Source organism: Schistocerca piceifrons, chromosome 3, assembly GCF_021461385.2.
Source record: "Schistocerca piceifrons isolate TAMUIC-IGC-003096 chromosome 3, iqSchPice1.1, whole genome shotgun sequence".
Lineage (NCBI taxonomy): Eukaryota > Metazoa > Arthropoda > Insecta > Orthoptera > Acrididae > Schistocerca > Schistocerca piceifrons.
The window spans coordinates 283593097-283737275 of record NC_060140.1 but is presented as its reverse complement, the minus strand read 5'-3'; the positions used below and the strand labels follow the sequence as shown (position 1 = coordinate 283737275).

Below are 144179 nucleotides of genomic sequence, written 5' to 3'. Positions count from 1 at the left end.
CCTTCAAAAGTGAAGAAGTTGTGGGTCAGGATGAAGCTGGCTAAGGTAATGAGGAAAGAGGTTTTAGATAGGGTGGCAGGTGATCGGCGTGAAAGGAAGTGCTCCATCGCAGCGAGGCCCTGGACGTGCGGGATATTTGTGTATAAGGAAGTGGCATCAATGGTTACAAGGATGGTTTCTGGGGGTAACGAATTGGGTAAGGATTCCAGGCATTCGAGAAAGTGGTTGGTGTCTTTGATGAAGGATGGGAGACTGCACGTAATGGGTTGAAGGTGTTGATCTACGTAGGCAGAGATACGTTCTGTGGGGCTTGGTAACCAGCTACAATGAGGCGGCCGGGATGATTGGGTTTGTGAATTTTAGGAAGAAGGTAGAAGGTAGGGGTGCGGGGTGTCGGTGGGGTCAGGAGGTTGATGGAGTCGGGTGAAAGGTTTTGTAGGGGGCCTAAGGTTCTGAGGATTCCTTGGAGCTCCGCCTGGACATCAGGAATGGGATTACCTTGGCAAACTTTGTATGTGGTGTTGTCTGAAAGCTGACGCAGTCCCTCAGCCACATACTCCCGACGATCAAGTACCACGGTCGTGGAACCCTTGTCCACCGGAAGATTCACCTCAAAAAACTATCCAATCTCCTGGTTTCCCACCTCCGGAAAGGCAACTCACTCACCCTTCACAACCTTTCCAGAAAACCTCAACCACCTCTCATTGCACACAAACCCAGTCTATCCCATCTACTCAGTCTCCCACTTGCAGCTCCACTCCCTCCAAAACCTCAAAATTCCAAGCAACACAATCTGGCACCACAACACCCTAATTCAGTAGTTAACCTTTCCTCCAAACCTCTCTCCCAATCCGAAACCTCTGTCCTATCCAAAGGCCTCACCTTCAGCCCCACTCCCAGATTCAACCAAACAGCCCTCGTCAAAGATTTACTGTCCTACACTCGTACTCTCTGCTGGAAGTATCACTTTGCCACGAAGAAAAATGATCCTAATCCTACCCCAAATGATCCAACTCCCCAAGACACTATCCAAATTGAACTCTGCCTGGAACAGTTCCGTCCTCCGTCACAGCGGGACCCACCTCCTCTTCCTCAAAATCACCCTCTCCAAACCTTCCAGGAATTTCTGACTTCCAGCCTTGCCTCTCAATCCTTCTTAAAAAACCTTAATCCTACTCCCAACATCACCACTGCTGAAGCCCAGGCTATCCGTGATCTGAAGGCTGACCCGTGCATCATCATTCTTCCGGCGGACAAGGGTTCCACGACCGTGGTACTTGATCGTCGGGAGTATGTGGCTGAGGGACTGCGTCAGCTTTCAGACAACACCACATACAAAGTTTGCCAAGGTAATCCCATTCCTGATGTCCAGGTGGAGCTTCAAGGAATCCTCAGAACCTTAGGCCCCCTACGAAACCTTTCACCCGACTCCATCAACCTCCTGACCCCACCGACACCCCGCACCCCTACCTTCTACCTTCTTCCTAAAATTCACAAACCCAATCATCCCGGCCGCCCCATTGTAGCTGGTTACCAAGCCCCACAGAACGTACCTCTGCCTACGTAGATCAACACCTTCAACCCATTACGTGCAGTCTCCCATCCTTCATCAAAGACACCAACCACTTTCTCGAATGCCTGGAATCCTTACCCAATCCGTTACCCCCAGAAACCATCCTTGTAACCATTGATGCCACTTCCTTATACACAAATATCCCGCACGTCCAGGGCCTCGCTGCGATGGAGCACTTCCTTTCACGCCGATCACCTGCCACCCTATCTAAAACCTCTTTCCTCATTACCTTAGCCAGCTTCATCCTGACCCACAACTTCTTCACTTTTGAAGGCCAGACATACCAACAATTAAAGGGAACAGCCATGGGCACCAGGATGGCCCCTTCGTACGTCAACCTATTCATGGGTCGCTTAGAGGAAGCCTTCTTGGTTACCCAGGCCTGCCAACCCAAAGTTTGGTGCAGATTTATTGATGACATCTTCATGATCTGGACTCACAGTGAAGAAGAACTCCAGAATTTCCTCTCCAACCTCAACTCCTTTGGTTCCATCAGATTCACCTCGTCCTACTCCAAATCCCATGCCACTTTCCTTGATGTTGACCTCCACCTGTCCAATGGCCAGCTTCACACGTCCGTCCACACCAAACCCACCAACAAGCAACAGTACCTCCATTACGACAGCTGCCACCCATTCCACATCAAACGGTCCCTTCCCTACAGCCTAGGTCTTCGTGGCAAACGAATCTGCTCCAGTCCGGAATCCCTGAAGCATTACACCAACAACCTGACAACAACTTTCGCATCCCGCAACTACCCTCCCGACCTGGTACAGAAACAAATAACCAGAGCCACTTCCTCATCCTCTCAAACCCAGAACCTCCCACAGAAGAACCACAAAAGTGCCCCACTTGTGACATGATACTTTCCGGGACTGGATCAGATTCTGAATGTGGCTCTCCAGCAGGGATACGACTTCCTCAAATCCTGCCCTGAAATGAGATCCATCCTTCATGAAATCCTCCCCACTCCACCAAGAGTGTCTTTCCCCACTCCACCAAGAGTGTCTTTCCTCCGTCCACCTAAGCTTCGTAATCTCTTAGTTCATCCCTATGAAATCCCCAAACCACCTTCCCTACCCTCTGGCTCCTACCCTTGTAACCGTCCCCGGTGTAAAACCTGTCCCATGCACCCACCCACCACCACTTTCTCCAGTCCTGTAACCCGGAAGGTGTACACGATCAAAGGCAGAGCCATGTGTGAAAGCACCCACGTGATCTACCAACTGACCTGCCTACACTGTGATGCTTTCTATGTGGGAATGACCAGCAACAAACTGTCCATTCGCATGAATGGACACCGGCAGACAGTGTTTGTTGGTAATGAGGATCACCCTGTGGCTAAACATGCCTTGGTGCACGGCCAGCACATCTTGGCACAGTGTTACACCATCCGGGGTATCTGGATACTTCCCACTAACACCAACCTATCCGAACTCCGGAGATGGGAACTTGCTCTTCAATATATCCTCTCTTCCCGTTATCCACCAGGCCTCAATCTCCGCTCATTTCAAGTTGCCGCCACTCATACCTCACCTGTCATTCAACAACATCTTTGCCTCTGCACTTCTGCCTCGACTGACATCTCTGCCCAAACTCTTTGTCTTTAAATATGTCTGCTTGTGTCTGTATATGTGTGGATGGATATGTGTGTGTGTGCGAGTGTATACCCATCCTTTTTTCCCCCTAAGGTAAGTCTTTCCGCTCCCGGGATTGGAATGACTCCTTACCCTCTCCCTTAAAACCCACATCCTTTCGTCTTTCCCTCTCCTTCCCTCTTTCCTGATGAGGCAACAGTTTGTTGCGAAAGCTTGAATTTTGTGTGTATGTTAGTGTTTGTTTGTGTGTCTGTTGACCTGCCAGCGCTTTCATTTGGTAAGTCACATCATCTTTGTTTTTAGATATATAATTATTCCATTGTTAGACCTATCTATAAGAAAGGTGATTCCACTGATGTCAGCAACTGCTTTCCACTGATGTCAGCAACTGCTGCATTTTGTACATCATTTCCTAAAATTTTTGAGAGGGTTATGTATTCTAGAGTTGTTATCCATTGGTGCTGCAGTGAAATACCTTGTTAATCCCAGTTTCAAAGGAACAGCTCTGTTGGCACGACTATTTATATTTTCACTGAATACAAAAAAAAACTTTTAAATGATAAAGTGGTACTAGTTTGTATCTACTATGACTTATCAAAGGAATCAAATTGGATGAATCACAGTATTCTACAAGAAATTTTAAGTTTTTCTGGGATTCATGGATCTGAGCATGCCTAGTTTAATTCCTATTTAGCCCTTTACACCAGTGATCACCGTGCAGCATGGCATCATGTGTTATGGAATAGTCTTGATGAGCTTTGCTTGAGAAAGAAGTATTGTGTAGGCAATCACACACGACAGGAGACTGGACACAACTGTTGTAGGAATGCTGAGTCTCGCAGTGGTAACATTCAATAAAATGTTCTCGGTTTTCCAACCATGTCAAATGGTTGAAATTTTAACCATTCGATGCGGCTGGAAAACAGAAATTTTTATTTACATGTCTGTTGGTTGTTTTGTAACTATGAGTTATTGTGTATTATTATGTTTCACATTAAAAACAGAATTAGTTTTATGTAACATAAGTGACAAAGTGTTGGTACATCTCTGTTCTGAAAAGGAAGAAATAAAGGAATGAAGGAATTGAAACTTTAATTGGGTGGGTTACATTATATCTGTATTGATAATACTGTATAGCTATTTGTGTGTGTGTGTGTGTGTGTGTGTGTGTGTGCGTGCGTGCGCCCATTGTAAAGCAGTGAGCAGTGCCCAAAGTATCCCACATCATTTATTTTGCATGCGAAAATAGTACCTTTCCAATTTTTTTTTGTTTCATACATATGAGTAAGTGTCGACAATATAAGGAAAAAGATAGATTCCTACTCACTGTAAAAATGACACATTGAGTTGCAGACAGGCACAACTAAAAGACACTTACACACTAGCTTTTGGCCAAAGCCTTCTTCCGAAAAGGAAACATACGTGCATTGATTCACATAAGCAAGCACACCTCAGGCACGCATGACTGCCATGTCCAGCAGCTTGGACTGGACAGAGCTGCTGGAGATGGTGGTCATGTGTGCATGAGGTGTACTTGCTTGTGTGAATGAATGTATGTGTGTGTTTTAACAATGTAGGAAAAGACAGAGTGCTACTTACTGTAAGGACACATTAACCGCAGCCTTCATCAGTAAAAGAGACACACACACACTCATACACACAAGCAAGTAAGGGAGAGAGAGAGAGAGAGAGAGAGAGAGAGAGAGAGAGAGAGAGATATGAACACCGTCTGGTGGAATGTGCATGGCCTAAGAATGCCTGCAGGCACAGCGTCAGGAGGTTGTGGGGCAGGATGGTGGGGAAAAAGGAGGGAAGATGGGCAAACGTGTTGGCAGAGTGCGGCAAATAAACAGGGTGGTATACAAGAAGGAGGAGGAGATGATAGGGCAGAGGGGGTGGAAACTGTTGGCTGGAGGGTTTGGGGACAGTAGTTGCTGTAGGTTGAAGCCGGGAACAGAGAACGTGTTGTAAGGATAACTCCCGTCGGTGCAGTTCAGAAAAGCTGGTGGTGGAGGGGAGGATCCAGATGGCTCAGGTATGAAGCAGCCATTAAAATCAAAGATGGCTCAGGTAGTGATGGAGTCATTGAAATCAAATGTATGATGTTCGGCTGCATGTTGTGCCACAGTTTGGTCTACTTTGATCTTGGCAGCAATTTAGCTGTGGCCATTCATCCTGGTGGACAGCTGCTTGGTAGTGATACCAATATATAAAGCTGTGCAATGATTGCAGCAGAGCTGTTAAATGACAGGACTGCTTTCACAATTGGCCCAGTCCCTGATGGAGTAGGATAAACCTGTGACAGGACTGGAATAGGAAGTGCTGGGTGGGTGGATTGGGCTGGTTTTGCACCTGCATCTTCCACAGGGATGTGATCCTTGTGGCAAGGGGTTGGGATTGGGATTGGGAGTGGCATAAGGATGGATTAGGATGATGTGGAGGTTGGGTGGGCGATGGGGACCACTTTAGGAGGGGTGGGAAGTATCTCAGGTAGGACGGCCATCATTTCAGAGCATGATGATAGGTAATCAAAGCTCTGGTGAAGGATATGGAACAGTTGTTCCAGTCTGGGGTGATAAACGGGACACTCCTTTGTGGCTGTCCTTGGGGGTCGTGGAAGGATTGGTGGTGTGAGGGGAAATCTCGTGGGAGATATGTTTGCTGACTAGGTCTGGAGGATAGTGCCTGTCTATGAAGGCCTTCATGAGATCCTCAGCATACAGAGCAAGAGAGTTTTTTGTCACTGCAGATATGCCATCTTAGGTGCCCTGGCTGCATGGGAGGGATTTTTTGGTGTGAAAGAGATGACAACTGTCAAAATGCAGGTACTGTCAGTGGCTGGTGGGTTTAATATGGACAGAGGTGTGGATGAAGCCATCAGAGAGGAGCAGGTCAACATCTAGGAAGATAGCACACAGAGTTGAGGAGGACATCGTGAAGCAAATGGGAGATAAAGTATTGAGGTTGTGAAGGAACGAAGATGGGGTGTCTTGGCCCTGAGTCCAGATCATGAAGATATCCTGAATGAACCTGAGCCAGACTAGGGGTTTGGTGTTTTGGGAGGCTAGGAAGGTCTCCTCTGGATAGACAATGAAAAGGTTAGCAGAGGAAGGTGATTTTCAAGTGCCCATGGCTACTACTCCTTTGAAGGAAAACAAATCTGTAGCACAGCATAGTTGTACTTGCCCGCAACTCAGTGTGCCATCTTTAAATTAATTAGCAGTCTATCCTTTCCCTTATACTGTTGATATTCCAATCTGGAGTTTCCATTGTCTGACATGATTTAGTATTATAGACTGAACTTGGAAAGTGGTGTTGCGTTAACCAAAGGGGTGATGCATCTAATGACAGGTTTCTATGACACTTTTTCTTTTTTCTGTGTTAATACACCACCAAAATTTGGCTTACAAAACAGGTAGAACTATGTGCACTGAACCATTTGTTCTGGTCTTAAGTTTGTGTATTATGTGCATGTTTAAGACTGATATGTCTAAAAGACAAAAAAAATGTTTTGAGCAGATTTGATCAAACTTACGATCATATTCAGCCTCTTTCCTCTAGCCCCATTGGCTCATGGTAGGCAAGAGCACATTTCGATTTCTGGGCCTTCCTATGGTTTTGTGGTCAGAGTTTTTGTTACTCAGAAAGTCGTGTCCTGCAAGTTGTGAGGATCCAAACTTCTGTCTTATCACACCATTTGATGGCAAGTAAAATATCAGACAATCTGAACTGATCTTCCTTCAGCTGTTCTTTCATTCTCGGCACATCACACCTGTTTTTGCGAACAGTGTTACACACATAATACTGTCATGCAACTAAATAATAATGCTGGAATGGAATATGAATCATTCACACAAACAGTATGTCCTTTATGAAGATCATATTCTTGGATGTCACTGGCAGCTTCTGTATAAACAATGAAATCCAGTACACAACCAATTCCAGAATCACATAACATGACCAGCATTATTCTAAATCTGCTTTTCTTATGAGGAGTGTTGTGCCTGAAGACTAATCTTCTATTGAACAAAAGCAAATTTTCTTAGAATGTGACTATTTTTGGTTGTCACTGATACTGAATGAAACAACTTTACTGTTACCAGTTTATTTCCACAACACATTTTAAAAAACTTCCATCATCAGGTGGATCTTTGCAGTTTGACATAATTTGGAATGACATTATTTTTAGGCAATTTCTGTTGAAGTGAGTGTGTTGTGTTGTCATTCCAAGTTTTTCTGGTATATTTTTGTATCTGAATCATGATGATGGAATTTAAAGAAAATATTCATCAATACATAATTTATTAAATGGGTATAACACGTTTTAGGTCTGAAATATTTCATCAATAAATTACTTTGAAAAGTCGGTCTCCACCAGTAGACAAGGTACTGTCAGCAAAATGCAGTAAATCAAGAATCAAATGAAATCAGTCTTTCAACACCACATCTCCATAAATTGACATCATTAGAGGAGAAACTCCTGGCCAACACTCATGTAGTGACAGCTTCTTTATGCAAGGCAAAAGGAGGGTATGGTGTGAGGAAAAGATGGAATTCTTCACAAGTTATGTCTTTCCAAATAGTCATGTGAGAAAGAAGTGGTCACTTTTCTTTAGAGTCATATAAAAGCTTCTTTCTTTTGCAACAGACTTCATAAACCACAGCGATACAAATAACTGGAAACATTGCAAGATTGAACATCCGGCAGCTAGATCACAAGGAACTTCTGCATTCTCTCATTTAAAGGTGTGTGCTACTGTATGAAATTCATTTTATGTGGACACTTCTGTGTTTTCTTAGAAAAACCAATACAGTGTCACTTTCATCTCAGTCTGAAGAAGATTCTGAAATAAAATATCTTCATGTGTGATAGTTGGGAAGGCTGAGATGATGTGATTCATAAAAAGCAGTATTTTTCAGATCAGTCAGGGTTAGTCTGTTTTCCAATTTTTGTCTGTAAGGTCAAGTTTTATACTATGGCTTTTTTAAACAAAGATTTATGATATGAAAAAAGGTTTGTGACCAATAAAATATTTTTTTATGAGGGAGATGGATTGAAAAATTAGATTGTGAGTAATCTTGTGCACCAGAGAGTGATTCTTGATCTCTGTATTGGGACTGTTATCTAAGTAATATAAACTCATTGAAAATGTGAACGCATTTGACAAATCCCAACAGAAGCAAAAAAATGTAAAAGATCACATATTTATACCACGGAGGTCAAAATTTGAAAATAACAAATTTATACGAAAAATTAAATAATTTGTCACAAGAAGTGTGTTATGAAATTTTCCGAAGATGATTAAATACACTGTAATTACGTTTCAACAAAGTAAAAGATGTACCAATTGTTGGAAGATATCTACTATTGCCTTCAGTATTGTTGACAACATGATGGGAGATGCTTGCAACCTGTGTCGTTAGAGATCATTTTATTCCTTTCCTTTTTTTATCATTATGTGGATAGCTACCTGGCAGATTTTATAGAGGACACAATTATTTTTTGTATCCTCTTTTATGACAGCTTGAAGATGAGAACTGGCTGACTTTGATGAAATTGCTTCAGACATGATCACGTTTCTCTATAACTTTTTTTCTTTTGCCAAGCATCTTAAAGGTAAAATTTTGAAGAAAATACAGTCAGATATGAAACTTCCAGGACATTGGTTTAGGAAACTTGTTTCCTATAGATGTCAGATGTTAGAACCAGCTGGGCTGAGACTTTTAAGAACAATGGTCAGCTCTTGAAAAGTACTTTCTTCAGTTTATACGCCAAGAAAAAGAAAGCTGAGAGGTTCTTTGAAATCCAAGAACATCATTAAACTCTTAAAAGACAAAACTGCTAAAAAGAAATTGTTTGCTTGTACAAGTTTTCATACATCTTCAAGATTCATTGGCTTCTATCAGCAGGGAGACTCTTTAACGCAAGGGTGACCAAGAATTTGCTTTACAAACCAAAGTGTGCAGCCTGGCTGCACACTTTGGTTTGTAAGGCAAATTCTTGGCCACCCTTGCATTAAAGAGTCTCACACCATGTGTAGCTGGCAGTTCAGTCATATAGCGTTCAACATGATTTCATTTTTCTCACCAACATGGATCACAAACGAAACAAGTATTCAGTATTATTTAATTTTTTTTTATTTTTATCAGCTACAAACATTAGCATGTCTGGGACAAAAACAAAATAGTGTTTGCTAAAGGCAGACCCCACTCAAAAACATACATTATTAGCATTCAGACTGATGCAGAAAATTTCACAGATTTTTGCACTTAGATTGCCACGTAACCATGACTTATTTAGTTTCACAATCAAAAAAGTTCTTTCACACATATTGATGTAGCACTTTTGCAACCTCATTATAGACATGGCAACTCTATCTGAGGCAAATGATGTTGACAACATCCTCGACAGTTTTAACATAAAAGGATTTGTGTTTAAAACAGGAATTATAGTGCATCAATTAGTTACATTCACACATGCATTGGGGCACTTTCAACTGAAATGGCAAATGATCATGAAAACAGATGTAAGATTGGCAGAGTCCTCAAAATGTTTAAAAACTATCCTTGTAATGCTTCCAAGGCCATAATAAATTCTTCAGATCTCATGTTTCCTTTAACACCAGCGGGCTTAGAGAACTGGTCTTTATTCATAAGAGTTTGCCCCTTCTACAATGTGATTTTCTTTTTTCAATTGCATCTCCATCGAATCAGAAATAACTTGTTTCTCACCTTGAAATTCCTTACTGTGTTCAATGTGCATAAAGTCCACATAAAATGTGAGGTCTGCAATCCATTCCAGGTGTTCTAATTTGCATTTCTGCATTCCTTTTTCCTTCATAAATTCATCAAGTGTTTTAAATTGGACAGTAGTTCCAGGCATGCCCCTTGACTTAACCAGTGTACTCTGCAGTAGTATACAAAGTCTCCATACTCTTCATTCAATTCCATCACAAACTGTTGCAGCTGACAGTGGAATACTGTGTGCAACTTCAGAAATTTCACTATTCATGTGCTCCATGCCTGCAAATTTAGCACAAAGTGTTTCTTGATGTACAGAACTACAAGTACCGTTGTTGAGCATTGTAATTTTTTACCCGCTCACTGTCAATTAAATCTTCAAACTCTTTCTTCATGTTACTGTAATGTCATTTCATGGCACATTTGCAGTACCCGTTGATTATGTGACTGTATAATTGATATTGAGAATTCTCACACTTCTCTTCTTTCATTCCCATTGATTTTTAAAGGCATCTGATGATTCATTGATGGATTGCCCCTTTCTGTGCAAACGGCCACTGGACATGTGAACGTCTTTCATACCAAGAACAAATAGCAAATGGTAAACAACACTTATACCATGGTTCTGTTGAACTGAAAAGAGTTGTGCCAACTGAAAAATGCCACACCACAATATTCAATTAAATGTTGCACTGTACCACATACTTCCAAGAAAGACCAGGCAAATCTAAGACAGGCCGGCTGCAGCGCACACATCCAGCTTGTGTGTGGTTTGGCACGTCATAGCTGGCATTGCTTTCATGTATCTAATCTATAAAGAGCTCACAAGCCCTGTCCAAATGCTCACGAACTAGTTTCTGTTAGTGATGTTCAACTGGGTCTGGAAGCATTTTGTGATAAGTATTACTTGGAAAACATTGTTTGATACTAGAGAAAGTGAATACTGTACCTCAAGAAGCTACGCACACATGAAAGATCCAAAATTTCTATGCAAGCTAGAAATCACTGTGTTTGCTTGTATATATATTTTAGAAAAGACTTTTTTGTGGGTATTACTGTGTTTGGTGTCTCTGATGTTTGCATCCTGCAAAGATAGTGAAAGAAATATCACACAAAAACATAACGGAACTAGCTGCAGTTCTTCCGGTTGAGTACAGTAAACAAGCACTGATTGATGACCAGAAGCTATTGACTGTAGAAGAAGAAAAACCATGCAGTGACAAGAACCCAGTCAACTTTTACTGGTGTCAATTTTTTGAGAAGACATACCTCTGGAGGAAAGAAATACCCTACTGTTATGAAAATTGTGATGGCTGAACTTGCACTTTTGTATGGCAACATGGATGCAGAAAGGGGAGTCTCACTGCTGAGAACATCTTGAATGAAGATACTGCAGATATGTGTGAAAGAACATTGGATCCTCATTTGACTGTAAGAGATGGTGTGGTGACTGAGGGGAAGGCTCATTTTGTAATTACCACTTGGGAACCAGTTTGATCAGCACATACAGTTCATGTCAGATACAAGCAATACTATGAAGATGAGAAGAGAGTGGCTGAGAAAAAAAAAAAGTTGCAAGCAAGTATGAAAGGTAAGTGTGCAAAAGAAAAGGTATATATTGAACACAATGTACATGCACTGAAGAAAATGAAAAAGTAGGAAAATATTGTCTATTCCAGATTACTGGATGGCCCAAACAAGTACTTAAAAGAAGCAATAAATAAAAAGAACTTGGTGGGAATTAGTGTGACCTAAGCAATGTTTGAGAGTTCTATGAAAGTATGGGAACAGGAAGTGAAGAAAATTAAAGACAAAGAAAAGGTACAGATACCAGCTGACAATCAGAATAGCAGTGTTATACCATTTTTTCAAATAAGCTAAAATGAAGTGAGAGTTAATGACATGATTTTGTAAAGAAAACTAGATGATTTTGTATATTATATTTATAAAGTAAAAGTTGTACACATTTTGTTCGTATTATTCTGAAAATCGAACTGTACAGCTCCACTTTAAAGCTTTTTCTAGTTTTAGATATATTTGTCGTGAATAGGGGCATTTTAATATTATTATAATAAAGTGCAATGATTTACCTTATTGTTTACTATTGTTATTATATGTAGTTTTGTAATAGTTTTGTTTGTTGATTACAATTAAAACAAATAGTTGCAAGTTAGCAGCCAATGGGGACAGATTTAAAAAAATGTTTTACACCCTTCCACCCTAATGAGAAATCTGAATCAGTATTTAGATTTTTTATGTCAAAACCATGAACCATGGACCTTGCCGTTGATGGGGAGGCTTGCGTGCCTCAGCGATACAGATAGCCGTACCGTAGGTGCAACCACAACGGAGGGGTATCTGTTGAAAGGCCAGACAAACGTGTGGTTCCTGAAGAGGGGCAGCAGCCTTTTCAGTAGTTGCAAGGGCAACAGTCTGGATAATTGACTGATCTGGCCTTGTAACAATAACCAAAATGGCCTTGCTGTGCTGGTACTGCGAACGGCTGAAAGCAAGGGGAAACTACAGCCGTAATTTTTCCCGAGGGCATGCAGCTTTACTGTATGATTACATGATGATGGCGTCCTCTTGGGTAAAATATTCCAGAGGTAAAATAGTCCCCCATTCGGATCTCCGGGCGGGGACTACTCAAGAGGATGTCGTTATCAGGAGAAAGAAAACTGGCGTTCTACGGATCGGAGCGTGGAATGTCAGATCCCTTAATCGGGCAGGTAGGTTAGAAAATTTAAAAAGGGAAATGGATAGGTTGAAGTTAGATATAGTGGGAATTAGTGAAGTTCGGTGGCAGGAGGAACAAGACTTCTGGTCAGGTGACTACAGGGTTATAAACACAAAATCAAATAGGGGTAATGCAGGAGTAGGTTTAATAATGAATAGGAAAATAGGAATGCGGGTAAGCTACTACAAACAGCATAGTGAACGCATTATTGTGGCCAAGATAGATACGAAGCCCACACCTACTACAGTAGTACAAGTTTATATGCCAACTAGCTCTGCAGATGACGAAGAAATTGAAGAAATGTATGATGAAATAAAAGAAATTATTCAGATTGTGAAGGGAGATGAAAATTTAATAGTCATGGGTGACTGGAATTCGAGTGTAGGAAAAGGAAGAGAAGGAAACATAGTAGGTGAATATGGATTGGGGGACAGAAATGAAAGAGGAAGCCGCCTGGTAGAATTTTGCACAGAGCACAACATAATCATAACTAACACTTGGTTTAAGAATCATGAAAGAAGGTTGTATACATGGAAGAACCCTGGAGATACTAAAAGGTATCAGATAGATTATATAATGGTAAGACAGAGATTTAGGAACCAGGTTTTAAATTGTAAGACATTTCCAGGGGCAGATGTGGACTCTGACCACAATCTATTGGTTATGACCTGTAGATTAAAACTGAAGAAACTGCAAAAAGGTGGGAATTTAAGGAGATGGGACCTGGATAAACTAAAAGAACCAGAGGTTGTACAGAGATTCAGGGAGAGCATAAGGGAGCAATTGACAGGAATGGGGGAAATAAATACAGTAGAAGAAGAATGGGTAGCTTTGAGGGATGAAGTAGTGAAGGCAGCAGAGGATCAAGTAGGTAAAAAGACGAGGGCTAGTAGAAATCCTTGGGTAACAGAAGAAATATTGAATTTAATTGATGAAAGGAGAAAATATAAAAATGCAGTAAGTGAAACAGGCAAAAAGGAATAGAAACGTCTCAAAAATGAGATCGACAGGAAGTGCAAAATGGCTAAGCAGGGATGGCTAGAGGACAAATGTAAGGATGTAGAGGCCTATCTCACTAGGGGTAAGATAGATACCGCCTACAGGAAAATTAAAGAGACTTTTGGAGATAAGAGAACGACTTGTATGAATATCAAGAGCTCAGATGGAAACCCAGTTCTAAGCAAAGAAAGGAAAGCAGAAAGGTGGAAGGAGTATATAGAGGGTCTATACAAGGGCGATGTACTTGAGGACAATATTATGGAAATGGAAGAGGATGTAGATGAAGATGAAATGGGAGATACGATACTGCGTGAAGAGTTTGACAGAGCACTGAAAGACCTGAGTCGAAACAAGGCCCCCGGAGTAGACAATATTCCATTGGAACTACTGACGGCCGTGGGAGAGCCAGTCCTGACAAAACTCTACCATCTGGTGAGCAAGATGTATGAAACAGGCGAAATACCCTCAGACTTCAAGAAGAATATAATAATTCCAATCCCAAAGAAAGCAGGTGTTGACAGATGTGAAAATTACCAAATTCTTTACAGACAAATGGAAAAACTAGTAGAAGCCAACCTCGGGGAAGATCAGTTTGGATTCCGTAGAAACACTGGAACACGTGAGGCAATACTGACCTTGCGACTTATCTTAGAAGAAAGATTAAGAAAAGGCAAACCTACGTTTCTAGCATTTGTAGACTTAGAGAAAGCTTTTGACAATGTTGACTGGAATACTCTCTTTCAAATCCTAAAGGTGGCAGTGGTAAAATACAGGGAGCGAAAGGCTATTTACAATCTGTACAGAAACCAGATAGCAGTTATAAGAGTCGAGGGACATGAAAGGGAAGCAGTGGTTGGGAAGGGAGTAAGACAGGGTTGTAGCCTCTCCCCGATGTTGTTCAATCTGTATATTGAGCAAGCAGTAAAGGAAACAAAAGAAAAATTCGGAGTAGGTATTAAAATTCATGGAGAAGAAATAAAAACTTTGAGGTTCGCCGATGACATTGTAATTCTGTCAGAGACAGCAAAGGACTTGGAAGAGCAGTTGAATGGAATGGACAGTGTCTTGAAAGGAGGATATAAGATGAACATCAACAAAAGCAAAACAAGGATAATGGAATGTAGTCTAATTAAGTCGGGTGATGCAGAGGGAATTAGATTAGGAAATGAGGCACTTAAAGTAGTAAAGGAGTTTTGCTATTTGGGGAGCAAAATAACTGATGATGGTCGAAGTAGAGAGGATATAAAATGTAGGTTGGCAATGGCAAGGAAAGCGTTTCTGAAGAAGAGAAATTTGTTAACATCCAGTATTGATTTAAGTGTCAGGAAGTCATTTCTGAAAGTATTCGTATGGAGTGTAGCCATGTATGGAAGTGAAACATGGACGATAAATAGTTTGGACAAGAAGAGAATAGAAGCTTTCGGAATGTGGTGCTACAGAAGAATGCAGAAGATTAGATGGGTAGATCACATAACTAATGAGGAAGTATTGAATAGGATTGGGGAGAAGAGAAGTTTGTGGCACAACTTGACCAGAAGAAGGGATCGGTTGGTAGGACATGTTCTGAGGCATCAAGGGATCACCAATTTAGTATTGGAGGGCAGCGTGGAGGGTAAAAATCGTAGAGGGAGACCAAGAGATGAATACACTAAGCAGATTCAGAAGGATGTAGGTTGCAGTAGGTACTGGGAGATGAAAAAGCTTGCACAGGATAGAGTAGCATGGAGAGCTGCATCAAACCAGTCTCAGGACTGAAGACCACAACAACAACAACAATGTCAAAACTAGTAATTCAGTTTTTGTACTCAAAATATTTTGATAAGTGGGTAATTTTGTGAATGTAATCCAAAAAACAATGAACTAAGTGCTTCTGCAAGACTGGCTATTCCAAACATCACATTAATTACTGAATCTATGCAAGCTAGTTGTTTGGGTGAAAAATAAAGCAGTTGTCCTAGTGGACTGTATAAAAATCAGCTCGTCACAAGTTATGCTTAACCAAACAGGCAGACATATGAGAGCAAGCTGACATTATTGCACATACAATACCTTACTTACCCACCATCATGCATCATAACAAAACCACTGATATATCAGCACAACTGTGGGTAACAGCTAGTATTTCATAATTTCTTTATTTTTCTTAATATGGATACAGAAGTGTGCATCTTGTTGACAACATAAAATGTTTTTAACTAGCAGCAGTCTGATGTCCACAAACATAACAATATATACATATAGCAAAATATTTATTGCAAATGCATTAACAGCTTCTTAAACAAGAACAGTGGAACAGAAATCTCCATAACCCTTAACAATTTTTATATCTCCTCAGTCATCAGTTGTTTAGGGTTCAATTATTACTGATATATCACTATTTTAATAATTTTGACGAAAATATCTCAAACACGCAGGTATCTGGACCTTTGCATGTGGTGTTCAAAGACTGTGTCTATGTCATGAAAGGAAAATTAATATTTTCAAAGAGGCAGAGACAAAAATATATATGAATAGAATTCATTATACTGTGAATAAAAACTGTAAGCTTGATAAAACTATACCATTCAGGAAAAATAAACTGGCATATCCTGGAATAGAAATCGGATTATATTTTGAATAAATCGACAGAAGCTCCTCCACAATGCTTTTGAACAAAAAAGATCTGCTTTTTAAAGCTTATGTAAAACAGTAATATGGCCAGTTTTATTTCTGCCCTCCTTTTCCTTGTCATTACCTTACACCAAAAGGAAGCTCCTGAGAAATATCTGTCTTTCTAACATCATGAGAAAACTGACCAATGAAATTAATTTCATTATTCTCATTTTACATAACAGTAGCACTTTGATGAAGGAGATAGTCTTAACAGTTTGCTGAACAATAATTGAGATTTTTTTCTTTTATGCCACGGAAAGCTTTGCTGTTAATTTATGGCACATTTATTTCCATTTCAACACTCTCATGCTATGAACTTAAAACAAGTATTAATTACATGATGTTCAAATATAAACCATTAAAATTTCCAACAGTGTATTTTTTAGTGAGCTAATTGTTATATGCTTTTAGAAACAAACTCTTGTGCAGCAAACTGCTCACCCTTTAGTTATAAATTTATTTAATTCCCTAAAAAATATATGCAATGATATAGTGAACCATTGTAATATACCTAATGTTGCAATAAGTTATTTTATCTTATGATCCCTGTTCTCTATGAATCAAATTGACATTTTAACAATTTCTTTTTCCAACAGAGCTTCCTTGTTGGTATGACACTCACCCAGAATAAACCAAAGTTTGGTTTCTGCATTTATATGAGGGTTCTTTGTTCCATAGTTCATGTCTTGAACATGCTGAGTTTAATGAGTAGCAAGAAGATATGTGCCACTGAACAACAGATAAACCTAGCTCATTGGCTGAACTTTTTGTTTGAGAAGTCTTTGTGATTAATACTTTCCACTGATCAATGGAAGTTTTTCCTGAAAACAAACTAAAGGGTCTAAAATTAATAACTGAGATATTACTGTTCATATAGCCTTCAATAGAATGTAGACACGTAATGTCTGATGGTCTCCATTGCCCATTGGTATCTGTAAGGACACTGGAGTACAGGGTTTTTATTTATATATTGCATGGGATATAATTTGTTTTTTGTGTCACCTATAAAATTTATTTATTGTGGCATGACAAGTCTCGAAACTAAAAAGAACTCATTTACGTAAAAAATGTCAATTTTAGAGTTTTACTCTCTCCTGCTCACCTGTCTACCAGAAAAATTTCTGTAGATGCCCATGCCATTGCCTTTTCTGTTTTCTCTTTGAAACTGAAAAAGTCATATAATACTTGACACTAGTAAAAAATATGATAACATAAAACTATTGAATTTTAAATGCACTTTGGTCTGTAATGTTTTGCCTCTCTCAACAATGAGTTTCTTTAGTCAAAGGAATTTACAGCAATGACACTAAGAACATTCTATTACAAAAATTCTTATAATTATAAGTATGTTGCATCCCTTCCAACCATTTCAATAATGTTTCAAAATATACTGTTCACCTCCATTGCACACTCTGTATTGACAATCTGAGACTATTGTCATCATTTCTGTCCCTTGCTGGGCTGTGATGCAGCACATCATCAAAATCACAATGTTTGTTGCTCACTCTGTCTACACTATTATAGGAGAATGTGCAGTCCAGGCTGTTTTCAAAATTCCAAGCAGTGTAGCAGAGAGCACTGGGCTGTTCAGTCATGGCACCTTGAGGGTCATCACACTGTTTATGCACTGCAATTCCATATGAATTTGTTTGCATTAGTGATTGAAAAAAACTGTAACAGATCACAAAAATAGGCCCACCACACATGCCTTTATCAATTTCTGGACAACTCCATAAGTTTAATAGATCATATACAGCCTGCTACAGACATATGCCTTGATCAATCTAATGCATTAGATATGACCAAATTTGAGGTTTTACCTGAAACTGGATCTCTAGTTACCTGAATGGAAGAAGAAATTTTACTGAAGTCAGAAACTGCAGAAATTATACGAATTCTTAACATGGAAGGTCAGTCACACAAAGTACAATAAACGGTGTCCCATAGGACCCTGTTTTTTGGCTCTGTACACTGATGACCTTCCACAGCATATAACAAAGGATAGTTCCCTTTTATATGCACATGTCACAAATTACTCATAATCTGCAGAGGGAAAACAGATAATAAGAGGTTGTCAATGAAGATACCTCTTTTGTAAAATCGTGGTTTCAGGCAAACAGGTAAGTAATAAACATTCTGAAAACTCGAAACACGAACTTTGACACAATGCAAAATGTTATCCTTATGCAGATATACTTGTTGGCAGGAATATATTTGTCAATTTACAGAACATCAAATTTCTTTGATTGTCTATCAGAAACACACTAAACTGAAGCTACATCCAAACAAAATCTATTTCTTGTTGAGGTCAAAAAGAGGTACTGCCAACACAGATGCCTTTGAAGTTTGGATACCATTCACTACTTGAGTCTGTCATAGGCTATGGTCAGACCTTCTGGCAAAATAGTCCTGAGCTCACAGCATGTTTATATTACAGACACAAGGGATCAAATAAAGGCATGTAAAATGAAAGCTGATCTCGTTAAACTGCTGTCCCAACAGTTCAAAATCCTGCCACTGCTATGCATTTTTATACTGGAGTAAACATGTTTTACAGTACAGCACTTATAATTATTTCACAAAACTCTAGATTGCCACCCCACAACACTCCAATGAAAGGCAATCACGAATTATAGTGTGTGAACCCAAACTGTATACAGATGGTACTAAATCTGTGGGAAGAAGAATAGACAATCACCTTGCAGCAGACAGCAAGTCGATCAGTCTCCAAGAAAAATAAGATACAAACTGTGAAAATTTTTACTAAGCTACTGGTTCTAATCTGTTGCTGAATGTCTGGAAACAGAAGTGTAATTTTCCTAAAATCTGAGACTTTTCTTGAGACATAGAGTAAGTCCACCCCTAATCACACAGCTGTGATCTTTTTATATATATGGTAAGCTTCTCAGAAAAGCTGACTTGTATGTAATATTTTTGTGTATAGTTCCATCTCAGTCAGAAATACTGTTTGTTACACATGTTGTATTATACTGATACAAGATAGTGATATGTGAGCATTGTACTGACTCATCTAATATCAGTTGCACAAGAGATTGTACTGATTCCACCCATGGAGAAAATGAAAATGGAATAATGTCTACCTTACAATGATCATCTGCAGATATTACTTCATGGTAAAAGGTACCCTCTGCCATGCACTGTATTGAGGCTTGCAGAGTATGTATGTAGAGATAGAAGTTTGTGAGCACTAACTTCACAGTCTGGCTGGTAGAATCTCTCGGGATAATGAAACAGAGCTATACATTGACTTCCTGAGAATAACTGGATGGGATGTGTTGTGGAAATAAACTGAAACTGGCTCCATGCAGGCAACATGAAATGCATGTGTGTCTAGCAGACATCACAGTCGTGACACTGTGTCACCAGTTACCGATTGATGAGGGAGCAACTGCAATCTCCTTGAAGCAATCATGTTGGCTTCTCTTCAGGAATAAATGCTTTATGTAAGAGTACATACATGTTTTCAAAAAGGAAGGTAGTGTGGAACATCATTTTCATGTGCGTACTTAAATTCCTGCAAACAAATTTTGTTTTGCTGCAAAACTCCTCCATCTGTTGATTGCAAGTAGGAAAACAGATTTTATTCCTTATGAAGTCAGATGCCTGAAGCTATTCTTAATCCACAATTGGCAAAGCATACAAAATAGAGACACTCGAAATGCCCTTCATCCCAAGAGACCAAACTGCAAGGAAATTTGCAACTGACTTGTTTACATATTGTACATTTCAAAAACTGGAGGTTTCTTCCTCATTGTATTCGGTATGAAATGAAAAGGAGAAAAGAAATAGTGTCACCTAAATTACCTTCTGTTCCTCAGAATCCAAAAGATAGATGTGTCACATTTTGTTTAGCACATTTAGCCCTATTCTGATTTAACAATATTTGTGTCACATACCTTTCTTTATTTTAAAGTTTTCACTTTTTAAAACGTTGATTTCAGTAATTTTTATGTATATTTAGGTATATTTTGCAGAAAAATGTAAAGGTTCAATTGAAAAAGCATTGGTCAAGGAACAATAGCGCAAATGTATAAATTTTGTACAAGAGCTTGTGAAAACATTTGCCAGTTCAGCTGTCTTTCCTGAAATGATTGCATACATGTGAGAAATGCTTTTAAGATGCATAAATAGATAAACTGTTACTGGTTATGGATACTTCTTCCAAATATAAACTTAACTGTCATCATAAAACTCTGTTCATATAAAGACAACATATTTTTGTTTATGAAACCAATATTCCACATATTCAATATGTACACATGAGTAACAGGACTGATAAACTCCTCTAAGAAAGCAACACAAGTTTAACACGCATATTTAAAATACAATAAAACAATTTCTGAATAGTCTTGCTACTTTCATATGTTGCATACATTATCTTTCAACTTCGAAAACTCATTTAGTGAATACTTGCTTCAAAATTGCACTTTATAGAAATGGTATGTACTCATAAAAATTAATACGACAGCTCATAAACAATTAACTTTAGCAGCAGAAGCTTCACACATATTGGAAGTGCATTCTTGAATAATGCTGATGAAAACAAAAAAGCATTTAATACTAAGCTTTATTTGTATGGTTGTATGTGCTGTTCAGGCCACAATAGATTCATTTTTGAGAAGCTTTATGCACTGGACTGAAGAAAGAGCTATGCAAATGGCATTCTCACATTAAACATATAATAACTAGAGGCAGCATGAAGTAACAGCTAATGTGTGAAGATCTGAACTGCTGCTGACATTCATTAGGCTATTTAGCTATGGAACTTCCATACACTAACAGAGATTATGTCAGTGTCCACTACTAAAGAACACTGGTTGCAATGCTGCTTTCAGAAGATGATGGAAAGGGCAATCAAGTATGTACATTGATAACTTAGTTTTTGCAGCAAAAATTCTTGTATAAATGCTTCATGGCATTCTTGCCACATCAGATTTTTATTCAGTCTTGAACTTTCGATGACTTGCTCCGTTGTCATCATCAGGAGATTCCAGTAAGCCGTTAGGTACTTTATTTAGTTGGCTAAATTATGTCAAGGGACATTACAAAATCATGGAACTTCCATATTCTAGCGAAATTATGTTAATATCTATGACTAAAGAACACTGGTAGCAATGCGGCTTTCAGTAGATGATGGATTCCTCAGCTGATTTCTCTGTTGCCTTTCAGCATCAAGCACCAATTTCCATGCACCACTAAGGTGTAGCCTCTTTCATGGTTAAACTTGTTACACATTCTGATCTCAACAGTGTCTTTGATGACAGAATCCCACTAGGTAAATGCATGGGATTATATTTATGTTTCTTCAAACATAATCATTTTTGTTAATTCATGAGGCTGCATTCAGCAACTACAGATTCGTCGAATATGTGGTATTTAATGTGCTGTTGGTGCTTTGGCTGTGTTCTAAAATAGTTCTTATCAACTGACCAATTTAATTGCTACCATGTGCACACAGTAGCAGTGACATTGGTCATGAAATACAATTTCATAATGCTGCATAGAGCGTCGATGCAACATTAAAATATCACAAATTCAACAAATCTGCAGTTGCTAAACACAGCCTCATGAAGTAAAATATGACTACGTTCGACAAAATGGAAACGCTATCCCATGCATCTACCTACTGAGATTCAACCATCAAAGAAGCTCTTGAGATCAGAATGTGTAACAACAAAATTTAAACGGGATAGTGGCTACACCCATAATAGTGCCTGGAAAGCGGTGCTTAAAGCTGAAAGGCAACAGAGAAATCTGCCGAGTCAGCCACCATCCATTGTAATCACGATTAATATCTAACTACTTCCATCACAGACATAATCTCTGGTAGCATATGGAAGTTCCCTGACTTTGCGACATTTCCGTAATACAATTTGGCCAATTTTATAAACTACCTAAATACCAACTGAAATCTCCAGAAGAGGAAGTTGTGAAAATCTCAAGACTGAATATGAATCAAACATGGCAAGAACTTCATGAAGTATTGATTCAAGTAATGTACATTAAAAGTTTATCACCATGTTAGTTCCTCAAGACCGGCATAACTGCTTTAAACAGAAATTTACATTTACATTAATATTTCAATTGAGGAGCAGGTCTATAAGCCTGATCCTGAATACATAATTTGCATTACCACTACATCTGTAACATGTTTGGTGTTACACAGAACTACAATAGTAGTTACAGTGTGGCCACTGAAAGAACAACCATTAATGATTAGTTTTGGCACTGTAGGAATAACAGAGCAATTACATGACATAATGAACCTGTCAGCCACACATTCTGTTACTGTTTCCATGATACAACTGTTGTATAGTATAGTGTGATATATCAACAGGCACAGCAAATACAAGTTGCTATAAATGTCAGACCAGCCACACAAAGGAAGAGAATAATTTTTTACAAAAATTTCTCCACATAAATGTCAAGGTAAGTTAAAAAGTAATTCCCTTGAATCTTGATGAAGGAGAATTTCATTTCAGATTTACAAAACATACAGGTTTTTTGCTCATTCCAGGGGTATCATTTAATACAGTGTCACCTGAGGCCATAGCCCACTGTTCTGTAAAATTATATTAAAATATAACTTCCTAATATATGGCATCCCTTATGTTATGGTTGTCTGTTCATTTTCAGACGCAGTGTTCCATACACTTTGTTTACTTTCTGGTTGCATTGCTCCTCCTTTTAATTCTGTGTGGTACATTACAAGTAGTTTTCTTGAACTGGACTTTTGTATTCATAGCATCCCTTTTAAGGCTGTCTTTAAATGAGTGTCCTTTTCTTTTCACTACATACTACACATGCTTCTGACTTTAGGAACAGGATAGCATAATACATGCTGTATATTTACTTCGTCACCATAAAGAAAGTAAAAAAATGTTTCTGCTGTTTATATATATCTGTGCTACACACATAATTTTTGCTACAAAATACTGCTGTTGCCCATTTCAGATTTTTCATGGTGACTGTTAACTGATGCATGTTCTGTATCCCTAGTAAGAGAGACAAGATTTTATTCTCTTCTTCTAGATGAAAATTATACTCTTGGATCTACAAATAAAACTTATGTGCAGAAACCACAATATCCAGAAACAGAGTTGTGTGTTTTTATAGCTATATGGCAATGCCATGCACATTCAGAATGAGGAGCAGTCCATAAATACTCCAATACAGACAATGATACAAATGCTAAATATAATCGTTACAAAGCTTTGGAAAGAAAACCTTATACTCATTTTTTCCATTTTATACTTCACATTATACAACATGTATGCCAAATGTAGAGTGAGTTTATTTTGAATAATCTGTGTACTCGGCATTGTTGCACAGGTGCTACCACACAAAGATATGCATGCTGTTCCTAAATGTGTTTAAACTTTTGGCTAATGTGACTGTACACAGTACACGATACGGAATGTACTTGGCAGGCCCAAATTAATACACTGAGTTGAACGACATCAACTTTTAGTACAATTTTACAGAAAAGCAAAATTTTTGGCAGTGACACAACTTTTTCATATTTAACCATTTTGAGATGCAACTTGTACTTGTACTTGAAACTCTTAACAACAGCTATTCTGTTTAATTTAATGTTGCTACAGGTATCAACTAACAATTTACTGCATAAACCCACACCATGCTATAATAGCAACTAACATATCTCTAATAGTAAGTGTCATTCTTGACATTTCTTCAAGTATTTTGTGAAATTCACCTATGTTGTCAGTAGTTAAGATCCAATGTATGTTGAGACTACTTTTTGTGTGTTTCTAGTCTTTTTTAATTCTTAAAGAATCTTTTAATGCACTACATTTTACCCCTCCTCAATGATCCCACACAATCTAAAGGTTACTGTTTGTTTTATTTGTAGTTAAGTCTCACTTTCCTTACAGAATGGCATTTATGAGTCCCTGAGAAATTATTAACAATACTATATTCCCGTCCATATTGACATCCAATAGCATCACCTGTTCCCAGGCCATGATTATGAACTTAGTTTATTGGACAGTATAGTTTGTAGTATATCAGTTGATTTTACGGTACGTGGACCTTTGTACTATTTTCAGGAAATATTGTACATCATTACGAAATAAATAAATATCATGTGGCACTCTGCTGGGGAAAATCTTTGTAAGAAAAAGCATGTTTTTAAGTATAATTCTTTATGGCTGCTGCAGTGCTGCGATCAGCAATTGCTCAATGAATACCTATAGCTATTGGATATCCATAAACACCAAAACAGAAGCATTCATCCATGTTTATTTTCCTCTTCAATTATTTAAAATGCCCAGCTGATCAAAACTCCTGTCAAGCGTAAAATACACATAATTATTTGTTTTCTGTGTGTAAAAAATGATAAAATGGTAACAATTATTGGTAGGATAGTGATGTTTATGAGGAAAATTTGATGAGTAGTGGAATGTTAAGGACATTGGTTGAAACATATAAAGAAATGCTCACTAATGTTAATGATGAAGTGTGAAGTGGGCAGCTGTCTGTCGCCATTTAAAAACTTCGTGCAGTAAGTAGATGTAAAAGAAGAACATGTGCCTTATGAGTCTGCCCGTTCCAAAACATGTTATTTATGTCATTGTTCTGCAGAATGCTGAAACTACATTGTGCTTATTCCAAGTACCTAAAATACTGACTGAAGTGCAAAAAGCCAACCGAATAGCCAGTGTTTTGAATTTCTTTCTATGGTAGAAAAGGTGAAGCCAAATTGTCACTGGAGATGAAACATGAGTGGCTCACGTTACATCGGCAATGAAATATCAATCCTTGAAATGGAAGCATTCAACATTACTACAGAAAATGGTGTTCAAGTAATCAATTTCAGCCTGAAAAACCATGTGAACTGTGTTTTGGTATAGGTAGGGGAAATTGCTTCAGGATTTTTTGCCTCACAGTAACTCAGTCAATTCCGAGGTCATAATTAAAGTGAGTCAAACAATTGAAAACAAAACATGACAAGCTAAGTAAAGGAATTTCTTTGTCTCATGAAAATGTCCATCCTTGTATGACTCAACAAATGCAAGATCTCACCACATTATACAGCTGCAAACAATTTGATCGTATGTGCAGCCCAACGTACAAAACATTTAGACAGTCAGTGTCACAACAGTGACAATGCTGTCAAAACTGCCATTCAGCAATGATTGCCAAATTAGGAGGCAGATTTTTATGGGAATGAAATTCAAAAGTTGGTTGTTCATCATGATAAGGGCAATACCATGAGAAATCAAATGGTTTGTCAAATTCAGGAGTGACTGGTCAGAACTACGGATCAAGGTGGAAGGACAGGAAAATTGCAGAAGCGAGTACACACTAACGTACATGCTAGAGATCAATGACAGTGAAAGATACAGGAAAGAGGATGCTGGAAAAATGATACTGGAAAAAGAGCAGAGGAGAAAGAATGAAGATATTCTGGGAGGTGAAGAAGAAATGTAATTGACAAAGGGGCAACCCATGGTACTAAAGATGCTGCACCGAAGAGGAAGAAGGTGGTGAGGACCTTAATATTTGTGGATATTATGTTGAAAATTAGATTAAGGTTAGACTTTCATGTGATAATGAAATTGTTTAAAAATGCACTTGTGTTTGTTTAATACAAAAATGGCACTCTCTGAGATTAAGTTCGGATAACACACAAATTGTACAATCTTTTGAAGTCTGGTCTTTTATGATGAGATTATTTTAAAGTTTAAAGTGATAAGATAATGGAAAAGATAATGGAAATAAGCTTAGGTGGAAAGGGTGTTCAGACATGACAGTGAAGGCAGATGCAGAGGCTCTGTTGTCATTTTTCGGGGTGCACTCAACCTCGTGATGCCAACTGAGGAGCTACTCGACTGAATAATAGCGGCTACAGTCAAAGAAAACCATCATAACAACCAGGAGAGCGGTGTGCTGACCACATGCCCCTCCTATCTGCATTCCACATCCTCATCTGAGGATGACACGATGGTCGGATGGTCCCCATGGGCCACTTGTGGCCTGACGACAGAGTGCTTTAAGGTAGTTAATTATTACCGAGTGGTACATTCAAACAGCAAACTACTGTTCTATGAGAAAATGAGAAAATCAAGTACTGCAGGCTGGGCTGACAAATGTGGAAAATTTTGGAGGAACAGAAGCTAGCAAAAATGAAATCATCGTGATATGTGGGGAGGATAACGCAAACTGACTCCCTGCAAATGGTGCAAATCTGTGGATGACTGCTTCTGTTTTAACAGGATTTTGGGAAGGGTTCAGATGATTTTATCTGACTGCCACACACAGGTAGCATGGTCTATGATTGGGTAGAGAATCTGTTAATTACTGTTTATGTGTATGAAGGAACTGTGGCAATACTGTCACATTGTGTAGATACTTTCAAAATGGCCTAATATTTTACAACATACTCAGAACTATTTATTTAGTAGTAGAATGACGTAGGCAATGGAAAAGGAGGCTGTTTTCTGTTTTTGAATGTTTATTGATACCAGAAACATTAAAACTAATGTAAATCCTCAAATCAGTAGCTTAATGCACATAATAGATTTTTCAAAACCAAGACTACATCTCCGCTAAAACTCGGGCATTGGGTATCCACTACTCAAATAGAAGCCAAAGAAGCATATTTTTTATGCACTCTGTTATTTCACTACCTAAAGAAGGAACCATAGAAGGAAGCAATCATATACTTTCCTCATCTGGAATACACACTCAGCTGTTAAAAATGAGGGGTAAGCCACAGTTTCCAACTAACGTGTTTTTTCGGAAAGCTGAGAGAGATGGTCACAGAACAATGTACATATCATTTCAGTTGCTAGGAACATACATTATTTAGAGTGCCAGCTTCTCTACTATCACAAACAGCAGTTATCTTTTTAAAAATGTGCCATGCTGCACAATTTTACAGTTACACAACCACAAGGATATATTCATTCCTTTTTTTACATGTCTCTCTCTCTTGTCTACAGTATGTTTGTATTCATTAAGCCCTCATCCATTCTTTGTTCCTCCATCATTATTGTGTCAGAATTTATCACTGCATATAAGCATTATTTAAAAAATTACAGTTTATGACAATGTAAAGCTTTATTTTTCTGCCTTACATGCCTGTAATTTTCCCTCCTTTTCTCTGTTCTCATCCTGTATTTTATGCCATTTAACTGTCCCAGTCTTTGCCATTCCTTTTAATCTTTTTAGAGTCAAAGTCATAAAAGTCAATTGCTGTCCTTTCTCCAGAATATTTTTAAGGGAGCTGATGTACTGTAAATTTAACAACTTGTCCCATCTATTGAATGTAGTATCTGTTTCTTACTGTAGTAAACAACTGTAGCAGCAGTACCATTAAAAAAGATTTTTATTGGAACAGCGAAATACTATGTACCACACACTTACATTTAGTGATACTTATTCTGAAAGAATATTAAGGAAAATGAAAGTGTTATGTATAATAAACATGCAAAAGACAACCTTCAATATTTAATTGTAGCTGTGATGGGAAAACTTCGTCGCATTCCTAAACACTTATCTTGGTCGATGAACAATGAATTTACTTTGATCTGCAGGTCTGACTCAAGACCAGCTCGGGTTCGGAGCAACTGCTGATGCTGAGCTTCAGCTTCTTGTAATTTGCGGTGGAGTTGGTCTAAGCTTTCACCTAGTTCACCCACTTCTTGCACAAGCCTGAAATGGCCACATACTTAAATAAGAATTTCATTACAGTTAGTACATAAATTGTAGCAGAAATGGATATCAGTGTAATAATGACTTCAGCTTCCTTATGATTATGAGTGCCAGGTACTCAGCAACTGAATTCAAAAAAGTTGTTTAAGAAAGAATTACCTCTGTTGGGCAGGGTCACGACAAAGTTCTCCATCTCTTCTGTGAGTGCGAGCTTCTAAGCGAGTATGAGCAACTTTCATGGGATTGCTCTTGTCCATTATAGCCTTACGCAACATATCCATGTGCTTTTCAACATCAAATATTTCTTGCTGTACCTGTAAATGTTATTAATAACAAACTGACAGTTATATTTATCATGATTTGTGTAGGTTTTAGGGCTACTGTGGAGATAATTAGCCTGAAAGGATGTGTCTCCTCTCTGGCTACCACAGAGAACAGACCTCAAAACAAAAGCATAATATAACAGGTGGTCTGGATATTGATCTGCTGGTCTTTTTACTACCCTTAAGCCTGAATGATTAACAACTTAGAAAAAAGTTAGTCTATCATACTGAAGAAGATGTGGCCCCAAGAAAATATTTGCTAAAGCCAAGATGAACGTAATACAAATGTTCTTGACAAATATTGACATTTAACCAGCATTTTGTTATCATCACTGTGTACAGACTTCCACGTATTTTAATTTTTCTCACACAGATGTCACATTTTTTACTGTATTTGTGGCTCATTCATAACTTGAGTTTCTTACAGGTTTTACTGTTTGAAACATCTCAGTCTCCACATGGGACTGACAGCCTTTTACCTAATTCACAGATGCTACACAACAGCTGAGGGTATGCTATGACACACACTTACGAGTAATCTTTTTCAGCACTTTGTATACTGCTATAATAACCCTGCATAGAGCTTACAAATGTGACACTTAAACTGAGTCACTCTCACCACCAAAGAGAAAATATCTCTCATATGATGCAGGAGAATAATGTAGATGTAGTAATAGCTATGCAGGGACCTACACTACAGACGATGCATATCTTTACAGCAGGGGAAAAATATGTGACTATGCTATTGTTGGGAGAGATAATAACAAGCAGTATGGAAGTGCTATATTTATCAAGCCACAACATACAGATTCCAAATTAATTCATGAACACAGATCAGCAGATATATTTGTCCTAGTGGTTGAGCTTGCCCATGTTGCTATGATCAATATCTACAATCCCATGTATCAATCTGTAGGTTTTCAGTCAGCCTGTAGTGTATGTTAACAGAACTGGATCTGCACTCAGGAGCTGAATGGAAGTGAACAGTTTCCACTTCATCTAAAATGCTAAGCATCTAGGCACATTAAGTTTTTCTAACCTGTGTGCAGTTTCCTCATCAACATCCAGCAATGAAAGTACGACACAAAAGGAAGTTCTCAAGTCATTCTCAGACATCAACACAGACCAGTGATTATTCAGTATGGTATAAAAATTCCATTTGTTACCTCAGTCCTGCAGCCTTGATGATAACTTTCCACAAGCAGACTGAGACCAGTTTAAGAAGGGAGATTATGATACTGGTCCAATGAATCTCTCCAATCCCAGTCAATGATCATAGGTTTGCGGATGCTCTAAAATCTAATGCCACATGGATTTTGATATCTGCATGTAGCTGGACAGACATAATGATGAGATATTTTATACACACAGTATCAGAAACCACACAGTGACAATAGGTGAAGCTACACTATGTGATCAAAAGTATCCGGACATCTAGCTGAAAATGACTTACAAGTTCATGGCACCCTCCACCGGTATTGCTGATAGTCAATATGCTGTTGGCCCACCCCTAGCCTTGATGACAGCTTCCACTCAGGCATATGTTCAAAGAGGTGCTGAAAGGTTTCTTGGGTATGGCAGCCCATTCTTGAAGGAGTGCTGCATTGAGGAGAGGCATTGATGTCGGTCAGTGAGGCCTGGCATGAAGTTGTCAATCCAAAACATCCCAAAGGTGTTCCATAGGATTCAGGTCAGGACTCTGTGCAGCCCACTCCATTACAGGGACGTTATTGTCATGTAACCACTTTGCCACAGGTCGTGCATTATTAACAGGTGCTCGATCGTGTTGAAAGATGCAATTGCCATCCCAGAATTGCTCTTCAACAGTGGGAATCAAGGGAGTGCTTAAAACATCAATGTATCCATGTGCTGTGATAATGTCATGCAAAACAACAAGGGGTGTAAGCCCCTCTATGAAAGACATGACCACACCATAACAACACCACGAATTTTAGGTGTTGGCACTACACATAGTGGCAGATGATGTTCACTGGGCATTCGCCATACCTACACCCTGCCATCACATCACCACATTGTGTACCGTGATTTGTCACTCCACGCAACATTTTTCCACTGTTCAATCGTCCAATGTTTACGCTCCTTACACCAAGCGAGGTGTCGTTTGGTATTTAACAGTGTGATGTGTGGCTTATGAGCAGCCGCTCAACCATGAAATCCAAGTTTTCTCACCTCCCGCCTGTTGTAGTACCTTCAGTTGATCCTGATGCAGTTTGGAATTCCTTTGTGATGGTTTGGATGGATGTCTCCCTATTACACATTACGACCCTCTTCAACTGTCGGCAGTCACTTTCAGTCAACGGATGAGGTTGGCCTGTACGCTTCTGTGCTGTATGTGTCTCTTCACATTCCCACTTCACTATCACATTGGAAACAGCAGATCTAGGGATGTTTAGGAGTGTAGAAGTCTTGTGTACAGATGTATGACACAAGTGACACCCAATCACCTGACCAAGTTCGAAGTCCGTGAGTTCCACGGAGTGCCCCATTCTGCTCTCTCATGATGTCTAATATGTACTGAGATCACTGATATGGAATACCTGGCAGCAGGTGGCAGCACAATGCACCTAATATGAAAAATGTATGTTTTTGGAGGTGTCCAGATACTTTTGATCACATAGTGTATATTAAGGCCCTGAATCGAAACAGAAGACATAATGAATACAAGTCCACAGTCAGGCTGAATTAAATGCATTACAACTATACAACCTGGAATTTTAAAAGGGAACTTAATACATTTCCACGTACACCAAGAAGCAGCACACACATAAATGTAATGCGGTTACTGCCAGATAAATAAAAGTTTCAAAAGTGAAACTGGACAAGGCACATTAATGAACTGTAAAGAAATAAAATACATTCAAAGAGATTTTGTTTGAAATCTGTTGGATATTGACTACAATCAATCCTTTTAAAACATTATTAAGTACACATAGAATGAATGGAATTTGCATACATCATGTTGCCAGGTACACATATTATCAAAACTATTTATTTCATGATAATTACAAGACAGATCAAAAATAAAAAACAGCACACTACTACTGTAAAAGGTACCTACAAAGAAAAAAACATAATTGTTCCCAACATACCAGCATCTTCTTGAAATGTTAATTTGTAAACTCCAAAAGTTGCACTGCTCAGCAGCACCAGCGATGCTTAACCTTTGGCAGTGCCTTCGTAACAAAATATCTTGCTGCTTGGCATTACTGTTTGACTTGACACTGAACTTTTTTTGCATTCATGAACTCAAGGATACAGTGCTGCCTCACATTGATGTGTTATTTTTGTGCATGATGCACCATTGTGACTCAATACAATGGAACCTCCAATAGAACAGAGTGCAATTACTGATTTTTGACTGTGTTTAAAACACACTTCACACAGCAATCCTTGAAGGTATATTGCTTCTTACACTGCTGTTGATAGGGCTATGTATTCTGCTTGTGCAGCTGACAAACTATTTCTTGCCATTTTGAATGCCATGAAATTTCTGTCCTGACTAACATAAAAATATACTAGCCATTGATTGAGATGTGATGCATAATTGGCACCGCAGAAGCCTTCAGTTTTGGTTGTTCCACTTTTTCAAAATGTTAGTCCTGTATTCGCTGTGCCTTTGATGCATCTTATAATTAGTTTGACTGTTTCTCAGTGGATTTTTTCATGATTTGAGTTGAGTCTACTTTCATCCCCAAAACACAAAGTCCCGTCTTATGCCATGAGCATGACGGGTGACGCAAAGGTTGGCTGATAAGGAATGCACAAGTTATTTTTTATCTGTCAATTTTTCTTCACATTTTTGTTATCTTCAAAACAGGTTTGAGTGGATGTGCAATGGGATTCCAGTCTTCCACACCAAATTTCCTGAACATGTTTGCCAATGCTATTCATCTCTTGTTTCTATTTCATTTTAGTCTCATGTCAAGACACCAACTGAATTTGTTGAGATCTCTCCTATTAAATTGATTCATCAATTCTTTCTTCAATTTTTTCATCCACTTACTACTTCTATTCAGAAGATGATCAAGTCATCTACATAAATGGCCAGAATGCACATATTTTGCTTCTTATTTCTGTAGTAAAGTCATTGATCATATTCTGACTTCTTTAGGTGCAGTTTACATAACATTACACCCAATTTGTGATATCAAACATGTAAAACCTATTTTAAACAATAAATTTAGTCTCCTTTCTCTTCTTCATGTAGCGTTCAGGTTGATGAATGAAAACCTTTTCATCAAGATCACCATATAGGAATGTTGTTCAAACGTTCATGTGTACCACGTCAAGATCAAATTCTGCTGCTAAATCTAACAGTGTGCAAAGTCAACACTGACAAATTACAGGTGAGAATATTTCATCAGAGTCCACTCCTTGTATCTGGAAATAACCTTTTGTGACAAAACATTTAATTCCACCATCTGATATTTGCTTGACTTTGAATACTCATTTTGATTTTATTGCCCTTCTACTTGTTGGTAAATTGGTCAATGTCCATGTCTCATTTTCAAGCAATGACTTACATCTGTAGTTTAAGGTTTCCTTCCATTTTTCATAATCACCATGATTCATTGGTTCTCTATGTGAATTTGGCTCAGGAATATTAGTACAGCAAGCAAAATTGTCATAAAAATATTTGGGATTCAGTATTTTTTGACATGATGATTTTCTACTTTCTGACTGCACAGGTTTTGTATCTGATTGTTCAGTGTCCCTGTCAACATTGCCATTCACGGTCTGCTCCATGTCACTTTGTACTAATTCAAGATAAACCGCATTTCTATCAACATCAGCAGGTTGTGTTGGTTCCACTGCCTTTCCAACAATGTTATGTACTGCCGACAGTTGAGTGTTGCTCCATACCATAATTGTCAATCAGAATACAGTTCTTGATGCTGTTCCCACAGTTTAATTTTCAATTTTCTATGAGCTACACTTCATAGCACTTCACAACTGTCTTTAGTGAATCTGGATCAACTCCACAATATTCTTTAGAATCTTCACAATGTCCAACACTGGTAAGTTATTTGTATTTGTCTTCTAACTTTGTTCATTTGTCTTTCTGTACATGCACAAATGCTTGACACCCAAAGATTAGTAAGTGGCTCAGATTTATTCAAGGACTGCTCCATAGTTCTTCACGAGTAACATTTTAACAATTGCTGTTGGAGATCGATTCTAGAGATAAATTGCTGTGTTAATGGCTTCAGCACAAAACTGTTTTCATAGTCCTGGAACTGTCAACGTTGATCCTGCCTTTTCAGTGATGGTCCGATACAAGATTCACAACTCCATTTTGTTCTGGTGTGTAAAGAATTGTCATTTCATGTCAAATTTCATTTACCATTAGGAATGACTTCATATGCTGCCTGACAAATTCTTTTCCACTATCTTAATTTTAGACCATTTTCATTTTCTACTCATGCTTTCAACTGAAGAAAGTATCACAGATTTTTTGTTGATTCTAGCATGTGACTGAATGACTTTCTTGACATATCATCAGCAACAGTGAGAAGAAACTGTGCTCCTTCCCACAAAGACATGCTCATTAGTCCACAAACACTGGAATGTACTGTGTCGAGAGATATTCTTCTCTTATATTTGATGTTTTAGGAAAAGATTGACAAGATTGTCTTTCTTTTATACAAGAAATACATGGATCTAAACTGATGTTCAGAGATGATAATATCACTTTTGTCATATATACCACAGTGTACATCATTGAACAATATGCACAATCCATATCTTGTCATTTAATTAATTGACAGCAAGTTGTTCCCAGACCTAGAACATATGCAACATCATTAATAGTTGTCTGGTTATTCCTGTTATCGGCAGTAACTTCTAGATGAACGTATAGAATTTGAACATTTATTCAGTTTCTTCTTAGATCTACACTCATTCACCTTACAACCAATTTTCTGACATTTACAACATTTAAACAAATATGAATAGCAACTGAAGTTTGACTTCTGGTGTTTATGTTTTGCTTACTTGCTGCTAACACTGAATCTGTAGCTTCATTTGCCGAAGAAATACGACATTTCTTTGATTTTTAGAATAACTACTGACTTATTAAATCACTAGTAATATTAACACCTGACTCCTCACTCACCATAATCACAGGAAGTGCACTTCATATGATTTCGGCTACCAAATCATCATTCATTTTCTCAACAATGCTCCAAATTTGTTGAGCAAGTGGCATCATTTATGACAAACATGCTTCCATATTTTTCTCAGAAGCCAATCATACATTTATAAAGCACTGTAGCAGCCCAATATGACTAGATGCACTCTTATTTTTGAATGTATATTGTAAATTTTGCTGTGCTCCTTAATGTTTTGAATATCCAGATGAATTTAAACTTAAATTTATTTTTGATAATACTTTCTGTACCTACTTTGGGTCTTCACCAGTGCCAGCAATTTTTTCTCACAGTCCCTCACGTTTTAGGTACAATTTCTATCATAAATTTCCATTTGTTGTAGTTAGACATTACAGCCATTTACAAATGTAAACAGTGGTTCTCCACCCAAAGCCATCTTAGTTACATTCAGTTAGCTCAGCAAATAAATCTTCAATTTTCTTAACAGAAGTATGATAGCACTTTGTTGAATGCACATGATATACAGTAACTCTTGATTTATGCCATATGGATACTAACAATATTGATTTATTGGTTTCTGAACATATGATACTTTATGGATGTGGAAACTTCATTAATCTCTTCCTGCACCCATAAACTATTTGATATTGACTCCAATTAGTCCTTCAAAAGATTATAAAGTTGATTTAGTAATGAATCAAACTGACATACACCATATTGCCTGTAACACATATTATCAAAAATATTTCTTCCATGATAATTACTCGACAGATAAAAAATGAGAAATAATAATCTACTACTATACAAGGTGTCTACAAAGAAAAAAGTTCATACCACTTGGATTTCAATGTCTATATGTACCTGGACACACAATAATGTCACAAATTGCACACACAATATCAGCAGTAATATATAATAAATGATGATCTATTGAAGGCTCTCAATTAAAACAGAAGACATGATTAACATAAATCCATAGCTGGACTGAATTAGATGCATTCCAGCTGTAAAGCCAGGAACTTTAAAAGGAAACTTGGTACAGTTCCACATATACTAAGAAGCAAGACAAATGTAAATGCTAATGCAGTTAATGCCAGATAAATAAAAGTTTCACAAGTACATGTTCACAGCATGTTAATAAAATGTGAAGAAATCACTACATGCAAAGAGATTTTGTTTGAATTGCACCCTCACTATGCATTTGATTTCAACATACACAAACTCAAATTCCCTCTGAGCACTATGAAGTTTAATAAAGGAGAGTATTTGAGTTTCCTTAAAGCACAGGCACCTGGATGAAATAACACAGACTTCTTCAATGAAATACTGAGAATTGGAAAACTACCCAAGATGTATGATAAAGCTACAGTAATTGGAGTTTTGAAATCAGGCAAAGGAGGAAATGAGGTGGATAAGTACTTATCTATCTCTCTACTCAACATGACATCTTAATTACTGGAAACGCCAATTTTCAATTGTATATAAGAGGCCACTGATAAAATAATACCAGACTACTTGTACATCTACAACTATACTATTCAAGCCACCATAAGGTGCATGGCAGAGGACACTGTGCACCACTATCAGTCATTTTTTGTTTCACTCGTAAATGGAGTGAGAGAAAAACAACTGTCTATATACCTCCGTTCAAGCCCTAATTTCTCTTCTCTTGTCTTGTCTTCATAATCCTTATGCAAAATGTACGTTGGTGCAGTAGAACCAGCCTGCAGTCAGCTGCAAATACCAGTTCTCTAAATTTTCTCAATAGCATATCATGAAATGAATACTGTCTTCCCTTCGTGTATTCACATTTGAGTTCACAAAACATTTGAGTTCTGTAATACTCACGTATAGATCAAAACTACCATTAACAAATTTAGCAGCACTGCTCCAAATGGTTTCAATGTCTTCCAAACATTCAAGCAGTACTCAAAAATGGTTTGTGCTGGTGCTTTGTTTACAAATGAGGTACATTTCCCTAAAATTCTCTCCAGCTGACTTTCACCTTCCCTAATACTGACCTTACATGCTTGTTCCATTTCACATAGCTTGACGACTAGATTTTTAATCAATGTGACTGAGTCAAGCAGCACACCACTAATACTGTACTTAAACAATACATGATTGTTTTTCCTAAGCATCTGCATTAACTTACTTATTCTACATTTAAAGCAGGCTACAATTCATCACAATAAAGAGAAATTCTGTCTAAGTCATCCTGTATTCCCTACAATCACTCAATGAAGATACCTTCCTGTACACAACTGTGCCATAAGCAAATAGCTGCACATTGCTGTTCACTTTCTCTGTCAGATCATTTATGTATGTAGACAACAAGATGGTCCTATAACACTTTCCTGTGACAATCCTGATGATACCTTTGTCTCTAATGAACACTTACTATCCAGGACAACATATTGAGTTCTATCACTTATTATGTCTTTGAGTCATTCACATCTCAGGGAACATATTCCATATGTTCGTAACTTCATTAACAGTCTGTGGTGGGGTACCGTGTCAAATGCTTTCTGGTAATCTAATAATGTGGAAACCGCTTGTTGTCCTTTACCAGTGGTTTGTGGGATATCATATGATAAAAGGGCAAGATGAGTTTGGCTGGTTTGTTGATTTGAGGGATGGGACCAAACAGCAAGGTCATTGGTCCTATCAGATGAGGGAAGGATGGGGAAGGAAATCTGTCATGCCCTTTGAAAGAAACCATCCCAGCATTGCCTGATCACAGAAAACCTAAATCAGGATGACTGGATATGGATTTGAACCATCGTCCTCCCAAATGCAGGTCCAGTGTGGTAACCATTGTGCCACCTTGCTCAGTTGGAGGTGACTTTCACACAATGGATGCTTTTTAAATCTGTGATGATTTGTGGACAGAAGCTTTTCAGTCTCAATGAAATTTATTATACCTGAACTTAGAATGTGCTCGCAAATTCAGCAACAAACCATTGTTGAGGATGTTGGTCTGTAATTTTGCGGGTCCATTCTTTCACCCTTCTTATATGCAGGAGTCACCTGCACTTTTGTCCAATCATTTGGAAGTTAGCATTGGTTGAGAGATTCGTGATAAATGCAAGCTAAGTAAGGGGCCAATGCCGAGAGTACACTCTGTTAACAATGAACCGAGATTCCATCTTGATTTATTTGTGTTCATCTCTTTTGGTTGCTTTTCAATACCAGGGATGCCTATTTCTATGTCCTCCATAAGGGGACCTGTGTAGCGGTCAAGCAATAGTATGTCTGCATGATACTCCTGAGTGAATGACTTTTTACAAGTGAAATTTAAAACTTTAGCTTTCCTTTTGCTTTCTTCTGTTGGTACACCAGGATGTTTGATGAGTGAGTGGATAGAAGCCTTCAACCTGTTCAGTTACTTTACATAGGATCAGAAGTTTCTTGGATTATCAGCGAGATTTTTTGCTGAGGTATAACATGGGAAGTTATATGCTTCTCACATCATTCTACCTACTCACGCCTATTGATATTTTTGGTTCTTTTTTGAACAGACTCAACACTCTCTACTTCCACAGCATTTTCCAAATTTTGTTATAAAACCTTGGTGGGTCTTTTCAGTTCTTCATCCACTTATTTGGCTCCCTGGAGGACCATTTACATTCATTTTGAACTCTGCACGCAATTTCTGTACCTCCATTCATTGTACAAATAGGACGCTAACAACTGTTTATCTGATCTTTCCAGGATAACAATTCTCCTAACCTTCTGGATGGATTTATTATCTCAAGTATCCATTGTCACCATGATGATCTCATGATCATTAATCCCTGTCTCTATACTGACACTGTCAGTATAAAGACCTATCAGGGCTGGTTGTTGTTACCAGGTCTAAAATGTTTCCATTGTGTATGGGCTGTCTAAGTAGCTGGTCAAGACAGTTTTCGGACACATGTTCAGAACTGCTTTACAAGACTGTCTGTTCATTACCATCTTCAAAGAATCATAGACACCTAGACTATATTCAGTAGGTTAAAGTCACCTCTAACTGATATGGAATGACCAGAGTCCTTCCAGGCTACTTAGTGTAGACTTTTTTGAATGATATCACAAACTGCTATAGTGGAAATGGCTGGCTGGTAAAATTATGTAATGATTAACCAACATCACCTAAGCCAGTTACTCACGTGCAGATAACTCTGCAGTCACTTTCAATTTTGATCTCAATAGACACAATATTTTTGTCATCTGCATTGGAGAGTCCCCTTCCAATTGAGTCCTACCTGTCTTTTTCAAATATATTTCATGCATTGTTAAATATTTTGGGGTTTTGAGTTCGGTTTCATCCAGCTCTTGGTTCCCAGTACAATCTGAGCATGACAACTTTCCTGCAGGGTGATAAATTGAGGAACTTTGTTCCCAATGCTTAAGAAATTTACTGTTACAATTTTGACATTTGTAGTGCCTTTACTTTATACATGATAAACAGCTAATAAGATGGTACCTAACAACATGGATATTTTTCTGTAAAGAGGGCACAGGCTCACAAGTTACTTTCATTTGCTAGACAACAGCAGAAAATCACATCCACAATATTACCTATGGAGTAGTAGTGGAAATGAAAAAGACAGAGTGCTGAACAATTTGTACATGCAAGCAGCATAATAATACAGTAGTAAGGGCAAAACTGAAGCCATTTCTATAGGTAGATAAGACACCACGATACACTCAAGATTGCAAGTAATTTACTGTAAAACAACACTCACTAACATGACTGAAACAACAATGCTAGACAACTGAAACAACACAACTGACTATTGTCTACCTAATGTTCAGACTAATGTGTACCTAGAGTAACTGAACTCTTTTGGTCCGGTTGACAGAGTACCAATACAATGAATGTGCTCGTGTAAGAAATGAAATGTTTTTCAACTTCCCATATGGATAAGATTTCGAATCTCAGAAAGTTATGTGTTTCTGGACCTACGATTATAGGAAATTTTTTAGTACTACCTCTTCTCAAAATACACAATGTTTTCTTTACAAAACATGTGCACAAGTCAAACTACTAACATACTTTGACATAAATGCATACTTGTACTATGATTTGGTCATTGATTTATTTTGACTATTTTTGAGACAAATTAGTAAATCATGATGATGATTTAAGGTTGTTCAACAGAAAATTACCTTGTGTAAATGCATTTGTAATTTATTCTTTGCTTCCAGTATTTCTGATGACCTGTTTGCCAATGAATTATTTGTAGCATTCCATGAATTCCAGATTTCATTTGCACAGGCATTTATAAGATTATCACTGTCAGAACGAGACTGTGAAGACTTAAAACGCTCATTTTGTGATCGTTGGATTATGCGATTACTATTCTCAGCCCATGTTTCTGGAACAGTCACCCTGAAATATAAATAACTCATGCATCACAGAAAAATAAATACAAATATGTTTAACACACATAAATAAGTTGGCTTACCCAGAATTACATATAAGGGCAGTGGCCTCTAACACAGTTGACAGGAACACACAAATTAGGACCTATACAATAGATGGAAACAAGAGAGATGAAGACAAAGGGAAAGGTGTCAGCAGTGTTGTGGGATAATGAATTATAGACTATTAAACAAAAGACCTTTTTTTTTAAAAAAAAAAAGGATGATAGAACATGGGGTTAAATGACACAACAAAATAGACAAAAGTAAATCTGGATGGTCAGACAGTGTTTGAATCCCACTCTTCTTACATATGAGCCCAGTGCAGTAAATAATGCACTACCTTACTACTTTCTTAAGTTAGAGATGGCAAAAAAGGCAAACACAAAAAGGGAAAAAAGTTGGAAAACTGAGTCACAAAAATGGGTGGAATAAGAAAGGCATGAAGGTACGCTGGAGGATAAGGACTGACAAACTGGACAGAAAATGACAGAGTATGAAAGGAAAGCTAAAGCAGGGTGAGATACAGCATGGTATCAGCATGAATGGTTGTGATCAAAGGCAGGTTCCCATCCCCACAACAAAAAGGAAAGTGGTCCTAAGTAGAAGGATATAAAATGATGTGTATTTGGCTACAAGCATTCAAGTCTTCCGAACTGCCAGAACCCTCATGAATGGGTAGCGGTCACAGCAGATGTGGCTTGTAGTTAAAGGCTCTGAGACAAAGACACCTCAAAATATATTTCTCTGTAATGTATTACAGAATTTAAATTATGAGGACATATTCCAAATATTTCCCACATGAATAACAGCAATCAAAATTTCTGGAATTGATATTGAGCAATGTTTTTCAAACAGGAGCAGCTAGTCTTAAGGCTGCACCTTGATATGATGGTTAGATATATGTAGTAGGGTCTTGGGGGCATTTCTTCCACAGAGTACACCTCTTATGAAGCTCCTGAAGGCTCAACTAGCAGAGCCTAAGAGTGTCCCACTAATTTTCACATTATTTTCAAGTTCTTTTGTTTACATAAAAAGGGAATGAACAGAGCAGCTGAAACTTCACCACCAGAGCCATGTCTCTGTATATCTTTATGTTTTCATGTGTTATTAACTGTTGTTAAGTATCAATGTTTCTATAGCGTTTTAGATAGATTTTTTTCTGGAACTGGCAATTCTATTCACTGTGGGAATAATTTTGTAGCTATCTCACCAGAGTACACCAGAATATTGTAACATAAGTATCACCACCTAGTGAGAGTTTCACAAATGAAGAGAGGAAATACCTGCATGAAAAATGTCCCGTTACCATTATTAGCAAGTTCCTTTTTGTGAGGACATTGTGCCCGAGTTCTAGTGAGATTTACTTTCTTGCAAATAACTGCAGCTTACTGTGAATCTGAAAACAGCACAATATGAGTTCAGTGTGCAATTTATTAAGCAAAAAATTGGAACATGAGCTTGAAAACAAACTATTTAACTGTCCAAAATTTAATGAAATGCAGTGCAGAATGGCAGACAAGATTATTTCATCTATAAACAAAGGAATGAAGGTAAGTAAAACAATCATTGTTAGGTGATAAGAAGCAGTTCATTTGTTGTAGCTAACTATTTAGGCTACTAAATGAAGGACTTAAAATGAGTGGAAATGTGTTTTTTTCCAAATGAAGCCACATTTACCAACGTTTTAGCACAACGAAACAACTAAAAATGACTCAGTCTGGAGAGACATTTAATGTGGTGTATCACTTAAAACTTCAGGGTGTTCATAATTAAGGTTCCTGTTTCAAAATGCTCAAGAAAGAGAACCACTTCCCAGAATAACCAAATCAATGTCATTGCAGCAGCCACTTCACTTGCTGTGCAATGTGCAGAGGAGCATCATCTTGATAACAATGATCCTATCCACACATCCACACTGTTGTAGGGTTGGAATGGCATTGGATGTTGGTGCACAAAGACTCTCATAGTCAAATCTGAACAGCATACTACTGATGTAGGGGGCAACGTCATGGAATAAAAAAAATTAACAAAAAATTTGCCACTAAATTACATTGTACGCTTTTTAAAATAAAGGGGTTCAGTACAAACAGCAAATGAACTGGAATACAATGGCTATGGTTTTGCTGTAAATTACACCATCTGAGCATCACTGCACAAATTCAACAATCAACAGTTGTGACACTGTTAGTTACATAAGCCCATCCACCCTGGCTAGGTACTACCAGACTGGATGTCAAAAACTGGTTTTTAATTGTCTGGAGACCAAAAACCACATACAAAACAAAATGACATCAGTTTTCAATTTTCCACAGCCAAAAACTACATCAAAAGCACAATGACATCACTTTCTAATTCTCATGAGACTGGTGAAAGACATGCTCAATATGCTGTCCACCATTTTCAGCTGCAACTTGAGATCGACAAACAGCACATTCCACAACACATCAGACTGTCTTGTGGACCACAATCAGAATGAAGTGCACAATGCGTGCCTTCAATTCAGTTATGTATGTATTCAGAGCACATCAACTTTTAGATAACCACACAGCCAGTTTTCACACGGATAAAGATCAGATGATCTGGATGGCCAAGCTGTAGGGAAATGATGGCTGATAATTCTAGCATTTCTGAAAAGCCTCTGCAGTAGCCACTTCACTTGCTTGCAATGTGCAGAGGAGTGCCATCTGGAATAAAAATGATCCTACCCACACATCCACTGTTGTAGACTTGGGATGACACTGGATGTTGGTGCATAAAGACTCTCATAGTGTTTGCCAGTGATGGTACAGGTAACAGGACCCGCAGGACTCATCTCCTCAAAAAAAAAAAAAAAAAAAAAAAACAGCCTACGATAAATGATGCCGTTAACCCACACAACACAGTCATTTTTGCAAAATGGAATGGTACTGGTTGACGTGTGTGCAAATTTTCTGTTGTCCATTTTCTGCAATTCTGTGTATTGACATATTCTTGGAGATGGAAATGGGCTTCGTCTTCCCACAAAATGTCTTATGTCCACATGCATGCCAGCTAGAAATTCCAGACCGAATGTTTGTCTTGCTGGTAGTTCAGCAGGAAGCAATCCTGAACACGGGTGATTTTGTATGGACAGCAATACAGGATGTTTCCTTGGATTTTACGGACCATGCTCACAGGCATGTCCAGTGTTCAGGTAATTCCCCATGCACTGCATGTTTGCGCACCACCACTAGACTCCTCCTGCAATGCTGTGGCCTAATCTTTGACAGACTGTTGTGACTCGCCGATCATTCAAAGCGCTGCCGTGCAATTACGCACGTCCTCTACGTGTGGCACTGTCCGCCAGCCATGCAGCAGCTGCGCCACCTAAGCGGCCAGCTGAGCAGCGGCCGCTAGACTGGGACTCAGTGCTCATTCGAATGCTAACGTGTACACATGTTTTGCTCGTCAACTTACTCTGTGACTTATATGTGTTGTGTTTTTCTGAAATATATGTGTTAAACTTGATGTTATAACAATTGGCGACGAGGATAGGATTTTTCCTTTTCACCGTTGACCCACAGGTTTCCATGGCTACTGTCGAGCAATTATTGCAAAATCTCCTTGAATAGCAAATGCTTCTAACAGCGGCGATTCGCGATTTCATCGCGGTGTCAAATGCGGGGCGTTTCTCGTCGTTGGCTATACCTCCTTTTCCTCCTTACGACGAGATGGCAGAAGACTGGTCTGATTATGAAAAATGTCTTCGACAGCACTTCTTGGCATTTCATGTCACGGACGAACAACCATGTAAGTCTCTCTTCCTTTCCTGGATTTCACCTCAAATGTATCGGTTGTTGTCGCAATTGGCTCCTTTGAAGGATCCTGCGTCTTTGTCCTTTGCTGAAATGTGCTCACTTCTGTCTGTCTATTTTCGAAAGCAAACGCATGTGGTAGCCTCTCGTGTTGCCTTTTATCGTTGTCACAAACAACTGAATCAATCCTATCGCGCTTGGGCTGCTGAACATCACGGCCTCAGTTGAAAGTGTCAATTTGTTACTGACGTTCACAAAGAATCCTATGCCGATTCCATGGTACAGGATGCTATTATCCGGTCGGCGCCCGACAGAGAAATTCGGCAACGTGCCCTTCAGTTGGCAAATCCGACTCTAGATTAAGTTATCTCCATTGCGCAGTCTTTTGAAATTTCTCGCACCGCTGGGGCGCAAATAGAGGCGTGGGGTGATGTTGGGGAAATACAACCTCTGTGCGCTGCTGACGACGCGTGCGGTGCATCCCTGCCGGCTGACGTGGCCGCAGTGCAGCCTTGGCCTAACTGTAAACAACCCACTAAGAAACTGCAGCAAAACCCCCGGCAACTTCCTTCATGTCCGCGGTGTTTTACAAAACATTCACGCGAGGATTGTCCCCAACGCTGGGCTGTGTGTCACAATTGCAAAAAGAAAGGTCATGTGTCTTCCGTTTGCAAATCCGACCGCATACATGATGTTCATGAATGTGACGCTGATTCTGATTCTGTCAATTGCACTTCTTCCCTTTCAGGGAAGATATTCCTCACTGTCCAAATCCTTGGTCGAGATGTTCGCATGCAGGTGGATACCGGTTCTGCTGCCACTATAATTAATTCTCAGATGTATCTTCAGTTGGGTTCTCCACTCCTGTCACCTGTCACTTGGCAATTACGGACATACAATAAACAGAAGATTTCTCTCTTGGGACAGTTTCATGCTAAGGTATCTTACAAATCCATCGTTTGCACTGTTCCCATATTTGTGGTCGACCAGAGTAATGCAGTAAATCTTTTTGGTTTCGATGCCTTTCGCGTTTTTGGGTTCTCCATAGATGACTGTCAATATTGTATCTGATGCTATTCCTTATGCTCAACTGGATTCCTTGTCGATGACATTTTTGTCCTTTTTTCTCCTGGGTTAGGCCATGCAAACGACTTTGAAGCTCATATCACGCTCAAACCCACTGCTCGGCCTAAGTTTTTTCGGGCTCGGCCCATTCCTGTGGCCCTTCGCGATCGGGTAAAACGGGAGTTGGACCGTCTCACTACTTCAGGGGTCTTGCTTCCTGTCACTTCCAGTGAGTGGTCCTCTCCTGTCGTTGTCGTTGCTAAGCCAAATGGTGATATTCGTCTCTGTGGCGATTTCTAGCCACTGTAAATGCTCAATGCCTCATCGACACTTACCCTGTGCCCCGTCCTGAAGAACTGTTCACTAAACTTGCTGGAGGCCAGTATTTTTCTAAAATTGACCTGTCAGAAGCTTATCATCAACTTCCTCTCGACGCTGCTTCCTGGCAGTTTCTGGTCCTTAACACGCCTTTTGGCCCCTATCAATACCAACGCTTGCCACTCGGGGTTGCTAGCGCCCCTGCTCTCTTTCAGCGATTCTTGGAACAATTATTGCTCCCTGTCCCTGGTTGTATCAATTACATGGACGACACTGTTGTCACTGGCTCCACCACTGAAGAACATCTTCAAAATCTCTGCACACTTTTTCATGTCTTACAGACTGCGGTCTTAAGTGTAATCTTCAGAAATCACAATTTTTTTAGGCATCTACCACGTACTTGGGGTTTCAACTCTCTCGGGATGGTATCCGTCCGCTTCAGCAAACTGTCACTGCAATCAATGCCCTTCCTCACCCTACATCTGCTAAGGAACTGCAGGCCTTCTTGGGGAAAATAGCATACTATCACAAGTTTTTACCATCTGCGGCTTCGGTGGCTCAGCCGTTGCATCGCCTGTTGCATAAACACGTGCCTTTTCACTGGTCCGCATCATGCGATGCAGCTTTCCAGATATTGAAGACTATGCTGAAACAGGCCCCGTGCCTGGCTACTTATCAACCTGGCCGTCATCTTGTTCTTGCCACAGACGCCTCTCAATACGGGGTCGGTGCAGTCCTTGCGCACTGTTTTTCTGACGGTTCGGAACAACCCATTGCTTATGCCTCCAAAACGCTCTCGAATGCTCAACAAAAGTATTCTCAAATTGAAAAAGAAGCTTTGCCCATTATTTATGCTTTTCATAAGTTTGGTGTTTTTTCTCTATGGCTCCAAATTTCATCTTGTTACGGATCACAAACCACTTGTTTCCTTGTTTCATCCATCAACGTCACTTCCCGACAAGGCTGCACACCGCCTCCAGCGTTGGGCTCTTTATTTGTCTCGTTTCAATTATGAGATTCATTTCCGGCCAACGGCTCAACATGCAAATGCTGATGCTCTGTCTCGCCTTCCCATGGGTCCTGATCAGGCATTTGATAGGGACGAACTTTTGTGTTTCCACCTGGATGTTGCCGAGCAGCGGGTTGTGGACGGGTTCCCCATCACTGGGGACAGGCTGGCGGCTGCTACGGGTTCTGACCCTACCCTCTCCCGGGTTTTACGCTGTATTCAGAAGGGTTGGCCAGATCGCCCGTCCGCTAAGACTTCTGATTCGTTGCGGAACTACTACGCTTTGCGCTACCGCCTCACGGCTAGGGATGGTGTTATCCTCCTTTCCACTGACAATGCTTCGCCACGTGTTGTGGTACCTGCGTGCTTCGGTCTTGCGCCTCCTTCACCAAGGGCACTGGGGTGTGTCTCGCACAAAATCTCTGGTGCGCCGTCATGTGTACTGGCCTGGCATCGACTCTGAACTAGCACATGTGGTCGCTGCCTGCGGCCCTTGTGCGTCACAGGCCACTGCCCCGAAGTCATCTTTGCCACTGTGGCTTTCGCCTAAGAAGCCCTGGGAGCACATTCATGCTGACTTTGCGGGACCCTTTTTAGGTACTTATTGGCTCCTCGTAATTGACACCTACTCTAACTTTCCTTTCATTGTCCGTTGCACGTCGCCTACCACCGCGGCAACCACCAGTGCTCTCGCCCGCATTTTTTCTTTGGAAGACCTCCCCTCTGCTCTTGTTACTGATAATGGTCCACAATTTGCCTCATCCGAATTTGCGGATTTTTGTGCTCGTCATGGCGTTATGCATGTCACGGCCCCGCCGTTCCATCCACAATCCAGGTGAGACTGAACGACTGGTCCGCACATTTAAGGCTCAGATGCGAAAACTTCTGACTTTTTCTGCTGCTGATGATGTGCTTCTCCAGTTTCTGGCATTTTACCGTTTCACCCCCATGGACGACCACAGCCCGGCTGAGCTCTTACATGGCCAACAGCCCCGCACGCTACTTCATCTTCTGCGGCATTCCACCTCATGGCCGCGGGTGCCTTCACTTGGCCGGTTCACCGCCGACGACCTCATCTGGGTACGGGGATATGGCAGGCAGCCAAAATGGAGCCCAGGCCGCATCTTACGACACCGTGGCAGATGCCTGTATGAAATCCAGATGGACACGGGTGTTGCAGTGCGTCATTTGGACCAGCTTCGGCCTCGTGTGCCAGCAACGCCTGCTCTGAATGCCGCTACACCACCTTCGGCTCTACCTGACGCTCGGGATCTTGGCATCTCTCAATACTCACAACGCAGCCCTCTCACCGTCATCGCGATGCCAGCACAAGAACGGACGCCATCAGGAGACGTGCCCATGCAGGAACTGGATGACCATCCTCTGTCAGAGCAAATCTACTCACCTCCTCTTCCAACAGACGCCAACACATTGCCCATGTCTCCTGTCATATCAACTGGACTAGCCGCAATGGGCAGATTGGTGCATGGGGCCCCAGCAGATTCGACCCCTATGTCTCCTGTCATCTCGACCCGTTATCATTGGGGACACTTCCGTCCGTACGGGAAGCCTCCTCTTCGAGACTTTACGGTGAGTCAAACAACGCCTATGGACATTAGCCATCTCCAGGACACCTCCATCAAGACTAGTGCACCAATTTCAAAGGGGGAAAAAGTGTTGTGACTCGCCGATCATTCAAAGCGCCACCGCGCAATTACGCACGTCCTCTACATGCGGCGCTGTCTGCCAGCCATGCAGCAGCTGCGCCACCTAAGTGGCCAGCCGAGCAGCGGCTGCTAGACTGGGACTCAGTGCTCATTCGAATGCTAACATGTACACATGTCTTGCTCGTCAACTTACTCTGTGACTTATATGTGTTGTGTCGTTCTGAAATATATGTGTTAAACTTGACGTTATAACACAGACGTTGACTTTCTTCACTCTGCCACATTTCACTTCAAAAGCCCGTCTTTTTGAATTTTGTAATCATTTTCTCTAGACCCTTAGCAGACATTGGACAATGCCTTTTTTCATCCCTTTGAGTTTCTGGAACTTCTGATGGGCTTCTGGTGCACAGTCACCATTCCCATTAAAGAACTTTACCAGAAGTGTTCAATCCTTCATGGAGATAGTCATGTTGGGTGTCTCAGACGCAAACTGAGGAACAGCCATCTACCACACATCTGTTGGTGTGCATATTCTGATGCTTACATAGCCATCAATCGGTCAAATTTTCGTTAATTTTTTTGGTTTTGTGACATTTCCCCTGCGCCAATAATACGCAATTCAAATTTGGTGTCATTCTTAGTAGTAGTTCCCTTTCTACAGTGTTTTGAAACTGGGGCTTTAGCTATGGACATCCTCTACATATTTTCATAATACACAAGTACAGAGTTTTCCATTTATCTGATAACCGCATGTGAGGGGTTGTGTTTGCCCACCACCAGAGCCATACAGGCTGATCGAATGGGTCCCATGTCTCCCTGTTAATGCTGCACTGTAATCCTTTTTGGCCAGTGTCATTAAAACAGTAAAACAAACATCACAAGTGTAACAGTGAATTCTGAAATTGTAACAATGGCAAAGCCAAATTATTCCATTCCACAATCAGTGTTTATTGAAGATTTGTATGTGTGTGCAGAGTCCGCTCGTATTGTCCAGAAGTTGTTTGAAAAAAATTTCGAATTGTTTGAATTCTGTGTCATCATGCAATTCATAAATTACTGAATAAATTTCTTGAAATGAGAAGTGTTCATGACAAGAAGTGTAAACAACAATGTACACAGCTTACAGGAACTCATGTTGATGACACAGCATATCTCCTAGAAAATTCCCTAAAAAGTCTCTTAGGCATCTTTCATAGCAAACACTAATTTTTTTGCACCTCTGCACAAAGAGCTGGTATGTTGCTTGGGTAAGGCCTTATAAAGTAACAGTAGTGCAAGAACTTAAACCTGGTGATCCTGCACACAGTGATAAGTTTTGCGAATGAGTTTTGAAACAAGTGCATGATGGTGAGATAGATCCCTACCTCATTCTGTTTTCAGAAGAGGCTTGGTTCCATTTACATGGGTTTGCTAATTCCCAAAACTGTCAAAAACTGAGCACCGATAGACCTATTCTGCTTCATGAGGAACCCCTTCACAATCACAAAATAGGGTGTGGTGTACAGTTAGTGGTGACAGAATAATAGCACCAATTTTTTTAAAGCTACAGGTAACAGTGAAAGATACGTGCAAAGAATTTCACAACTAATTTTTAATGAACTGAGAGCATCAGAATGAAGCTTTGTGTTTTTTCAATAAGATTCGGTAAGGCCTCATACAGCCAATGTTTCTTTGCACACAATCCGTTATGAGTTCCCTGACAGAGTCATTAGCAACAATATCTGACCCATTAGAAGTAGCAATTTAACCCTGGGTGATTTCTGTTTGTGGGGAGCACTAAAGGATAAAGAGTACATAACAAATCTGCACACTTTACAGAACTCCACAAGTCAATTAAGTCACTTTCTCAAAGAGACTGTCAAGAATAATATGCCTAGTTGGGCAATTAAACACACAAATAACCTTTCCAAAATAAAGTGTGGTATCACAGATGACTCTACAGCAATAGTCTGTTGCAAGAAAAGTGAAATTTTAATTAGTCATCTTCAGCAGTCTCTGGCTGAAATTGAGGCCTGGATGAGAAGTAATGGTCTGAAATTAAATCTAACAAAGACACAAATCATTTACTTTACCACAAAACAAGCTGTACAGAATATACTAGAAATACCATATGAGGACAATCACCTTGCCACCATGAACTGTACCAAATTTCAAGGTGTAATGCTGAACAAGAATTTATCATGGACAGACCATGTAGATGCCATGTGTCATCATCTAAATAGTCTAATATTTGCAAAGAATGTTATAAGCAGTATAACAGAAACACCAGTCAAAAAAGTTGTTTATCATGCATGCTTTGTATCTATGATTAGATAGGGTATAATTTTTTTGGGATCAGAGAAAACAAACTTACACAGAGTCTTTAGGCTACAGAAAAAAAATCATTAGAGCCATAGCAGAAAAAAAGACAATCGTGCAGACCTCTGTTCAAGGCCTCTATATCTATGAAACAATTAAGTTTTCTAAACAAAACCTACAACTTTTTGAGGATAACCTGTTTACGCATGATTATGAAACAAGAAACAAATATCAGTATAAGTTACCATGTCATATGCTAAAAGTGCTGGAAAAGACACCTTACTATATGGGTATGAGGCTAGGAAATAAAGTCTGTGAAAAATTTAAAAATTATGAACCAAAATAATTTGGACATCATTTAAAAAATACCTAGCAAGTAAATATTATTACAGTGTAGAAGAATTTATGGCTGACTGTCACAAATAACTGCCTGATGTTACATTTTACTCTGTCATGCTAAAAAAGTACTTTAAGTAAATACTTATTCTTAATTTTACTTTATTTTCAACAAGATTACTTTAAATCATTTTGTGGTACTTAAAATTACAAAATACCTGTAATTATTCTGTATACTTACAATTAGAATTAGCTTTAAACTGACAAGTCACCTATGTCCCAATCATCTGATTGTATATGACATGTTATGTGACAGTAAAGTTTCTATTCTATTCTATCACGAAGAACTGTATGACAATGTATTCCAACAAGACATGCTTATGTTGAGGTGTGGCCCCAAAGTACGCAAGATTAAAAGTGTTGAACAACACCCAGCAGTGATGAGGATCATGCAACACTACAAACTGTCCTGGCCTTTGAATATTATGTAATATGAAAATGCCTAAGGCAATTTTCATCTGATGAAAAGTGCGGCAGAGACAAGTGAAGCTCCAAGTTCCCAAAGTGAATTACATCGTGTGATCACTAAATTCTTGAATTGATGTCAGAAATATGAGGAAAACAATGCCATGCAGTTCCAGCATTTCCTTGCATGAAATGGAAGAGTACAAAATTTATTTGCAGATTTTTTACTTTCATTACTGTGGTAGTTGATGGGCGACACAGCATGTGATTCACCAGGCAGTGGAGTGCTTGTTGCTCGCTATCTACTGTGCTCTATGTGGTCATCAGATAAATAAAACACCTTGTATAAATACAAAAACCAACAAATACAGTATGCTAGTTCCACAAACACTTTAATCAACATTTCAGCTTGTAGGATTGCTTCTGCCAGGCAATCACAGCATGTGATGTCACAGAAACAATCACTATTTCATCTTGCCAACACATAAACACAACAGGCTGAACACAAACAAAACAGAAAATGTCTCAAGTTCAGACTTGGGGAAAAAAACTATTAAGCATGCAGCAAAAGTAATATGAAATGCATTAAAGTTCTCTCAAAATGTGATTTTTAGTATGATTTGTTGTGATAATGTGTTGGGAATAAATATGTTAAATACAGATCTCATCTTGGAGTTAGCTTTTGGTGTTATATAGTAGTTGATTATGGAACAGAAAGGAGATACAAAATGTAAACTTTTGGGTACAGTGCGATATTACCCTCCACCCCCACAGCCCCTGAAATCTTGGTTGTGGTGATATACTGTCTGTAGTGTAGCACAAGGTCTAGATTAGTTCTGAGCAATAAATTTTGCAGCCTTCCCCAGTGTAAAAATGCAAGCCACATCTGGGTCATTGCACATATTAACAAAGAGAAGCAACTCTCAGAAACAGCATTGAAAATTATCATTCAAATTCTCACAATTCTACTCTGTTTTGCATTTCTACCATTTGTGCACATATAGGCTACAATTAATATGGTAAAAATTATAGGAAAGCTGATAGATGTGAATAAAATTTGATACTACTGAGTTACGCAAAATAGCTACTGTTAGTCTACTATTGCTAGGTTAATACCTAAATAATGACTTGACATTTATCACTGAATAACATGTAAGACTTATGGAGATGCTGTGAACCAGAAGATGAAAAGTTACACTGAAGCATAACAAATTCTTCAATTTCTCTTACTCAAACATAAGAAAATACAGAACCCACAACACTGTCTCATATGGCGATGAGTGTGGACAGTGTGAGTGAAGAGATAATGCGGAAGTACAAAGGCCAGATTGCCTACTGGATGGTCAAAATATTTGTTGGAGAAAGTAAACAATGCAAACAATAAAAGCATGCTTTGTAAACTGTAAATATGTGATAAAGAAAATAAATATCTAAATTAGACACCTGAACAACTGAATGTAGTTAGTTAAAATTGTGACCAACCTCAAACTTAAAAATAAATTCAGAAGTAGTTGCAGAAATGAGAGGTAGTAAGCCAAACAATGAGAAAACTTTCCCCTGTCAGTGGACAAAGCCAGCAATGGATACACTACACAGAACAGACCGTGTTGGAACTTGGGCAGGTGCGGCTATACGGGACATGTTCGCTGAGACAAAGAGTGCATTCACTGTGTCACATATTATTCACCCAGGGTAACACTGTGAAGATGAGACTGTGGCATATCATGTACCATAAACAGGTAAAAGGTGAGTGGAAAATTAAAATGCAGTGTGCAGTTAACTTTTTGAGAAAAATTTCAGCCTAAATTTTGGACGTGTTTGGTAGTGAGGCTATATGGGTTAGTCACGGAAAGTTTCATAGTTCTAGGCTGTCAAGTTTTAAGCCTATGTATAACGAAGGATAAATTAGAGAAATTAAATCTCATTGTGAAATTGTTTAATGGAACCATTTCAGTTCCCTACTTCTTCGAACTTGCAAATGACAATCTCACATCATGTCACAACTGATTGTCCCTGTTCAGTTCAAGTAATAGACAGTAAAAAAAAACTGTCTGTAAAGTTTTTGTTCACTGATAAATAATCAGTTTGGTTATAATGTATGGTATTGTGGTTAAAAGAAAGACTAAAAAGTATAATTGTATATCTTTCCAAATATGCCAATATTACTAACTGAATTCCTGTGCTCTAGTACTAATTAACTATCATAACAGAAATTCCCTTTGCGTGGCTCTACGTTGAACTGGTACTGGACATTGGACAATGATAACAACAGGTGAATAAAACCAGTAGCATAAGGGGTCCTCACTAAATAATTGTAACTTCTATAACAGTAACCCTTAAATGAAGGCGCCCAGTTAACATAAAAGATTTGTTTCACAGGTCACAGCCGTTCAATGGAAATACCTTCAAGAATGTTTGTTAAATAAAGCTCTTTGCATAAAGTCATTTTACCGTAAATGAAAAGTAAATTTGTACAGTAAACTCAATCTTCTGAGCAACCATTATAACACATTCTGCAGATGAGTCTAATGTCTTCTATGATGCTAGGTCGGGCTTCACCATTGTTTTCACATTTCCAAAAGTGAAAGTGCTCATGCAGGAGAAATGGGTTGAAATTTAAACTCTCAGAGCTAAAGGTTTAAACTTTATTGCAACATAAATAGAGGGGGAGGGCCCAACTGGCTATGTGCAAAACTATAGTTCTGAAAAGGAAAGTCACTCTCCTTGGGGATAGAACCAGAATGCTGTATTCTAGTCTGTACAAAACCAGTAAATCAGAACTGTATAAAGACCTGTATGCTAAAGCTAAATGCAAGTATAGGAAGGCAATAAATGAAGCAAAGAAACTGCATAACATAGTAAACATTGAAAAATCTAACAATAAATGCAAGAAGGCCTGGAGTGTAATAAACTCCATTGCACACACTAAACACAAAGAGGAAATTGCCATTACCCCAGAAGAATTTAATAAATATTGCATTCAGTCCATTGAAGAAATTAGTAGTTCAATAATCAAACCACCTGAAAATGCACTTGGCATTATGGACAGCTGCTTTGAAAAGCTTCCCCCAAGCACCTTCACTTTCACAGAAGTGAGCCCAAATAATATCCTAAAAATAGTGAAAAATTTAAAAAACCTTCAGTTAATGTTGATTACTATGATATGTCATGTAATTTGTTGAAAGATGTTATTGATTGTGTGATTTATCTTTTAACCTTTTGTGTTAACAAATGCCTAGTTGAACATAAGTTCCCCGACATACTAAAAATTTCTAGAGTTGTGCCCATATACAAAAAAGGGGAAAAGAATTGTCCTGCTAGTTACAGACCTATATCCATAACCCCAGTTTTTTCAAAAATTTTAGAAACGATTATGTATGAGCAGGTTAGTGCCTACTTGGGTAAACTAAATATAATTAGTAATAAACAGTTTGGATTTAGGAAAGGTAAATCTGCAACGGATGCAATGGACTCCCTCGTAAAATTAGTCCTAGATGTGTTTGAGGCTAGGGACTATGCCCAGGCTACATTTTGTGACCTGAGCAGAGCCTTTGACTGTGTAGAGCATAACACTGTGCTGAATAAGTTAGTTTACTATGGTTTTGATGACAACAGTATAAATATGTTCAGGTCTTTTCTAGAGAACCGTCAACAAGCTGTGTGCATTGGTAGGGAGAAATCAAATTTGGTTATGTTAGGTACGGAGTGCCTCAAGGGTCAGTGCTGGGACCTTTACTGTTTATACTAATGATTAATGACCTGCCCTTATTCATAAATTCTCATACAATATTGTATGCTGATGACACAACTTTTCTACATAAAAGCTCTGATCTAGGTACACTGAAAACACTGACTGAAAATACCCTTGTTCAGTCCTCATTATGGTTCAAAGCTAATGGCTTCTTGCTAAATGAAAACAAAACCCAGACACTTTACTTTAGCCTCAAAGAGATTCCTAACTACCAGGAATTAGAAACTGTTAAATTTTTAGGTGTTATTATTGACAATAAATTGACGTGGGAACCACACATTAAAAATATATTGGCTAGGCTTTCAAGAGTTATTTATCTAATTAGAAATTTAAAAAGACATGTTCCCAATGACTATGTGAGATCAGCATATTTTGCCTCCTTCCAAAGCATCATCTCTTATGGAATTCTACTGTGGGGTAGTAGCTGTCATGTAAATGACATTTTACTTTTACAGAAGAAAGTAATAAGAATAATAACGGATTCTGATAAAACAGAACATTGTAAACCTCTGTTTATTAAATTGCAGTGTCTTACAGTAGTAAACTTATTCATCTACAATGTTTTAATGTACATTAGAAACAATGTGTCTAATTTTGTGTTGAGAAGTGATAGTCATAGCCATAATACTAGAAACAGAACATCTGTAGATGTACCATATCATAGATTATCAAAATCACATAACTCTTACCTAGTTCTTGGACTAAGGATGTTTAATAGACTAAGTGCTGACTTTAAAGAACTGCCTGTAAATATCTTTAAAGTTAAATTATACAAGCTACTAGTGAACAATCCGTTTTACACCATTTATGAATTCTTTGAAGATGAAAATACTGTATTCTAACGTGTACCTGTTTTATGTAAACCAATTTACATCGATATAGTAGTTTATGTAGAAATATATGCTCTTGACTTTGTCTATTGCTGTAATCAGCTGAACGACAATAAAATTATTATTATTATTATTATTATTATAGTATGGCCCGGCACCTCGACGGTGGGTGGTAGATGACGATAAACATACAGTGAGAACTGGACTGGTGAGCGCTCACCAACTGTTTACTCATAAGCTTTCCTGAGAGTACTAATCTGACATGGTCACAGCTAATAAGCAATACACTACAGTTTTTGCAGTAGCAGCATGAGAGACTAGCTGGCCAAGCCTGCCATTAATTAATACAGCAGTATAGTATAATCACAACATGAGATAGGTCTGAAACAGTCTCATCTTCATATAAGAAAGTCATAAAAGATTGAGGCCCATTTAAAGAACACTGTTATTTGTCATGCAACTAACAGATATCTTCAACCCTTAACTGTAGATAATCAGATAATTTATAGAAGAAATGATTAATAAAGTACAGTTTTAATATTCTTTTAATTTTTTGCAGATTCCTATTGTTAATTGCTTACTTTGTTGGGAGGGGGGGACCTTATTGAATACCATTTCACTCATCATCATCATCAGGTTCAGGTTGCAGTTCAGTTTTATGGCTGCTGGTGACAACTTGATCTACATTTTTACAGCTCTTTCTCAGGGATTCTATCCCAAAGGAGACAACTTTTGGCAACATCCTTCTTAACTATGTTGATCCATCTTCTTCTTGGCCATCTAATGTATCTTTGCCCATTTATAGTCATTTCAAAGACTTTCTTGGCCATTCTGGTTTCTTCCCTCCATTTCACATGACCATACATCTTTAGCTGGACTGGTGGAGTTTTTCCAGTGCATTGAGTTTTACACCTGCATCCACTCTATTCCTTTCATTTCTAATCTTGTCCTTTTTCGTTCGCATCAGCACAGATATAAGAAACTTCATTTCAGCAACTTGGACTTAGTTAGCCTCTCTCTCTCTCCGTCAGAGCACAGGCCTACAATGAGTACATCAAAATGGGAGTATAATAGGTGTTGAAGATGGTTGGTTTTGTCTTGTGTGGTATCTGGTTGTTCCAAAGGAAGTACCTTACTTGATTGTAAAACTGGCCAGCTTCACGCATACACTTTAGAACTTCTCTTCGAGTTAAGTTTTTGCAATTCATCACACTGTCCAAATTTGGAAAACGATGCACATTAATCAGGGTTATTCCAGCAGACCACTGCACTAAAATACAAAATTTCACATTTCATCTTAGACCAGAAGGTAATCTAAATGAAAATTATGTTTGTTTCTTGTATTGCTGTTGTTGTTTCAATCACAGTTTACCTGAAAGTGATTTTTATTGTTAGCTACACATATCATTCAAGACTGAAGTTATTATAAAATTTGTTTAAGCATTCCAAGATCTTTGTAGAGACCTCTGCAAACATGAGGTTATCTACTTAAAGTTGCTCTAGATTTCTCTAGATAACTCCTGATTTCACCTTTATTTCTGATAAATATTTACCATAAAGGGTAATGTGCTGTGCTCCATCTCTAACAAGTCTTCAAGTTACTCATATATCTGAGGGTCTACCCCATATGCTTGGATTTTTGCTCAAAGTATGAAGTGTGATATGGTGCTGACACTTTCTGGAAAGTTAGATGTATAGAATCTCACTGCTGACCTGGATCTCTGGATTCACGGATATTGTGTGTGAATATCACAAGCTGTGTTTCACTCAAGCAATGTTTTCTATATCTATGCCAATCTAGAACAGAAGCTTTTCAGCCTCTACGAAACTCATTCTTTATGATCTTAGAATATGATCAAGTATCCTGACGCATACTGATATTTTGGGTAATGATATATAATCTTGAGTATCCATTCTTTCATGCTCTTTCTATATACGAGAGGAACCTGCATTTTTTCCAGTTGCTTAGGATTGTTTGCTGTGCTAGAGATTCACGATAAATGCAAGCTAAGAAAGGGGACAATGACAGAGAGAACTCTGTAAACTTTAACTAGAAATCTTTGAGCCTGAGGCCTTACAGGTTTCCAATTGTTTTATTATTTCCAATTGTTTTATTATAAAAATAAAAACTTGGCAACTTGGGTGAGCTAGTAACATTTTTCGAGATATCATCTGGCTGCTTGCTGCTACTGCTTATACAGCTACAAGCCACACTTCTGTAGCCAGAAGTGGGAGATTGTACTACTCATATGCAACTCAACTGTGCATGTGCACAAGCCCGCTCACAACTTCTCAAGCAAATCTAATGTAAACAGTTGTGGCATCACGCTCATTGGAGGCAATTTGTTGTTACGAAGCATTAAATAGTTTTTCTAAAGCCTTTGACACATTTTCCTGTTGGCAGACCCTTGTATGAGCACTGTGTTTTGTTGTTGTATATTGCGCATTTCCTTTGCAACTATATATATATATATATATATATATATATATATATATATATATATATATATATATATATATATATATATATATATATATATATATATATATATAATAGAGGGAAACATTCCACGTGGGAAAAATATATCTAAAAAGAAAGATGATGAAACTTACCAAACAAAAGCGCTGGCAGGTCGATAGACACACAAACAAACACAAACATACACACAAAATTCTAGCTTTCGCAACCAATGGTTGGCTCGTCAGGAAAGACGAGCCAACCATTGGTTGCGAAAGCTAGAATTTTGTGTGTATGTTTGTGTTTGTTTGTGTGTCTATCGACCTGCCAGCGCTTTTGTTTGGTAAGTTTCATCATCTTTCTTTTTAGATATATACATTAATTTTAGCTCTCTTACGAGTATACAGGACAAAAGGTGAAGGGGACATATATGATGATTTGCCGAAGTCTTTATTAGCATTTTCGGTAACATGATATGTTTTGTAGGCTATGATGTCTCTGTCGATGAAGCTTTCCAATCCAGGCACGTTTGGGACACCACTACCACCACGTACAACTGCTACTGTTAACCAACCATTACCATGCGAAAATGTGTCATTTAAAGACCAAATATGTCCGGTTGTGTCTGTATATGTGTGGATGGATATGTGTGTGTGTGCGAGTGTATACCCGTCCTTTTTTCCCCCTAAGGTAAGTCTTTCCGCTCCCGGGATTGGAATGTCTCCTTACCCTCTCCCTTAAAACCCACTTCCTTTCGTCTTTCCCTCTCCTTCCCTCTTTCCTGATGAGGCAACAGTTTGTTGCGAAAGCTTGAATTTTGTGTGTATGTATGTGTCTGTTTGTGTTTCTATCGACCTGCCAGCGCTTTCGTATGGTAAGTCACATCATCTTTGTTTTTAAATATATTTTTCCCGCGTGGAATGTTTTTTATATATATATATATATATATATATATATATATATATATATATATATATATATATATATATATATATAAAAAAATTACAAAAATTTAACTGATAACTAAAACAAGGAAAAATTTCTGGAATTCAAAAAAGTTCCCAGTTTTTTCCTACATTTCCCGGATGTCCCGGGTTGTATAAACCCTCTGTAAGCACTCACATAGGATATGCGAAGCTACCAGGAAATGGTTGTGATGTGGACACACTGATCTGCTTTCACCATTGCATCCATGCAGGAAATGTCATCATTCAGTGACGAATGTGGCCTCCACAGCCGCTCATTTTCATGGAAGACTTCATGGCCTTTGTCGAACTACAACACCGCCACCTCACAGTTCTCAAAGTGACACAGTTTTTCCCATATGTGGGCTGCATTTCCATGTAGACCTCGACAGGTGTTCGTCCCTTGGTCCATAGGTAACAAATCACATTTCGTTGCTCTGTCACCATGAACATGTGAAGCACAACTGCCATCTTTAAAAACTGACAGCACTGCCATGCGATGAAGCTACCAGCAGATAAGGCAGATATGTTGATTTCGCATTTACAGCTGCAATTTGGCCAACAATTAGGGGCAGAGACTTTGTGATTTGCCCTTGTACTATCACCTCTGGTCTGAATAGCTGATATTTGGACAGCAGCCATTATATTTCTGATGTGTGAAGCCAGTAGCAATATGCTATCTTTGACTCTTCAACTTGGCCTTCAACAAGATAACAAAAGACTACAGATTGCTCATGCTATCCTGACCTGCTTCTATAGAGAGTGTATTTGACAGCATTTTCTCCAGATTTCTCACCATCGGTTGCCAACAGACTGGCATGGCACCACTCACCTGCTAACCATTATGATTGATGAACCTTGGCATACAGCAGAAGCAGCATGGAGTGATGTACCTGTATTTGCCATCCAAACTCAGTTCAATTTGATGCCTAGCTGGTTAGAACAACTGTTTCTCTGTGTACTAAATTTCACACCCTGTACACTCCCAGATTACCTACAAAATTTAATAAAGCATTCTTCTTACTATATGACATACACATTATAGGTCAGATTTCATTATTTGCTATCCTGGTGTAGTAGTTTTAATGGCCAGCAGTGGGAATGTGCTATCCAAAATGTCATTGTCATTGCCCTACTGGTCTGGATAGTTAAAAACTCCTGATTTATAATGAGCTATGCCATTATGTAAAATATACCATATTAATTTTTTATTTTTTATATTGTGTATGAAAATATTCTGTAGTTTTATTTGCAATATACCAGATGTTGTTGTTCCAGTTATTAATCATCAAAGGTCTGCTGTCAAAATAAGCTAGCCCTAGTCAGTAGAACACGTATAAACTCAGTAGTACATTAAGCAGTGAATATGACACCAAATGTAATTTGTAATTTCATTTTTTTCATACACGGACTTCCACAATGTTCTAATGTCTTCATTGTTAAGTCTCATAATGCACCTAATTTCGAAAACGTGAATAAAAGTTGTAATTTGATTTCAGCTATAATTTCTAGTGTTAAAAACTCCTATGTCAGCAACTTAGAGAATTACGTGCTCCAATTGTATACAAAGTTAACATTATGTACAGAAATATATGTAAGGTGATGTGTAAAGTGATGTGTGTCTGTGTACGTGCAGTTGGATATGGGTGTGTGTGTGAGTGTATACCTGTCCTTTTTCCCCCCTAAGGTAAGTCTTTCCACTCCCGGGATTGGAATGACTCCTTACCCTCTCCCTTAAAACCCACATCCTTTCATCTTTCCCTCTCCTTCCCTCTTTCCTGACAAAGCAACCGTGGGTTGCGAAAGCTTGAATTTTGTGTGTATGTTTGTGTTTGTTTGTGTGTCTATCGACCTGCCAGCGCTTTCGTTTGGTAAGTCACATCATCTTTGTTTTTAGAATATATGTAAGAGTGCATATAGTAAGTTTATAAAGCAGAACAAGGAGCTACTGAATGTCGAATGAAAGTAGGCTTTGGTGATGCATAACTTGTTATAAGATGTAATTTGAAAGCATAGTGACTAAAGAAATTGTTATTTGGCACACAACAGCTGTAATATTTGAAACACCATCAACATACTGACAGTGAGTACTAGATGGTATTAAGCTACTTGAAGATGGAAAAAAAGCACAAAATGCCTTTACTCAACAAGAAAGTTACAAAAATAATTTGCTGTTGTATCTTGCAAATAATGTAGCTTTATTATTAGAAATTTCACAAACATCAGTTAACAGAGCAAAAAACATTTTAGAAAAACATGAAATCGGTCTTCTAAAACTGATTGCAAAGACAGAAAAAATAAGATTCGGAACTTCAAAGTAATCACGCACTTAAAATATTTGTACTAAGAAATAATGAACAGACAAGCTTTAGTGGGGAAATAAATACTGCTCTTGTGTGCTCAAGAATAGCCTAAATGATTTTTGTAAGATGGGCTTGAAAGCTAGGCATCTCTGACAAAAAGCCACAATTACGATTTTAATAGCAAAAAACTGTTCAACTGATGACTGTGAACTGATACTTGATTATTCAAAGTTAAATACTTCATAAGATACAAAATGTATTATTTCATGCTATCATTTCTGTGTGCATAAAAAGTGGAAAAATTTATTAATATTTTTCAATGTAACTCACACGTAACTCAATAAATTATAAAAATGAACTTTTCCAATAATTTAGATGTGTTCATATGTGTGTCGCAAATACCATCTTACACATCCCCTCATCAGTCAACCTGTTAGTTTCCCACATTTAAACTAACAGAAAAATTTATAATGATATGTAGCGTACATTAACAAACATCATCATATTCTTAGGAACATGTACCTTTTCAAGCACGATTGCTCAGCTCCATGATTTCATGGAGCCCTTGGCCAACTGCATTTTTCAGATTATCAAAATCAAATTGCTAAGAATGTATTGTTAAGGGTGTTTAGTAGCTTGTCTGTGGTGATCTTTTCCTAAACACAGTGTTATTTAAAACTGCAATAAAGTTTCCTCGCTAACTATATCTACATCTGCATCTACACCCCACAAACCACCGTGAAGTGCATGGCAGAGGGACGTCACATTTGACCAGTTATTAGAGTTTCTTCATGTACGGAGCACAGGAAGAATGATTGTTTGAATGCCTCTGTGAGTGCTTAATTAAGCTAATCTTGTCCTCATAATCCCTATTTGAACCATATGTTCTAGTATATTTGTAGAGTCATCACTCAATGCCGGTTCTTGAAACTTTGTTAGTAGACCTTCTTAGGTTAATTTATGCCTATCTTGAAGAGTCTGCCAGTTCAGTTTCTTCAGCATCTTGGTAACTCTCTCCCACAGGTCAAATAAACCTGTGACCATTTGTGCTGCCTTCCCTGTAAACATTCAATATCCCCTGTTAGTCATATATGGTATGGATCCCAAACACTTGAAAAATATTCCAGAATGGGTCACACGACTGATTTGTAGACCAATTGCTCTTCCTCAGAATACCACCAATAAACTGAAGTCTACCACCTTCTTTACCCACGACAGAGCCTATGTGATCATTCAATCTCATATTCCTACAGAGTGTTACACCCAGGTATTTGTATGAGTTTGTTGATTCCAACTGTGAGTCATTGATACTATAATCATAGGATACTACATTTTCTCATTTTGTGATGTGCACAATTTTACATTTCCGAACATTTAACACAAGTTGTCAGTCTTTGCACCACTGTGAAATCTTATCGCGATCTCACAGAGTATTTATGCAGCTTCTCTCGGATAGTACTTCATTACAATTAACTGCATCATCTGCAAAAAGTCTGATGTAACTATATACATTGTCCACTGGGCCATTAATATACAACATGGACAGAAAGGGTCCTAACACACTTTCCTGGGACACACCCAAAGTTACTTCTACACCTGATGCTTTCTCTCCATCCAAGATAAAATGCTGCATCCTCCCTACCAAAAAGCCCTCAATCCAGTCACAAATTTCATTCTGACTAGCCATGTTGTGGTCACACATTAGTTCGCGCTATGTACCACTGGAAAGATTCATATTATACTGTCACCTACATAGTGTACATTCACCCACAATAAATGCAAGTATCAGTTTAGTATCTTAATCATAAATCATAGTGCTCTAAAAATACACACAGATCTTAACTTACACTAGAAGGTAATTATGTATTTAAAAACAACAATGAGAATTTAATAAAACATACTTACGTTGGATCAAACTTTTCTATGCCCCCAAAATAATTGATGCCTCTTGAGAAGTTGTTCAACTGATGGCACATTGTATCAATATCAAGTGTGGATTCTTTTAGGTTTAAATCGGTTTCCAACTCGTGCTGGGCAGCTCGATTGTTACGGAGCTTTATGAAATAAAAGAGAACAAATACTGTTTACTAAACAAAATCTGCTGACAGTGATGACCAATCATGCAAGATTACTGTTGTAGGTGTGACAACAATAAAAGAATAGTGATTTTATAAAATGTGTTCTTATTTATCATGAAACTTGATTATAACAACACACCATGACCTCTGTAACTTAAATACAGGGAATTGGAGTAGGGTTATTTTAAAAATAATTTTATTATATGAGATGTTTAGCCATAGCATGCTTAAAGAACTCTAGGTTGACTTACAGCTGGAGGATGAGTCACAAAAAATTGTGTCAACTCATAAGTTATACCTGGGAGAGGGAATTACATATGCTTTGTGAGTGTAACACTACAAAAGGCCCCTATTCTGTACCCTAACATTGCATCAGTATGGGAGATGGCCAGTGTGGATATGCTGAATGTTCTTGGTTTTCATGGTGGGGCATCAGGGCAGTGTGATGTGCCTTAAGAGCACTCATTGGGTTCTTCGTAACAATTTGGAGCCAAATGATGCATTAAATATCTTCTACATCTACACATATACTCGATGAGCCACTGTACAGTCATCACGGGATGTACTTTATATTATTATTAGTGAGTTTCTATCCTATTCCATTTTTATATTGAGCAGGGAGGAATAAATGTCTACACTAACATCTTGCATGCAATTTTCTATAAAGATCCACTGCATTTTCTCAGAATCCTTCCAACAAATGCAAGCCTTCCACAACACTGATTTTACATGATTTTTCTACACTGAAGAGCCAAAAAAACTGGTGCACCTGCCTAATATTGTATAGGACCCCTGCGAGATTGCAGAAGTGGTGCAACATGACATGGCATGAAGTTGATTAATGTCTGAAGTAGGGCTGTCCATAAATCCGTAAGAGTATTGAGGGCGGGGGGGGCAGATTTCTTCTGAACAGCACAATGCAAGGCATCCCAAATGTGCTCAATAATGTTCATATCTGGGGAGTTTGGTGGTCAGCAGAAGTGTTTAATATCAGAAGACTGTTCCTGGAGCCACTCTGCAGCAATTCTGGCATAGGGTGTCGCATTGTCCTGCTGGAATTGCCCAAGTCTGTCGGAACTCACAACAGACATGAATGGATGTAGGTGATCAGACAGGATGCTAATGTATGTGTCAACTGTCAAAGTCATATCTATATTAACAATATTGGAATGTAACAATATCTAGATATGTCGATCCAGATGTATCATGTATCCCATATCATTCCAACTGCACATGCCCCACACCATTACAGAGCCTACATCAGCTTGAACAGTCCCCTGCTGAAATGCAGGATCCATGGATACATCACATTGTCTCCATAACTGTACACGTCCATCCACTTGTACAATTTGAAATGAGACTTGTCCAACCAGGCAACATGTTTCCAGTCATCAACAGTCCAGTGTTGGTGTTTACAGGCCCAGGTGAGGCATAATGCTTTGTGTCTTGCAATCATCAAGGGTACATGTGTGGGCTTTCAGTACTGAAAGCCCATATCAATGATGTTTCGTTGAATGGTTTGCACGCTGGCACTTGTTGATGACCCAGCACTGAAATCTGCAGCAATTTGCGGAAGGGTTTCACTTCTGTCACGCTAAACGATTCTCTTCAGTCATCATTGGTCCCATTCTTGCAGGATCTTTTTCTAGCCACTGCGATGTTGGAGATTTGATGTTTTACTGGATTCCTGATATTCACAATACACTTGTGAAATGTTCGTATGGGAAGATCTTCACTTCATCTCTACTTCGGAGATGCTGTGTCCCGTCGCTTACGCGCCAACTACAACACCACATTCAGACTCACTTAAATCTAGATAATGTACCACTGTAGCAGCAGTAACCAATCTAACAACTGCGCCAGACACTTGTCATCTTATATTGGTGTTGCCGACTGCAGTGCTGTATTCTGCCTGTTTACATAACTCTGTATCTGAATACGCATGTCTATACCAGTTTCTTTGACGCTTCAGTTTTTTTCCGCTTATTAATATTATTCTTAAATACTTATCTAATGTGATGTGTTCATGATGCTGAAAGCTAATACTGTGATTGGATACTATTCAATTCTTTCTCTTTTTTTATAGGCATTATTTTGCATTTATCTATATTTAAAGTGAGCTGCTGTCCATTACACCCACTGGAAGTGTTGTCCAACTCTTGCAGCAATATCAATGACAATATTTTCCTGTGGACAACAGCACTAGCAACAACAAATTTATGGTGCTGCTGATCCTATCAGATAAATTGTTTATGTGTATGGAGAATATTAGAGCTCCTACTGCAGTTCATTGGGGTGCAGCCAATATTGCTCTCATTTCTGCTGAACATTAGCACCCCAGTAAAATGTACAGTTAGTCAAAAATTCATAAAACTTATCACTTATCTTCAAAGACACTTTTCATGTAACTGTATCTCATTTGGCAGTTGATGACACGGTACATTGTCAATTGCCTCTTGAAAATCTAGGAAGGTAGAATCTGCGTGTCCACTTGCATCTACTGTTCACAAGATATCATGTATGAATGAAGCAATGAATGAAGCAACAGCCAGTTATACTGTTCTCTACTGCACTGGCCCCTGGAGCTGTGAGCTGAAATGACAGATTGGATCTGCACCTGTACAACTATTTATCCACTGAAATTCACTGATGAACCAAAACATTATGATCCACTGATTTGTGTACTGGTCAATATTTGGAACACAATCAGAAGAAATTCTGTTTGGGATGGACTTGACAAGTCCTTGGCAGGCTTTTGAAGCTATGTGGCACCTGATGTCTACATACAGGTCACACAATTTCTGGGCTGTTGATTTGTGGATGCTGAGCTGGCACCCAAGAGCATTCCAGGCTTGTTCCACATGATTCAAATGAGGCAAATCTGATGGCCAGGACATCAATGCGGTTAGCATGTTCCTCAAGCCACTGTACAATGATTTTGGCTTCATGAAATGGTTTACATACAGTAAGGTTTTAAGCAGCACAACAGATGCCTCAACTTCCAGCATTCTGCTTTGCTTGAATGATTCTTTGTGGGGCAGGGGGAAAAGTCTGTCACAAATGGTCCGCGACAAAGAATTGTGGCAGTGACTCTGTTCAAAGGAGTGCTGTCATGGACTACACGTCTAGCTCAGGTGTGTTATTTTTCTTTTTCTTTTATTTTCTTTGTGACCTTTGGACATGACCCACTCAGTCTCTGATACATAATAAGCTACAATTTTTTTTAAAAAAGAAAAAAAAAAACATATCCAATCTCACACACATATTTACACCCATGATTTGTATAGAATACTGATACTGGTTGTAAATGGATTAATTAAATCGTGATATGTTCTCATCACTGAGATGCTGAGATGAGAAGTCACACCCCACACTCCTAAATATGGAACAGGTAACATTCATGCCTCTTAAGAACTTTTATGGCCCATGCTGCTTACATTGCTTAAGTTGTATGAACATGATGATATTCAGTTACCTAATGTTGTTCTCTGAATTTTATTTAAAACTCTATGCAGTGGCCCATAAACAAAATTATCACTAGGCCAGATAAGTCGTCTGACCATAGATATTTGGCGCTGCCCATGTGATGCCAGGGCAGATCGCTAGTAAAAAACAAATAAGAAACTCAAAACTGTCTTTGGGTACCAGGAAATCCAATTGTACAATAAAGTGCTGAACAAGAATACAAATATAATTACTGCTAACTTATCTAAAATAGACAGCACGAGCATGTCTCTGATATTATCATAGTATATGGTAATGGCTTATTCAGAGAACACAAAATATGGATTGATAAATACATCACATACATGAACTATAAAATACCTCTGTGATTCTGCATTATGCTTCCACATCAATGCATGCCACTGGGAGGATCAGTCATAAAACACTAACCTCCTTCCACCTTTTGAAGCTCAACATATCCTTCATTAAGGAGGGATGCGGTATCAAGTTATTCTGCCAAATTTGAAAGCATAAGGCTGCAGTTATAGTGCAACAGTGCAGAGTGACCAGTGTGTGTGTGATCAGAGCAGTACACCATTGATGAAATAAATCAGCATTGAAGGGATCAAACATGTCTGCCTGACGAGCTGTGACCATTGTGTCTGAGTAACTCTGGAAGAGCTTGGGAACCACAGCAGCATCAGACTACTGCTACAGGTAGCAGCATCAGATAGGTTTGGCATTGTTGTTGTGCTTGTTTTTCACTTGCAGTTTTGTTAAAAATTGCATCAGTGGACATGCTGGTATCAAATATGTTTACTTGGTGCCCTTGTCCACTGTAAAAATCATCATCAAAGACTCATTTTGAACAAGTTATGGGATGAGGTAGTCAGATAGTTACACACTATGTTACAGTGATAAACTTTTACATTTACTTAACATTTTTATTTCTTTTATTGGCTCAAAATGACAGCCAATAATAAAGTGCAAAGTAACACAACTAACAACCAAATGAAAACCATACTTCATTGTGTTACAGAAAGTTTGCATGGATCTCTTTTTTGGATAGCCTTATTCAAAGCTCTGTTTAAGTATCACCCTGTCGGATGCTAAATTGCATGCAATTCTTGATTTCCACTGCACATTGAGGGATTCTTCTAGGCCGATAACAGTGTTTTGCAGAGTGCACACACATTTCACAAAATGTTCAGCACATTGTGGCAAAGTTTCTATTGCATATTGAAGTGTTCTCCACTTACAATTTATTTATTTATTTACATATTGGTCCTGTGAATCTAGGACTGTTCAGTGTACAAAATGTAATGGACTGTTCATTAATTACAATACACATTCCTCGACTTGTTTTCTTTTTTCATACATCATTTTAGCAAAAGATAAAATCATACAATACTGTCTTACTCCACACATTTTATAAAAACATTCATAATCGGTGAGGAAGTTTTGTTTTTCCAGGTATTCCCTTACTGTATAGAAGCAGTTCTCAACCAAGTAATCCTCCACAGTTGATTTGGACTTTTTTAAGTCCATGTTATTTTTATGGATTTGGGTAGTGCATTGCACAATTTGATCCCAGGGTGGAGTATGCCTTTCTGTAATAGCACTGTGTTTGTCTGCTGTACGTGTCTATCATTTATTTGTCTTGTGTGGTAGCTATGTACAAATTCATTACGGGTGATGCTTGGACTGCCACTGTTTAGTTTTTTTTTGTAATAATTACATTTGCAAGCATATAAATACATGTAATAGCATTCATTATTCCAAAAGCATATTCAATTTTTTGTCATTCAGTAAAAGAACATTTATTTGAACAACTGCCTTAACTGCAGATATGCCTCATCTCTAGTGAATATGTAAAGCAGTAAAACTGGCATTTGTGGTAACAGAGAGACTAGCACTATATCAGCTTTCCTTCTTGCATCAAGTGAAATACACTTCAAAATTACAAACAACCACTATCACACTGTTCTAGATGTCTTCCTACACTGCTTACAGTGAACTTGCCACAAGCATTTGCAATTGCTTGGAGTATTACCAAATAACAATGCATTTTAAATGAATTGGGTATTTGCTAAATGTTCTTCAGGGCTAATTAAATTAAGTATGTATGTATTAAACCAGGGAGATAGAAATGATGGAGAGACTTCATCCCACCATAGGCCTCAGTGGCTCACAACCCTACAACAGGCCACAGCAGTCCACCCCCACCCCCTCCCCCTCCCGGGGAACATCTCATACAAGACGAGGTAAGTGCCTCATACTGTGAGATGCAGTCAAACATGGTCAATGACATCTTGAAGCATTGTCAAAACTCAACTGGGCAAATGATGAAAGGCTCAATTTTTCTACTAGTTAATTCTGTTTTGCTGGACATATCATTCTCTCAATCTTCTCTTTGATATGCATTGATGAAAATGATAAACTCTAACAGCACTGTTCTATGGATAATGATTTATTATCTTTTGCTAGTATTATTTTTCAGCACTCAAAGTAGCTGCAGAGAATAACTCTTCCTACTCGTAATTCCTCTCACAATTTCAGTGGTTTACCACATGTGTGACATGTTGTTCCCTTGCCCACTATATCTACTTGCAAAGCAGCACTATGCTGGCTGTCCAATACTCTGCACTGCTCTGTTCTGCAACACCACCCCACTACAACATGGGCTGATGGGATGTAATGGAAAGGCAGGGACACTGTCATAGTCTTCATATTGTCTGCAAGTAGGAATACTTAAAAGAGCATTGCACATGCTGTACGAATCTTCGTGTAACTAGATGTGTGAGGAATTATTTGCCTGGACATACAAATCTGTTGAACTTTAACTGTGTTTTATTCTTTTCTTTTAATTATATTTCATTGTTGAATTAAGATGCAACATTTAATATCACTGTAAAATTATCTGTGGATCAGAAACTAATTAACTTGAAATATATTTATATTCCTTCTTGTACATTTCAGCTGGTTCATTACTCAGGTCCTCTGGTTCCAGAACATTCTGATGGATGACCCTGGCTCCAAAACATTTTGGTGTGTGGCAGTGCCTGGTAGCTGAATGTAACAACAATATGCTTATTCATGGAGATGTATTCCATCTTTGAAACTAAATGAAAGATAATTTGTTTCGTGCCTTACATGTTTTGCTTCTTTTATTTGCAAAGCATCCTCAGTGGCCTGTAATATATGTTAGTACATTACATTTTTTTTCTTGCTATTATCTTGTTTTCTGAGGTGAGAAACAACTTTTTCAGCACAACTTTCATGATGCTAAATCAGCATTTGGTGTTATTTACCATTTCTGATGTTATTAATCCATGTGTGTTGTCCTGGACTCATATTTAGTTGGTATACATACTCTAGACGACAGATTTTTGAAGTTTTTTTCTAGCACATTTACCTGAACTCTCCACTTCCACTTTTCGTTGTTGGTTGTTGACTGTGAGTTTACAGTGTGTAGTGTTACAACTGTCACCGAGTATTTATCATTTGTCTTTTGTTTGTGTGGTGGTGTCTATACATAATTTGATGTTTGTTTGCTTTGTGTGTGTGTGTGTGTGTGTGTGAGAGAGAGAGAGAGAGAGAGAGAGAGAGAGAGAGATGGATTAATTTATTATTTAGTCCAATAATATTTTATATCTGTGTTTGTTGTAGCTTACATTCATTTTAATTATGTATTACTCTTTAGTTCATTGAAAGAGTTCCTTGTATGTGAAAGTTTTCTGGAATGTTAGGAGTTTTCTGTTGTAACTGTTCACTCTAATAATTTTCACATCCTATTTCATGTTATATGGTTCTTGTCCAGATTTTGTAAGATGTTCAATAAAGGTTCAATGGCTACTTTCATACTTCTAGCTTCATATGTGTTCTTTATACCTAGTTTTGAAATTTCTGCCTGTTATTCCCAGATATGCTGATTTGAATTCTTGACATTGTAACCTGCTCTTTGGTATCTGTGTTGTTTACCTATTGGTTTTTGCAAAGAAGAACTACATCTACATGATTACAGAAGCAACTAAGAAACCATAGAAAATGTATAAAATGATTATAATATGATTATCTTCACAACTAATACAAATACTTGATAATTCAGTACCATTACCATCATCATGATCATCAACCATTTGACCTTAATTACTAGACAAAAGGTTGCCTCCTCTCCTCTAAACACTTCCATGAATTTTGATCTTCAACTATACACATCAATGTTGCTCATGTTTTGTTTTCTGATGTCAGCTACCTGTCCTCCATTACATAATATAAGTCCATTCTTATCTCTTGCAATCCAGTAAACAACTTGCTTGTCTGGCTAAATAATCCATCCGTCTTTATTTCATTTTCATGACAGGCATAATTATGTCTCACTCTTATCTAGCCTATTCCCTGAGCCATTTGTTTGCATTTCTCTCTCTCCTACCAATTCTCAATATGCATCTCCCCACTGCATACTCAAAAGCTCTTAGTTTATGAATGTTATATTACCATATCATCTGCAAAAATCATCTTTTTGTCTTTTTCTTTTACTATATCTTTAACTGCCCTATTCATTCCCTCCATCACAACATTAAAAAGTGCAAGTGATAGAATACTTCCTTGCTTAAGTCCTTGTCTTATCTTGAAGTATTCAGAGTTCCCCAATGGTGTTCTAGTTCTATAATTGAGTCCTCTGTACATTGTCTTTATTACATTAATGTTTCCATCTTCTATATCTATCTTCTTCATTTCTTCCCAGAGTCTTTCCCTGTTAACTGAGTCATATGCCTTTTCTATGTCTATAAAAACCATTATCACCCTTTTGTTATACTCCCAACTTTTTTCCATTAGTTGATGGATAGAAAATATCAGGTCAATCATGCTTCTTCCTTTAACCCATGCTGTTCTTCACTCAGCTCCTTTTCTATCTTTTCACTTATTCAGTTTAGTAAAATTCTTTCAAAAATCTTGGCTGAATTTTTCAATCTTCTTTTAGTCTAGTGGTAGCTGTAGCATGTAAGAATACATGGCCCAGTTACATCAATGTGACCACCGCCTATGTTCAATGCTAATGTGCAAGATCCACTCACAGATTGCAGGTGGGTGCGGTTAAAGGCGCTGCAGTCTGGAACCGCAAGACCGCTACGGTCGCAGGTTCGAATCCTGCCTCGGGCATGGATGTTTGTGATGTCCTTAGGTTAGTTAGGTTTAACTAGTTCTAAGTTCTAGGGGACTAATGACCTCAGCAGTTGAGTCCCATAGTGCTCAGAGCCATTTGAACCCATTTGATTGCAGGTGGCAGCACTAGCAATGGAGGATACATAAACTGTGCTGGAGAGACACAGTCACTGTTGTAAGGCAGAAACAGAATGATTTATCTGATATCCAAGAGGGCATGATCATTGGCTTTCAGGCCAAGAGCGGAAGCATTTCAGAAATGGCTAAGTTTGTAAACTGTTCACATGCCACCTTGGGTAAAGTAAGCCATGCATAGCAAAATGGTGCTATCCAACACCAGTGTTAATGCTACTGCGGTGTATCACGGGCCATAGATGACATGGGTGAACAATGGCTGTGGAGACGTGTATGGCCAAATAGACATGCAGTTGCTGTGTATCTGATTGCCCAGATGAACCAAGGAGCTACCAACAGTGTCTCCTCAAGATCTTTCAGTAAATGCAGCTGCATATGGGCTTCCACAACAAGTGCCTGGTTCATATACTAACACTGACTGCTGTCCATTGGCAACAAAGGCTACAATCTGACACTGACTGTTGTTCATCGACAACAAAGGCTACAATTGGCACACCAATACTACAATTGGACATCTGACGAATGGCAATAGAAGGCCTTTTCAAATGAATCACATTTTATGCTATGAAGGACAGATAGCCGTTGGCGTGTATGGAATGAAACATCTGAAGCAAAAACCCTGGAAGCATTGTGGTCTGTGGAACATTTTCATGGCAGTCCCTGGGTGATCTCGTCACTCTAGAATGCACAATGGATCAACACAAGTATGCATCTATCCTTAGGGACCATGACCATCCCTACATGCAGTCTGGCATCCTTGGCACGATGGCTTCTACCAGCAGGACAATGCAATGTGTCACACAGCTCACAGTATTCACACGTTTTGAAGAGCACCTGTATGAGCTTACTGCACTCTCCTTGCCACCAAACTCCCCAGGTTTTAACTTAATCAAGAATCTGTGGGAACACTTAGATTGAACTGTTCACACTGTGGATCCTCAGCCAAGAAACCTAGCACAGCTGGCCACTGCACTTGAGTCAGCATGGCTCCACATCCCTGTTGGTACCTTCCAGAACCTTAGTGACACTCTTCCTACACATCTCACAGAAGTCTGCAACAATAGGTGGTTATTTGGGCTTCTCACAGGTGATCACATTAATGGCTGGACAGTGTATATCCTTTAGAATTTCAGTATACTAACATATGTTGAAGCAACAGTTTTTTATGTCTAGTACATCTCCTTTTTCACGAGATAGAATAATGCTCCAGTTGTAAGTAATTGTCTTCCATCACAGACATACTTTAAATAATTTCACAAGTTCCTTCTCTATTACTTTCCTCAGGCTTTAACCATTCCTAATGAGACACCACAACCTCCATGCACCTTTCCTTTCATCACATCTCAAATGGCTTTACACATTTCCTCTGGAATTGTTTCCAGAACACCAGTAATTTTGTTATTGACTGCCTATGTTTCTGATTCATTTCTTCAACTACAAAAAAGAATTTATGAAATCTTTAAATGCTCAGAGAACTTCCATTCTGTTTTGGTTACTGTGCCACAATCTTTTTTAATTTGTATCCTTTATACTTTTTTTTGTTCTCAACTGTTGCTTACAAAATTTTTTATTGTATTTTATCACATCCACTGACATTTCCCAACAGTTTTGTTTACTTCAAAATATTCTGCTACAGTACATTTCTATTACTGTTTTGTTGCAACTCTAGCTTTCTTTCTAATAACCACCTTATACCATTTAATAGTTTCTTTCTTCACACCTGCAGCATCTTTTGCTGTTTGTCTTTTTGTTAATTGATTGCCTCTTTCATCTATGATTTACTAATAGTTCAGAATTTGCTTAGGACTAATATATTCAGTACAACTTCAAATATCATAAATTTATTTATGTCTCACACTACACCTCATGCACGAATTATTGTGTGTGTGCGCCACTAATTAAAAGACATTAAAAACTAGAGTTTTTATTAAATGATGAAAGTTAAATTTGACATGCAAGCCACTGAAACAATATAAACTAGAAGCGATTGTACAAACAGCTGAATCACATAAAAAAATAAGGGGCAAAATACAGCTAAACTGTGAGTTCTGAATTTGCTGACTTTGACCAAGATTGTTGTTGTTGTTGTTGTTGTTGTGGTTTTCAGTCCTGAGACTGGTTTGATGCAGCTCTCCATGCTACTCTATCCTGTGCAAGCTTTTTCATCTCCCAGTACCTACTGCAACCTACATCCTTCTGAATCTGCTTAGTGTATTCATCTCTTGGTCTCCCTCTACGATTTTTACCCTCCACGCTGCCCTCCAATACTAAATTGGTGATCCCTTGATGCCTCAGAACATGTCCTACCAACCGATCCCTTCTTCTGGTCAAGTTGTGCCACAAACTTCTCTTCTCCCCAATCCTATTCAATACTTCCTCATTAGTTATGTGATCTACCCATCTAATCTTCAGCATTCTTCTGTAGCACCACATTTCGAAAGCTTCTATTCTCTTCTTGTCCAAACTATTTATCGTCCATGTTTCACTTCCATACATGGCTACACTCCATACAAATACTTTCAGAAATGACTTCCTGACACTTAAATCAATACTGGATGTTAACAAATTTCTCTTCTTCAGAAACGCTTTCCTTGCCATTGCCAGCCTACATTTTATATCCTCTCTACTTCGACCACCATCAGTTATTTTGCTCCCCAAATAGCAAAACTCCTTTACTACTTTAAGTGCCTCATTTCCTAATCTAATTCCCTCAGCATCACCCGACTTAATTAGACTACATTCCATTATCCTTGTTTTGCTTTTGTTGATGTTCATCTTATATCCTCCTTTCAAGACACTGTCCATTCCATTCAACTGCTCTTCCAAGTCCTTTGCTGTCTCTGACAGAATTACAATGTCATCGGCGAACCTCAAAGTTTTTATTTCTTCTCCATGAATTTTAATACCTACTTCAAATTTTTCTTTTGTTTCCTTTACTGCTTGCTCAATATACAGATTGAACAACATCGGGGAGAGGCTACAACCCTGTCTTACTCCCTTCCCAACCACTGCTTCCCTTTCATGTCCCTCGACTCTTATAACTGCCATCTGGTTTCTGTACAAATTGTAAATAGCCTTTCGCTCCCTGTATTTTACCCCTGCCACCTTTAGAATTTGAAAGAGAGTATTCCAGTCAACATTGTCAAAAGCTTTCTCTAAGTCTACAAATGCTAGAAACGTAGGTTTGCCTTTCCTTAATCTTTCTTCTAAGATAAGTCGTAAGGTCAGTATTGCCTCACGTGTTCCAGTGTTTCTACGGAATCCAAACTGATCTTCCCCGAGGTTGGCTTCTACTAGTTTTTCCATTCGTCTGTAAAGAATTCGTGTTAGTATTTTGCAGCTGTGACTTATTAAGCTGATAGTTCGGTAATTTTCACATCTGTCAACACCTGCTTTCTTTGGGATTGGAATTATTATATTCTTCTTGAAGTCTGAGGGTATTTCGCCTGTTTCATACATCTTGCTCACCAGATGGTAAAGTTTTGTCAGGACTGGCTCTCCCACGGCCGTCAGTAGTTCCAATGGACTATTGTCTACTCCGGGGGCCTTGTTTTGACTCAGGTCTTTCAGTGCTCTGTCAAACTCTTCACGCAGTATCGTATCTCCCATTTCATCTTCATCTACATCCTCTTCCATTTCCATAATATTGTCCTCAAGCACATCGCCCTTGTATAGACCCTCTATATACTCCTTCCACCTTTCTGCTTTCCCTTGTTTGCTTAGAAGTGGGTTTCCATCTGAGCTCTTGATATTCATACAAGTCGTTCTCTTATCTCCAAAGGTCTCTTTAATTTTCCTGTAGGCAGTATCTATCTTACCCCTAGTGAGATAGGTCTCTACATCCTTACATTTGTCCTCTAGCCATCCCTGCTTAGCCATTTTGCACTTCCTGTCGATCTCATTTTTGAGATGTTTGTATTCCTTTTTGCCTGTTTCACTTACTGCATTTTTATATTTTCTCCTTTCATCAATTAAATTCAATATTTCTTCTGTTACCCAAGGATTTCTACTAGCCCTCGTCTTTTTACCTACTTGATCCTCTGCTGCCTTCACTACTTCATCCCTCAAAGCTACCCATTCTTCTTCTACTGTATTTATTTCCCCCATTCCTGTCAATTGCTCCCTTATGCTCTCTCTGAATCTGTGTACAACCTCCGGTTCTTTTAGTTTATCCAGGTCCCATCTCCTTAAATTCCCACCTTTTTGCAGTTTCTTCAGTTTTAATCTACAGGTCATAACCAATAGATTGTGGTCAGAGTCCACATCTGCCCCTGGAAATGTCTTACAATTTAAAACCTGGTTCCTAAATCTCTGTCTTACCATTATATAATCTATCTGATACCTTTTAGTATCTCCAGGGTTCTTCCATGTATACAACCTTCTTTCATGATTCTTAAACCAAGTGTTAGTTATGATTATGTTGTGCTCTGTGCAAAATTCTACCAGGCGGCTTCCTCTTTCATTTCTGTCCCCCAATCCATATTCACCTACTATGTTTCCTTCTCTCCCTTTTCCTACACTCGAATTCCAGTCACCCATGACTATTAAATTTTCATCTCCCTTCACAATCTGAATAATTTCTTTTATTTCATCATACATTTCTTCAATTTCTTCGTCATCTGCAGAGCTAGTTGGCATATAAACTTGTACTACTGTAGTAGGTGTGGGCTTCGTATCTATCTTGGCCACAATAATGCGTTCACTATGCTGTTTGTAGCAGCTTACCCGCATTCCTATTTTCCTATTCATTATTAAACCTACTCCTGCATTACCCCTATTTGATTTTGTGTTTATAACCCTGTAGTCACCTGACCAGAAGTCTTGTTCCTCCTGCCACCGAACTTCACTAATTCCCACTATATCTAACTTCAACCTATCCATTTCCCTTTTTAAATTTTCTAACCTACCTGCCCGATTAAGGAATCTGACATTCCACGCTCCGATCCGTAGAACGCCAGTTTTCTTTCTCCTGATAACGACATCCTCTTGAGTAGTCCCCGCCCGGAGAACCGAATGGGGGACTATTTTACCTCCGGAATATTTTACCCAAGAGGACGCCATCATCATGTAATCATACAGTAAAGCTGCATGCCCTCGGGAAAAATTACGGCTGTAGTTTCCCCTTGCTTTCAGCCGTTCGCAGTACCAGCACAGCAAGGCCGTTTTGGTTATTGTTACAAGGCCAGATCAGTCAATCATCCAGACTGTTGCCCTTGCAACTACTGAAAAGGCTGCTGCCCCTCTTCAGGAACCACACGTTTGTCTGGCCTTTCAACAGATACCCCTCCGTTGTGGTTGCACCTATGGTACGGCTATCTGTATCGCTGAGGCACGCAAGCCTCCCCACCAACGCCAAGGTCCATGGTTCATGGGGGGGGGGGGGGGGGGGGGGGGGACCAAGATTACTCTCTTAATTATGATAAAACACACATTTTTTAAAATTGTTATTAACATTCATGTTTGAAACTGCTTACTAGCACTTACCTGTTGGCATACTTTATCATGAATACTCTTAAGGCGATCTCGGCAATTTCTTTGAATTTCAACTTCTTTTAAGAGTGATTTTTCAACCTGATCATGAACAAGATCAATCCCTGTGTGAGACACAAAAATAAAATAACTATATATGAGAAGCCATCGATGAGGAGAAAAATTAGGTATGAAAGAACATTTGTCAAGCAATATTTATTATTTACCAGTTGGTGAACTATTGCTAGGAGACATTAAATTTAAAAATGCATCTGAATCTTGAGCTTTCAGAATTTTCCAAATACTCTTCACTATGACAAAGACAAAAGAAAATGGTATATTATGGTGAAAGGAAGGAAATGTCAATTCACAGATAGGAAAAATGAGAGATGCAGGGTACAGGTATTGAATATAAAATAAAAATCGATCAGCAGCAGAAACTGAAGTCTACCAAGAGAGTTAAATTTGAATAAAATAAATGGAAAGTAAATGATCAAAGATGAAAGATGCCACAATATTTTCAGTATTACTACTATACTTACTGAAAGAGCCTACATAACAGCGGAAGTTTAACTCTGAAAAAATGACACATGTCGAAAAATAGAGATATTGCTGCTTGGTCGGTTTCGTCTTCACAGGAATGTGAAGCTATCAAATAGGTGAAGATCAACACCAGAAAAGGAGCACTGAGGTTTGGAAAAGCAAGAATTGAGTTTAGCAATATTTTTTACAAAATTTTGTAATTCATGCTCACCACGACTTTGTTCTCACCACAATTTCATAGAATGAAATGTCATCTTCAGCCTTCGCCAGATCTGTGGCTGCCAATTTTACTGCTCCAAGGAAGGCTACTGTAGGCAGTCAATAGTTCACAGATGAAGAAACTATTTTGTTTCCAATGCTGACTCACTGAATATGTTTGTAAATTTTCTCTCAAAGAAACAATTGTTTGCCACCAAAAATGAAGCTGATGAGGATTTACATTGAGGGCATGTGATGTGAATCTGTCATACTGATATGGTAATAATGTGGCACCAGTAAAAACACAGTGCTAAATTGGAGAAGGGAAAGTGTAAGTGATTAAACTATTTTTCCAGGCTGGGACAGATAAATTACAATCTGTCATAGATTGGAACAGATTTTCAAATGTCAGTTTGTATTCATTACATTTTGGGTGCAGCATATCTGAAGAGTTTGCATAGTTGCATGTCACTGTACCTTTTCTGATTTCTCCTTCACTGAGTTTGTCTGCACTGCTCCACTAATTTCAGTGGAGTTAATAACATTACAAGTGCTCACAAAAATGATAAGTGTCCAGGATAAAGAATGCCAGTTTGCAAAAAAGTATGTGTTTGTGAAACGTGTGTATTAGGAAATTGGAAAGGGCTGAGAGCACACAGTTTAAATATAGTGAGAAGTTTTATCAAGGCAGTAATTAACACTTGCGACACATCCACCTGGCTAAAAAAATTGTCAAGTTCACCGAGAATATCTGTTACAGGGTCACTATGGCAGATTTTTGGTAGTGTTGACAGATAGTTGATCAAGGCTGTTGGCCACATACTTGCCTCAGTATCTTGATTGTATCATCACTTTTGAATAAGAAGGTAATGTAAGATATGGCTGAATATAAAATGCTAGGATTTTGAATGGATCTGAAAAGCAATGGAGGAGCAAAACCAGAACTCCTGATACACTGTTAACAGGATGATTCTGATGAAATGTAGGGGTTGCACAGATTAATCAGCTGGGCTAGTATGCAGGAAGTGTAACTTGTTGAGGGTCAGGTATAGTGCTGACAAGAAATTAGAGAAAAATGTCATGATACAGATAATAAATAACACAATTAGACACCTTCTTTAAAAGAATGTATGTAGATGGAAGAGCCAGTAAAATACCATTTGTTTATTAATCATGGTGGAGCAGAGAGTAGCAGGAATTTGTGAAGAGAGATGTGTCAACTTAAAAAAATGACACATGGTATGTGTCTAATAAAAATTAATTAGGTGAGATTGAGTGACTCTGTGAATCTGAATTGCAAATCAAGTTAATGCTGGGCATGGATGCAAATAAAGAAGACTGTTCTGGTACAAAGACCTTTACGAATGCTTAACAAAGGAAATGCACAGGCAGAGAAATAATACGGGGGAGTTTATTGATGGATGTCAGAAACACTAATGGACTAGGGAAAATGAAACAGAAATGAGAGATGTTGCAAGGTGGGAAATGATGATCAGTAAGTAATAAGACAAGAAGAAGAGACACCAATAAAGATTCATTCATTCATCCATCCATGCATCCAACCATTGTGCACTGTACATCCCACCAAGAAGGAGAACCTTCAGGGATGTGGAGTTAGACATATATTAACAAAAGGTACACCAATTAACTGAGTATACTGTATAAACAACATATAATCACCATACCACTTAAAGTTATTCATATTTACTATCCCTGCTGGCTAAATTTAATCAAGTCACAAATAAAGCTGCTATTTTGAAAAACACTGCTGTTTTCTCTGTTATACTAAATAGCTGCTGTTTATCTCCTGTTGATAGCTTCACATTAACTTGATTACTTTTGTAGTTTTCAAAGATACTGTTACTTACATCTTTTAATACAGAGCTCTCATTACAATATGTTACTACTTTTCATGCAGCTTTATAACAAATACTGCCATTTAGCTAACAGAACTTTCCTGACTACAATAATTTGCAGAGAAAGCCAAACTAAGAAGAAGTTAACAAGTTCTCATCAGATAAGTGAGTTAATATTTCACTACAGGTCACTTTTTCAAACACTTTTGAAAAGAGTGGATGGAGTAAAATAAATATGTAATTAGGCTAGCTTTGCTTATGATGAAAGTTGCAACGTAATTAAGTCTGTCATGAAACATGCCCTGAGTTATTGACTGATTACAAAGATATGGGTGAACTTATCACATGAGCAAAAGATTTTTAATTCTTCAAAATATACTACCATAGTCACAACAACTGCTACTTTTTAGGGACCTGGTAAACTTTTTAATCTGCTTAAGGGTTGTATTTTTTAAATAAATCTCTGTTGGTGGAGCAGGCAGTGTCTGCACAAGTAAATGTAATGTATCTCTGGTTGTTTACTTGAGGGGGCAATATTTGCAGCCTCTATGATGAATTAATCATTGAATTTGGTTGGCCATCGTGCCATATATTCTTTGTGAGGGACAAATTTCATTTGGATGTGTTTTTGTTTATTATTTAATAATGCTAAAACACTGAAGAATGTTGGGTTTACATACATATTGACAATGGGTTTTTCACTCTGTCTTTCAACAATTATAGAGAATTTTAATGTTGAAAATTATCCACAGTTGGATGTCAACAACTCTAGGTGCCATCAATAAATACAGTAAGACAACAAATCAGTGTTAAGGCCTTGAAAGAAAAAAAAAGATTTTCTAGCTAAGTCTGCATCTTATTTTTCCTGTCCTTATCCCATACTTTCCGAGAGTCGACATGTTAATCTGGATTTGGCTGTGTTAGTGCTAAAGGATGACCAGATGCCCTTCCTGCCACCCCACCCTACCCAGATGAAATTTATGTACCCCATCTGTCTGTGATAGTGTCATCCAAAGTGAAAGTGTGAAAATGTTTTTGACTGTTTTCAAATTGTGTAACTGACTCAGGACATGGGTACCAACCCAGTATTCACCTAATTGGATGTGGGAAACCACCTAAAAACCACATCCAGGCTGGCCAGCACACTGGCCCTTGGTGTTAATCCACTGGGCCGATTTGATCCAGGGCAGGCAAGTCTCCCCAAGTCCCATAAGTGATGTGCGCTAATGTGTTTGCCTACCCAGATGGTTGTCAGTACAACTATTGTGGCACAACATTCAAAGAGTTGCTCAACACAATATTCAACAACCTGAATGGCCTGAGAGTTAATTCCACTTTTTTTTGCATATATAGTTAACCCTAGTTACCTCCTCTTTTTTTATTAGAGCTATAATAGCAAGTAGTAGTATGATATTAGCTTCTATCGGTATCTACCAAGGTGAATCTGTTTAATTTCAGTGATTTACATGTCATAATACGCACAAAATGTCTGCTGATGTGGTATTTATCCTTTTATTTTGCTGCATGAATTGAGAAGTTCATCAATCTAATTAATGAGGCTGTTGATGTTCTTACAGGAGACACTAAAAGTATTTCCTTTAATATCCATGGATTTCTGCGAGTTGCAGTACTTCATTTTGTAATGGCTGTTTCATCTGTAATTGTATTTATTCTGCATCTCTGTCTTTAGAATGGTGCTCGTACAGGCCTAGGGAACACATTGGAAATCCTTGAGCCAGGATAGATGCTGTTTGATCAGAATAGATACTCCTAGCAGTTAGCTGTGCAAGTAATGAGAGAGGTTAGGAGGACCTCTACACTCCCTGACACCTCCCCCTTCACCTTTGTCTACACTCTTCCTCATTACAGGTGGGTCACTATAATCTTGGGGTCTGAGTGACCTGCCCTTCCTTTTTAACTTTCCTCAAACTATCCCTTCTACCTCCTAAGGAAAGAATTAACAGTTCTGAAAGCTGAGATAGGGATATCACTTTTACTTTTATATGTGTCAATGAGCAGTACTAAAAATTTCAACTTCTGAAGAATAGTGATGGGCAGCAGTTGTACCTTATAATTTATTAATATAATCACTCTAATTCAAACCTCTGCACATTGTACTTCTCAAGTACTTTTAAGACACAACTGATTCTAGTGTCCTCACATTAATCATTTACTATATTTTGTGAAAAGCACAATGTACATTTCTCTACATTAAGGTGCCAGCTGCTATAATTTGTACCACACTGATATTGTACATCAAGATTTAACTGGATGTTACACCAACTTTTTTCAGATAAAACAGTCTCATATACAGGGTTATTACAAATGACTGAAGCGATTTCACAGCTCTACAATAACTTTATTATTTGAGATATTTTCACAATGCTTTGCACACACATACAAAAACTCGAAAAGTTTTTTAGGCATTCACAAATGTTCGATATGTACCCCTTTAGTGGTTCGGCAGACATCAAGCCGATAATCAAGTTCCTCCCACACTCGGCGCAGCATGTCCCCATCAATGAGTTCGAAAGCATTGTTGATGCGAGCTCGCAGTTCTGGCACGTTTCTTGGTAGAGGTTTAAACACTGAATCTTTCACATAACCCCACAGAAAGAAATCGCATGGGGTTAAGTCGGGAGAGCGTGGAGGCCATGACATGAATTGCTGATCATGATCTCCACCACGACCGATCCATCGGTTTTCCAATCTCCTGTTTAAGAAATGCCGAACATCATGATGGAAGTGCGGTGGAGCACCATCCTGTTGAAAGATGAAGTCGGCGCTGTCGGTCTCCAGTTGTGACATGAGCCAATTTTTCAGCATGTCAAGATACACGTGTCCTGTAACGTTTTTTTCGCAGAAGAAAAAGGGGCCGTAAACTTTAAACCATGAGATTGCACAAAACACGTTAACTTTTGGTGAATTGCGAATTTGCTGCACGAATGCGTGAGGATTCTCTACCGCCCGGATTCGCACATTGTGTCTGTTCACTTCACCATTAAGAAAAAATGTTGCTGCATCACTGAAAACAAGTTTCGCACTGAACGCATCCTCTTCCATGAGCTGTTGCAACCGCGCCGAAAATTCAAAGCGTTTGACTTTGTCATCGGGTGTCAGGGCTTGTAGCAATTGTAAACGGTAAGGCTTCTGCTTTAGCCTTTTCCGTAAGATTTTCCAAACCGTCGGCTGTGGTACGTTTAGCTCCCTGCTTGCTTTATTCGTCGACTTCCGCGGGCTATGCGTGAAACTTTCCCGCACGTGTTCAACTGTTTCTTTGCTCACTGCAGGCCGACCTGTTGATTTCCCCTTACAGAGGCATCCAGAAGCTTTAAATTGCACATACCATCGCCGAATGGAGTTAGCAGTTGGTGGATCTTTGTTGAACTTCGTCCTGAAGTGTCCTTGCACTGTTATGACTGACTGATGTGAGTGCATTTCAAGCACGACATACGCTTTCTCGGCTCCTGTCGCCATTTTGTCTCACTGCGCTCTTGAGCGCTCTGGCGGCACAAACCTGAAGTGCGGCTTCAGCTGAACAAAACTTTATGAGTTTTTCTACGTATCTGTAGTGTGTCGTGACCATATGTCAATGAATGGAGCTAAAGTGAATTTATGAAATCGCTTCAAACATTTGTAATAGCCCTGTATAACCAAATCATATCTGAAAAATATATAACTCTAACTAACATTATCTACTACGGCATTAATGTTAAACAGGAACAATCATCATCTCTTCCATGGAGCACACCATGTCATTAATTCATACATCATGCTTTACAAATCTTATCACAAAGGAGAGCCTTCAAGAATGTGGAATAAGTCAAGTTATACATTAACAGGTACAAGCAACTAAATGCTTAATTCTGTAGAGTATACTAACAATCAATTACAACTAGTACTAATCTCCTTACATTAACAATTATGGGAATTACTTCTAGGATGATATCATTTTAATGTGTTATGAATGAGAATATTATGCAGTTAATAGCAAAGTAGATGTCAACAGTTGATAACCTGAAACTAAAAAGGATCAAGAGAAAAGTTCAAATTACCAAGAGCACAAAATAATATGGGTTCAAATAGTCAAGATGGACAGGGGAAAAAATTCAAATAAATTAGAGTCTGATTAAAAGTAAATTAAGACAATTATAATAATAATAATAATAATAATTTTTTAAAAAAAAGCGAGGTTTTGTTTTTGCGTTGAACATGTTGTGTAGGTCGTAGCCATTCAAAAGTTGTTTTAGTTCAGCAATCCATTCAATACGAAGGGAACTGTCCACACTGCACTCTCCACAGATGTTTCTTTAACATGATGGCATGATTTTCTTTTCTTGTCCTTGCTCAATGTTCTTCCATGACACTTTTTGTCTTTGAAAGCTACAGTGTGGAAAAAAAACAACAGGTTTTGTTTTTGCTTTGAACATGTTGTGTAGGTCATAGCCATTCAAAAGTTGTTTTAGTTCATCAAACCATTCAATACGAAGGGAACTGTCCATGCTGCACTTTCCACAGATTTTTCTTTAACATGATGGCATGATTTTCTTTTTTTAAATTTGGGAGCTGCTCATCATTTGCCGCGAATCCTTCAATCCTGAGACACTGAGCAAAAGACTTAAGTTTTTCCTTCAACTTGAAACAACCCATGGAAACAGTGAGACACTTCCGTGACACTATCTTCAATAACAAACATCCTTTCATTAACTGATAAGACAGTTGTTCCTTCTAGCACTCAAGGCATTTTGCAGTTTCTAAACACAGAAACAATCCAACACAGTGCAAAGGCAGACTGCAGACTCGATAGGATACAGACCGGGTGAACAAATGACAGATGGTCTGAGTTTATAACTGGAAATTAGAATAGGAAGACTTCAGTGAGAAGCACAGAAGTCTGGACTTAAAATTATTGACAGTCCTGGCTTCAAATTACAAAGTGTTGGTGAGATTCCTTCACCACTATGACTTCAAATTACTGACGGAGTCAAAACACATCCTTTTTTTTTTTTTTTTTTTTTTTTTCAAATTTTTGAAGGGTTCAGGGAAAAATTTCAATTTACTGAGAGTTTTAAATTATCAAGTGTCAAATTACTGAGAATCAGTTGCACTTTGGGGGGAAAACAAACTCACACACACGCATACACACACATCGCTCTTCCTCTTACCCTACTGTGCCGCTCTTTTTATCTACTAATTTGTCCTAAATATTTATAACTTATACTGATTCAGAGAACACTATCATGTTTCTGTATAGTAGAAATGTTAAAACTTGTTGAATATGATCATTCATGTTAACTGAAATTTGAATCCCTGACTTGCATATTATGATAAATTGTAGAATAAATGGCTAATAGGGTTTTTTTCAACTTTGTTTCTAAATATTTGGTGGATTTCTAGTTTTTCACTTGATGTCTGCTGTCAGCCTGTTTAACATTTTCTGCACTGAACTGGAGGCAATGGCAAATAGTCTATATGGAAATAATTTTTTCTTCTAGTATTGAGGTTGTGAATTTTGTAGTATGCAATAAATTCACTTTATTATTAACCAGACATACTGTTGGGAAGTAAATGCATTGATACATCAGTCTGAGAATTTTGAGGTCTCTGAAGAGGTTTCTGCAATATGTTTGGTTACCAATTTTACTACCATTTTTACTGCACACTTTCATAAAATAAATCCATTTTCATTTTCACTGTATTAAAATTTACACACGTCTTTCAAAATATTTTGTTAAATCTACAATATTTCCTTTTCATGGCTTGTGCACTGCCAGAAGCTTGTGCATCTCGATGTACTCTAGTAGGACATAACATTTCAAGAGTTCCCCACTGCGCATTCATTAAAGACAATAGTTTGATGACTATATGCAAAACATTTCAGAGAAATGCTCCTGGTCTACTATATCACTAAAATTTTTGTGCATACAACCACCATCATTTTCCTTTTACTAGCTTCACATGAATAACGTATAATTTTGCACTTCTCAGTATGTGTTGTTTTACTTGTGGAATTTCCAAACAATGATTTTCCAGATGTAACATCTTTGTAAATGTCTCATTTGGTTTCACATTATTATAATGATATTGACAGTTCTCCTCCTTCTTCTTTTCCTTTCACTTTTTTTCAAAAGTTTTGCTGGTTGTGATAAAAAATACTAAAATGTTAATTCATAGCTCTCGTTTTATTAACTCATCAGTGCTGCGTTATGTTTGCCCATCTGTCTTCCAAAATGAGTTTTTAATGCCTTCTGTGTGCCCCACACTGGAAATTGTTTATCTGTCCATATTCATTGAGTTATTTTTGTGTTAACTCAATTCTGGGATTCATCATATTGAAAATTTTACATTATATGACATATTTTAAACAATATCTCTTTGAATAAAGATCTTTATATGTTCAATGAGAACAATAATGTTTATACAAAATTGTTAAGGCTTTCAGGACCAGCTGTTGACAAACAGCCTGTTGGCTTCTGTCCCAGGCTCTTTTGCTAACGTTTGTCTGATGATTTTTCTGACGTTTCGTCAGCACGAGTGGCTGTCATTGTCAAAGCTTCACCCTTCATTGCTGGCATTGGACTGGAGCCACGCTTGTGGCCGCAGATTATATGTACACAGCGTGCTAATGTCCAAGGGCTTTTCTGCAATCATTTCCAGTGCGGTTCTCCTCTTGCTAGCTCCAATAGTCATTTGCTGTAGCATGGGAATCCTTGAGGCTTTCTTCTTTCTTGTTGAAGCTATTCTCTCCCATCGTTGGTCAAGGCATCAGTACAATCAGCAAATCTCCTCTCCATAGAAGCATAATATAAAATTGTTACGTCTTTTGGGGACACTTGTTGGCAAACTGCCAACTTTTGTCTCGGGTCCATCGGCCAACGTTTGTCTAATGATTTTTCTGACATTTTGTCAGCACTAGTGGCTGGCATCGTCAAAGTTTCACCGTCCATTGCTGGTGGTGGACTGGAGCCGAGTTCGCAGACGCAGATCATATGCGCCTGATGCATAAGAGTCCAGCGGCTTTTTTGTGGTCATTTCCAGTGCGGTTCTCCTCTTGTTACTTGCAACAGCCGTTCGCTGCAGCACAGGAATCCAGGATCCCTTTACCTTGAGGTTTTCTTCTTTCTTGCTGACACTATTCTCTTCCCTCAGGGGTCAAGGTGTTGGTACAATCTACAAATCTCCTCCCCAAACAAATGCCTTTCTCCTTATCTCATCTAGTAAGTCTCCTCAGACCCGCGGTTCTGGGTGACGTTTCCGAACTCCACCCCTTGCCCTAAGCCTCTCCAGTTCCTTTCCCTTCATCCTTCTTACTTCCTCTTCAACCCTTATGCCAGAAGAAGGAGCCACCAGCTCCAAAAGCTTGCATAAGTAAAACCTTTTTTATATATGTGTTTTCCTGCTGTCACTTGGTGAGTAAATTTCTTATCTATTCAATTACATTATGTTTGTTGTTACTGACTAGTTTGTTACAGATCATAGTAGAAAAGTATTGTGTCACAGAATCATAAATAATGATTTACTCACAGTGTTTAGATAGAAATTATGGGAATGATTTGGGGGAGAAATTTATGGAGTAGGCAGATAGTATGTAGTGCTTTGAGGATTTCCACGTAAATTCTAGAACCACTTGGCCTTCCTCTGTCTCAAACCCACAATATTTTAAATAGAAGTGTGAGAGAGATGAATACGACCTACTGTGCATAGCATGTTTGCGTGTGCAGGTCTAAAAACAGTCATGAGCAAAATGTGGACGCAGCGGCCAACAAGTACCTGTTGTACAATCCACAGAGTTTCAGTGTATGTGTAGAGAAGAGCCTGTACTATTCTTTGCTGGTTTAGTGACTGTGATGATTGTTAAGGACAATGAAGAAATGAGATTAGACTTTTAAGTAACTCATGTGTTGGACTTGCTAGAAGCAAGACATGTTCATAAATTATGTGGTTGTTGAACCAATGCTATTGTAAATGTATTTAATCAAGTCTAATGTGAGATAAATCAGTTGACTTGCAAACTTTCGAATATTTATGTGAGAAATGGTGAATTTGTGCTCTGTGGAAGTTGAAATATACCAAGACTAAACTAAAAGTATTCTGCGAGTATCCACTTATTTCACGAGTAGAGAGAGAGAGAGTCTGATAAATTCCATTAACCAGCAGTATTCTTCTAAGAAGACGTTTTTGGAGATCGACGTAGCTGGCAATTCAGAAAAGAAGAACGGCTGTGCTTACCTAGTAAGTCAACTGAGGTGAGAGAGGTGTGAATTTTGCAATCCAACTTCACATCGATTCTTGTCGTCTAAAGTGTTAGAAGTCGTGATGGAAAATTTAACTTTTTCTTAAACATATTCATGCAGCATCCTGGGTATTATTTTTCCCTAAAGCAAATAAGGGCAAAATTCAACAGAAGCAAGGATAAGGGGTAAGTAACTCCCAAAATTAAATTACCTTGTGCTAGAAACAGAGAGCTGTATGCAATTCAGAAAAAGAGCAGTAGTCAAGATCTGAAACATAATTATCACAGTATTGTCAAATCCTACACTGTTATTACACAAAGTAAAACTCATGCACTATGCTCAAAAATTAAAACACTCAGAGAGTACAGAAAAAATTGTTTGGAACATTACTGAACAAGAAGAAAACCAAATTAAAAATCCAAATGAAACTGAGCCCCCAGGTCCTGCCAAACATTAAGGCACTTCCAAATTGCTTGCTACAAAATTCATTGATTGGTTCCTCAAAGTGGCTGCAAACACAGCACCCAGTAATAAACAATCAAATATACATGTATTAGATTTATTTGCGCTACATTGCATGTACTACCAACAATCATTAGTTTCAAAAATACAACCCCTAGGGCGACTATAGAATTAATTAGATCACTAAAGTGTAGTAACTCTGGTGGCTATGGTGCTGTTTCTAGCAGAATATTAATATCTTGTGCTGACTGACCCTTAAGCTATCCTTGTAATCAGTTGATATTTACTGACAGACTTAAATATGATGCAGAAATACGTTCCTACAAAACTGGAGATAAGCAAACTACTTCTAATTATAGACCTACTGGCATACCACTTTTTCCATTCTTTTCAAAAGTGTTTCAGAGAGTGGCCTATGAGAGAATACCGATTCATTTAACAGATCAGAACTTACTAACTGCCTCTCAGTTTGGCTTTTGTTAAGGATTCTCTACACAGAAAGCAATACTAGGCCTGACAAATAAAGTGCTAGCAGAGTTAAGCTGTTGATATTTTCTCCTCACCAAACCCTTTGATTGTGTGGATCATAAAATTCTACTTAGCTAACTGAAGTGTTAAGGCATTAAAATCAGCCCTCCTGTAGGGTCGGAATAATGTCTCCATAACTGATAGCAGGGATTCTCATAAACAGATTGTATCTCAGTCATGAAAATAACCTCAGAATGAGAGTACAGGGCTCGATCTTGTTTCTAACCTACAAACTTAACAACGCAGTTCAAAAATTGTAATATTTGCTGATAACACATGAATTTTAATCACGTGTCCAAACTAAGTTCTAGCAGACACACCTCAGGTGACAGCTGAACAGGCCTACATGCAGTTTGCAGCTAACAGTTTTCAGCGTTAGACTCACAAAGACTCTATTATGCCACTTCAAATTAGCAATGATCACCATCTAGTACCAGAAGCAGACATTAATGTTCATACGTTGATTGAAGCACAGTGTGTGAAATTCCTTAAGGAGTCAGCTGGTTAACAACTTAAAATGGGGCAACACACGGATAAACTAATAAAAAAGCTCAGTTCAGACTGTTATGCACTTGGAAGCATCTCTTACTGTGTTGACGTAAAGACAAGAGCATTGTCTTATTTTCCATATTTTCATTCCTTGTTGTCTCATGAAATTATCTTCTGGGACAGTACACACAATGTAAATAAATTGTTTGTTTAGAAGAAGCAAACAATAAGAACAGTGTGTAAAGCAGATAACCATACATCTTGCAGAAGTCCCTTTACGGATCTTTAAAGTCTCTCACATCACCCAGGTGTTTTTTGTTGCTGATAATAAAAATCTGTTTCAAATGAACTGTGATACATACAATCACAGTACAAGACAACAAAATAATTTTCATGCAGATTTTCGCTCCATCCCCAGTGTTCAGAATGGAGCAGAAAGATATTCAGTGAGTGCCCACTGAGCATAAAGCAAGAAATTGGAAATCTGCACCAGTTCAAAAGGAAATTAAAATTATATCCTGCAGATAAAACAAGATCTTAAACTGACATCATATTCAGAACTGAAGACATTTTCAGAGGACATGGGGAAATGAAGTATCAGAATCGCTGCCAACCAATTTACAGATTGAAAAAAAAAAAAAAAAAAAAAAAAAAAAAAAAAAAAAAAAAAAAAGAAGAAGATCTGATTAGCTACTCTTTCTACACATTATCTGAATATCTACATCAGCAGAATGAAAAGTTCTGTTAGCTATATTGCAAGTAGCAGTGTATGTCATAAAGCAGAATGGTAAGTAATAATGTACAATAAACAGAACTAAGTACAAATATAACTAGGAAAGTTGCTACTCACCATATAGCAGAGATGCTGAGTCACAGATAAGCACAACAAAAAGACTCTCAAAATTATAGCTTTCAAACATTAAGGTCTTCATCAACAATAGACACACATACGCACACGCACACACTCAGGCAAATGCAACTCACAGACACGACTCACACATGTATGTGAGTTGCGTTTGCGTGAGTGTGTGTGCGCATGTGTGTCCATTGTTAATGAAGGCCTTAATGGTTGAAAGTTATAATTTTGATAGTCTTTTTGTTGTGCTTATCTGCAACTATGCATCTCTGCTTTATCTCATAATATTGTTACATTCCATCTTGGATTTTCCATTGTTTGATTTAAATACAAACAAGTATTTATAGATGTAAAAAAGGTTTCCTTGTAAAATCCCATAGTAATCTCATAAATATTAGTCTATTAATAGCAGATGAACACAGCTAAAGTAAAACTGAGGTGACAGCAGTTCCTTTCACGGGAGGCTGGTTTTACTAGTTTACTTGGTTAAACTTAAGATTGCATAAGCATGACTTGCATTAACTAGTATAGTGACAGTTTATTGATAGTTCAGTACATGGATTAAGTTTCCATGATGTTTTTGTGTTGTATTAATGTACACCTAGACTTGTTCCACACCCCTAAAGGTTCTCCTTCTCAATGAGATATACAAAACATGAATGAATGTATGATGTATACATCATTCTTGTACTTACTCATATTTATTGTTGTGTTTAAGATTATATTTAATTCCAGTATCATATTACTTGTCATTTACATCTGTATACTGTACAGTAATATGCTTCTATATCCATCAGTTCAATCAGTTAAAATTCAGTTTAATGAATTGGTTCAGTTTTATAAACTGTATCATATTAATCTGCACCCCTAGAAAACTCATATTAAGCATTACATAAATTACATTTCATTTTTGTCACCAACCAATTCTGTTTTCCCTCTGGTACAGGCATTCCTGTGCAATGTGGTGAGGGCCCTCAATGTCCTGTATAGACTTTTCCAGATCTTTCCGTTTGTCTTGAAGAAGGTTGCTTTCAGCAAGAAGGCGTTCCAGCTCAGTTGAAAGTGCATTTCTCCAAAATGTGGTATCTGTGATCCGTTCTCCAAGCCGTCTACCGGAATCGCGTTGTGCAGCTGCTGTTCGTTCTTCAGTATCTCTACAAAACAATATTAATTTTTTATGGCTAGACAATATTGCATCTGTGATATATTTGTCTCTGAGTAATTTCCAGTTCAAATATCTCATATTGGGTACTATAGGTTACAATATGCTGCCTAAAAAATGAGCAAAATTACAATTTGTGAACATGAGGAAAGTGGTGTCACAATGCTCCTTTCCTTCCTGAATCAGTTTGAAATGCTTATAATATGGTTCACAGCCAGAAAATTACATACTTGTTAATATCCTGCACTTTAAGCTAGGAGGTTATAAAGCACCTTGTATGTAATGTATATAATGTAAGCACATAAAGTCTCTATTAGTTGTTGAAGATATCAATGGTGCATATAGCAGTGATTGCACATTTTCTTACATTTAAACATGTATGTTATAACCTATTTTATGGGTTGGCCAGAGGGTACATCACATACCAGTATTGTCCTCTCCCCTCCCCTCCTGTTCAACCCATAAATGTTGCACGGGGGAGGGGGAAAAAACTGCTGGAAAATCTCTGTATTGTAAGTTCAAATTTCCTAGATTTTTTTATCATCAGGATCTTTCTCTGACATACATATCCGACAAGAAGTAATACAGGTCTGTTAAGTTGTAGTTCCGGTTGTATGAAGGTGGGACACACCATGAAAGAAGGTAGTACACACAGCAAAAGTAAGTGAAAATGGTCCCAAAGTGTCAGATTACTTTTTGAGAGTTTTGAGAATAAGATTCTCTGTTGTGAACACTGGTATACTTGAGCTCTATTAATGAGAATTCTTCAGTCTAGTCACAAATCTAGTTCATTATTCAGTAAGCTCATAAGTTATTTGCTGTGTGATAGTGTCTTCCAGAAATCAGGAAACATGGCATCAATGTGGTCATCAGTGAGTACCGCTTCTGAATGTAATGGACAAACAGAGCAAGTTAAATTTTACATGAATGCTGCTTGCAGAATCCATGTAGAGTACTGTACATGAAAGTTTCAGTTTAACAAATTTTTGGAGTTGTTGTGGTCTCCACTGCAAAAAGTTTTTGATGCAGCTATCCACGCTACTCTCTCTGGCAAAAATCTCTTCATCTCTGTACAACTGTTGCAATCTAGATTCTGCCTGAAACTGTTTACTGTAATCACACTTCTTCCCATTACAAAACAGATACTTCCTTGACATCTCAAATGTGTCACATCATTATGTCACTTCTTATAGTTCATGTTGTGTAAATGTTGGATCTATCAACACAAAAGTCTGCTGCATGACCATCACTAGTCATTCTAGGCAGTTACTATATCAGGGCCAATCAGCTGTTCCTTTAAGTGACACAGCTAAAGGATCAGGCAAGATACATCAACAGATCCAGATTGCATACTGCCTGACTTGCCGGGTTTATTAATTTCCTGTTTTCTCTTTGCTCTTTTTTCAATTGATCTATTCAGCTCTGGTCATTTCTCACTCGTATCTGCCACCAGTGCATTGCTCTATGTGACGTGTTTACCAACTAGGACCAAGGGACCATCACAGTAACTGGCTCACATACTGTTTGTCCTTATTACCATATGAATAATTTGTTTTGTGCACAATTACTTGTATCAGACACAACACTCAGAGACATATTCTACAGTAACAAAAAATGTGCACATGGTTAGACATAAATGTAGCATGCAATCTGTAGATTGAGTATTTGAAGAAATTAATGAGAGTTTGAAGATTACTTTGGTTGCTCAGAAACACACTATTTAGGGTGCACCTGAACCTGATCTTAGCTCGGCAAATCTAACTGTACTACCATGTGTAGCTTCAAGTAGAAGGCAAATATAATTCACTTAATTTACATGAAGAAAAATCTAAGTTACAAACTCATTAGAGTTTTGTGTTATTAATATACTACAAAGGAATAATGATTAAACTATACAGGGTGGTCCATTGATAGTGACTAGGCCAAATATCTCACGAAAAAACTACAAAGAACGAAACTCATCTAGCTTGAAAGGGGAAACCAGATGGCGCTATGGTTGGCCCGCTAGATGGCACTGCCATAGGTCAAATGGATATCAACTGCGTTTTTTAAAATACGAACCCCCATTTTTTATTACATATGCTGTAGTACGTAAAGAAATATGAATGTTTTAGTTGGATCACTTTTTTCACTTTGTGATAGATGGCGCTGTAATAGTCACAAATGTATAAGTACGTGGTATCACATAACATTATGCCAGTGCGGACGGTATTTGCTTCGTGATACATTACCCCTGATAAAATGGACCGTTTACCAATTGCACAAAAGGTCGATATTGTGTTGATGTATGGCTATTGTGATCAAAATTCCCAACGGGTGTGTGCTATGTATGCTGCTCGGTATCCCGGACGACATCAGCCAAGTGTCCAGACTGTTTGCCAGATAGTTATGTTATTTAAGGAAACATCAAGTGTTCAGCCACAGTGAAATGTCAACCACGACCTGTAACAAATGATGATGCCCAAGTAGATGTTTTAGCTGCTGTTGCGGCTAATCCGCACATCAGTAGCAGACAAATTGCACGAGAATCAGGAATCTCAAAAATGTCAGTGTTGAGAATGCTACATTAACATCAACTGCACCCGTACCATATTTCTATGCACCAGGAATTGCTTGGTGACGACTTTGAATGTCATGTACAGTTCTGCCACTGGGCACAAGAGAAATTATGGGATGATGACAGATTTTCTTCATGCATTCTATTTCGTGACAAAGTGTCATTCACCAACAGCGGTAATGTAAACTGGCATAATATGCACTATTGGGCAACGGAATATCCACGATGGCTGCGACAAGTGGAACATCAGTGACCTTGGCGGGTTAATGTATGGTGCAGCATTATGGGAGGAAGGATAATTGGCCTCCATTTTATCGATGGCAATCTCAATGGTGCAATGCATGCTGATTTCCTGTGTAATGTTCTACCAATGTTACTACAAGATGTTTCACTGCATAACAGAATGGCGATGTACTTCCAGCATGATGTATGTCTGGCACGTAGCTCGCGTGCGGTTGAAGCAGTATTGAATAGCATATTTCACGACGGGTGGATAGGTCATTGAAGCACCATACCATAGCCCGCACTTTCTCCGGATCTGACGTCCCCGGATTTCTTTCTGTGGGGAAAGTTGAAGGATATTTGCTATCGTGATGCTCCGACAACGCCTGACAACATGTTACAGCACATTGTCAATGCATGTGTGAAGATTACGGACGGTGGACTACTCGCTGTTGAGAGGAATGCTGTGACATGTATTGCCAAATGCATTGAGGTTGATGGACATCATTTTGAGCATTTATTGCATTAATGTGGTATTTACAGGTAATCACGCTGTAACAGCATGCGTTCTCAGAAATGATAAGTTCCAGTTCACAAAGGTGCATGCATCACACTGGAACAACCAAAATAAAATGTTCTAACGTACCTACATTCTGTATTTTTAATTAAAAAACCTACCTGTTACCAACTGTTTGTCTAAAATTGTGAGCCATATGTTTGTGACTATTATAGTGCCATCTGTCACAAAGCGAAAAAAGTGGTCCAACTAAAACATTCATATTTCCGTACATACTCCACGAATATGTAATAAAAAATGGGGGTTCCTATTTTTAAAAAAACGCAGTTGATATCCGTTTGACCTATGGCAGCACCATCTAGCGGGCCAAGCATAGCGCCATCTAGTTTCCCCCTTCAAGCTAGACAAGTTCCATTCTTTGTAGTTTCTTTGTTTGACACTTATTTCGTGAGATATTTGGCCCGATCACGATCAATGGAGTACCCTGTATATAGAGGGAAACATTCCACATGGGAAAAATATACCTAAAAATAAAGATGATGTGACTTACCAAACGAAAGTGCTGGCAGGTCGATAGACACACAAACAAACACAAACATACACACAAAATTCAAGCTTTCGCAACCCATGGTTGCTTCGTCAGGAAAGAGTGAAGGAGAGGGAAAGATGAGAGGATGTGGGTTTTAAGGGAGAGAGTAAGGAGTCATGCCAATCCCGGGAGCGGAAAGACTTACCTTAGGGGGAAAAAAGGACATGTATACACTCACACACACACCCATATCCAACCACACATACACCATACACAGTTTGGTGTACGTGCGGTTGGATATGGGCGTGTGTGCGAGTGTATACCTCTCCTTTCTTCCCCCTAGGGTAAGTCTTTCCGTTCCCGGGATTGGAATGACTCATTACCCCCTCCCTTAAAACCCACATCCTTTCATCTTTCCCTCTCCTTCCCTCTTTCCTGACGAAGCAACCGTGGGTTGCAAAAGCTTGAATTTTGTGTGTATGTTTGTGTGTCTATCGACCTGCCAGTGCTTTCGTTTGGTAAGTCACATCATCTTTGTGTGTGTGTGTGTGTGTGTGTGTGTGTGTGTGTGTGTGTTCTACATCTCCTCCAAAACCACTGGACTGATTCCAACGAAGGTGGATACTCATATCCCTTACTTTCAGGCAACAATCACTTGGAGGTAAGAACCAACTGCCTATCATAGATCAGGAGATGATATCATAACACTGAGATGCATGAAAAAATGCTACATCATGCACGAAGTTTTAATACATTTATACTTTACTAAGACACTCCTACAGTCAAGTCAGCTTAAAGAAATCCCTTACACCTAGCAGCAGTTTTCACAGCTTTTAACTGCAAAGGACAAAAGGCTGTAGGTGACACAATAAATCTTTATAGAGCTATGAAGAGACATTCCCACAGAGACATTTAGAAAATCACATTGTAGACATGCGAAATAGCTGCGCCCAATGTGCAGAAATCATCCGGTATCTTTATACAAGTGTTTCATAATTTCACAGATATTTTCATGAATACAAGGAAATGAAATTTTTTTCAATATACACTACAAACACAGTTCAGTTTTTGTTTCATTTCTAATATAAAACTGGCAAAATGAATACCCAGGCAATGCTGGGTTTGTCAGTTAGTATTTATAATACACTACCCTCCATAAGTTTGGAAACACCATGACGCATATTATGGCAGAGCAAGATTGGAGTGATCTATGTGCTTTACTGGTTAGAATACAGAATGTATACTCAAATAATCATTAATAATGACACTTAAAGTATTGTACATTTAACTACTGAGCATATACATATATACTGGTACATATTGGTATTGCTCAGTTTTATATAAACTGATTTTACCTGTACATGCATTCCACTAAACACACCAGGTGGCACCAGTAGATGGCACATTGTTTACAGTTCTGTTCAGTTATAGTTCTATTTATATGAAAGTAGGAGACATCATAAAAGAAGGTAGTACACACAGCAAAAGTAGTTGAAAAGGACCGCAAAGTGACAGATCCCTTGTGATTTACAGGTTAAGATAGTCGCTTTGCACCAAGAAAGCAATAATATCAACAAATATCATCGAAATTGGAGAGTTCCATCAGTGGGGTTGTCTCGATCATTCACTGACATCGAGAGACAGGTTCCTATGGTGGTCATCCTCACTCAGGAGCATGCAGAAAAATATCAGAATGCCAGGAAAAGTCTTTGTAGTAACTATAATACATTCAAAACTGTCAGTGAACTGACTGCTAAACTAAACACAATTGGGTGTATGCCAGTGAGCGAGTTAACAGTGCCTACAACACACCAGCATTAAACAGCAAGGGTTTGGGAAAGAGTATTATTCACTGATGAATCCAAGTTTGAAATACTTGGAAGTAAATGATGTCAATCTGTATGTGTTTACTCCATGAATGCTTTCATCCTCAGTATGTAATTCCAACTGTGAAGCATGGAGTGGATTCTGTTAAGATATGAGGATCTTTTGGAGGAAATGAAGTTGGAGATTTGATGAAAGTAGATGGCAAAATGAACCAAAACTATTATCACGCCATTCTCCAACAACATGCCAAGATATCTTGTGTGTGTCTGTTTGGAAAAGGGTTTGTCTTGCAGCAAGGCAACGACCCAAAACATATGTCTTGCTTGGGTCACAACTACATGAATTCTGTCGAGGTTCAAAAATTTTGGAAAACATGAAAAGGCTTCTCCAGTCCCTGATTGACTATTGAGCTACTATGGGATGAGTTGGACAGGAGTATTCGAAAATGGGGAATCATGAGTGGGACACACTTGTTGGAGGTTCTGCAGCAAGAATCAAGACATTCCAAAGGAAACCCTGGCAAAATAGACCCACTCTTTTCCAGGACCCCCCCCCCCCCCCCCCCATGAACCTTGCCGTTGGTGGGGAGGCTTGCGTGCCTCAGCGATACACATGGCTGTACCGTAGGTACAACCACAACGGAGGGGTATCTGTTGAGAGGCCAGACAAACGCGTGGTTCCTGAAGAGGGGCAGTAGCCTTTTCAGTAGTTGCAGGGGCAACAGTCTGGATGATTGACTGATCTGGCCTTGTAACAATAACCAAAACGGCCTTGCTGTGCTGGTACTGCGAACGGCTGAAAGCAAGGGGAAACTACAGCCGTAATTTTTCCCGAGGGCATGCAGCTTTACTGTATGGTTAAATGATGATGGCGTCCTCTTGGGTAAAATATTCCGGAGGTAAAATAGTCCCCCATTCGGATCTCTGGGTGGGGACTACTCAAGAGGACGTTGTTATCAGAAGAAATAAAACTGCCGTTCTACAGAACGGAGTGTGGAATGTCAGATACCTTAATCGAGCAGGTAGGTTAGAAAATTTAAAAAGGGAAATGGATAGGTTAAAGTTAGATATAGTGGGAATTAGTGAAGTTTGGTGGCAGGAGGAACAAGACTTTTGGTCAGGTGAATACAGGGTTATAAATACAAAATCAAATAGAGGTAATGCAGGAGTAGGTTTAATAAGGAATAAAAAATTTGGCGTGCGGGTAAGCTACTACAAACAGCATAGTGAACGCATTATTGTGGCCAAGATAGACATGAAGCCCACGCTTACTACAGTAGTACAAGTTTATATACCAACTAGCTCTGCACATGATGAAGAAATTGATGAAATGTATGATGAGATAAAAGAAATTATTCAGATAGTGAAGGGAGACGAAAATTTAATACTCATGGGTGACTGGAATTCGAGTGCAGGAAAAGGGAGAGAAGGAAACATAGTAGGTGAATATGGATTGGGGGGAAGAAATGAAAGAGGAAGCCGTCTGGTAGGATTTTGCACAGAGCATAACTTAATAATAGCTAACACTCGGTTCAAGAATCATAAAAGAAGGTTGTATACATGGAAGAATCACGGAGATACTAAAAGGTATCAGATAGATTATATAATGGTAAGACAGAGATTTAGGAACCAGGTTTTAAATTGTAAGACATTTCCAGGGGCAGATGTGGACTCTGACCACAATCTATTGGTTATGAACCGCAGATTAAAATTGAAGAAACTGCAAAAAGGTGGGAATTTAAGGAGATGGGACCTAGATAAACTGACTAAACCAGAGGTTGTACAGAGTTTCAGGGAGAGCATAAGGGAACAATTGACAGCAGTAGGGGAAAGAAGTACAATAGAAGAAGAATGGGTAGCTCTGAGGGATGAAATAGTGAAGGCAGCAGAGGATCAAGTAGGTAAAAAGACGAGGGCTAGTAGAAATCCTTGGATAACAGAAGAAATATTGAATTTAATTGATGAAAGGAGAAAATATAAAAATGCAGTAAATGAAGCAGGCAAAAAGGAATACAAACGTCTCAAAAATGAGATTGACCGGAAGTGCAAAATGGCTAAGCAGGGATGGCTAGAGGACAAATGTAAGGATGTAGAGGCTTATCTCACTAGGGGTAAGATAGATACTGCCTACAGGAATATTAAAGAGACCTTTGGAGAAAAGAGAACCACTTGTATGAATATCAAGAGCTCAGATGGAAAGCCAGTTCTAACCAAAGAAGGGAAAGCATAAAGATGGAAGGAGTATATAGAGGGTCTATACAAGGGTGATGTACTTGAGGACAATATTATAGAAATGGAAGAGAATGTAGATGAAGATGAAATGGGAGATACGATACTGCGTGAAGAGTTTGACAGAGCACTGAAAGACCTGAGCCAAAACAACGCCCTGAGAGTAAACAACATTCCATTAGAACTACTGACGGCCTTGGGAGAGCCAGTCCTGACAAAACTCTACCATCTGGTGAGGAAGATGTATGAGACAGGCAAAGTACTCTAAGACTTCAAGAAGAATATAATAATTCCAATCCCAAAGAAAGCAGGTGTTGACAGATGTGAAAATTACCGAACTATCAGTTTAATAAGTCACAGCTGCAAAATACTAACCCGAATTCTTTACAGACGAATGGAAAAACTGGTAGAAGCCGACATCGGGGAAGATCAGTTTGGATTCCGTAGAAATCTTGGAACACGTGAGGCAATACTGACCCTACGACTTATCTTAGAAGAAAGATTAAGGAAAGGCAAACCTACGTTTCTAGCATTTGTAGACTTAGAGAAAGCTTTTGACAATGTTGACTGGAATACTCTCTTCCAAATTCTAAAGGTGGCAGGGGTAAAATACAGGGAGCGAAAGGCTATTTACAATTTGTACAGAAACCAGATGGCAGTTATAAGAGTCGAGAGGTATGAAAGGGAAGCAGTGGTTGGGAAGGGAGTGAGACAGGGTTGTAGCCTCTTCCCAATGTTATTCAATCTGTATATTGAGCAAGCAGTAAAGGAAACAAAAGAAAAATTCGGAGTAAGTATTAAAATCCATGGAGAAGAAATAAAAACTTGGAGGTTCGCCGATGACATTGTAATTCTGTCAGAGACAGCAAAGGACTTGGAAGGGCAGTTGAATGGAATGGACAGTGTCTTGAAAGGAGGATATAAGATGAACATCAACAAAAGCAAAACAAGGATAATGGAATGTAGTCGAATTAAATCAGGTGATGCTGAGGGAATTAGATTAGGAAATGAGACACTTAAAGTAGTAAAGGAGTTTTGCTATTTGGGGAGCAAAATAACTGATGATGGTCGAAGTAGAGAAGATATAAAATGTAGACTGGCAATGGCAAGAAAAGCGTTTCTGAAGAAGAGAAATTTGTTAACATCGAGTATAGATTTAAGTGTCAGGAAGTCGTTTCTGAAAGTATTTGTATGGAGTGTAGCCATGTATGGAAGTGAAACATGGACGATAAATAGTCTGGACAAGAAGAGAATAGAAGCTTTCGAAATGTGGTGCTACAGAAGAATGCTGAAGATTAGATGGGTAGATCACATAACTAAAATGAGGAGGTATTGAATAGAATTGGGGAGAGGAGGAATTTGTGCCACAACTTGACGAGAAGAAGGGACCGGTTGGTAGGACATGTTCTGAGGCATCAAGGGATCACAAATTTAGCATTGGAGGGCAGCGTGGAGGGTAAAAATCATAGAGGGAGACCAAGAGATGAATACACTAAGCAGATTCAGAAGGATGTAGGTTGCAGTAGGTACTGGGAGATGAAGAAACTTGCACAGGACAGGGTAGCATGGAGAGCTGCATCAAACCAGTCTCAGGACTGAAGACCACAACAACAACAACAACATATGCCAAGAGCACACAAGGCAGTGATGAATGCAAAGGATGGTTATTCTGAGGAATCTAAAATTCAAACATTGCATTTGCCTATGTTTTGACTTAGTTTAATGAACAATTTGAAAATAATAAGATGCAATTTTATAAAGTATTTTCTTTCCATTCTCCATGACCACTCTGTGTTTCCAAACTTATGGAGGGCACAGTAAATTAAAATCAAGCAAAAACTTTTTCAATTACAACTGTTTATTTTTAATAAATTAATATATTTTAATGGAACTAGAAAAAAAAGCCAGTCTGTTCCATGTCTAACACTGCATCATAATTCATGACTGAACATGAAACATAATAAACATTTCACTATGAAAACAAACAAATAAAATAAACGAAAGGAGCAAACAGAAACATAAATGCAATTTTAATCATGTTACAATATTTATATCTGGTGGAGGTATAGTTATAATGGAAAGGACAAAAGTCATAGCTCAATAAGTTTCTTTGGTACAAATAGTGAGCCTGTGAGCAATCAAACAATAATAATGCTGTTAATAATAACCAACATATCAGCAGTCATAGCATTGTAAAGAATCTTTATCTCAAATACTTGCTTATTCATAACTACATTTTGCTCAAATTTGAATGCTTGTTGTCTTTTTAGATAGAAGAGCACAAGTTACAGAAATAGGAGCTGGATCAGGGCTGACAGACAAGAATTAAAAGCAACCACATCTCTTAATATGAATATTTCACTCTGCAGCAACTGTGGACTGCTTTGAAACTTCCTCATATGTAAAAACTGTGATCCAGGTCAGTACTTAAATTCAGAACCTGTCCTTTCATGGACACTGATCTTACTGATACAGCTATCCAAGAATGCAAAAGAGCTTTGACAAGGCAGGAAAGAAGTAGTGGCAGAACTGAGGTGGTGAGAGCACATAATAAGTAGTGCCTGGATTACTCTGTCAGTTTGGGTATTTCTTATGAAAGCTCAGATTCTGGGTTCAAGTACTGGTTCAGCATGCAGTTTCAGCTTGCCAGTGGGTTTCATGATGCTTTATTATCCATATTTAAGAAAGAAAGGAAAAAAATAAAAAATCTATAAAACAGATGGAAAGTGCGTACATGTGCTGTTGGCAAAGAAAATACAAACATACAATGACTCAGGAGAAATTAGTATACAGGAAACTGATTTTTTAATTTTGTTTCTCATAGTTTCTGATGGATTCTCAAATAAGGAGGAGACAGAGTCACTGATATGTGTTCAGAGTTGGTTATTGTTTTGTAAGCTAATTATATAAATCAGACAGATTTTACCTTTAAAAAACTTTGTGTGAAAGTACTTACCTAATTACACGAACTGCTTCATTTCTGAGGCGTTCTGCATAATTTCTATTGGTTTCTGATTCATTATAATAGTTGATATTACTCTGTGTCCATTCAAAAGGTGTGTAACGAGAATAAAGTGCAGTCCGTGCAGCATGTGGTGGGTTTCGTTCAACACTGGTAACTAAGTTTGGGAACCTTATTGGTTCAGTAGACATTTTTGCAGATGTGTAGCTTTTATCCAGATATGCATTCGTTAGAGGGTGACTAGCCCTGCAAGAAAAAACAAAACTGGAAGTGAGTTAATGGCTCACATGTACTTAACATGTATTGCATCAGATAAATGTTTTTATCTGTACAGCCCTTATGAATTTGTGATAGAACTACATTGCATTTTACATGAATAATAACATATTACTCTGTATGCCAAATTAAACCTATTAATACAGCCTCTTTTTCTGTTACTTCATGCAGATCACCAGCCTTATACCTAGGTGAGCTACTTGTAAAATACTTTTGCGTCAGATGGAAAGACTCTGCTTCGAACCTTAGAGAAGGATGCAGATTTACACGTAGAAATTCTGTTTTTATATCTTCTGTGGTTGTGAATATTGTAATTTATATGAAATAGACTATTGTTATTATATAGGTAACAAATCAATAACAGATTCCCTTAATTCTGTTATGTAATTCAGCACACACAAATAGTACAATACAGGTTTTTATGCTTTCACTTTTCTTCTCAGTTCTCTCCTCATATTGTCAATTATCGTTAATTCTGATGTATATTCAAACAATGGAAAATCCAGGATGGAATGTAACAATATAACCAGCACAAATTATGGCTGTAGTTCATGAGTCAGTTATCAATAAGGGTTTACGATACACTCCAATGGAACAGTTGCAAAAACTGCAGACAACACATCTAATTTTTCTCCCCTTAAGTAAAAACTAGTATACTTAAATCGAGTAAATCAACGTGGTTTGAAAATTACAGCCTGTATATCTTCGTCTTTCCCTCTCCTTCCCTCTTTCCTGATGAAGCAACCGTTGGTTGCGAAAGCTTGAATTTTGTGTGTATGTTTGTGTTTGTTTGTGTGTCTATCGACCTGCCAGCGTTTTCGTTTGGTAAGGCGCATCATCTTTGTTTTTAGATATCTTTTTCCCACGTGGAATGTTTCCCTCTATTATATTCATTTCTCAATATTTTTATAAATATGAAAATATGTCATTGGATAATAGGAATTTTATAAAACAGGATTTTTATTAAAATTTTATAGATGGCACAACATAATATTGTCTTACAGGAGAACTATAGTTCCTTAACAATACACTGCAAAATTTCTTGGTAACTTGAATGGCACACACCTATGCCAACTTGTAGAAGCCAATGTCAATATACACTATGCAAGAACAAATAAAGATGTTCCCTTTCATTTTTTATCACAGGGAACAAAACTGTCTGAAATCTAAAACAGAATAAAAGTTCAGTGTGGAAACAGTTAAGACAGAAAATTACAATGGATGGATGGATTAAAAAATTGAATATATTATGTCATCTAGTAGACTGGTCATCCAGTGGACATCAACATGCACTTTATTATTCATGACATTGCTATAGAATTCTGCATTAGACAAGGATCTGTCTAATACATCTGTCTACTACACGATCTTGGCTATACAAAGTTTATAAATTATAACAACTGTCTGATAATCACAAGTTGCATAGCATGCAGAACCTCAGCAGCACTAGATCATTATGTAAATTTAGGAGATATTATTCTCAGCACGGTTGCCTCATCTGGTCTTCAGACCTCTACTGCCAGACTCAGACTCATACTCAAAAACCTGCATTCTGCAGATAGTTCGTTATCAATCGCCCATTTAAACATGTCTCACTGTCTGAGTCAACATTTCAACTTGTCACAATTGAGTATGACTGGAAATGAGGTTTGGGTGCACCATTATAAACCAAAAAGTAAGAGACAAATGGCTACTAGAAAGCACTCACGGTCTCACATCAAGAAAAAGTAGTCTTGACATCTACTGAGGAACTCACGGTGATTTCAGTTCCAGGAGAATGGCCAAACAGATTATTACTGCTGGATATTTCCTTGTCCGCCAGCATTGAGAAAACTAACATCAATGAGAGTCTCAGCATAGTACTTTGCATTTGTGATTGTGAGAAGGTTGGTAGTACAAACACATGTCTAAAAATGACAGGACTCATTTTTATTTACTGTTTCCATTTTAATTTTATTATTAGGATGGATAGTAAGTGTGTTTACTATGTGGAGATGACTGCAGTAGATAATTGAAATTGTCTCAAGAACTACCATTTTAGTGTTGTGTTTTTAATTTCCCCTCAGCTTTGTGCTGGGATAGGAGGCACTGATACAGAGGGAGGGACCGGGGAACAGGGGGGCTTCAGGGTCTGGTACCATTCACTGAAGTCCAAGGCATCCTTCTCATCAGTCAGGTATGACAGTAATACCAGTATTACTGCTTATGGCACTTGGAGCACCTTCTGACCTGAATATTCTGCTCTTTTCCCCAGCCTGGGTGGCTCCCAGAGCAGTTGATGCACTTCCCTGGACAGGGCAGTCAGTGCCTGGATCATGCACTGCCTTTACATATTTATCATTAGTTGCTTCACCTCTCCAGCTCAGTGTTGTATGGCCAAAATGCTGACTTTTGTAATACCTCAAACAATTAATTTTGTATAAATGTTTTGGTAGAAAGTAAATACTTTAGGAGTAAAGGAGATCACTCACCAAAAAGTGAAGTTCTGAGACATCCACAGGTACACACACACACACACAAAAAAATTGATAGCTTTTGCAGCAATCCTTTTTCGAGCTAAGAGTACAAATACATATAGAAAACACAGATGCATTTGTAGGCATACACACACCTATGGCCCTACATGGTGCGGGCTAGAGTGCAATGCCAGTGCTGCAATTTGGCATGTGGATTAGGTTGGGGCGGCAGTTGTGTCAGGTGGTATGGGTATGGGGGAGAAAGGCAGGAGAGAGGGAGAGGGGTTGGGGATTGAGTGGCTAAGTGCTCAGAGGGAGGCAGTCAATTTGCCAACTATGGATGAAGGAGGGAGGGAAGGGTGGAAGGTGCATGTGTTAGGTATGTGACACACAGTGGTCAGAGCCAGTGGAGAGTGGCACATGTTGAAGGTGATGTGGGGATATGAACTGGGAGGGCGTGACAGGTTGGAGGAATGAAAAACTATTGGGTGGAGGATGTGGGCCAGCAGATTACTGGAGATTGAGGCCAGGACATTTACGGAAGCAAAGGATGAGTTGCAAGGATAATTCTCAGCTGCATAGTTCAGAGAAGCTGGTAAGGGAAGGATGAATCCACATGGCCCACTTTGTGAAGCAAGTTGTGCACCAGGCAGTCAACTTTGTTCTTGGCAACAATTTGTCAGTGGCCACTGACCCTGGTGGATAGCTGGTTGGTAGTCATACCAAAACAAAAAGCTGTGCAGTGTTTGTAGCAGAGCTGGTATATGACATGGCTGCTTTCATAGGTGACACAGCCTCTGATAGGGTAGGAAAAGCCTGTGACATGACTGGGGTAGGAAGTGCTGAGTGGATGGATTGGGCAGTCTTGCATCTTGGTCTTCCACAGTTATGATCCCTGTGACAAGGGCTTGGGAGTGAGGGTGGCATAGGGATGAAGTAGGATGTTGTGTTGTTGGGTGGATGAAGGTACACCACTTTAGGAGTGGGAAGGATCTTGAGTATGACGTTCCTCATTTCCGGGCATGATGATTGATAGTCAAAGCCCTGATGAAGGATATGGTTCAGTGGTTCCAGTCCAGGATGATACTGAGTGAGAAGGGAGGCACATCTTTGTCACTGATTCTTGGAGTAGGTGGGAAGACTGTGTGTGTGTGTGTGTGTGTGTGTGGATATTGGAAGGAAAATCTGTTTGCGGACTAGGTTTATTGGGTACTGTCTGTTTGTGAAGGCTTTCATGAGACCTTCAGTATACCGGGCAAGGGAGTTCAAGACACTGCACATACGTTGTTCATAGGTGGCCAGGAGGGTAGGGAGAGATTGTTAGTGTCAAAATACAGGTGCTGTTTTGTGGTTAGTGGGTTTAATGTCGACAAAGGTGTGGATGGAGATATCAGACAGATGGAGAAAACATCCATTAAGGTGGCATGTTGGATTGAGGAGAACCAGACGAAGTGGATGGGAGAGAAGGTGTTGTGGGGATAGGTGTGGAGGCTGTGATGGAATGATGACTGGGTTTCTTGGCCCTTAGTCCAGATCATGAAGATACCATCAACCTGAACCAGACTAGGGGTTGGCATGGCACCCTCCTATGCCAAACTGTTTACAGGCCATCTCGAGAAAACTTCCAGAGCCTCCCAAATCTACCAACTCCTAGTCTAGTTCAGGTTCACTGATGATACCTTCATGATGTGGACTCAGGGCCAAGAAACCCTACCCTCAGTCCTTCACAACTTCAATACCTTCTCTACCATCTGCTTCATCTGGTCCTCCTCAACCCAATGTGCCACCTTGTGACCATGGATCTCCACCTCTTGATGCCTCCATCTGTTGACATTAAAACCACTAACCACAAAACAACACATGCATTTCGACAGCTGCCATCCCTTTCACAGCAAAAAATTCCTCCCATATAGCCTATGAACAACATATCTGCAGTGATCATAACTGCCTTGCACAGTATGCTGAAGGTCTCACCAAGGCCTTCACAAACAGACACTACTCCGTAGCCGGCCGCGGTGGCCGAGCGGTTCTATACCCTTCAGTCCGGAACCACGCGACTGCTACGGTTGCAGGTTCGAATCCTGCCTCGGGCATGGATGTGTGTGATGTCCTTAGGTTAGTTAGGTTTAAGTAGTTCTAAGTTCTAGGGGACTGATGACCTAACATGTTAAGTCCCATAGTGCTCGGAGCCATTTTGAACTACCCCGTAAACGTAGTCTGCAAATGGATTTCCCTTTCCACATCTTCACAAACCTCCAATCCTCCCACTAGCCCAAAGAATCAGCTACAAAGGAGTGCCCTCTCATCACCCAACATTACCCTGGACTGGAACAGCTTTGATTATCTTTGTCATGCCCGGATATAACAGACATACTATCCGTGGAGTTGCCAATCACTATCCAAGATGCTTCCCAACCCTCCTAGAGTGGTGTTCCATAACCCACCCAACTACACAACACCATCCCTAAGCTGCTCCGACTCCCAACTCCTTGTCACACGGACCGTATTGCTGTCGAATGCCAAGGTACAAGACCTGCCCAGTACACCCACCCAGCATTTCCCACTCTAGTCCTGTCACAGGCTTATCCTACCACATTAGAGGCTGTGCCACTTGTGAAAGCAACCCTGTCATATACCAATCTGCTGCAAACACTGCACAGCTTTTTATGTCTGCATGACTACCAATCAGTTGTCCACCATGACGAAAAGCTAATACAAAACTATTACCAAGAACAAAGTTGACCACCCTCGGCATTACAACAAGCAACTGAACATAACATGCTCAATTTCAATAGCTGCTTCACAATCCAAGCCACGTGGATCCTTGCCTTCTCTGCCAGCTTCTCCGAACTACGCAGATGGGAGTTCTCCTTGCAAGTTATACTTCATTGCTGCAATCAGCCTAGCCTCAATCTTCAGTAACCCACAAACCCCGCACCCTCTACCCAACAGTTTCACCTACCCATGTTCTGACATCACTTCTCAATTCATGTTCTCATATCATCTTCAGCATGTGGCACTCCACACTGGATGTGACAACTGTGCATCACATACCTAGCCTGTGCACTTGTCCCCCTCCCTCCTGCATACCTTGCTGGCAAACTGGCTGCCTTCCTCTGAGCCACTAGCTTCGTCTTTGTCTCTCTCTAGATTCTCACTACAGTGGAGTCCCTGTTATCCTTGGGACTGAGTGACCTGCCACACATTTCTAACCTTCCCCACCATGTCCCTCTTCCCTCTCTGTGAAAGGAGTTGCAAAAGCTAGGATTTTTTGTATGTGTCCATTGGCAGTACTTACGATTATACTACCAGCCAATCTGTTGCCTTAAAGAGACTTGTTTATACTTCTGATAATGTCCCTCCTCTGCCCCCCCCCCCCTCGGCTTTCTGTTCCCACACAGAGATCTGAATGGGGGCACAATTTTAGCTCCAGGATATTTTACCCATTAGAATGTCATCTTCATTTAACCAACCAATAAAGTTGCATGTTCTTGGGGAATATAAGAAGATAATTTGCTTGCTTTTGGCTGTGTCACAGTGTCAATCTAGCTACGCCATGCTGGCTAATGTTACAAGGCCAGATCAACTGATCATCAAGAGCAACTTCACTGTAACTACTGAAATAGCTTCTGTCCTCCTTCAGGAACCATGTGTTAGTTTGGCCACACCACAGCCATACCTCCAAAATTGTTGCAACTACAGTGTGTCTATTGCTGAGGCATGGAAGCCTATTCACCATGTGAAGGCCTGTCATTCATGTATGTATGTATGTATGTATGTATGTATAAACTAATTAACAAAAAGTTTTTTACTTTCTTTGATAATAAAATCAAATGTCTTCTCCTTGTTTTATAAATTTTTGACATGTCTCCTGTATGCAAACCAAATGGATTACAAATGTACGTCATGAGATTAAATTTTTGACATGTCTCCTGTACGCAAACCAAATGGATTGCAAATGTACGTCATGAGATGAATAAAACACAATTCAACACAACAATACTGTCTATCTGGTCATAGCTGATGAATCTGATCCAACAGCAAACAATGACTCCATCCAACATTTGCACAACCAGAGTCATAGCTGTGTTACAATCAGATTAAAATATGAAAAATTACCTTCCTTTAAACACCACAAAACAGCCTTCATGTGAATCAATATTATTCGGCCCTACAATGCTGTTCCAATATATTCATGTTTATATCACATCTTCAAATGAATGTCCTTCCTCCTAGGACTTTTCTTCATGCAGAAATGAGGAAAGAACGTTATTCATCAAGCATAAGAGGCACTGAGCAGTACAAAGTGTCCAGTAAAATTTGTTAAACTGCCTAGCTTTCATGCAAAATCCTTCTTCAGTACAATCAACTGTGAACATACACATCATACATGCAGTCATTGTTATCTCCCAGTGCTTCTCAATACTGATTTACATGATCGAGTTGAATACACTGCCCACTGAACCATTTGTACAAACTTTTTGCCTAATGTCTCTTTTAGGCTGTATGAACAGCTGGCCATTGTTTAATCTGTTATACTCTATTTGCAAAAACCACAATAAAATTAGTACAATAGTTGCTACATTCGGAAAAACCGACGCTCTTCTAATTACAATCAGCAGATATTCTTTCGTTACTCCATCTACTTAATATTTACATAAAAAACCTTTGTTATTTGTAATGCTGAGTCTTTGTTATTTCTAATGCTAACACGGGTTTTAGATCCCCAAATTTATATAGTCAGGTAATGTGTAAAACTCTGATTATCTTTAAATTAACAGGGATGAATCATTTCTTGTATTGGCAACCTGTTAGTATCCTTGCATCAAAATATAGAAGCCTCCTCTGAGCCACAGATAAGAAATTTAACACTTTGGGTTTGTTTAGTATGTAAGAATATCAAACTTAAACATGATGGAAAGCTCTTCAATGAAGTGAGGAAGATCTTGTCTAACAATGCAGCAGCAGTGCATAGTAGATGATGCTTGTGTATGGAAATGTAAGCAACGGCTTGTGTAATAAAGTAAGTACCACATAATGTGTCAAGTATTAATGATGGTGACTAAAAGCCTGTAATCCAATCCCTCCTACACTAGAGACCCCACATCCACCGAGGAGCATGCATTTGGCATTCATAAAAATCTGGCGCAGGCTATCAGACTGTGAGAATGTGGCCGTATCACATCAATTCGTCCTCTGCGACTACTTCTGCAGACAACAGCTCAAGAATTGCGGTACCGGATGTGCAGTTTGCAAATGGTGTGATTAAAACTGAGTGCAACATTCAAGACTGTGACATTTCTGTGGCTAACACTCGCCATGTAATGCATCAACAATGGCCACATGCTCCGAACCTATCATTAGACTTCAAGAACAATAATGCATCTGGCCCTGCCTTGGTTAAACAAGGCCCATAAACTACGTACAACTCTGTATTCATGTCTTCCACATCCTCCAGACCATGAATTGGATTCAATGGATTCAAGCAACTGCTAATCGTTCTGCCACAACCAATTGCATGCTACATAGATCTGGCACCCATATTGCATAACGTCAGAAATGATGTAACTGTTCATCCACCTTTCTGATTGAAATTGTCTAGCACACATTTAAAACTACTGCCATTCAAAGCCACTCAGCCAGCATTATGGTTTGTAGCATTATGGTTTGTAACCTGGATGGGATTTTTTGGACTTTTGGAATTTCCAGCAATGCCAACAAGTGTGTTCATCTACTCTGCCATCTAGCTGTGCAGGCCAAACTCTTTAGTGACATTATCCTGAGCATGCCGCAAAGGGCAAATATGGTGCAGCGAAAGCAGCATTTTTACAGAAACTTTCACATTTTACAGAACAGTAGCTTAAGGTCATGTACAAGCAACAACCTCAGAAGGGCATACCACTGCAACTTTGGGCCAACTCTGTGCAACTGTCGATGCCTCCCTTATGCAAGACACAGCACTGTGGATCCTTTGGCTAGTGAACTTTCTGACTGACCTAGAAGTCAGCCCCATTAGAAGATTGCCTCCGAGTGTCAGATTGAGTGTATTCGGTAATTCGCCACCACTACAGGATTAATAAGTGCAAGGCTACCACCCCTAGTGATGTGGGAGTGCATCCGAACTACCATGACTGCTCACAAAGGAGATGCCACACTCTCACAGTGGCTGGCAACCCACCATGGCCCAGCCACCCAGCCTGCAAAGCGTGACAACTATGTACCAGATTCCACTCTCATCTCTGACAGATGTTTTGCTCCCTGCCATGACTCAGCACGTGGACATTCGTGCCAGCAACAGTTTTATACCCCCATCCAACAAACCACCCCAAAATCTTGGTCCATGGCACCAATGACTGCACTGTGCAACTTTCACCAACCCTGCAATCGACTTGGATAGTCACTTGACTGGACTTGATTCTCTGCCATTCACACTGATCTCACTCATCAGTTAACTAGCACTAGTATTCAGGACCTCTTCACCCTGACCATGCCTACACCACTCATATCTATCCCACATCAACCAAAACAGTGCTGTGTCAATGACTTGTACCTCAACACGCTTCATGAGTATGTCACACTGGTGGATGACACACTGAGTACACATCAAGTACTACACTGACTGTTGCAATCAATGGCCACGTAGCAAACAGGAAGACCTTAGGCACCATGTCAATGACATAACTACAGAATAGCAAATGGCTCAAGAATGCCTTCATGTATCAGAGTGTTAACAACCATGGACGGCAGGCACTGCATCAACCTGCCCCACCATCTTCTCCAGCCACATTCAACTCACATGCAGAATGCTCCCCTCCATGCCAGCTCTCGCCGATGCATGTCAACCACCTTCCCAGCATCAGTACAGCATCACCTGCAGTGTTTCTAAACTGGACAGGACAGGACTGGAAAGGACAGTGTATCATATCATGACTACCAATAGTCCACCAGGTTGCCACAAACCTCAATGCCTGTGCCCCATAGACTTACAGAGAGTCAGGTCAGCTATGAACGAGCTGTTGCAAGAAGGGACTGTACGTCTTTCTGACAGTCCTTGGGCTTTGTACGAGGGTGGTTTGAAAAGTTCTCAAAACGGAATAGAAAAAAAGTACTTACATCACTGACACCTTTTTTTATTTTTCAGTGTAGTCTCCTTGTAGATTAATGCACCTGGTCCAAAGATGTTCAAGTGCCTTGATCCCATTTTGAAAATGAGTTTCCTCCAGCCTGCAAAATAGTTGTCAACTCCAGCTATCAGTTCTTTGTTTGAAGTGAATCTTCGTCCATTAAGAAAAATTTTCAGTTTTGGAAATAGATGGAAGTCTGACAGAGCCATATCAGGTGAATAAGGCAGGTGTGGCAACATTTCATACCTTAGTTCATGTAATTTTGCCATGGTGATGGCACATGTGCGCAAGCACACACTGATCCAGTGTCAAGAGTCACAGCACCCATCTTGCAGATAATGTTTTCATTTCTAATTCTTCAGTTAAAATGTGATATACCCTTTCAGATAACATCTGGCAAAAGTGAGCAATTTCACGCACTTTCAATCGGCGATCCTCCATGATCAATGTGTGCACTTTTGCAATGATTTATGGAGTAGTGAAACATCTTGGCCAACCACTGTGCACATCATCTTCTAAGCTCTCTGGACTAAATTTAAATTTATTTGTCCACTTGGTAACAGGTGAATATGAAGGAGGAGAGTCCCTCAGTGTATTCTGGAAATCAGCATGAATGTCCTTTGCTTTCGCAAATTTCTTTACAAAGTATTTAATCGCTGTTGAATCTCGATTTTTTCCACCTTCGCAAATCACTACACAGGAACAACAACAGAGCCACGTCACTGCCACAGCTCTCTTCCAAGAATACTGGTGTAGCATGTGTTTACAGTTAATAGTTCAATGAATATCATATGAACAACTCGTTGCGATAGCGCTGGCCTCTCGTGGTGATTCCGAGAACTTTTCAAACCACTCTCATATAAAACTAGTGCCCAAACACCATGGTTCAGTGAGACTAGGTCAGGGTTATCGGATACTGAATTCCAGGACTGTACATCAGTTATCCCACACCTTATATCTAGAACTTCATGCAAACCTTTGCTGGTGATATAGTGTTTAGTGGCACTGACTGCAAATGAGCATACTTACGACCTCAATGCATCCAGACAATATACAGAAAACAGCGATCACCATGCCATTCGGGCTGTTCAAATATCTCTACATGCCTTAAGGTCCTACGGAAGCTGCTCAGTCATGGCAGCTGTTTATCGATGACCGTCTTTCCTGTATTCCCTTTAGTTACACGTACTTGGATGACATTCTCATTTTCTCCAAAAACAATGACCACATTCGAGGCAACTAGAAGCTGCTCTAGCTGCACTCTATGATGGCGGTGTGCTTATTAATTAATCCAAAACACAGTTATGTCATCTGGAGGTCATGTTCTCAAGTCACAAGCTCAACTCTTCCAGCATCAAGTTGACAGAGGAGTGTATCTCTACCATGAGCAGTGTTCCCCATCCTGAGCCATGTCACGGCCTATAGCACTTCGTAGGGATTCTAAATTTCTATATTTGTCACCTGCCTCACGCAGCTGAGCTACAGGTGCCTCTCATGAACACACTGGCAGACACCGACAAACAGGGCAAGAAGAAAATTCAGTGGACTTTGAAGATGGCAGATGCATTTCAATGCATCAAACAGTGTGTAGCGTATGCTCTCACTTTGGCATGCCCCAACCATGATGCCCAATTGACTCTCATGATTAATGTGAGAAATTCCGTTATTGGGGCAATTCTGCAACAGATACTCGATGGTGAAACTCACCCGCTCTAGTTTTCTCGAAGACACTGCAACCTTCCCAAATCAATTGGTCTGTGCTCGACCAGGAGCTTTTAGCCATCTATTCTGCCATCCGGTACTTCAGAGAATACATCGATGGCTGACAAGTATACAGGGTGGTCCACCTGAAGTTTCAGATGAGATTATCTTGATAGCTATACATTGGGTAAAAATAGTGGGTAAGACAAGTTCCTAAGCTCAGAGGGGGACATCAAATGATATTACATGTGACCCCCAGCCCCTGTCCCCTTGGGTGGGGCAGCTTTTAAATCTTAAATGGAAACCCCCATTTTCTATTGCAGATTCGGATTCTCCATAAAAAAGTAATTAAGTTTTGTCTGAAACATTTTTTTAAACCATTGACAGATGGTGCTGAAATCGAGAAACATTAAAATTGGGGAAGAACTCCAATTTATTTAGAATGATCCGAGAAGGACGCATCAAATCGATACAAAATGTGCACCAATTCTTTCATTACACCAAATTAAGTCATTTTATTACAAAATGTATCCTACCCACCACAGTTTTTGATGGAGGGAGGTAGAATGGTAATAAAATCTCGTTAGGGAACTCTTCACAATTGCATTACTCACCCGACTGTGGTGCTACCGTGGCCAAACTGCAAACTATGACTCAGTATAAAGGCTGGTGCAACGCAGTCATACGTCACTTCACTTTCATATTGTGAACCGTAAACATCAACTGATGTAAGTAAACTATTCTTTAGCGAAACATGGCTCACTATCCTCCTACAGAGATTGTTGATATGATGTTAATTTTAGGTGAATGCCATAACAATTACACTGCAGCTGCACAATTGTATGTGGATCGTTTCCCAAACAGACGACATCCAAGCGAAAACATTATTCGAAATTGCACTCAACGAGCTGGAAATGAATACACCCACCATCCACCTCATCATCGTGAATACAACGAAAATGATGCTCGTACCCTTACCGTTCTCGCTTGTGTTCAACTGGATCCCAAAATTAGTAGTCATGCGATTCAGAGACAAACTGGAATACTGAAATCAACTGTTTTGAGGATTCTGAAGTCACATAAATATCATGCATATCATATCACACTGACACAGGCATTAACGCCAAAAGATATGCAAATACGCATGCATTTCTGCCAATGGGCCTTGGAAATGATGAGAGACAATGATTTTTTAGATACGTTATGTTCACCAATGAAGCCACAATAAAAGACAATGGCGAATTAAATCGTCATGATTGTCATTATTGGTCCCCTGTCAATCCATACTGGCACAGACCCATTGACAATCAACACAAATGGTCGTTAATGGTCTGGTGTGGAATTTTAAACTTGATAGGACTGTATTTTTTTGACCAAAATGTTACTGGGGAATCTTATTTACAACTTCTCCGCAGTGATTTGTTGGAGCTAATGGAAGATGTTGATTTAGAAACTAGGCAATAAATGTGGTTCCAACAGGACGGAGCAGCTCCCTATTATGCTAAAAATGTGCGGAACATTTTAAATTTATGGCACCCTGGTCGGTGGATAGGACGTGGTGGACCAATTCAGTGTCATGTTCACCAGACCTAACATCTTCTGATTTTTTTCTTGTGGGATTATTTAAAAAATATTGTTTATGAAAGACAGCCCACAACCCGAAACGATATTGAGCAACACATTCGAAGAGCATGTGCAGCCATACCACGGGATGTGCTGCTCAAAACTGTGGACAACTTTCGCAGACAATTGACTTTATGCATTGAAGCAAATGGAGATAATTTTGAACAATTTCTTCATGGCTAATTTCATTAATTAAGCACCCAAAATTGTGAGAGGCAAGGGGACTCACAGTAATGAAGCACACCAACATGTGAGAGGCAAGGGGACTCACACTAATGAAGCACCCCATGGGAAAATCATTCTACTACATCCATGTCGTTGTTCCTGGGTAGTGCTGAAAGTAGGATGCAGTACATTTTGTACAAAAATAGCTTAATTTGGTGTAACGAAAGAATTGGTGCACATTTTCATCTATTTGATGCCTCTTTCTCGGATAATTCTAAATAAATCAGAGTTCTTCCCCAATTCTACTTTTTTCTCAATTTCAGCAACATCTGCCAATGGTTTAAAAATGTTTCGGATAAAAATTGATTACTTTTTTTATGGAGAATCCAAATCTGCAATAAAAAATGGGGGGTTTCCATTTAAGACTTACAAGTTGCCCCCCACCCCACCCAAGGGGGTGGGGGCTGGAGGTCACGTGTACTATCATTTGATGTCACCCTTTGAGCTTACAAACTTGTCTTACCCACTACTTTTACCCAATGTATAGTTTTCGAGATAATCTCATCCGAAACTTCAGATGGACCATCCTGCATACAGCTCACAAGCTGTTACTAGATGTCATAAAAAAACCATCGTCAGATGCCAGTCCACAGTGATTCCGGTATCTGGACCTTATCTCGCAGTATACCACACACATCAGAAATGTACATGGCACAGACAACATTATTAAAGATTATCTTATCAGTTATATATCCATACAATAGACTTTGCACACATGGTGAGCAAACAGATGAAATGACACGAGCAATCCAGACAGTGGCCTCTGCATCAAACACCATCCACTTCCCTCATATACAGAACCATTGTTATGTGACATGTCGAAACACAGGATGCATCTGTTGATGCCTCTAGTGATGCAAAAGAGATATTCAACCTGCTATATAACTTGAGTCAAGCCGGTTTTAAGGCCACTGACAAATGCATATGTCCGAACATGAAACATGATTGCCGTCACTCAGTTCAGGCTTACATTCCCTGCCAATGGAGTAAGATTCGTTGCCATGCTTAACCCCACTTGGATACTTTCCAATCCCAAAATCATGCTTTAAGCATGTACACTTTAATATCGTCAGCCCCCTACCAGAATCAGATGGTTGTTGCTACATTATTTTGATGGTTGACACAACGACACGGTGAGTCAAAGCAGCACCTCTGTGCGACATATCAACTGAGGCCACTGCTTGTAAATTCATCCACCTGTGCACTGCGTGGTTCGGAAGCCCATAGCTCATTACCACTGATCACGGCTGTCAGTCTGGCCTCTTTAACGCCTTGTGCCACCTCTGCAAAATATCACACATGTGGACCACCGCTCATCACCCACACAGTAATGGCCTCATGGATAGGTGGCACAGAACTATGAAAGTGGCCCTGATGTGCAACAATGAATCCTGGATCAGGACCCTTCCATTGGTTCTATTTATGTACAGTGTACAAGGATCTGGTGCAGTCCAATTACATCATGTTGTGGGACGACTCCATATGGGCCACCTTGCACCCTCTGTACTCAGGCTAAAACAAAGTCATCAGCCGAAGGCCACAGACCTTCGACTTCCTACAAAGTGGTATACCAATGACTGTTTTCATCACCTGCCTAAAACCAGCATAGATAATACATGACAACTACACCTCGCCCCAGCCACTGACCAGGCTTTACTGGAGGTCAAGGATGACTGGCACGGGCCCTCTCCACCCCATTCTGCTATGGAATCCTTCAATAATACCATGGACAATGAAGCAACTTCCTTCACAAATGTTGTGCCCGCTGAGCTCATAGAAATGTCGTAGTGCTGCCTTTGCCACCCTCTTCAATTTGCACAATACCAACTATACACAGGGTGTATACGTGGACAAGAAAGAAAAATTCCCGGATTTCCCGGTTAAAAATACATTTTCTCCCGGGTGAGAACACGCTTTTTCTGTGTTAAGTGACAGTATATTTTCCCTTATCAATCCATTGAATGGTTAAGGTTTTATACACGGGCGCAGAATTTCCTGGCACTTCAGAAAACGAAAGTCAGAGAAAAAGACGCGTTTTGGAAATATCTATTATGTGCAGCAACATGAATGTTGTGTATTTTCATATTACGAAAGTATACATTGGAATTCCACCAAACACCGCATGTTACTTTCCGCATCATTGAAATCGAGACTGCGATGCGTTTCCGTAAGCCAGTCATAGCTCATGTCATGTGACCTTGGCAGCCGATGACAGCGGATATTCAGAGCATAGACACGTGATGTAGTCAGCCAACAGCAACATCACTGTTACGTAGCACAATCACACAAACATGTAAAGTTAATAGTTTAAATTAATATACATAGTGTTGCTACAAGAAAAGCAAAGCTTTCACATATAATATTGGCCTCTAAGGTTAATAAGCTACAAGAGAAGCTACGATTTCGCATTTAATGTTTATCTTTTTCCCGCGTGTTACACTTAAGATATATCACACAAATGTGCCAGTTAAATTTTTAATAATGACAAATGTCTGATCTTCAGGGTTCGAAATTCTTCTAAACGGCCCGTCATCACAGAGCCGATTTTTAAATGAGAGTCAAAAGCTCCGTGATTTAAGAAATTCATGGTACATTCTCGCACATAGTTCAACTTACGTAAAAGGATATTAACTTTGAAAGTAACGCTTTTCAAACCACCATTCACAATATTTTCCCGCGACCTATTAGAAATAGGTTCGTTTCAGCAGTTGCCAGAGAGCGCAGGTAACAGGCGTCACCGCGCTTGCGCAGCTACCATGACGCAGGAAGACCGTCAGTACGTACGTGTAAAAAATTGAAAGATTATACACTACGTCATAAAAGAAACAAGACATCAGAGGATACTCCAAGAGCATCGGAATTTCGTGAACCATAACTAAAATGTGCACATTTAAAGTGCACATTCATATGTCCAGATTCCCAATCAAGTAGATCTCGACCTGATATTAAGCTTTTCAGTGTGGTTTTCTGGATGTAAATTTTCTTGGAGCACCAGTATAGTATTCTATCATGTTTGGTTCTTTATTATGGCATAACGCCATACGTGCTAGAAGATGAAAACGTGACTTGAAATGCAGCGAACAGTTGAAACTAGCCAGTACTGTAGAATTAAACATTTCGTTTCAAATACATTGACTGCCTCTGCGGAAAAGGTTAATAAAAGTCAAACTTCTTTAGCAAACAGACAAAAATAGCTTCATTGTTCTGCAAGGTGATTAATGCTTGACAATCAGAAAGGAGCAAATAAAATAAAATCTGAAACTAATGACACATTTTAGTCTTCCGTAATTATGTGAATATACTTTAATGCAATTGATAGTTCCCGGCCACAGACATCTGTTTTGTTTTCATTTGACGTGAGAGTAAAAGAAGGGGAAACAGCAAAATCGCTAAATGTACACACGGATCACATGAAAACTATCCACTATAACTCAGATTGCTCTGCGCATCAGCCTCGGATCTACGATATTTGTGAACCGGGTCAATACTAAAAAATCGAATTTTCATAAATATGTTCATCTTGTAGTGCACATCTTTCTGAAAAGTCTGTAACATAAAATATATATGTTATTTGGTGTTAAGTGTGCCAAAGTGCAGTGCCACGCCTCTTCATAAAGCATTCTCCTATCGCACGTCACTATATTTCGCTCCGTGGAAATGAAACGGGTATATTTTTTACTGAATGCCATCAAACTATATTCAGGGCAGTGGAAGTTGAAATATCCTGTGGTGTCTCTCCTGCTCCCACTCGGTCGGTTTGACAGCCTGCACCTCTTTAAAAAAATTCTCGCAATTAATAGCGGTTGGGATTATTTGTAATCGGGAGAACCAGAACTCTTCAGAAAATTTGGGCTCTTTATTGCCTATTAGCTAATAACTTGCTGTTATGTGTGACATAAAATTAAATATAGGATACATAAAACCAATAAAGAAAAGAGACACATTTCTTCAATCCTTAGCTCCTAGCATTTTTTTCTCTCTATTCTTGCTACAGCTTTACATGGCATGCTTTCCATTCTGCGAAAGAATCTATTACTTCATCAAAGCTCGTCAAACGATACACTACATGAAAAATCGAAATGTAGTTACCAAATAATGAAAAAGCTGTTAACTCAATTACGGTACCCAAGACTGGTGTGGTTTCTCGATCAGATTACGTCTATTTTGTCACTGTCTGCTAGATAAAACAAAAGAGGCCTTTCTGACATTGGAGCAATTTTGTAAGACACACCAAACAAACATGACTGTTTTGGCACAAATGGCCATTTTTATAACACGACAGAATATAATACACGAAGTGCCAATATCAAATACCTATTAGGGCTACTACAAGCAAAATGCTTTATGTTAGGAAATAGTTTCACATTTCATTCATACGCTCCAGCTTCTTAAGCATTAGATCGAAAAGTGATATTACGAAATTTTTATATAAATTTGGAATTGTCTTATTCTTCCATAATTTGTGTGATGTCGCAGTTTCTTCCCCTTCCTCGTTCTAACAAACAATCTTGTCATCACCAATTCTGTAGCTGTTCCTGCCATTGTCAAAATTTGTTCGTCGATTAATTTCAGTAACCCTGCCAGAATCACAGATTTAGTTATCCCGCGATTGTTTTCCGGTTAGGCGTTCTTACGTGTTCGTACAACACGTTTTCCACGTTACTTCTAGAATTGAACTTAAGCGGCTGCTAGCCGGGACTTTACAACTGGTCCTTACTAGTGTAGCGACCTGGCCAAAAATTTTCTGTCAAAATTTCATTTTCTTGGGTACACCGAGAAGATAATACGTAATCTTTCTCACCTGTTATTTCTGTCAGTTGTTTATTTCCACTCTGGTAGTCTGAATCTATGGATTTCGCTAGTAATTATAACAACGCTGATCATTCACAAACCCAATCAACCACATAATCAGACAGCGATTGGCATTCATCCGTTCGGCTTTACTTCGCTCAGCTCATATAGCCCCGACCCCTTTCGTCTGCGGAAAGTTTATTTCTAGATGTGACGAGGATTCTCCTGACAGAGACATCACATACAGTCGCACACTATGCATGCATTCAAAAATCAACTTATGATTCATTCAGAAACCAACTTAAAATGTGTTCAAAAACCAACAGGGAAGCGTTTCAAAATAATCGATAGACAAACGTGCGCTGGATGCTAGGCGATTTGTGAAAAGTTTTTTTCCCCCTCCAGAATATGAATTTGGCACTCCCTTTTCCCGGTAGCATCTAGCTTCTTGCTGCGTCTTCTTGCACGCCCAATAGCCACATTCCGGTAGCCAGAAGCGGGAGAAACTACTGCTCAAACGCGACTCAACTGCGCATGCGCATGAGCCCGCTCGTAACTGCTAAAACGAATCTAACGTAAACAGCTGTGACTTCACGCTTATCGGAGATAATTTGTTGTTATGAAGCATTGCCTAGTCTTCCTAAAGCCTTTGACTTTTTGCTGTTGGCAGACCATTGCATGAGCACTGTGTGTCGTTGTATATGGCGCATTTCCTTTGCAATTTAAGTTATTTTCGGTTTTTTTTCTCTCGTTTATGTTTTATTGTTGAAGTATTATGCTGCAGTAGCGGGATACAGTAATATCCTTTGTTAGAGTATCGCTTCTTACCAGTCAAAATTACAAAAATTTAACTGAAAACTAAAACAATGAAAAATTCCCGGGTTTTTCCCTGTTTTCTCCCGGATGAAAAAAATTCCCGGGTTTTTCCCGGATCTCCCGGTTGTCCCGGGTCGTATACACCCTGTATACAGTATTCAGGCCAAACTCACATTTCGCTGAGAAAAGATGTGGCTGGTCATGTGCATCTGAACACATCAGCACTCATTGTCATCGTCCAGCAGATTCCCAGTGGGAGCTCTGTGGGGATATCGACCTGAACCAGTAAAGATAGTGTTTCACAGAATTTTGAAGTCTCAGAGATGTAACCCTTACATTCTGGCACTTCTCCACTCTCTGACTGAGAATGATCCTGATAGTGCCATAACTGTATCCACCTGGTTAACAAAAATCCATACATAACTGAAGAAAGGCCTGTTAATCTACAGGAGTATCAGTCTGGTGTGGTCCAAATTCTAGAAAGTTAATCTTTGAAGCTACTGTCACAGGTGACGCTTATCTAGAAATGTTGAACATGGTAATTCTGGCCTTACCGACATTTTTTGCCAATGAAGATTAGTGAATTCAACAGGATGGGGCTCCACCTCATTTTCAATTTAATTTGAAAGAATTCCTCAATTGCACATTCCCTTCGAGACAGATAGGACGAAGAGGAAATGTTGTGGAATATCCAGCTCAGATCACCAGATGTAACACTTTCAGACTTCTAACTTTAGAGTACTTCAAGAACACAGCATAAACTGCAAAACTACACCACCTTAAGTTACACCTTATGTATAAGAAACCAAAAACCTCTAACTTCTATCTGCTTTAATTAAAGAGATATTCAGTTTCAAAGAGTGTAAAGAGTATCTATGGACACGATATATGAGAAATGTTATCACTGCCATAAACTTTAAATTTTTGAAGTATAATTCCATTATCTACAGAATCATAGTCCATGGAAAGGACCCACAAAATGTTAACAGGATGAATTTATCTATTACCTCCATCAAGCAACAAGCATTTTTTTATGAGGCCATATATGGCTTCCTCTGTAAAGAGTCACTTTCTGAAACCAAAATTGAGAGTTAACAAGTTCGGCTTAGAAACTAAACTCAGCATTCTATTAAAGAATGCTCCCTCAGAAAAGAAAACTAGGGGAGACGGAGAAGGAAAAGAGTGGAACGGAAATGATATGTAATTAGATATTTACTTGCCTGCAGTTTAGATGGTTACAATCAGTACACAGTTAAGTCTGTCATGAAATGTGCTTGAGCTGTTGCTTAATTACAAATGACATTGGAGATGTGGTTATATCAAGTCAGAAAGAACACTATTTTGTAGTAGACACTGCAGGACACCTCTGTAAAACATATTAACAACAAATTATGTGTAGTGAAAATCTACTCATGAACAAACACATTTTATCATAGACATTGCACGCCACTTGTACAAAATATACTACCAACACCTTATGTGTAGTGCTAATCTACTTGCATTGATAATGACAGGAATTGCTTCTAGGACACCACACATATTAAGAGAAAAGCAGTCATCTGAAAAAGACACTGCTCTTACTCTTACACTACTCAGTTGCTGTCTTTATCTACTACTTAATAATAAGCATTTGTGTAAATTTACCGATTCCACACAAAAATGTTAGCTGTCTATATGCTGAAATAGTTAAAAACCTTTTTTAATATGAACATTCATGCTAACCAGAATTTACATCCCTGAGTCTTAACATTCTGACACATTATAGACGAGGTACTCTTTTACTTAGGTTTTACATATCAGAGGATGAATTGTACACAGAGATGCACAGAGTTACTTTTATTTCTAATATTGTGATTATGAATTTCATAGATCCCACTAAATTAACTCATATTATTAAACACAAATATTATGTAAATTACTAAGTGACCATCCCAGAACACAAAGCCTCAAAACCTGATATCAGTTGTAGGTTACTTATCTAATGGCTCCCAGGTGTATCAAGAATTTGAATTCCTATATTTTGTGTAATTACACTAGTCTTCTTTCTCAGCAATTTTCTGGTTTAATTTGGCATCTGGAGTCACCAGAAAGCAAGACCAAACATCAGCAGTGGAATCTCCTGGTAAAAATATGATAGTGTCTGCATACAGACATTGAGAAAGAGACTTAAAGTCATTGTTTGAAATGGAAAACAAACTTGTTCCATACAATGATGTAAATGGTCTGATAGCCTCTCTCAGAATGGAGCCTAATCCTGAAAACAGAAGACTTTTCACTGACTCCTGTACATTAAGCTTGAAAGCTGTTTTGTTTCACAACAGAATAGCATTGCCATCTGTTGCCTTATGTGACACTGTGAGTATGAAGGAGAGCTATAAAAATGTAAAATAGCTTCTTGAAAAATTAAATTATAAATCCCATCAATTGAAAGAGTCAGTGGAAGAGTGGGATAACTCCATTTTTTTCCACAAACAAATTTTGATGCAATCTCTGTTGGTCCATCATGGACAGGGGACATCAGCTGGCTGGTTAAGTAATTGTAAATGTCATTGAAGTTCACCAACAGCTGTGTAACTTAAGATGTTATTTTATTTTATTTTGAAGACTACCAGCTTCAGCATTTCACTATGCCATCTTCAGGCCCCATATGCATCTCTCCAAATAAACGAAAATGTCATATACAGCCATAAATCTCCGGATGTCATGAATTCAGTTGTTACACTAGTGCCTCATTCAAAGACTTGATAGATAAAGTTGCTATCGAGTCTTCGAATGAAGCACTAGGGCAACAACTGAATTCGTGACATCCAGAGATTTATTGCTCTATATGACATTTTCATTTATTTGGAGAGATGCATGTGGGGCCTGAAGATGGCATTGTGAAATGCTGAAACTGGTAGCCTTCCAACTAAAACAACATCTTAAGTTACATGGCTGTTGGTGAATTTCATTGACATTGATAATTTTTAAAGCTGTGTAAAGGGGAAAAACTTGTACTTCCTGCTTTTGTGCCTACGAAGTAACATTTAAACCCTTACTCAACCTGTATAAACAATAGCATTAAATTAGTTTTTTGTTCCTTCTGAAAAATGTGAGTTACCACTTCTTGCGATGAGGTCTTCAGTTGAAGATATGTGGCGAACTTAAGGTTACTGCTATCATACTTGGTTTGCAGTTAGGATATCCATGATGTTGCTTTCACAGCACAAATGAAAAATCTGGACCGATAAGAAAATGCTGGAGCCTGGGTAAAAGAATATACAGTATACTGCCTTAGTTCCCCAAGCTAAAATGTTATTGGCACCTTTACAAGTAAAGCTAAGACTGCAGAAGAATTTAGTGAAGCTTTCATGTATTTAAAGACAAAATTCCCACATCTTAGTGATCCTAAGATTGAAGAGGGACTCTTCATTGGACTGTAAATTCAAGAACAGTTCAAGGATGAAACACATAATAGGGTAACTGAAGGGAAAGAGAAAGCAACTAGGGAAGTATTCTACATTGCTGTTCACAATTTCTTGGGAAATGAAACAGCTGACACTTACAGTCTAGCTGTTAAAGAACTTCTGAGAACATACCAAGAGTTAGGTGGTAATAGGTCACTCATCCACTTTTTGGACTCACATCTTGACTTCTTTCCAAGCAATTGTGGCACTGCAAGTGATGAGTTCAGAGGGCACTTTCATCAAGACTTTCCAGCAATGGAAAGAAGGTATCAGAGCAAGTGAAACTCATCTGTGCTTACCAACTACTGATGGAATGTCATGAGAAATGCTAAAGAAGTAGACTACAAATGAAAATGGAAAAAAAACAGAAATGCTCAAGTGAATAATTAAATTGGTAAGAGATCAAAGGGAGAAGTTCCAGAAGTTCCATATATATTTCAACAAAGGGCTATCAAAAATTTCTGGTGTCATATTCTTGTTCTTCAACCTCAATCTGGTTGGATTTCACTATATTTGTAAAGGATAGAGATGGCTTTAATTTTTTTGTACACCAGTGTTATTGTTTGAATTTAAAATGCTCCCATAATGTCTCATTAATATGTATACTCTTATGTTAAAAAGTTCAACACACTAAGAAAAGTATCACAGTTAGCAACTGCCTGTTTGTGTTGAGGCAGTGTAACTGATGGCATGCAAATACCCAGACTTTATTCATCCAGTATTTGGGAATGACAGCACTTCGTAACTTCCAAACAAACTTCACTCACAACTTCAAAACTTCAATGGTTTATTGCTGACCCCATCCCCATACACACACATACACACAAAATGATCAAAAGAGAAAAGTTGATTGTTTACTACATTTTTCTGTTCATGCAGTAATACTTCCATCCATGACATTTTATTTTATTACTTCTTGACTTCCAACTCTATTTGCAGACAGTATCCACATGTACCGCAGCATATATCTGTAAAACTATATCAGTGTATGAAAAATGGGTCAGGTGATATGTCATACATATTTGGATGCATGAAAAACTAACTTCTGCTTAAAATGGCACGCAGTAAAATATCAACACCAGGCATGATGTTCTAATTTATTACTTCTTTACCACAAGCTCTATTTGGAACAAACGTTTCAGCCAGTATCTACATATATATCACTGAATGCACCTACAAAATAACATCACTCTATGACGCATAGTTCAGGAAATATGATATCATAAACATTTAAATGCAAAAGTAAATTAGTTTTTGATTGAAACAGACCACAGATCACCCAAACTTTATTCTTCAAGTGTTTCATAATGAGAACACTTACCATCTTCCAAAAAACTTTAAGTATAATTTCAAACCTTTTCCATACTTTCTCACTTGAATGCTTAATATCAAATATCTGACACATTAATTCATTTGTAAAATTAAACACTTTAAATTTTTTTATACAAGGGACTTCGTTTTTTTAAAGAATCACAGTTTACTGATCAGAGATTAAATGACATGCGAGTACAAGACTTTCAGAGTCCCAGGAGAAGATTCTGCAAAGTGCTCTCTTTTCCTTGTGCCTCCCCCTTTTTTCTGATTGCTTTGATGCAATTTACCGCAAGTTACTCTCCTGTGGCAACATTCTCATATCACAATGGCATTTACAACCAACATCCTGAATTATTTGTTGGATACATTACAAAATCATTTTCTCCTATAATTTTTGGCCTCTGACCAATGGAAATTATTCCCTGATGTCTTAACATGTGCCCTATCAGCACATATTTGTTTGCTCATCAACTGTGTGGAAGACCTCGTTTCTTATCTTATCAGTCCACTTAATTTTCAACAACATTCTATAGTACCACATCTCAAATACTTCAAATTTTCTTTTCCAGTTTCCCATACTCTATGATTCACATCCATACAATGCTGTGCTCCAAATGCTGATTCTCAGAAATTAATTCCTCAAAATTAAAGCCTATTGCTGTAGCAAGAACAAACACCATTTATGGACCATAGTAGAGTAGAGTGGGGTAAGATTGCATGGTGGGTAAGACTGTGCAAGGCTTGCATCTCGGTTTTAGTAATGCAGCGGCTGGCTACTCTGTAGGGCACGAAATAGCCTCTGTGGCTGACCCTTTATTGCCGTAGTTTGATCGTTGTCCTGGTGTTAATAGCTGCGCAATGCGGTAAGAACTGTTTTACGTTATTTTCATATAACATTTCATGTTCCAGAAATAAGCTATAACTCAGGCAATAATGGGATCATCAATTTTAACTTTATTCCATTGTGTACTATGATGAATTGTCAGCCTTGTGGTATATTAACACATCTATATTCCTACAAAGCGTTTCCATGTGCAGTAAAAGCTGCAGTGTCGTAGTGCGGGGCAAGTTTACGTGTTGCAGGTGGGGCAAAACTGCACAGTGCGTAATCTTACCCCATGCATTATAATTATCAGCTTTTTCATAGACCTAGAAATATCTATGAACGTTGAGGTGGATATTATACATTCACAAGGATTCCTCTAAGAATCCTTTTTTTACATTTTAGCGTCTACAAAAGCAAAACCAAACAGAAACCATGTGCTCCAGAAATGCTGGAAGCTGCAAAAGAGGGCTTGAAAAATGGCAAGTCTAAACGACAAATAGCGAGGGAGCTTGGAATAAGTGAAGCTGCCCTCAGAAATCACCTTAAAGAGGTACGAGGCCCTTGCAAGTATACTTTTACCACCATATTTTTTATTTTGGAAAGTTTTGCCTAAGTAGGGATAAGCTTAAAATTAATACTCCCACCCCCACTTTTTTCAGGGTTCTGGGGTAAACAAACTGGAAAGATTCGGAAGAACTTTTAATGATGAACAGGAACTGGATCTCGTTGAACACTGAGGATCTTTGGACAAATGTTATTATGGTATGACTCTGAAAGATTTCAGAACATTAGTTCATGACTACTCTGAGAGGAATAACATAAAAACAAAATTTGACAAAAACACTAAGATGGCTGGAAAGGACTGGGCTTATGATTTCCTGCAGAGACAAAACCTTAGCCTTCGGATCCCACAGAAAACTAGTTTCGGACATGTGATGGAGTTCAACTAACAGCAAACGAGCATCTTCTTTGATAATCTTTCATCGCTGATGGAGAGATATAAATCTGAACCTCATCGCATATATAACATGGATGAGTCAGGAATTACAACTGTTCCTAACAAAGTTCCGAAAGTGATTGCAACATGCGGCAAGAAGCACATAGGCAAAATAGCATCTGCAGAAAGAGGTCAACTGATAACGGTTGTATGTTGTATGCGAGCTGGGGGGAGTTACATCCCTCCAGGAATAATATTTACTTGGAAGAGGATGAAGAGAGTTTGAAGAACGGTGCCACTCCTGGGTCACTAATAATGTGTTCGGGCACTGGATACATCAACTCAGGTTTGTATCTCACATGGCTACAACATTTTGAAAAACATACACAGCCAACAGAAGATAATCCAGTCTTGTTAATTTTGGACAATCACTCGTCACCTTTGAATCTGAACGCCATTCTTTACTGCAGGGACCATAACATTCACGTGCTTACCATTCCTCCACACAGCAGCCACAAAATGCAGCCACTGGATCGCTGCTTTTTCAAGCCACTGAAGGACTTTAATTCACAGGAATGAGACCAGTGGCTCATTAACCACCCTGGATATGTAATTACGCAAGAATGTATTGCTGAATTGTTTGGAAATGCTTAACAAAGGACGGCCACAATGACGAAGGCAACAATGGCGTTCAATATATGTGGCATTTATCCAATCGATCGTCACATATTCACCGAGGAAGATTTCCTGCCTTCGACTGTTACAGACCAAAGTGACAAATTTAATGATGCATCCACAGTTGAAATTGGATCCCTCCAGAGCCAAAGTTCAGAGACATCTACAAATGAACCACAACCAGGACCAAGTACCTATGTTTCCCCAAAAGAAATAATTCCTTTGCCAAGAAGAAAAGATTGCCAAAAAAGACAGAAGACAGGAAAGAAGTCAGAAATAGGATCTGGAACCCCATTCAAGAAGCAACTGGAATCCCAATCAACAGAACAAGAAATAAAGAAACGAAAGAGCAAACTGTTTGACTCTGATCAAGCAAACAAAAAGAAAGCAAAGCAAAATTTAAATACGTCTAGGGAAAATTCACAAACTTTTCACTGTCCAGGCTGTACTGAAAAATACAATAATCCACCAACAGAAGACGGGATCAATGTCTCAAGTGGAAAGAGTGGTGGCATGAATCCTGCTCTTGTGCTGAAGGTTCTGGACACTTCATTTATGATCTCTGTTAAAAAGATTTTTGTCCGACAGGAATATTTTTGCATGTTTTTGATGACAGGCCCAGATTTGTTCATTAGGTCAAATATTGTACCAACAGTAACTGTTATATGATGAGAAACAAGGTATATTACATTTATGTACACTATAAATTAAATAAAAGACAAAGAACTAAATGACACATATGTTTTTCTCATTTGATAATTATGTGCAAATTTACCCCACTAGAAACGCACTCTTACCCCACGGTTGGGTAAGACTGCACATTTGCATTACTTTTTTTACTAAGTGTGAATTACAGTTTAAATTGTTTCTATGACTTTCGGACTCTGTCATATAACAGGCAAAATTCAGATGAAATGCCAGTTAAAATATAATTGTAATTTGTGACGTTTCCTTCAGTATATCGCTATTTAAACCTTAAGTGCACACTCTTGCCCCACTTTACTCTACTTTACAGAGCAACATAAGATACAATGTAGGACAAGTTGTGTGTAGCACTGAACACATTGACTGGACAACAGTAATACACTTTACAGAATAGGCCAACCACTCATTTGTGATCACTTAAATAATACTGTTTCTTCGGTGGCTCACCAGAGCACACTAGGGAGCCTACCCAGGTGGCCTCTATAAGCAGGACTGTGAACTGATGGATGCCTGATCTCTGAAATTGTGCATGTCATGAGTGAAGGTACTTCATCTATGTTTGATACTAGTAGACTTCCTTTAGTGAGGAATGCCCTCTTTCCGCCAGTGCTAGTCTGCTTCTTATATCCTCCTTGTTTCATCTGTAATTTATTATGTAAAGGGCACCTAGACAGTTTGGGTTATATGGAACAATTCATCAATTATTTATGCAGAATTTAAAATTTTCTTTCATATGTGTAACTGCAACCAAGCTATAGGGGTGGAACCCAGCATGAGTTCTTGCAGTGCCTATGTGACTAACCGGCCTGTCCCTTCAGTATGAACGTGGTTCTTTCTGGTAAAAGCAACTAACAGGGTATGCTTTCAGTTTTCTGCTGAATGCACTAAGACTGCCCATGCTGTGGACTAGCCAATAGGGAGGCATGAGAAAGGGATCGTGTGGTTGCTACTGGTCATGGATTGCCAGTGGTGGTACAGAGCAGACGCTCTTGGTTTCTAGCTTTCAGGCATAGCAGATAGCCTTGTGCTGCCTGCCTTCATCTCTCTCTGACTAGCCCCCATTACTTCATGAGCCATCTTTCTCTCTTCTTCTTTATTTCCATATTTCACTAACATTCACACTGGCGAATGCCCCTATAGTTCAGCCTGGATGAACCCTTCTTTATTCCATAATTTCAGAATATGCCATGAGTTTCCTTTATTAACTCTTTCATTTCAAACTGCCTCCCATCCAGTGCCCCCACTCTCCCATCCTAGACACAGGCCATCTCTACACCAGGTGCGGTCCATACCTTTATTTTCCTTCCAAGGTAGCAAAGTTCCTTCACTTTGTATACTATGTTGCCCCCAGTTTAATGTAAAGTGTTATCATTTTCTGCTACTCTTCATAACTTTTGTCTCTCTTTCATTTCCTTTCAGTCAATATTCTGTGCTCATTAAGCTGTTTATACCATTAATAAGTCCTGTAATTCTCCCTCATCCAGTGTCTTGGGACCCAGCTGGATAATAAGTCAAATTATGTCAACACGTAAATAAGCTACTCAGGAAACCAACTGGTTTGTTTTAGTCTTAAAAGTACCTCGCTGTGTTGATTTAAATACAACTCAGTTTGTCTATTCTGCATATTTTCACTCCCTGTTGTCTTATGAAATAATCTTCTGGGGAAATGCACCTAAAGTATGTAAAATATTTATTTGGCAGAAATATGAATGTTATGTAAAACAGATGACTACAGAGGCATGTTTAATGATCTTGAAATTCTTATGCTTGCTTCCCAGTACACTTACTCAGTAATAGTTTTTTTGTTGATAATCAGTATTCAGTTTCCGCTGAATTGTGATTTTCACTATCACAATACTAGACTTTACCTCCTCTTCTAGGGTTCAGACTGGAGTTACGTATTTTGATACTACGCTATTCAACAAGCTCCCATGTCACATAAAGCAGGAAATGCTTTGCTATAAAATGTTAAGCTACAAATACAAGAAAAACATCTTTAAAAAATAAATAAGTAAAATAACATCTTTTCCTCTACTTTACTTGCTTACATGAGCCTACATTAATGAGTATAGTAACAGTTTATTGTTAATACAACTTACAGGTTTAATTTCTAAGAGCATGCTTCTGTTGCCTTAGTGTACACCTTGACCCATTCCACACTCTTTCAATGAAATACAATGAATGAATGAATGAACTTGACTGACTTGGCATTTATTATTCTTTGGAACTTGACTTCCTCTTTCTTATACCTAGGAAAGTTCTAGCAGAATGACACACTCCAATGCAACCTCTTTATATTCACTTCACCCAAGGCTTGTTGTATCAGTTAAATAGTAATACTGTCTTCACATCAGGGAATGGTGAAAGGTGGGATAACTCTGCTGGAAGTGCAGATGGATGACACAGACATTTCAACATGTGTAACATCACACACGTCTGGTGAGGATGCCTACAGCTGGAACAAGGCCGATATTATGGACCGGTCACATGAGCTTCCATGGTGAGCCTCTGCCTCAGTTGCTGCTATTCAACCCACCTCTGCAAGTGGACCCTGCAGCACTGGCAGTTTACTGTGTGCTTCATGCAATAGATCCTGAAGCTCTGGTTTCCACCAAATCTTGCCTATATGGAACTTTGATTATGAAATATATGTTATCTGGCTAAGTTGCGTTTGGACTTTACTCTTCTGCTCTGTTGTAGAATTATGGAATATGTTTTATGCTCAAAAATTATGGAAGTTTTTAAAAATGAAAATTTCTTCCATAAAAATCAACATAGAATCAACAAACAGAGATCTTGTGAAACTCAGCACACTCTGTTCCTCCAAGAGATCCAAAGTGCAGTAGACAACGGCGCTCAGGTTGATGCCATGTTCCTTGACTTCATGAAGGCATTTGACACCATCCCACATCCCCATTTCAGACCAGATTTGCAACTGGATTCAAGACTTTCTTGCAGACAGAACTCAACAAGTCACTTTTAACACACCAAAATTGACAAATGTAAATGTAATATGCACAGTACCTCAAAGAAATGTGATAGGGCCATTAGTGTTTACGATGTGCATAAATGATCTAGCAGAAAGTGGCAAATGCTCTTTAAGACTGTTCACAGATGATGCAACTGCCTATAAGAAAGTAGCAATACCAGAAGACAGTATCGATGTGCAGAGTGGCCTGTAGAGGATTGAGGAATGATGCAGGCTCTGGCAGTTGGCCATAAACATAAATAAATGCAATATATTGTGAATACATAGGAAAAGAAATTCACTACAGCAGAGCTACACTACTGATGACAAATTGCTGGAAACTCTATCTACCATTAAATATCTAGAAGCAACTAACCACAGTGACCTTAAGTGGAATGACCGCATAAAGCAAACAGTAGGAAAAACAAATGCCAGACTGTGATTCATAAGAAGAATCTTACGTAAATACAATCATCCATGAAGGAAATGGCATACAAGGTGCTTGTTTGACAGACTCTTGAGCACTGTTTATGTATCTGTGATCCTTACCAGGTATGACTGATGAAAAAGAGAAAGAGAAGATCCAACGAAGAGCCATGCATTTTGTCACAGGATCATTTAAATGGAATGACAACTTTACAGAGGAGTTCAACATACTCCAGTAGCAGACGTTACAAGAGAGATGTTGAGCATCAAGGACAATTATACCATTAAAATTTTGAGAGCTCCTTCTGGGAAGAGTTGCACAACATATTACTTCCTTACAACACGTGCAATGACCATGTTGAGAAAATTCGAGAAATTAGGCTAATACAGAAGCTTACTGACAACCATTCCTTCCAAGTGCTATTTGTGAGTAGAACAGGAAAGGGGGTATCAGTCAGTAGTACCAGAAGTATTCTCCGCCACACATCTTTAGGTGGCTTGAAGACTGTGATGTAAATGTAGATGTAGATGTATAATGATCTCTGGATAATTTCCATTGTAGTTTAGATGAATACATCAGCAACAACTCTTTCTGCTTTGTTTACAGACTAATTGACTAATAATGTTGTTGTTACAGAAATCACTTAATGTGAAATTACTTAATGTTCAATAAACATTGTGGGCCAAAGCAAAGGTTACAACACATCCCATACTAAAACAGGTCTCCTGTCCAATCTGGTGATCTGCAGACACAAGAAATCTCTTTCCCAATATGCTGAAGGTCTTAGTTCTTCACAAACTGACATTATCCTCCAAATGTAGTCACAAACAGATATCTTGTGCCATATCCACACACACCTGTGATTATCCTACAAACCAAGCAAACCACCTGCAAGGAATCATTCTTTCATTACTCAGTATCATTGCAGATGAACACCAAAGCTTGGACTACTTATCATCATGCCCAGAAATGAGGAACCTCCTACATACAATTCCTTTTTTCTTATTTGAATGTGAATGAATCATAAAACTGTATTTAAAGGTCTTGCTATATTTGCTGTTGATTTCAGAGCTACAATCTTCAGGCTCCTCTATGGTAACCTAGGATTCATCCATATAACTGCCGTAATACACCTCAACAGACTGCACAATCAAATTGATGTTCACAACAATGGATTCCTTCCTTCCTGTCTATACTGAATATGTTTTTTAATGTTTTCTTTTTTTTACATAATGTATCACTGTTAGTAATGTGCTTTCAGCCCTTGACCACAGTTTCTGAGCCAGATAAGAGTTCTCTTTACCTGTGGCAATATACTTTAATCCCAAAAGTTATTCACATTTCTCCTTCTGTTATTATAGGTTATCTCTCTTGAGCTGACTGCAATGTATTGCAGTCAGCTCAAGACAGACAACCCATAACAGCAGATGTCAACAGCTGCTGCAGAAGTTGGCCACACAAACAAACATAACATTTCTCCTTGTTTCTTTTCACTTGTAATTAAAGTGAAGTAATTTTTTTTATTTACTACACAAATCTTCTCCCTTGATCTTCCTATAAATGCTCTCCAACTACAATGAACTCACTGGTTATGAATGACATACATTGTTTTTTTTTATTTTTTTCTCTGGACATATCAATGTAGGTTCATATGGTTACACCTCTACAAAAATGAAGGTAACACTTATTTGTCAGCATGTAAATGAACACTTTTTGAGGTAGAAGTGTCCATTTACCTCTTGCTGAAACAGTGGAAACTGGAATGAGGCAGACAGACAAACAAATGAGGTGGCATATGGACTGTTTAAATGATCCAAAAGCACTAAATTTAATATCTGTTTCTTCATCTCTAAGTCATGCTTCAGTTATTCCTGTCACAACAGGTAGAAAGTCAGGAATTATTCTGGATTTCAAGTAGTACTAATGATCATTTGTTATTTTCACATTCATTAAAAATATATTATTTTCTATGTACTAAGAAGCAATGACACATCATTACATGCAAGTTCTCTCACAAGCCAATAATCAATTTTTTTAAATGTCTGTTCTGAATACAGAAAATTTTATTCCAAGCACTGCTATTCTTGCACAAGGTTATGAATTGAAGCTTCAGTTCCTGTACTGCCACTAGTAAGTGTGCCTGCCTGTCAAAGCAACACATAGAAGTGTAAGCTCATTCCACACTTTTGCTCACAAAAGGAACATAAGCTCAAAATGCCCATTTATGCACAAATTGCAATAATTCATCCAGCAGGGAACAGAAACAATGGCAGAAGCTGCTGCATAAGGTATAATAATAAATACCAGCACTACAATTTCACTAATTTCGTTTTTTATTCAGCAAAAAAGGGAGCAGAAATGGTGTCTAAAGTTCTATAAATGAACTAGTGCATTATGTTTACAAAAAGCATCAAATGATGAAGATCACAGCAGTAGGTTTTCGTCAAGCCCTTACAATGGGATAAGCTCCACATTTTCATACCCAAGGGTTGGTCGCCAGGGCTGTGAACGAGTTGTCTGGTAAAATTGTCCAACTCGTGTTGGACCAAGCACTCCTTTAACATCTTCCATGATGAATAGAAGCAGATGTTTTCCTTACACCTTCAATTTATTGGACAACAGTAAAGATTAAGCACCAAGCCATATCAGTTATGCAAAGTCATCACAGAAAGTAAGAGAAAATATAACCAATCTCTCAAATGATATCCATTGAGATAGACTGTGGTCAAATAAATACAACACTCCTCTACTACTTATAATTAACAAATTTTAAGAAATGTTTGTTGTGGATGAAATTATTCTATATCACATGAAAAGATAACAAAAGTGAGCATAGAGAATTCGTAAGTCCTAGAAGTATAGAGAATTCGTAAGTCCTAGAAGTATATAGAAAAATGTATTATGCAGATTAAAAATAACACACATATCAATTATGAATTCAGTTCTGGAAACTTGAATTCGCTGATATTTCTATTGCAGATTGACATAGCTACGTCTAACACAAATCTTTCACACTTACCAATTGCTGCAATGTTTGCATTGCCATTCATTGTATTAATCAACATCTCCTTCTGTCACACTTACTTGTGACAGTGCCTTGCTAGCCTTCTCATACTGTCTCTCCCTAGAAATCGAATGGAAATCATTAAATGGAAGTTTTGTGTATCTTCTGTAAGGTAATGGTATTAGTATGAAAAATTTTAATTATTTATCAATTCATAATCCCAATACTAGAAGTTACAATGATTTCTATGTGGACTGCGTGTCACTAGCCAGGGTTCAGAATGGAGTTTTACAATCTGGGGGCAAAGTCTATTGAAATTGCCAGTACACACCAGGCAGGAAATGGAAAATTGTCAGATGTTCAAACCAGATAAGACCCAAGTCAAGAGGTGTAAGCATAAATCTACTCAAGTTCCACCTTAACTTCACATGGAGCTCAAACTAAGGCCCACAACTTCTTAGCCCTGATCATGTTGTGCAGAATTTCTGCTGAATACTCCCCAATACCCTCAGATAATACCCCTATTGATGGATAAGTAACAGTGTATATAATTTGATGTCAAGAGGTGAAAATCCGAAGTCCACAGCACAGTAATAATGAATTCCATTTACCTGCACAAGTTCCATGAGTTGCTACATTTACAAATGTTGTTCAACCATTCTAAAATCCCCAGCACATTTGAACAGCATCAAAGGGAGTGAAAATTCTTGGCAGGACATCCTCTTTAATCATAACAGGTATAATCATTGATTATATCTGCCCACACGTTGACCGACACTCTGTGTTGATGGCTCTTCACAACTGTAGCATAGGAATTCTCATTGCCCTAAACACGACTATTGCAACTATTTAGCGTTCCATCTCTGATGAAACAGGCTTCATCTGCTGAAAGTATTAGGGGCGTTCATTCAATAAGTAATGCAACTTTTTTTTTTTCTCAGCCAATTTTGGTTGAAAAATGTAGAACGTTTTGTTGGATGTCATGTAATATTCCTGCTTCAGCCCCTATAGGTCCATGAAGTTCTGATAGATGGTAGCACTATACATAGCCTTCAAAATGACATCTGTAACTGAGGTGTGTTCCAAGCTGAGAGCTATCATCAAGTTTCTTTTGGAGGAAAACCAGAGCATCACAGATGTTTGTAGACACATGTCAAATGTTTATGAAGAAAAGCATGATAAGTCAGAAACCGGTCCGGTCTCTCACATGCCAGCCGGCTGCACACAACTGTGACTTGTGCAATGTTGGAACATGTGGACACTCTCATTTAACATGATCAACCAATCACAATCAAACAACTCACTGCACAACTGGACATCTCTGTTAGTAGAGCTGAAACACTCATCCACCAGTTGGGGTACTCGAAGGAGTGTGCTACTTGAGTTCTTCGTCGCCTAACAGAAAACCATAAAAAGCAACAAAGGACGATCTGCTTGAGCATTACGAGACTGATGGTGACAATTTTATTGATGCAGCATGACAATGGCTCTGACACTGACCAGGAGAGCAGTACCATGCGGGCCTGCAGGCCCTCCCGTAAGGTGGCATACAGTCGTTGCACTGAATGTAGATTATGTTGAAAAATAGGTGTTTTAGCCAAACGAGTGGGGGATAATATGGTGTACTGGAATCCCCTAATAAAAGCAAGTTGCTTTTAGAAAAAAAAAATGTTCCATTACTTATTGAATATAGCCCATCATAGGCCTGCACAGGAAAGTGAAGATCAACTGTAGGGTGCTGTAAGAACCATTGACTGAATATGACATGAGATCCAAAGTTCGTAGGGGTCAAAGCATGTACTTTCTGTGGATGGTAGGGGTGTAGTTACATTTTCCACAGAACTGGCCACAAAGCACTCTGCAAAATATTCATTTCACATGCAACTGATGTACTAATTGCAGGCACCTCATCCACTTGGGCAAGCATTGCATCTTCTGAGTTGGAACCTGTGAGTTGTCCATCATCCTTGGTTGTTGTGCTGTGGTACCAACTGCCCTGTTTCACTTAATTGTTGGAATGGCCTTGGAGACATGGTGTGAGCTGGATGTCTTTCACAAGGATGTTTGCTATAACCTTCTATACAATCTTACCATTTCTCTGCTGCTTCCATTTGCTTGCCCATACACAGAAATCATGTCTGCAAGTTCCATTAATAGGTACAACTCCATTTGGTTAGGGCTGATCGTCTTAAGTATTTCAACTTGTAAACACTCAAGCAGTCTACTACAGTACATACACTGTACACCATGTGGGTACACAATATGCTGTCTGCACTGGATTAATTGAGTTATCATCCAAGCCTCCAAAACTAAGCTCTCATCAGGGTTGCCTACCCTACGATCTTAGCATGAACAATACTGATGCATGTACACCACTATTAGAGGTATCAGAATGATTTTTGCTTATAACTTTCGACTAGGCCGCCTCCAGACCAGGATTCTTTACCTCAAACTGATAAAATTACCCTTCTCCAGCATCCCTGAAAAGTTCTAACATTACCATAGAATCACTCTCAAAGCTGTCTCCAAACTGAAGGCTAATTTGAACACCAAAGTGCTTTACTTAGTATTGTACTATTGGAGGTTGGACAAACAAGAAATACATACAGCGAAGAAAAAAAACATTAAAAATAGCTTCTGAGTAAAGATAAAGAAAGGTGTTACAAAAAACCAATGATATATGAATATAATGCTGGCCACACATAAAACTAAAGATGGATCTTAGCTCCCAACCAATCACAAATAAATTATACTTTTCAAGAAAGTAGAGAGGAAACAGGAATTAAGACTGCAATAAAATGACTTATGGTAATGACTTAGTACATTTAGACAGATAAGTGTATCTCAGCACAACAGTGACTAAAGTAACAAAGGTTTGATATGATGGATCTGTAAAAGAGAAGAACTTGATCAAGTTTTCATGTCAATTTCATGAATTTCATTTTTCAGAGTTCCACATTACTGAAACCAAACATAATACACTGAAGTGCCAAAGAAACCGGTATAGGCATACATATGAAAATACACAGATGTGTAAACAGGCAGAATACGACACTGTGGTCAGCGACAACTACATCACACAACAAGTGTCTGGCACAGTTGTTAAGCAATTACAGCTGCTACACTGGCAGGTTAGCAAGATTTAAATGAGTATGAATGCGATGTTAGAATCGGCACATGAGAAATTGGACACAGCATCTCCAAGGTAGTAATGAAGTGGGGATTTTACCGTACGACTATTTCACGAGTGTACCATGAGTATCAGGCATCCAGTAACACATCGCTGTGGCCGGAAAAATATCTTGCAAGAACGGGACCAACGATAACCGAAGAGAACCGTTCAATGTGACAGAACTACAACCCTTCCGCAAATTGCTGCAGATTTCAATGCTGGGCCATCAACAAGTGTCAAAGTGTGAACCATTCAACGAAACATCATCAATATGGGCTTTCGGAGACAAAGGCCCACTTGTGTATTCTTGATAACAGCACAACACAAAGTTTTACATCTTGCCTGGACCTGTCAACACCAACATTTGACTGTCGATGACTGGAAACATGTTGCCTCATCAGACAAGTCTCGTTTCAAATTGTATTGAGCAGATGGGTGTGTACGGGTATGTAGACAACCTCATGAATCCATGGATCTGCATGTCAGCAAGGGACTGTTCAAGCTGGTGGAGGTTCCATAATGGTGTGGGGCATGTGCAGTTGGAGCGATATGTAACTCTCGATATGTCTAGATATGACTCTGACGGGTGACATGTACGTAAGCAGTCTGTCTGGTCACCTGCATCCATTCATGTCCACTGTGCATTCCGACGGACTTGGGAAATTCCAGCATTCCACATGTCCAGAACTGATACAGAGTGGACCGGCCGGGATGGCCGAGCGGTTCTAGGTGCTACAGTCTGGAACCGCATGACCGCTACGGTTGCAGGTTCGAATCCTGCCTCGGGCATGGATGTGTGTGATGTCCTTAGGTTAGTTAGGTTTAAGTAGTTCTAAGTTCTAGGGGACTGATGACCTCAGAAGTTAAGTCCCATAGTGCTCAGAGCCATTTGAACCATTTTTGATACAGAGTGGCTCCAGGAACAATCTTCTGACTTTAAACCCTTCTGCTAGACACCAAACTCCCCAGACATGAACATTATTGAGTTATTGAGCGTATCTGGGAAGCCTTGCATCATGCTGTTCGGAAGAGGTTTCCCCCACTCCCCCTTGTACTCTTACAGATTTATGGAGAGGTCTGTAGGAATCATGGTGTCAATTCCATCCACAACAACTTCAGACATTAGTCGACGCCATGCCACATTGCGTTGTAGTACTTCCGCGTGCTCGCGGGGGCCCTACACAATATTAGGCAGGTGTACCAGTTTCTTTGACTCTTTATTGTATATGCACTAAGCTCTTCCAAGGGTACTTCTTCCTGCCACTCTTAATGAATCTGAGTGTTACCATGGAGCATGGTGATTAGTGGCAATGCAATGGACTTGTATTCAGAGAACAGCAAATCAAATCCTCATTAGCTACCCAGATTCAGGTTTTCTAAAATTTCTCTACACTGTTTAAAGCAAATGCTGGGTGGCTCATTCATAACATTATGGTCAAATTCCTTCCTGCTTCTTTGACAATCTGAGCTTGTGCCTTGTCTCTAAGGATCTTACTGTCAACAGGATACTAAATCACAATTTTCTTTCCTTTTGTGCATTACCAATGTTTTAAACGCTAATGGGAAGTTAAATCCCACAGGAAGAAAAACGACCCTCAGAGTATGAAAGAGAACATAATTGCAGAAGTGTGCACAACAGTATTCAGCAAATAAAAACAAAATCCTAAGGCAACATAAATGTCATGTGTAATTACTTCTGAACAGACAAGCAACATCGGTTAAGGAATAAGATAAGCAAGAGTAGCCACTATGTTCCCATATAACTATACACTCTCATACACTCACACTTGGCTACAGTGACACTGACTGCAACAGATTATGTTCCGGGGTAAGAGGGGGTGGGTTTTACTGTCTGTTCACGATTTAGGGAGATTTACAAAATATATTTTCTATTTTCTTTGTCTACATTCAACGTCCATGTCAACAGTCTCCCCACAACCGCGACCATCATAAATATAAGTCACTGTCAACCCCAGTTTTAACATGCCACTTCCTAAAATTTTAAAAATAATAACAGTGAAATGTAGGAAATGTTGTAGTATAATAACAATTTGTTCATATAAGTGATTAAACTTCATTAAAGAAACCTTGTGATTGATGTTCCAGGGAGTTTGTTGGTGGGAAACACACACCAGCCAATCATGGTTCTGTCTCAAGCATCACGTGCCCACTGTGTGGGCTGTTTTTCAGGTGCATGTAGAGTATTGACAAGCAAGTCTGGCTGCACACCAGAAACACTACCCCTGCCAATGCAATCTGTCAGTCAATAAAATTTTTAATGTATAGAAAAAAGCATTTGTCCAAAAATGTGGGAAGCAAATGGGTCATGTAGCTGATTCTAGAACTCTAATAGCAACACATCCCCTCAATTTTGAGAACATCATGGCTTGCTTACACAAAATAAAATCAAATTACACACTTGCCATTACAGGGAGGATACTCAAACTTGGAAAAAAATTCCCTGAGAATTCCAAGTGGGAGGAGGAAGAGGGGTGCAGCATACCACAGTAATGACTTTTCTTTCCTCTCAGTTGAGCTACATACCAACTATAAGCAACAGATTAACTGCAGTATTTAAACACTGATGATTTATGTGGGACAATATTCATATAATTAACACACTTTGAGGCATTAAGTATTTTAAGACCTGTCAAACGATTGAAAATCTTGGAGGGAAAAATGACAATATTATGAAAATTATATATTGTTACTCACCATCCATCAGAGATGTTGCGTTGCAGACAGACACTGTTAAAGACTATTAAACAAGTAAGCTTTTGGCCAGAAGGCTTTCTTCTGAATTAGACAACATACACACACACACATTCATGGAAATGCAGCTCACCTACACATGACCACTGTATCCAGCTGCCGAAGCCAGATAGTGAATTGCATTTTAAAATCTGTGATTTATAAAACCCAATGAAATTAAATTTCAATGCTAGGTTAAAAATGTACAATTCCCTGAGATTTTACGAAATTCTTGAAATTCCCTGATTTCTCCAAGTAAAATGTAATTGCCTGAGAATTCCAGGTTGTCCAAAAGAGTTGCCACCCTGCATTATCATATTTCACTTAGCACTGCAATTGTGAATGCTGATCTGCTGAGAATGACTATGCAAGCTTTCAAATAAGTGGGAGGGGGGGGTGGGGGTGGGGAGCAGGTACAGTTTATTCCAGGCATTTCTGCCTGTGTTCGGTTTAGTCAGTTTTCCTATTATTTTTTCTTAGTGGAAAGTCTTGCTTTTCTGTCTTACTGAACTTTCAGTAGTTTGAAGGTTCTACTCGTGGACTCACAAACTGTGTCGCATTTGTTGCTGGCACTAAATTTGGTCAGCTTGTGACTGACTGCCTTTACCTGCATGGAATGTTTTTTGCAGCCAGTCAGGCAACTAGTCCATCTGCTCATGTGGGCTATCCATCAGGCAAGCAACTCAAAGGTTTCCTGTGTTCAACACAGCTTGTAATTTTCTAGAATTCCATGCTATTTTTGAGACCCTTGTTTTCTACAAAAGGTAGCGGAGAAACTTTGAAATTGATATTCTTTTATGTCTCAGCTAGTCTATTTAAGTGTGTGGTGAAGTGTACCTGTTCCATTGACAAATGGCGCATGGCAAGAATACACCTCCATATGAGCTTTAATTCCTCTGATTTTCTTGTTGTCGTAATTCAAGAGACATTTGTAGGAGAAAGTGATATGTTAGGCAACGCTTCTTAGAATGTACACCATCTGTCCAAAATGTTCCCAGATGATTGTATTCCTGGCATATAAGTGACTTCAGTGCAGTGACTCCAGCACCAGCTTGAACTAACAACTGTAAACAACAGATATTCAGTCACATAGACAGTTGTGACCAGGCCATGTTCAGCAGTGAATGTGCAATCACAGTGTGTCAACATTGTTGTGTCAGTAATCGCAATGGAGCAACATCTCTAACTCAAGTGTTCAAGACATTCAGCAGAGTATTTTAAAGAAGAGAACAGCATGTGCAAAGTCTGTCACACACCTTGACTGGCGAACAAAAATTGTGTGTGGACATCATGACCCATGACTTGACTGAAATGCAAAATATGGACAATTCTTTCCTGCAAAAAGTCGCATGTGACAAGACTTGGTGTTATCAATATGAATGTACCACAAAATGACAAAGGACAGAAATTCACATTAAGAGTCAATGTTTTTATAACAAACTAAAGTTCAAGCCAATGCAACATGCAAGATGAACATCTCAAAGGACTTCTCTGACAGTTTCACATGGTTGTATGAACTTCTGTGTATTGTAATCAAAACTGTCATCTTAACTTTCCTCTATTTTCTTATTAATCCAGGCTCTAAACTGTTTTTAGGCTGATAGGGAACATCCTTGGATTTGCAACAGTAAACCTCTGCATAACAGTGCTTCTCTTGCAGTATCTCTTTTTGGAGTTTACTGATTAGTTCCATAATGCTCTCATACTTATTAAATGTTCCTCTGAGGGAATGAGCTGCTCTTCAGTGGATCTCCTCTCTCAGTCCAAGCTGGTAAAAGTCCCAGATGGATGAGCAGTACTCAAGAATCAGTCTTACAAGTATTTTGTAACCCACATTACAGTTCCTTAAGCTCAGTACAAATTCTTTTATTCTTTATTCACATTTTCTTTGGGGTCAAGGAGGAGTAAGGGGGTTTACACTAGAGGGCAAAGGTTACAACCCCTACCCCTGATCCACACTGTATGCTTCAGCCTCAGTTCCATGCCTGTATGCTTCAGCTGCTATTAGGAATGCTGATGAATGTACATTTCAGATAGGAGGGATTTTGTCTTAAATTTTTGGTTTGTAAGGATAGTAGAAACACCCACATACAGCTCACCTGGCTGTGATGTGCACCAACTTAGCATATGTCCGTTGAGGCAACACCGCTGCCATTGGGTAGCTTCTGGGGCTCCTGATGCATATTGGTTGTATTACAATTGCTCAGGCACATGAAACTTATGGGGGACATTATTTGAAGTGTTTTTATTGTGATTCCTTCACTATGATGCCAAATCCCTTTCATAAGTCAAGGTGTTTTGCAAATTGTAATTATATACTTCACTGTCTAACTGAAAATTACTTGTGACAAAAACACACTAACGTCACTTCTA

The 144179-nt window shown here is 38.8% G+C and overlaps 1 protein-coding gene across 1 annotated transcript; it reads right to left on the bottom strand.

The window, feature by feature from the left end:
• Nucleotides 1–27789: 27789 nt before the first annotated feature.
• On the bottom strand, nucleotides 27790–141241 carry LOC124789542 (tektin-3-like). The gene is made up of 10 exons (XM_047256939.1): nucleotides 141143–141241; nucleotides 135899–136003; nucleotides 135335–135480; nucleotides 102564–102815; nucleotides 91487–91719; nucleotides 77415–77524; nucleotides 63013–63161; nucleotides 39612–39834; nucleotides 28160–28314; nucleotides 27790–28000 (listed from the first exon to the last, which is right to left on the bottom strand). The coding sequence occupies exons 3-10, from the start codon at nucleotides 135448–135450 to the stop codon at nucleotides 27790–27792; spliced, it is 1449 nt and encodes a 482-aa protein (XP_047112895.1). The 5' UTR covers nucleotides 135451–135480; nucleotides 135899–136003; nucleotides 141143–141241.
• Between the last annotated feature and the right edge of the window lie 2938 nt (nucleotides 141242–144179).

Coding starts and splice junctions, on each gene's coding strand:
- LOC124789542 (XM_047256939.1), bottom strand. CDS start 135,450: ATGGAAGATGTTAAAGGAGTGCTTGGTCCAACACGAGTTGGACAATTT. Junction 77,525..91,486: donor CCAGAGGGAAAACAGAATTG/GTTGGTGACAAA, acceptor TGTCTCACACAG/GGATTGATCTTGTTCATGAT. Junction 63,162..77,414: donor ATGATAAAGTATGCCAACAG/GTAAGTGCTAGT, acceptor TATTTCATAAAG/CTCCGTAACAATCGAGCTGC.